The following is a 144179-nucleotide window of genomic DNA, read 5'->3' as shown; positions in this document are numbered from 1 at the left end:
AAAATCTAAGTCACAGTAAAGTTAAGACATAGCTATGAGTCACGAAAGGGAAAAAAAAATTGCTCTGAGCACTATGGGACTTAACATTTGTGGTCATCAGTCCCCTAGAACTTAGAACTACTTAAACCTAACTAACCTAAGGACATCACACACATCCATGTCCGAGGCAGGATTCGAACCTGCGACCGTAGCAGTCGCGCGGTTCCGGACTGAGCGCCTAGAACCACTAGACCACCGCGGCCGGCAGTCACGAAAGGAGTTCTGATACAAATACACAGCAAAGTGTTGAATTACGTGATGAATGAGTGCCAAGAATGTTTTTTGCTCAGTGAAATTGTGGAGTGGTAAGAATGATATTGTTGTTTGTCTTCTTATTGTTGTTAAGGTTGACTTTATTGCATTTCTAACAGGAAACATGACCGCAACGGAAGTTTTCTCCATTGCAGAAACGAAAGCACTTAACGTGACGTAATTTTGTGTAGTAGACGATATTTTCAGATCGGAGCGTAGCACGCTTACCCTTAAGGGTCGCGAGAAGAAAGACGTTCGAGAAACAGTAGGCCGTAAAAAAAAAAAAAAAAATAAAAAAAAATAAAAATAAAAAAAAAATAAATAAAGAAAAAAAGAAACACTGAGCTATCACCTAGATAATTATGTCGTGCATTAAACGATTTCTTTTCTCTTTCCAGAGTGAAATGACTCTTACGCCAAGAGGCGAGAGTATCTGCCATATTTTATGAATGTGTAAATAGTAGTGTAAAATAAGTCAATTTAATTTTTATCTTGTGTTTTTCTATTTCATGATTGTCATTTAGTGATGCAGTGCCGATTCCAGCACGAGGTTAATTTGAAGGTGATGATTTTACTCTTGCCATGTCATGAATTTATTTCTTGTCACATTGATGAATAAACCATTTCTTTCAGTTTCTGCTGGACGGATGGACGGGTTTTGTGTGTTGTATTTTGTGAATAATCTATTTTTTATGGTGTGCTTTGTAGGTTGTTTCTTTTCGTTGTTCTTTGTGACCATCCAAGGTATGGCCACACATATTCATACAAAGACAAGTGAGGCCTCCAAACAGACACAATGAGGACTCCATATAAAAACGATTGAGACACTATACCACAGAAATTGACGATTGACATCAGAAATATTGACAGTCATTACAGACTGATAATTGTAAAAAATTATAGTGTAAAAATTCTGACGCAAAGTCATGTAATTATTCAATAAATTTAGTTCATATTCATGAATTTGATTTGGCAAGCCGTTGGCTAGACTTTTTCTAAATGATTATGTAACTTTTATTATATGTAATAACATCACTATGGAATTACTTTTCTATTTGTAGGATTATTTAAATATTTTATAACCAAGATGTACATAACAATTATTGTAACATTCTTTTTCAGCATCACTAGTAATATAAAAATAGTAGATAATTTGAGTTCGATGGCACAAGATTTATGCCTTGAAATTAATATAATATTTTTGTGTGGTACCACATTTGTAATGATTTGTGGTCACAACCAAAACTTTACCACTGTTATTGGCCAAACTAATGGTAAGAAAATCAACTTGCCACCGTGTGGTAAGCCTCATATTATGACTGAATTGAAAAACACATGCCACAAATATGTGGTTGCTGTGGCGAGATATTTTAAGAAAATTGACTTTGCCACCATGTGGTGAGCCTCACATTATTCATGACTTGAGATATATGCTACAAATCTGTACTCAGAGCTCACATGCCTGTTTATACGATATAATATTATTCCTTGCTTAATTTCTGTAATTAGGTTAGAGATATCGTATTTTAAATGGAGAATCTATTTTCTATAAAATACGACGTTTCCAGTACACAGAAATACTCAACCTATACTTGTACCACATACGTTTGAGGAGGTACTTAAGCAATAACGCAGTGATGTATGGTTGTCAATGGACACGAGGTCCCTGAGTCTGCCAACACTGTTAAACTGTGTCATCCTGGGAGAATGAACGTTACGAATGGTTGTAAGTGAACACAAGGTCCCTGAGTCTGCCTACGTTGTCAAACTGTCTCACCAGAGGAACATTTGACTTCAGGTGTGGTTGTCAGAGGATATGAGGTCCCTGAGTCTGCCTACACCTTAAATTAACTGATGTTGTAATATTAGTTTGGTTGTCAGTGGATATGAAGTCCCTGAGTCTGCAGCACTTAAAACATGTAGACCTGGTTTCTTTTGACCAGAGGGAACAGCGAGCATAAAAAAATAAAACATCATGTAGTCGGACCACTACTGATTAAAGTCATGGAAATGTAAGTGCAAAAATTCACAAAATAAAATATTATTTTATTTTCGTTATTAGGTTTTATGTTAGCTTATTGAAGACTATTCAGTGCTTAAGTAGTTATTGTTACACATCTGTTCAAACTTATATGACCTTTTTTATCTACTTCTGTAAGAAACTTGTTATATTTCGTTTGATGCTTTCTTATTACATACCTATTCGGTTAGCAACATTTTCATATTATTTTTGTAAAAGGAGCCATGTTTACTCATTTCCAATCAATTAGGCAAGCAACATTTCTGCAATTTTGTATAAAAATTTAACATTTTTTTCTTGCCTGTATGCCATGCAAGAAAATTTTTGTCGTTTTGTAAAAAAAATTTACTTACATGCTAAGCAAGAAATACTTTTAGTCATTGGATATAAATTGTAACATTTTTTCTCTTTGCCTAATTTTTTCGTCGTTTTGTAAAAAAATTTACTGTTTGTTCCTTTCCAATAAGTTAGGCAAGAATCACACCACAAAATTTTCAAAAATGAGATTGAGGGTTATGAGAGTTGGAATTACTTTCGTAGGTTTAAAGGTTGGCTACAGCCTGCAGACACAAGCTCTGGAATCTAAGATATTGTTGTCATGCTTCGCAGCGCACGGATTAATTAGTGGCAGTTTGGAGGCCAGTGTAGGGGCCCACCTGCTGTGGTGCGCACGTGTGTTGGGCGAAGGGTCGTCGCCGAGTTGCCGTACTGCCGTGTCCGCCAGCAGCGACACAGGATTTGGTATTGAGTTGATATCTTTTATAATTAGCAGCGCGCTTATTAATTTTAAGAAAAGGGTTTGTGTATGTGCATAGCAGCAGACGGTAATTTTGATAATGATAGCATTTGAATTTTCAAGGGAAACCATTGTTAGGTGAATAGATTAAGTGTTGATTTTTGTCATTGATTTCTTTTGTAATTGTCAGGGAATTGTTTCACTATGTATTTAATTGACAAGTATTTCAGTCTGTCTCAAGAGTTTGATTAATTTGTAATGCTACTGGAAGCAGATTTACATATGAAGCGATTGTTCAAAGAACTTCTAGCGTATTGTTAACTGAATGAGAAAGAATCGCTTTCAGAATATAGTTTTTTTTTTTAAAAAAAAAGGAATTATCGAGTTTAGATTTGATCGAACCCTTTCTCTTGAATTATATTTAGTTGTAGTAAGCAGCAGCAGCAGCAACAGTAGGAGCTGCCATACAGAACATGCATTGCACTCAGCATGAATAATAGTTTTTTTTATGTTTTTGTTAAATAATGGAATGCAGCAGTTCAAGCAGTGGCAGCAGAAAGACCAAGTAAGTTATTTGTTGTGCACAGGACTAATTAAAAAATAGAGTTCACGCGATCTCTGCAATAGTAAAGTTAACAAAAGTACAAGCACGAGATTTTCAGTAGAAAACACGAGATAGGGAGATAGAGCTCGCAACTTTCACTCTTCTCAAGAATACCTTTTCTTTATGTTACTTCAATAATCAAATAGCTACATCACATTGCTACTGAGACAAGTTTCTAATTTCAATGTTAATTTATGCATGAATAATTATAGTTTTTAATACATTGCTAAACACGTGAGGTGACGTCCGAGATACCCGAGGATATGGTCACCGTACAAGGTGATGTATCGAAAGGGATATAGCTAGAAATTATCAAACTCCAATAACAGATTTACTCTCAATACTGCGTGTACGCGGTAGACTCTTAGTGTTAAAGCAAGCAAGCCGATTTGGACTTGGTGTGCTTAGGAGTTGTTGCATATATGCCGCAATGTAAATATTTTTAAATCAGTGTTCCATGACAGTCCCGCATTTCTAATACTTTTACTACAATCACCTCCTATATTGTTTCTAGAGGTGCTGACAACAAAATCACAGATTGCTTAAAATAACCAACCAATCACATTCACAGACCATATCTTCTACAAGGAAAATGAAAAAAAGAGTTGAAAAGAAGGAATAGCTGCAGGTTCGAAAATTGTGTCTGGCAGAATTTTCACGGTAAATTGAAAAGCCGTTGTTTCTCTGTACACTTTACTATCTACAACCTAGTATTTTAGATAAATAGTCACACGAACTTTATAAACTTAATATTATTGTTGTATTCATTTCAACGTTATTTAAAGTTAAGTACATTTCATTCGATTACCAGGCCGCCGGTCCAATGGTAAAAAAAATAAAAATACTTGTACACCAAAAGCACCATAACGTCCTGAGCTTCACATCCAACAATTAGCGAAATTAGGAGACCAAGAGAGAAGTGCTCGGATTAGAAAGAGCGTAAACAAGAAGTGCTATCTTTCTCCTCTACTCTTCAACCAGTGTGTTGCAGAATCTACAAAGGGAATAGAAAGGTTCACAAATTGATGTAACACTCAGCGCAAAATGGTAACAATGGTAAGCTTCGCTAATATAGTTGCTATTCGCTGTGTCAAAGAATTACAGATTCTGTTAAATGGATTGAATAGTTTGCTGAGTACAGAATATAAAATGAAAGTAAAACAATGAAGTAGGAGTTATTGAGGAGCAGGAGACACGGAATAAGTGATAAACTTATAACAATTGGAAAACACGTAGTACACAACGTGAAGGAATTCTGCTTTGTTAGAAGCATGACAATGCATGCCAGGCGAAGGAAGGAGGACGTAACGAGCCGACTAGATCAGGTAACATGAGCATTCCCTGCAAAAAGGTGTCTTTTAGTGTCTGACGAAAGCCTTAATTTGAGAAATACATTTATAAAAACGTACATCTAGAGTACATCAATGCACGGAAGTGAATCACACACTGTCGGAAAAATAGGAAAGTACAGAATCGAATAGTTTGATATTTGGTGTTGCAGATGACTGCGGAATATTATGTGGATAAGATAAGAAATTACAGAACCTTCAATGAATCAGGAAAAGAAAATGGACGTGGAAAGCACTAAGTAGATATGAGGCTAGACTGACAGGGTATGTCAGACATCAGGAAATAGTATCCACAGTACTAGAGGAAGTTGTAGGTGCAAAAACTGCTGGTGAAGAGAGATATAGGAGTTATTACCCCATATTCTGAGGAAAGAGAGAAGCGAGGTAATACATGTATATCAAGAACATTTTGCAGCAGCCTGGCTCCCAGAACTCCTGAGATAGACGTTGACTGTATTTAGTATCACAAACACAGTCTCTTTGACTGTTCAGAGATGTCACTAAACTTGCACAAGGACGTAAACAACCATGCATGAGCAGCGCCTCTTAGACGGAGGGGTCCGACAACCGATCAGTTCCAATCATTCTACCAGGACGGAGGCACATGGCTCGTGTTGTCTGCAATTCAACCAGGCCTAGACAGTACGCATTGTTACTTTGTGCCAGGAAGGGCTCTCAACAAGGAAAGTGTCCAGGTGTCTTTGAGTGAACCAAAGCAGTATTGTTTGGACATGAAGGACATACAGAGAGACAGGAACTGTCCATGACATGCCTTGCTCAGGCAGCCCTAGGGTTTATGGCTCGGAGGAACGCTGACAGCAACGTCACCATGTTGATTAATGATTTTCGTGCAGTCACAGGACGTCGTGTTACGACTCAGGTTGTGCCCAATAGGCTGCATGATGAGCAACTTCACTCCCAGCCGTAGCGGCTGTACGATACGTGAATGCCATCCTCCGACCGATATCGGCAGCATATTGGCGAGGCATTCGTCTTTATGGACGACAGTTCGCGCACCCATAGTGCACATCTTGTGAATGACTTCCTTCGGGATAGCGATCGCTCGACTAGAGTGGCTAGCATGTTTTCCAGAGATGAACCCTATCGAAAATGCCTGGGGTAGATTGAAAAGGGCTGTTTATGGACGACGTGACCCACCAACCTCTCTGAAAGATCTACACCAATTCGCCGTTGAGGAGGGGGACAATCTGTACCAACAATGCTTTGATGAATTTGTGGATAGTATGCCCCGACGAATACAGGCATGCATCAATACAAGAGGACGTGCTACTGGGTATTAGAGGTAAAGGTGTATACAGCAATCTGGACCACCATTTCTGAAGGTCTCGCTGTATGGTGGTACAATATGCAAAGTGTGGTTTCATTAGCAAAAAGAGGGCGGAGATGATGTTAATGTTGACCTCTACTCCAATTGCCAGCCGGAGTGGCCGAGCGGTTCTAGGCGCTACAGTCTGGAACCGCTCGACTGCTACGGTCGCAGGTTCGAATCCTGCCTCGGGCATGGATGTGTGTGATGTCCTTAGGTTAGTTAGGTTTAAGTAGTTCTAAGTTCTAGGGGACTGATGACCTTAAAAGTTAAGTCCCGTAGTGCTCAGAGCCATTTGAATATCTACTCCAATATTCTGTACAGCTTCTGGAACTCTCGAAACCGAGGAGATGCAAGACTTTTTTAGTTTGTCTAGATCGCAATTAGGTAATGCTTCAGTTGAGAAAAATCTACCATCTTGCATGTGACAAGAATACGCAAACATAAAATTGCTGTAAGTGACTATAATTTATTACACTGATGGTATTACAGAAAATTTTTATCACAGTATATAAGGACAAACTGGTGAGAAATTAGCGTAACCATACGTGAAACAGATACAACACAGTATTTGAAAACAGAGGATATATTCCCATAAAAATATATAAAATGAACACTTGTTCATGCGAGTCCACTAAGGTACACACATGTTCGTACTAGAAGCGTTCAATAAGCAATGCGTCACTCTTTTACCGGCCCTTTTCGGTTGAAAAAATGCGGATTTCGCTGTGGGCTGTCGTGGAATGTTTTTGCTTGAGGTCCTAGGGATTCATGAAAATCCGAGCTTTCTTTGAGTTTCTTTTGGCAGAAAACCAGAGCATCGCAGATATTCGTAGCCCTCTGCAAATTGTCTATGGAGATCTGACAATGAACAAAAGCACGGTGAATCGATAGGCGAGGCGTCTGTCATCGTCGCAATAAGGTCGCGCAAACCTGTCTGAACTCCCGCGGGACGGCAAGCCTCGCACACCTGTGACTCATTTAAAGTATTCGAAGCTACAGAATTGCAAATGAACTTCTCCTTCTTCACAACGCAAGGCCACACATAACCCAACAATAGATGCCCTCTGCGGAAAACAGTACGTGAATGATGTGGAGATTATTGATGCACGAAGACGTTGACTCCGATGTCAACCAGTAGAGTGTCACCTCGGGGGAATTTGGCGTAAGGCCGTCGCATTGAATGGAGATTTTGTTCAAAAATTGATTTTTTTAGCCCTATGAAAAATATGGTGTATGGGAATCTGGAATAAAACCAATCTGCTCTCACAAAATAATGTGTTGCATTACGTATTGAACTCCCTTTGTATTCCTTATTTTTGATGGGAGTACTTGCTGCTATTCATGCTGTGGTCTATCAGTTTCAAGTAAGGTTATGGGTTATGATCTATCGCCTTACTTAAGTATTGTATTAAAAACACTCTTTTCTGTGATATCAACAATGCAAAAAATTCTAGTCACTTGAAGCAATTTTCTGTTTGCTTATTCTTTTTAAATCTGAAAAAGGTTGATTTTTCCAAGTGGAACGAGTTGTCTTATAGTTCTTATCAAATTGTGATCTAGACACCTAATAGTTTCTGAAAAAAACTTTAAAATTATTTATACCTAAAAAGGTAATGACAGATAACAACAAATAATTGAAGACACCTTATGTAAGCACTTGCCTGAATTGAAGGGAATAGAAAAAGGGAGAAAACTGTGGGGTGCTGTACCAAATACTAAGAAGACAAATGAGAAAAACTCAATATTTCTACGATCCAATCAGTCATTGAGCCATGTGGTATTATTAGTGACAAATGCTTGAAATTTGGTCGATTAGATGGGCGATCCTGCCGGCTGGTGTGGCCGAGCGGTTCTAGGCACTTCAGTCTGGAACAGCGCGACCACTACAGTCGCAGGTTCGAATCCTGCCTCAGGCATGGATGTGTGTGATGTACTTAGGTTAGTTAGGTTTAAGTAGTTCTCAGTTCTAGGGGACTGATGACCGCAGATGTAAAGTTCCATAGTGCACAGAGCCATTTGAACCTTTTTTTGGACGATCAGGCATGCAAAGTTTCACAGCCAACAGTTGCAAAGCGTCTTGAAGCTATAAATAGCGTCCATATACCGTGGAAAATATGGTAATAATGCTGTAGCTTGAAGTTATAAACCTAGTCTGTAAATTTCTACCCGTTATTTACGTTACATACATCGTTGTATACGACAATGATTTGAAGTATCATGTTTTCCAAAGACTTGTTTCAGGTAAGCGTTTCTCATTGAAGGCGCACCAGCTTGCCGCTGCTCATGTTATGTTGCAAAGTCCATGTTACTACTTGTAAGTTAGAGTGTTGTCTGGGGTTCTCATTTGCATAAGGCAAAGCCATCCAACGACTCCAATATTCCGTGAAAGTAATCTTCACACTGTGACAGATAGCAATGGTTTGACTTCCTATGTAAAAGATATGTTTGGGAATAAGAATCAGAGCAATGACTCTGTCCCACAGGTTATCAATGGACAAAAGTTATATCGCTGTTGATTATTTAAAGGGTTCTTGGGGAACACAGTGCTTCAGGAGTAGAAGGACAAAGACAGAGATGGTGCAATTTGCTACATGAGAGGCAGGTATGCACTCAGAGGCAAACCTATTGTTCTCCTTTGATTGACAGGTCATTAACCTATTGTTCTCCTTTGACTCACAGGTCCTTAGCCTATTGTTCTGCTAAAAAGGATCCTTCATTTTGATTTTCAGGCACTTAAGCTATTTTCCCCCACCTCCTCCCACTCCCCTCACACCTCAGGAAACCTCCCCCCTCGCTGCTACAGATACAGTTTCAGGTCTGAGTTATTGGAATAGGCTCTATCACTCTCATCACTCTGATTGACTACTTAATGAAATTGATCAATTAATTAACCTCTTCACCTCTGGTAAACCTCTCCCCTCCCATGCTTGCACCCAGAAATTGGTAGGAAAAAGACTCACTTGATTAGTCATTTGGAGGGAATTCGATTGTAGCGTATAGAATATTGTTTAAACAATTTAAAAATGTGTAGAATATTGTTCAGTTATTTATGGAAGTGTATAGAATATAGTTTATTTATTTAGTTAAAGAATTTGTCTGGAAACCGATTGCTGTGTATGAATATTATTTAAACAATTTAGACAATGTGTGGCATATTGTTTATTTAAACAATTTAGGAGATTCAAGGCAGTGTATGGAATATAGTTTATTTATTTATTTAAAGAATTTTTCAGGAAATCGATCACCACCCCAGCCTCCCCATCCCTGCCCAACTCGCCATCTCGCCTACCTGGAAACTGGCAGCTATGTGGTGGAGAGGAAGGATCTCATGAAGGGAGATTCTAGGGTATATTATTTATTTATAAAAAGAAAAAAATCGGCTTGCAGGGATTGGATTTCTTGCTCATCATTCTATACTGTTTGGAAAGATGCAGGTCTTGTAAGAAGTAGTTAAATCGATCGCCCTTCTTTTTATTCCAATCACGCAAGGACTACACCTCACATGTAATTACACATTTCAAAATCAATCGTGAAGCATTCACTGCCAGCCGTCATCCTCTCCACTGGACCTCATCACCCCCATTCACTTAACCTATTGTACCGCCTTTGATAGCAAATTAAGTAATTAGTAATGTCCTCCCACCATTTACGGTACACTTTTCGCATTTCACATGCTTTTAATCACCATTTCTGGCGCTTTCTTCTTTGTCAGCCCCCTGCTTAAAATATTGTACTGCATTTTACATAAAAATTATGCAGATTAACCTAGTGTTCTGCACTTAACCTGCTGTTCTGCTCCATGTCACCCACTCTCTCTCCCACACACACCCTTATCTAGTTTACTGCAAACGTTATGTTGATATAAACTCTGACTCTGCAAGTGCCCCAGGACTCGGGGTGTACAGGCTGCCCCCGCTAAGTGATGATGCAGCCATCAGCTGCCGAGCCACGAACAGGTGTCTGTTCAGGTCCTGCAAGCATGAGGTGGCGGCATCCCTTTCATACTTGACACCTGAGAAACTCTTGTCAAAATATAGGTTCACCTAGGCACCGTTGCTGGCGCAATGATGCATAGCTGCAGTGCAGGTCCAGTGCTGAGAGATGTTTGAATAGCAGCTAAAGGAATCTCAGTGTTATACCGATGTCACATATCTATGTAAATAACAGTCAAGGCCCCCCTCTGGATGTGCTATAGAAATCTGTTGCAATGCTTCCCACAATAATACAGCCTGCATTGTTCCTAGTGATCCTAACAGGACAGGTGAGCTGCGTCTAGCTGTGCACGCATGCTTACCTGCCCATTGTTGCTGATGCATCGCCGCGAAATATTCGACATGCTGTCATCATACATCTCAGAAACGTTAACTGTTCTCACTGCTAAAAGCCTTCATCATATCTGTGCATACTCACCAAAACACCACAGTGGTGGATGAGTGATGGGAACCCCACCAGAGATGAATGGTCTGATTCAACTTGTCTTTCAACACTTGCTTTCTCAGAACTTTCCCTAGATACCTTGCCTCCATCTTGTCTGAATCAGTTTGTAGATGCTCTTACGTTCTGGCACAAAGGATGTCTTTTGAATGAATAGAGCATAATGATTGGCTCTTATTGTGTTTACCCACCAAATTACTGATACTGCTGGAGTAGGAGCACTGTCTGCAGACGAGACTTTCAGCTACACTCCTGGAAATTGAAATAAGAACACCGTGAATTCATTGTCCCAGGAAGGGGAAACTTTATTGACACATTCCTGGGGTCAGATACATCACATGATCACACTGACAGAACCACAGGCACATAGGCACAGGCAACAGAGCATGCACAATGTCGGCACTAGTACAGTGTATATCCACCTTTCGCTGCAATGCAGGCTGCTATTCTCCCATGGAGACGATCGTAGAGATGCTGAATGTAGTCCTGTGGAACGGCTTGCCATGCCATTTCCACCTGGCGCCTCAGTTGGACCAGCGTTCGTGCTGGACGTGCAGACCGCGTGAGACGACGCTTCATCCAGTCCCAAACATGCTCAATGGTGGACAGATCCGGAGATCTTGCTGGCCAGGGTAGTTGACTTACACCTTCTAGAGCACGTTGGGTGGCACGGGATACATGCGGACGTGCATTGTCCTGTTGGAACAGCAAGTTCCCTTGCCGGTCTAGGAATGGTAGAACGATGGGTTCGATGACTGTTTGGATGTACCGTGCACTATTCAGTGTCCCCTCGACGATCACCAGTGGTGTATGGCCAGTGTAGGAGATCGCTCCCCACACCATGATGCCGGGTGTTGGCCCTGTGTGCCTCGGTCGTATGCAGTCCTGGTTGTGGCGCTTACCTGCACGGCGCCAAACACGCATATGACCATCATTGGCACCAAAGCAGAAGCGACTCTCATCGCTGAAGACGACACGTCTCCATTCGTCCCTCCATTCACGCCTGTCGCGACACCACTGGAGGTGGGCTGCACGATGTTGGGGCGTGAGCGGAAGACGGCCTAACGGTGTGCAGGACCGTAGCCCAGCTTCATGGAGACGGTTGCGAATGGTCCTCGCCGATACCCCAGGAGCAACAGTGTCCCTAATTTGCTGGGAAGTGGCGGTGCGGTCCCCTACGGCACTGCGTAGGATCCTACGGTCTTGGCGTGCATCCGTGCGTCGCTGCGGACCGGTCCCAGGTCGACGGGCACGTGCACCTTCCGCCGACCACTGGCGACAACATCGATGTACTGTGGAGACCTCACGCCCCACGTGTTGAGCAATTCGGCGGTACGTCCACCCGGCCTCCCGCATGCCCACTATACGCCCTCGCTCAAAGTCCATCAACTGCACATACGGTTCACGTCCACGCTGTCGCGGCATGCTACCAGTGTTAAAGACTGCGATGGAGCTCCGTATGCCACGGCAAACTGGCTGACACTGACGGCGGCGGTGCACAAATGCTGCGCAGCTAGCGCCATTCGACGGCCAACACCGCGGTTCCTGGTGTGTCCACTGCGCCGTGCGTGTGATCATTGCTTGTACAGCCCTCTCGCAGTGTCCAGAGCAAGTATGGTGGGTCTGACACACCGGTGTCAATGTGTTCTTTTTTCCATTTCCAGGAGTGTATTTTGTACGTGTCACTATATTGCACCAACATTTAAACCCTGCAAAATGGCCTATAGATCGTCAGATACGGAAAGACTCTTACTCAATTGCACTACTCCTCACCCATCCAAGAGCACAAGATTTCCCCATAAGCACCAATGCCAAGGAGGTTAGCATCTCTTATCGGTATCTAGTAACAGATTTGAAGTGTTGTGATGAAATAGCACAGGGTTAAGAAGAACAAGAAATGGATCACTTTTGTGTATGATGGAACTCCAGACGGATGGAGCTTGTAGCATTTTACATAAATCCACAATGCTATCAATTTTAAAGTACTGTTCTAGTGTCTGTGAGCAGTACCAGGAGGGTATTGGTAAGGGAACATAAACACATGCACTCCTGAGGCTATACGATTCTGCATTTAAAACAGGCTATAATGTTAGATCGCTTGAGTTTCCGACCTACCAGTCATGTAGAATGCAATGCTGTTAATATTATAATCTAAGAAAAATATTTGCACCACATGACATAATCCTTCTTGCACGTTTTTCTATGCTAAACAATGGTAACAAACTGTAAAACGAAAAAACTACTTCCTTAAAACAATGACTCTGTGTGATACATGCACAGTATAGCTTTCCAGAAATGTATAGCGTCCACTGTTCTCATCTGATCACAGTTCAGAAATTATACTATGGCCACGTCACTCCTATATAAAATGACAGTTAGGAACGGAGAATACCTATTAGAAGGAAACTGATAAACGCGTAGCAGCAGCATCCGACATGTGAAATTACAAGTCATGCCGCCACTAACGCTGTAAACAGCACATCTGTCAAGCAGATGTATACACGGGGATTGCAATGTCTCACAAGCACCTATCGCTGACTTAGTTATGAAACTGAAGTATGCAACATGGGACTGGAGTACATCGCATAGAGGAATGTGTCACATTTCATCACACATGAACTGGAAGTCTTCTGATGACCGAGAGGTTTACTGTTAACAATCGCAACTAGATACTGCTCTACGACCTACACAGAACACGCAATGTATGCAAGTCCAACACAGGCTATGTCAAGCAACTGATGCATCCTGAGAGATCACCAGGAAAAAATGGTCAAATGACCTGCAACAACTTCTCCCTATCTCTCTCTCTAGAATGCATCATCAGTCTACCATTAACGTGCACGTCGCTACAATTCCATTTTAACTGACCACTCCATCCACTCTGTATCACCCTTTAATGCAGATGCAAGTAAGTTTAGAGGCAGATGGTTCTATGTCTTCCTGAAAAGCGTCAAGTACAGTAGTCAACTCACGTGTGTTACTGTTACCTGAATAGACAATACTGCCACACGTTATATCCGGAGCGATGTTTCCTCAATTTTTTTCGAGTTTTCATTAAAGGTCTTCACAGATGGGATAAGTTTCTAGTTACTGAATGGTTTGCACCACGCTCCACATGGTTAAAGTTTCAGGTTTCTAGAGAAATAATTTCCAGTCTATATCTTCAGAATTATGTTGCATAAGTGGTACTGCTATGCAAACGATATAGCTGTGCTTGATATAGAGAAGTATCGCGAAAATGGTATGATATTCTGACAAACCATGCGAAATTATGTCCTTGTAATCCCAGAGTCTGGAGATGGGTGTAGAAAAGCAATTAAGCAAGGAGGTCGGGACCAGAAACATCTTTGTGCTTAGGGGAACCGTCTCAGCCTTTATACAACTGTTCTGAGAGTGACTTTGGTCCGCTGAGGGCGCTCTGGTCATGTATCGGCGAAACTCAGCACAGCCAGGAGCACCTCCGAAGATGTCCAACGTATCTTTGGACGAAACGTCAGGGGTATAAGAGTTTCATGGACCATGGCCACACAACCAGGAGGAATTCTCGGAAGCTGAATAAAATAATAATTAAATGGTGTGTGATGAGCTCTTTAAAATGGTTGAGATTTGATTTGGTTTAGATTTTAATTATTTTTTACATTTGATTTTTATGCCTTTTACAACTAGTTAGTCAATAATGATTAATCATGAGCAAACTTTCTGTGCATTTTAGTTACTGTAATTTGAGCCAATCCTGAAACACAGTGCATTTAAGTTAAGAACTGAAATAATATTTTTGTATTTTGCCTCGGCTAATATTGTTAACAAGTGTGAGATCTTTGATTATCTTTTGTAATTGCCCACACACATGAGAGAATTGTTCTTACCATTTTTAACAATTAATTGTAGTCCAAGTCATGGCTCTGGATCTCGGCCAGTGACTGAAAAAGAAAATTTTAAAAACTACGTCTTTGTCCACTGTGTCGGATGGCTGTGGAAAAAATATTTATTACATTATAAGAGGGCAGCTTCTCAGCTTCTGCGAATTTCGTGAATTAAGACTGGCACGTAATGGCGTCTGTAGCTGCAGTGGCGGCTGCAATTGTTGCACTGAAAATTATGCAGAATATTAATATTTAAAGGAAATAGACGTGACAAAGGACTCACCTTCTAAAAATAAAAGTGAACAGTAACATTAAACTATTATACTGTCAAATTAATGTTACAAATGCGCTTACATTTAACAGCACTGAACCGATATGTCCAACATCTAACAGAGCAGACAAGAGAGAGAGCGAACTGATGAAAAGAAGGCAATTGAACACAGTTCTTCTTTAACTTAATTTTCGGTGTTGGTGTGGTACATAATTATTACTCTTTGCATTCGAAAGTTTATGTCAACGTTTTATATAATAATACAAATAATGATACAAATTATCTGCTGCTTGAGCGGCCAGTATCGCACTCAATACAACATTTAGCATCGAGATAAAAGCTCTCGTCCATATTAATTGTTTTAAATATTAGCGTTCGCGTTTTTTCCAGTACTTTCACTGGGGACAGCAAAAGAAGCGATTTTGTGTGGCGTAGGATACGAATTGTATGTTTACTACATCGACACAGTATGCAGTGATATATTGGTTGGAGATTGGTTTCACACTCTAATGTTCAAACACCCATCTTCAGTGGCAAAGCAGTGTAATTGGGTAAGAGTCTTTCCATATTTCACGGTCTAAAGTCCACTTTGCAGGGTTTAATTGTCAGTGCAATGTGGTGATCTGTACAAAATAGTTTTCTCTCTGAAAGAAAAAAAAAGGTGAACACCGTTCCCACACTGGCGGTATCAGTAATTCGGCAGGGAAATTCAATAAGAGCCAGTCATAATGTTCTATTCATTAACAAGCCATTCTTTGTGCTGGGACACAGGAGCATCTACAAATTGATTCAAAACCAGATGGAAGCAAGGTATCTAGTGAAAGTTCTGCGAAAGCAAGTGTTCAAAGACAAGTTTAAGGAGACCATCCATCTCTAGCAGGGATGCCATCACTCATCCACAACTGTGGCATTAGGACATCTCCTGACCAGTAGCTGCAGAATACTGAAAATTCCCGCCATTTTTCTCTTCTGTATGATTGTGCTTCGAATTCTGCTTGCGTAATTGTTCTGATTTCGCCCCATCTGTACTTAGACAGTGCTCTCTTTCTAAACAACAAGAGTACTTTCATGATTAATGGTATTTTGGCGAGTATGCACAGATATGATGAAGGCGTTTAGCAGTGAGAACAGTTAACGTTTCAGAGATGTGTGATGACAGCAGGACAAACATTTCACATCGATGTGTCAGCCGCACTGGGCAGGTAAGCATGCATGAACAGCTAGATGTAGCTCGCATGTCCTGTGAGGATCACTAAGAACAATGCAGGCTGTGTTATTCTGGGAAGCATTGCACCATATTTCTATAGCACATCCAGAGGGAGAACTTGTCTGTTACTTACATAAGTATGTGATGTCCGTATAACACTGAGAACCTTTCAGCTACTCTGCAAACGTCTCTTGGTGCTGAGCCCACACTGCAGCTATGCGTCATCATGCTAGTAATGGTGCCTAGGTGAACATGTGTTTCTATAGGAATTTCTCAGGTGTCAAGTATGAAAGGCATATCAGCGCCTCGTGCATGCATGATGCAGATGGATACCTGTGTGTGGCTCAGCAGCTGACAGCTGCATTGTCACTTCACAGTGTTGACAGTGCACACTGACTCCTGGGGGCACATGCAGAATAGGCAGCATCGGCGTCGGGTGTTGGGTGGTGGGATGTGTTTTAACAAGCGATCTTTTGCTTAAACTACATTCCATCAGTTTCACCAATCAATAGGATGCTGCAAATTAAACAAACTACCCTTAACATCTAAAAAAATATCGATTTAATTAATTTGCACAAATTTTTTATATCATGGTGTTGTTAGTGGTACGGTAGTTAAGGGGAGGGTGTGTGTGATTAGGTGGCATGGAGCAGAACAGCAGGTTAAGTGCAGAACACTGGATTAATTTGCATAATTTTAATGTAAAATGCAGTACAATGATTTAAGGAGTTCGGTGACAAAGAAGAAATTCAAAAAGTGTACCAGAAAATGGTGGGAGGACTTAACTAATTAGTTAACATGGTATCAAAGTTGGTACAATAGTTTATGGAAATGGGGACATTGCAGTGCAGTGTACAGGGGGATGATGGGCAGTGCGTGCTTGACGACCGATTTTTAACTGTGTAATTACATGTGAGACGTGTTGGACGATGGTATTCCTTGCATGATCAGAATAAAAAGAAGGGCTATCGATTTAATTACTTCTGACAAGACATGCATCTTTCCAAACATCATTGAACGATGAGCAAGAGAAGTCCAGCCCATGCAAACAGCTTTTTTTCGTTTTGTAAATAAACAATATATCCTTGAATTTCGTTTCATGAGATCCTTCCTCTCCATCACTGAGCCACAAATTTCCAGGTAGAGGAGGGTGTGAGGGGATGGTGGGGAGGGGTTGGCTACCGATTTTCTGAAAAATTCCTTAAATGAATCAACAAACTATATTCCATACACTGCCTTGAATCTCAAAAATTGTTTGAACAAACAATATTCCACACATTGTCTAAATTGTTTTAACAATATTCCATACACAGCAATCGATTTCTGCACAAATTCTTTAACTAAATAAATAAACTATATTCCATACACTGCTATAAATAACTGAACAATATTCTATACACTACAATCGGATTCCCTCCAAAGGATTGATCAACTGAGCCTTTTCCTACTAATTTCCAGGAGGGAGGTTGGGAGGGGAGGGATTTACCAGAGGGGGGAGGTTAATTAATTGATCAATTTAAAGACCTGTCAATCAAAGGAGAACAATAGGTCTGCCCCTGAGTTCATACCTGCCCCTGATGTAGGCAACCCGCACTAACAAATTGCGCCAGCTCACTCTTTGTCCTTCTACTCACAGGATCTAAGGAGACTATAAGCTGATACTGCACGATGATGCATATGACAAGGTTGGGTTGGAGTTGAAGGCAGAGGAAGTGATGTTTACTATCCGAGGAACTCTGATAAACACTTTACTTGCAAGACTTGGAAGGCTACAGGTTTGCTGCAGCATAGACCTATTTCTATTCAAACTGATCTGATTTTGGTCCTGGTACCCTGTGTAAGCATTCCAGCCAATGGCAGTGTGCTGATCCATCGATACGAATATCACAATGGGACAAGATATGAAGTCGATGTTCTTTTCAGGAATAGTGGCGTTCGTGTATTCAGCTTCCAAAATATACGGCATTCTCTATCGAGTGCCTGAAACAAGTATCTTTGATCTCAGAGGTCATGGAACATGGGTAGAGATACAGAAGCGAGTTATCTTCATGTTTAATGTGAGTAGTATCGTAACTGCATTCACAGTCCTAGTAGACTTGAATCAGTAAGAAGAGATGGACTTGTTTGAGCCATTGCTTATAAGGACAAATTTCACCGAGATAGCATTATGTGCGACCAACCAGCTGTTTCAAAGCCATTTTTATCTTTGTGATTATAATGGTCGTACACTCCTCTAACTACTTTCAGTCATGTTCATGGTTTACGTAAGTATGTCAGATGTAAAACACGCAAGCTTGTGAGATATTGTTAGGAACCATCCTAGATATGCATATCTGTAGAATCTAGGGAGAATGCAATGTGGCAGGACATGAGACCAAGAGATACTTTGTTATAACCATTGCAGTTTTTACATATATCCAAATGTTGCAGCTAATATTTGGTGAATGAAACAGTAAGTAAACTAACTACATAAAATGAGCAAGTATTCTAGCAAATTACAATCTATGTTCAACACACAGTACTTTTCAGTACAGTAGCGTCCGTTCAGAGGCAGACTGTATCTGCTGCGAAAGCTAATCGTCGCTAGACCACTGGAAGAACCGAAAAACCACAGGAAGCAGAGTGAGGCAAGAAGAGAAATTATGTAGGATATGAAAAATATAACAGAAATTCTCTCTCAACTAGAGAGGGAACAACTGATGCAACTGCAGCACCAGGTGCAGTACTGATGGTATGTACATATTTAGATCTTATGTCGTGCCAAATTGTGCGAATTGCTTGCTGCCATAGCTTTTAAATCAATTACAGATACTTCTCAAATTCTGGACAAAAGGTTTCAAATATATTTATACGGAACTGCAGTTTTTCGAAGTTTTGCTAGAGCGATTTACTAAGGACTTCTTCTTATTCCTAGCCTACTCCCATTTCTCTACAGAGTGGTGATTATTATACGAATTTTGACAATCTTAGCAGGTGACTGGATGGCCTGGGTTCAAGTCCCAGCCTTAGTAAAAATTTTCATTCTTAACTTCATTCTGCATAAATCATGTTAAGCAATTGCAATAACCAAGCAACATGAATAAAATATCATGGCCTTAATAAGATCAGAGGCTGGCGTATTAGCTGATTAAAAGACAAGGTTTTACGTTTACCCAAAAGCGTTGCTTAACTAGAGAAGGAGCTATACAAGTTAACATCCAAACCAACCGACAAACTTAAATATTAAAAAGCAGACAATGCGCCTCAATTACTTGGTGGAATTTAAAGCAAGAATTTTAAAATACCAAAATATTACTTAACAAGAAAAGAAGCTAGTGAAACTGAAGTGACAAATCTACTATGAATAAGCCAGAACTCAACTGCTTGGTGCAGTATAGTCTTTAAATTTAAGATCTTCCTGTCCTGTTATTACGTGGTAACTGGAACTAGGTCTATGTCTGTTATCTGGTGTGGCGAACTCCACATGTGTTTGCTCTAGTACGAACTTCTGGAGCAGGATAAGTGCTTCGCAAATGTAAACTCTCAATGGGTTCCTCGTTATTAGAGTTGGAATACTACTCTCATATACACACTACAGGACCTATCTAAAGCTGAGCACGATACACGCACTAGGAGCAATAACTCGTTCCACAAGTTATTTCAGTAGGAAGTAATCAGCCATTGACTTGTTGAAGGTGAGATCCATTCGTGGAATTGCGGGAAGCTAACATGCGCCGCTTGCAAATACTGTGACACTACGTATTCCACTCAGCTTTGACAGAATACAGCCAGCATATACAAACACCTGTCAAAATAGGACAGTACACAAAGCAGATCTGCAGTGGAGCAGGTGAAAGTCCACAGTCTCGTCCCGTGGGGCAGCCCGGCGCCAATCTACAGTGGTGTCGCAGAGGCAGTCATTCCTGAAGGCCACCTACTGCTGAGACGGCGCGCAGGCGGACTGCTGTAGTGATGGAAAGCTGACGACCTGAGGCCAGCTCAGCGTTGTTGCAAGCTGTAGCGGCAGCGCATAGCGAAGCTGGCTGCGACTTGCCGAAGGCTCACGGCATTCACTAGATTCAATGGACAGACCCAGCGGCATAAACTCACAGACCTCAAGGATTGCGGGTAGTGGCTGCCTGGTGGAGGTTGACTCACATGACACACAGATCCGGTGAGCTCTGTTTCCTAACTCTTCGCTCCTGGTAGGTCATCTGTGGTGTCCTCATTCCGCGTTGTTTTTCTATCTGGCGGCAGTGATGTGCACAGCAGATGGTGCAATGCTTGAGTCTTCCTACGCGCTGATACGTCGCCAGGGGCGGTTAGAAGGTCGGTCGTGTGGCCAGCTGTATGTCTGTATGGACATTCCCCTGGGTAGTGGTATTCTGCCTGTGCAGCAACAATATTGAGGCATTTTTTGATGTTATTAAAATCCTGGGTATCTGCGGCACGTTAAAAGTGGGCTAATGATAAGTGGTGTTTGGTGGGTAAAGAGAGAAGGATTTGGGAGGGTGAAGGAGGTGGAAGACATTAACCATGTGTTAACCGTTTCCTGGATACACATCTGTGTGGAATGTACACCATGTGATTAAAGGCATTCGGACGCCCCCATGTGAGTTGGAACTGACCACTAGATGTCACGAGTGGCAGACCCACCAATGTAAAAGGACGCCATGAGCACTGTGTTAGCTGCAATAGAACAGCAATAACAGCAGAATAATACGGTAAGGAGAGCTCTGTGACCTCAAACGTGAAGAAGTCATTCGATGTCACCAGAGTTACAAGACCGTAAGGACATTTCAGACCTCGCAGATTTGCCCACGTCGACTGTTGGTGATGTGGTTGTGAAATCTGAACGTGAGGGAACAACCGCAGCTAATCCAAGACAGGCAGACTTCAAGTACTGATGGACAGGGATCATCGCATGAAGCCAATGAAAGCAATCACTCGTGAGCTGTAAAGTGCTACCAGAACTCAATCTAGCACAATGTCTAACAGGAAATTAAAAACAATGGGGTACAGTACCCGAGCACCTCCTTATAAAACACATTTCTGTAGTCAATGCTAGGTAATGCTTGTAATTGTACACAGGGCGAGGCCAATGGACAACGGATGACTTGAAAGGAGCGATCTGGAATGAAGAATCACGCTATATCGTAGGGAAATCCGTTGGAAGTATTGGGGTGTGGGTAATCCAAGGAGAAACGCTACCTGTTAGCACCTGTAGTGCCAACAGCAAAGTACAGAGTAGGTGGTGTTTTTGCGGTACGGTGGTGTTTTTCGTAGACAGGGTGAAGTCTTCTGAACAGAATTAAGAAAGCACTAAATGCGGACGCATATTAAATTTGACAACATTATGTACTACAAACAGTAGGACAGTGAGGAGACGGTGATAGTATCAGTATGACAGTGCAACTCTAATAAAGCAGCGTCTGTGAGACTCTCGTCTGTGGACGATAACATTCCTAAAAAGGATTGCGCTGAGCAGAGTGCTGAACTGAACCCAACCGAACACCTTTGGGATGGCTGTCAAATGAAACACTTTTCAGCCGTCTTGTTCCCGAGTGTATTTTATTTAGCTATCAGTTTCGGTGATTTACTTCGCCATCTTCGGGCCCCTGGGCGACGTGTAGGAAGATTCAAGGGCCAGCAATACTGGTATTGCTGGCCCTTGACACAACCACAACCAAGGTGGAATCTTCCTATACGTCCGTCAGAGGCCTGAAGATGGCGTAGTAAAGCGCCGAAACTGGTAGCCAAATAAAATAAGTTTGGAAACTAAACGGCTGAAGATTGTTTCAGTTGACATCCTGTACCGAACAGCCAAGTCCCTTAATCATCTGTTTGGGATGAGTTAGAATGTCAACTTTGCTCCATATCCCAGAGTGCAACCACGACCTTCTGTGGTTTCGACTCTTGAGGAAGAATGGGCTGCCATCCCTCCAAACTCATTCAGATTCACAATGGAGAATTGGAGAATGTCTCCAACAGAGCCCAAAGCGTCACGAAGGCGAATAGTGGATATACCGCTTGCAGAGAGTGGTAAGAAACTGTGTGAAAAGCTTGTAAGGTTGTGCAGGATTGGTTGTGCTCAGAAATAAATGTTAAGTAAAACATTCGCGACGTTGCGCCGTTTCAGAGTTACCTAGAATAAAAAATAGCCAACTAGGCCACTGAGCGCTCAAATTCAAGCACTTGCGTGCGATAAAAAGCGGTAATGTATGGATCTATGAGTTACCACTTGTTGACATGCTCATTGTAGTGTACTACTTCGTCCACAATGGCGAGGAGAGGTGGGCTACAAAGTGGTGTGGCAACTGTGGTCGTAGGAAAGCTGGACAAGAGCAGAAATGACAGAGCAAGTTAACACAGTAAACAGAAGATTTACTTAACTTGTATTTCTGCAAGAGTATGAAGACTCACTACAAAAAAGGCAGCAATAAATGAAGTCCACCTCAGACTGTAACAATAAGGATGAGGCTCCCGGAAGTAAGCATGAACGATGGTGTCGTAGCCATGATTGGGCGACGCCTGCGTAGCATCATGTAGCGAGAAGTGGCAGTGGCTGAGTGGCTGCCGCCGGCTGTACTGTATCACGGCGGCAGAGGGCGCTCACAATCCACAGTCGCTGGAGGTGTGGCTCAGCGGGCTAGCACCACTGGGTCTGATGGATCCCGTACGAGCGCTATCGGAGTTAGACGGGAACTTGCAATGCCATTGTCAACTTTAAGATGCCCTTTGGGTGGCATCGATGCGTGATACCGCATTGTTAAAGTGTGCCTTTTTCGGTAGTGACAAATTTAAGCTAGGTGAGCAAAAGCTATGTTTGTGCGGTTTGAGGAAAGCAAACGAAGAATACGTTTGACTACCCCTCCTCTGGCAGGCTGCTGCTTGAATTTCCACGCATGACTTACACTATGGGCCATTACAATTGCTACACCAAGAGGAAATGCAGATGATAAACGGGTATTCATTGGACAAATATATTATACTAGAACTGACATGTGATTACATTTTCACGCAATTTGGGTGCATAGATCCTGAGAAATCAGTACCCAGCACAACCTTCTTTGGCTGTAATAACGGCCTTGATACACCTGGGCATTGAGTCAAATAGAGCTTGGATGGCGAGTACAGGTACAGCTGCCCATGCAGCTTCAAAACGATACCACAGTTCATCAAGAGTAGTGACTAGCGTATTGTGACGAGCCAGTTGCTCGGCCACCATTGACCAGACGTTTTCATTTGGTGAGAGATCTGGAGAATGTGCTGGCCAGGGCAGTAGTCGAACATTTTCTGTATCCAGAAAGGCCCGTACAGGACCTGCAACATGCGGTCGTGTATTATCCTGCTGAAATGTAGGGTTTCGCAGGGATCGATTGAAGGGTAGAGCCACGGGTCGTAACACATTTGAAATGTAACGTCCACTGTTCAAAGTGCCGTCAATGCGAACAAGAGGTGACCGAGACGTGTAACCGATGGCACCCCATACTATCACGCCGGGTGATACGCCAGTATGGCGATGACGAATACACGCTTCCAATATGCGTTCACCACTATGTCACCAAACATGGATGCGACCATCATGATGCTGTATACAGAACCTGGATTCAAACGAAAAATGAAGTTTTGCCATTCGTGCATTCAGTTTCGTCGTTGAGTACACCATCGCAGACGCTCCTGTGTCTGATGCGCCGTCAAGGGTAACCGCAGCCATGGTCTCCGAGCTGATAGTCCATGCTGCTGTAAACGTCGTCGAACTGTTCGTGCAGATGGTTGTTGTCTTGCAAACGTCCCCATCTGTTGACTCAGGGATCGAGAAGTGGCTGCAGGATCCGTTACAGCCATGCTGATAAGATGCCTGTCATCTCTACTGCTTGTGATACGAGGCCGTTGGGATCTAGCACGGCGTTCCGTATTACCCTTCTGAACCCACCGATTCCATATTCTGCTAAGAGTCATTGGATCTCGACCAACGCGAGCAGCAATGTCGCGGTACGATAAACCGCAGTCGCGATAGGCTACAATCCGACCTGTATCGGAGTCGGAAACGTGATGGTATGGATTTCTCCTCCTTACACGAGGCATCACAACAACGTTTCACCAGGCAACGCCGGTCAACTGCTGTTTGTGTATGAGAAATCAGTTGGAAATGTTCCTCATGTCAGGAGGTGTAGGTGTCGCCACCGACGCCAACCTTGTGTGAGTGCTCTGGACAGTTAATCATTTGCATATCACAGCATCCTCTTCCTGTCGGTTAAATTTCGCGTCTGTAGCACGTCAGTTTCGTGGTGTAGCAATTTTAATGGCCAGTAGTGTACATAACTGCTAAGTAACTCGCATAATGCACAACATATAGAAATGTTTTCTGAACAATTATTTCGGGGCACAAACTCCTGTAAGACGCTCTTAAAAGCTTTTGCGACAGTTTCTGACCACTCTGTTTATGTCCGCTAATAGGGTCCGGATTCTTTTGATCAGATAGTGTACACTACTTCTATTTTCACGATAAAATATCAGTAGTATGGATAAAGATTTAACATCCACATACTCAATCAGTGACAACGATTAAGGAAGTGTGGGAAAGTAGGACGAAAATCTGTTAGCGATGGTTTTACAGCGCCGGTGATTGCGGCCAGAGAACGGCGGCAGTAAAGCCCGGCCGTCACGGACGTATAAAGCCGTCTCGGCCAGCATAAAGCGACGCGCCGCCGTGTAAATTTCGCCCCTCCCTCGCGCCGCGCCGCTGGCTTTATCTACAGAAACGTCGGCCGTGAAAATGCGGCCGGATGCGGTCCGTGTAAGTTAGAGGGGGCGGCCCGGGCGGGCGGCTCGCGTGCGCCGCCGGCGTCACTCATCGGCGGCATCGGACGCGGCATCTGGCCCGCGGCCACGCCTCGATTTATGCCGCACAGAGCCGGCGATAGCATCGGGCGCCGCCAACAGCGCGTTAAGCGGTAATTTACGGGTCTTTTCTGTGCTGCGCGGCTTCAAATCTTAAATAATTAGACCGTACGTGTCGCGTCCGCGACGCCGATAGCGGCAGCGGCAGGGCGATCGGCGTCAGACGCTACCCTCACATTAGGCTGCTCGGTCTGCCATGAATCAGCTGCGTAGCGGGCCTATCTGCCGGCGTAATCGTAATGTTTCCTGCTTCTGTTTCTGCTTGCCTCTATTGCACCAACAAACAACAATTACGGGCTACAGCAGATACGATTGGCATTCAATAAGTAATGTATCACTTCTTCTTTTCTCAGTCAATTTCGGTTGAGAAAATGCGAAATTTGTCGTCGGACATGATGGCATATTCCAGCTTCAGCAGCCTGTCGTTTCATGAAGATCCAGTAGATGGTGGCTCTATACATAGCGTCTGTAAGGGTAGTCCATTCCCAAGGAGAGAGCTATCATTGAGTTTCTTTTGACAGGGAACCAGAGCGTCGCAAACATTAATAGACACTTGCAGAATGTCTGCGGAGACATGGTAGTGAACAAAATCACTCTGAGTACTTGGACGAGGCGTCTATCATCATCGCAATACGGTGGCGCAAACCGTGTTGTCCGGCCGCACACAGCTGTGACTCCTGCAACGTTGGAACGTGCGGGCACTCTCATTCGAGTCGCTGCACAGCTGCACGTCTCTGCTGGTAGTGCTGACCCACAATCGTTCACCAGTTGGGGTCTCAGAGGTGTGTGCCCGCTGGCTTCCTCACTGCCTAACGGAAAATGGTTCAAATGGTCCATAAAATTGTCAGCATGCAGCCGGTCAAATAAAATTTCCTTCACTAACATTTCGGTCGCGTATCGTCCGGCCATCCTCAGAGTCAGTCACAAGACTGACGACAAAATGCCAAGCGCGGCCTTATATGCTCCACCGCAGCGGTACTACGCATGCGGGTCACAGATGCTGGTTGCCGGCAGAGAAATACGCTTACACATGCGTCGCCTGTGGCGAAGACGTACAGACATTCGATTCGCTTATCGATGTACGATCGGCGGCGGTTGAGGCGTAGCGCCGTATACCGATCCTGCCTTGGAGGCGGTTAAGTGGGAGATGTGTCTCAGAGCTCGATAGTGACAGATGCTGACGCGAGACTGGACGCGCACGTAGTTTATGTATCAGCCGATAGAGGACAGTATTGGATAGGGGACTGTGATTTAGTTTCGATTGTGCCCACTAGAGTGCTCTAAAGTAATAGAATGTTTTTCATAAAGTGTTGTAGTATTTTCATGAAGGGTTATTATGTGTTTTTGTGTATGTAAAATGTTATAAATGTGTTTTAGCCGTATGAATGATGGGTGAGTGTGGTTTAATGTTAATATGAAAATAATTGTTTAACGAGTTATGTAGTGGGATTTAGTGTGGGAACATTTCAAAGAAGTATGCATGTGGGCAAAGGGGATTTTTGTAGAATAGATTTGTAAAGTAAGTTTATGGTAAAGAGAAAGTTAATTCAGGTATAAATAACAATAGTAAATAACTTTATGCATAAACAAAACCTCAAAATATTAGATAATTACGTCAGTAAAATGTGCAGTCGTCAGGTTTACTATTTTGCGATTGGTTATTGATGAAAAGCGTGAAGTGACGCGGGAGAAAGTTGTTTTGCTATTGGCTGTTGAGTAAACTGACCAATGGTAAAACAATATTCTTCGCGCAGCTTTCTCTGCTGGTATTCTAGAGAGGAGTCGGAGCCTAGGCATGAAACAGTTCTTAGTAGTTCCGATGGGAATGATAAGTTGCCCGATCTAGCAGTGTTGTAAAGTGACGGCATAATTATTCCGATGGGTGTGCTGAAATTTCGGAATTTTTTAGTGAATTATGTGACAAAAAAAGACATAAATTCCGCGTGGCGTATTGAGCAGGTCGGTGGCTAAAAACTGTGACTGCATTAGGCACCGACAGACTTAATATTTGGCGAGCATTCTCAATCAAAACCAATTCGTATTTTTGTAGCTATTACATTTTCGGGAAATACAACACCATAAACATGCTAACGTGAGTGAAAGGGATTGTGAGTGACTGTGTTGCGACCAGCACGGGCTTGGCAGTGATACTTGTTCACCTAAGTTTCAGAATATATTAATTAAGGACAAAATTTCCAACCTCTCATTTCGTGTGAAAACTTTCTCCCGAAACGTAGATTAGTGACTTTAATTGCAGCCTGGTTCACATCGAAGTACAGTAGGTTTCGCTCGGTTTCCCTACTGATGATTTGCTGAGACAATATTCACAGGTAGGTGCAGATTCGTTGTAAAGGGACGGAAGGAACCGCGGAGCCGCACGGTGACACCATGACGACTTCTCTGCAGTTTAATTACCCTAAGAGGCAGATTCCATGCTTTGTCCAAATTAAAACCATTATCTCTATTTATTAAATTATTAACTAATCTAATCTCTATAGCTTCCTTGAAGACAGATTCCCAAAAAGAAGAGGTGGATGTTAAAATCTTCACATCATTCATGAAATGCCGTGTATCAATACAATATTCTGCCACAGCTGACTTGTCTGGCTGTAATAAGCGTGTGTATTTTCGATGCTCCACACACCTCTCATGAACGGTGCGTGTTCTTTGACCTTTGTACGACTTCTCATAATTTCCGCAAGGAATCTGATACACACCCGCTTTACGAAGCCGTAAATCGTCCATCACAGAGCCGAGTAAAGCTGCAATCGTCGTGGGAGGCCGGAACACCACCTTATCACAGTGTTTCTCAAGAGTACGGCCCATATTCGAGGAAAGAGCACCCACATAGGCCAAAGCCATACTAGATCTGAAAGAATTACTCTCTTCTTTCCCATCACATACTTGCATTTTAGGTTTCGCATCGAATGCTCTACGAATTTCTTGCAGAGAAAATCCATTAGATTTAAAAATTCTCTTGAGGTATGTGAGCTCTTCTTGCAAATTGTCTTTATCGGATATACAGTGCGCTCGATGAACTAAGGTCTTAAGGACACGTATGGTCTGTGAAGGGTGATGGCAGCTACTGACATGAATATATAGATTTGTGTGTGTTGGTTTCCGATATACGGTATGTCCTAATGTGCCATCACCTTTACGACGAACGACAACATCCAAAAAGGGGGAGGTAGCCGTCGTTCTCTATTTCCATAGTAAATTTAATGCTAGCGTGGATGGAATTCAAATGCTCAAGAAATCGATGTCATTCATCCATCCCATGGGGCCATATCACGAATGTGTCGTCCACGTACCTCCAGAAGACCGTTGGTTTAAGACTTGATGAGTCCAGTGCCTTGTCCTCGAAGTCTTCCAAGAATGCACGTCGTTCAAATGGCTCTGAGCACTATGGGACTTAACATCTGAGGCCATCAGTCCCCTAGAACGTAGAACTACTTAAACTTAACTAACCTAAAGACATCACACACATCAATGCCCGAGGCAGGATTCGAACCTGCGATCGTAGCAGTTGCGCGGTTTCAAGCTGAAGCGCCTAGAACCGCTCGGTCAAATAGTCCACGAACTAGAGACCAAGGAGGACATAAAAAGCAGACTAGCTTTGGAAAAAGGGCGTTCCTAGCCAAGAGGAGTCTACTAGTATCAAACATAGGCCTTAAATTTAGGAAGAAATTTCTGAGAATGTACGTTTGGAGCAAGGAATTATATGGCAGTGAAACGTGGACTGTGATAAAAGGGGAAAAGAATAGAATGGAAGCATTTGAAATGCGGTGCTACACAAAAATGTTGAAAATTACGTGGACTGGTGCGGTACGGGGGGTGAGGAGGTTCTCCGCAATATCGGCAAAGAATGGAATATGTGGAAAACACCGACAAGAAGAAGAGACAAAATAGTACGAGATCTGTTAAGACACCCAGTTATCTGTCTTGGTATTAGAGGGAACTGTAGAGCGTAAGGACTGTAGAGGAAGACGGAGACTGGAATATGTCCAGCCAAAAAATTGAGAACGTTGGTTGCAAGTGCCATCATCAAATCAGTTGTAAAGCTGAGGGTCTAATTAAAAAGTAAAGTATGTCCCAACACTGATATCCTTACGTGTGCTAGTATCACCTGTACCTAGAGTTACCATAGTTGTATAATGGTATTTTGTAATAAATATAGAATGTAAACGCAGTTCCTTTGATATTGTACTTATTTCACTATAGTGCAAATTATTTGTATTCACTCGATCAATAATTCTCTTTCCAGGGACTTTTCATTGTGCTGAAGACATTGATGTTTGAGTGAACTTTCGTTCTTTTGACTTGTCCTACAGCAAGTCCATTTTTCGTCTAGCGGCTGCTTTATTGTGAGTGATACATTGGAAACTTGTGAAGAGGCTGTCACACATTTGTGTGTCCATTTCTGAATAGATGCTTTGCCAGACTATAGCGACTTTCATTGGTCTGTTGTTTCGCTGCTGTCCCATTAATCAATTATTTACTAGGTGGTGAAATACCTGCTGTAAGAAACGGAGTCCGACGTCTGGGACAGAAGATCAGCAGGTGAGTGATCTGCTAGGAAACAATGATGGTACATCTCCGAAGGACATTTCTTCCGTCTTTCCATCTTTCGATAGTTGTATTAATTTAGATTCTCTGGAGGAGAGATGACAAAGACCCCAGCCATAGCTATAGCCATTCACCCAACCAACATACGCTACATTGCCAGTAACAAAATTAACTGAGAGACAAGACGCATATGTATTGGCTGAAAGTAGAGAAAATGATTTTATAAACGAGAATGAACACTACTCACCTAATATTTGATGGTAAAAGGTAATCTCGGAAAAGCATCGTGACTGTTTATGGCCCTATATTACGCCTGTTACGTTACGCGCACCTCCTCGTCACTGTCGCCGAGGTGAACTGGTTGCTGTGCCGACATGGCTCTGATGTCGTACTGCCCACCGTGTTGCTGTAGTCTGAGTTACATACGCTCATTCTGCAACGCAGCATTCAAATTCCAGAGCACTAGGTGCACTCGCCAGCATTTTGTTAATGAAATTTACACGTCTCTGGTGGTGATATCCTGGATGCGAAAAATTTTAAAATTGCCATACAAGGCAAATTTATCTTTTTCCTGCCCGGATAATAGTGTTAGCAACGCTGTGTACTATTGTCTACCACTCTTAGTTTCTTCATAGTTCGTATGTCAGTGGTTGGTTAATTTCTGTTGGTTCGTTAAAGATAATGTGGCCCGGAGTTCCTATACGACAACACCGACAGATGTCATTGTCTTTCCTGTTAAACCTGTAAACGCAAACTGGATATCGACGGTGTTAAGCAATGTACTCTGCCGTGACCGGGATTTACATGACAATGCACGGGAAAAGTTTGCAGGTTCTTTGACCCGTTACGATGCTCTAAGATTCGTTCTGACTTTCCAATATAGCAGGTGGGTATTAGTTGTATCCTTTAATGTCCGTTACGTAACCGATAGTGGACTGAATGACATCCTACCGTGATGTCTATTGGGCAGACTGCGAGGATCACCAGTAAAGGACACGTGCGTTATAGTATGCAGCGGTAGCCTGTAGTTAGCTGTTGAGGCGCCGGCAGGTTTGTGCATAAAGTTCTTAGCTTTGAGTGTTATAGTCTGTATGTGTTGCGTGAAGTTATGCTTTCCGTCCAGTTGTATTGAAAGGTATCATCTAGCTGTTTGTCTGGCGATGAAGTTGTTATACTATCCAACAGTGGGGTTCCTGCTTAATGAAAGCTGACCTCTAAGGTGTGTCGTGGTCTGTGAGAGTATGCTTAACTCGTTGTACACACGATATCACTGCATCTGAGAGCGAATCTTAATGGCCATTTTCTCCAGCTCAGTTCTAGAGTTCGCAGATATGTAGAGACACAATTTTCTTTTGTGACTTAATGTTAGTTGGAGAAATAATATATTCCTTTATGATAAAAACAGACCTGCATAACATATAAGCTTAGAATGTTGGTAACTCTGTAAATATATGCCTTTTCTGTATTGCTAAATTCTCTTGTCACTTCGTTCATTATACGTTCTCCTCCTAGCCTCTATTTGTTCTGATGTATGATTATGTAAGTTATAGTTTTGGATAATTATAGTAAAAACGATCAAATGGACACACTATACTGTGGTTATTTACTTCCTTGTCGCTAAAGGTACATTTTTAAGAGCTCGTCCTTCGAACATGTCGGTGAGTCCGTTTCATGACTTGAATTAGCCGGCCTGGACATAATCTGTTTAGCCGCCATTACGACTGTCTCACTGAGATAGCTAACAATTACAGTAATCATATAAAACCTGTTTATTATTTCTTAATTAGGAAGTCCGATGCAACAGTGGGACCAATACTGGCTGACACAAAAAATTTATAAGTCACTGTCACTGAATAATTAACCAAGCCACCTACGTCTGGAACACAATATTTCTTGGTTCTCATTTAACACTTGGTCTGGGCCAGCAATATAGCACTTTCAATAGAGACACCAATCCACGACGTCATCGGTATAGGCTACTACCCCACTGACTTCGTCATTTTTAAATGACTCTAAACACTATGGGACTTACCATCTGAGGTCATCAATCCCTTAAACTTAGAACTATTTAAGCCTAACTAACCTAAGGACATAACACACATCCATGCTCGAGGAAGGATTCGAACCTGCGACCGTAGAAGCCGCGTGGTTCCAGACTGAAGCACCTAGAACCGCTCGGCCACACCAGCCGGCTCGTCGTCTTCCTCCATTCGGTGTAGGAGAAATTCGATTGCCAAATTCCAAAATACTGGCCAACAATTCGTCCCCAGTAACCTCCCTCTAATAGTTCTCTTTATTAATTTTTGTGTTTCAGTTACACCCATAATCGATAAAGCTGTAGTATACAACTGGAGTACCTGTAGTTCACCCATCCGGAGAAACAACGCGGAACATAATAAATTATTAAACACTCCAGTTGTATCAATTAGTGCGTCTCTTAGAAAAAAATGTTGAAAAAATATCCCTGAACATTCGCGGAATTTTTGCCAGTGGAGTTGGGTTTTAACCTACACAAGTGTGACGGCCCACTGAGATTACGGCAGAAGTAATAACTCGAGCAGGCAAAAACAGACATAATGTCTTATGGGATAACACCAATCAGTGATTTTATAATGTTACTTTAAATCCGTCTTGATTGCAAATTTTTTTATTATTCATATGACCGGTTTCGGTTCATTCAGAACCATCTTCAGATCTGATATTTAAGTTACAGGAGTAACCCGTCCAATTCAGCAACTTTCACAATGATGTGACGTAGCTTGTGAAAGTTGCTGAATTGGACGGGTTATTCCTGTAACTTAAATATCAGATCTGAAGATGGTTCTGAATGAACTGAAACCGGTCATATGAATAATAAAAAAAATTTGCAATCAAGACGGATTTAAAGTAACATTATAACTCGAGCAGGCGCCACAGAGCCAGTGTCCGTGAGCTTCCGGGATGGTTTCGGTGGCCCGTAAGAAGAGCGGCCGACCGTCATATTAGCATCTCAAAGAGCAACAGGTTTGGCGTGTTTGGCCAGGCCACTTCGTTAGTGGATCGGCCGACCCGCAATTAGTGCTGCTGTTTGCCGCCCGCCGACTGCGCGTCGCGGCGCTGGCTGCGCAAACAGCGACGCCTGCAAATCCGGCCATGTGTTTGCCGGCCGCGTCGCGGGGCGTCCGTCTTTCGGAACGCCGGCGGCGCGCCGCCCGCTGCCCGCCCTCTGCAGCTACACGGCTGGCGACACGGAATCGATGAGACCCTAACATCCGGAGACCGAGCTGTTCCACTGTGACGACGTCGGTATTGCTTCCGTTACTGGCTTCTCGCAGATGGAACCGAACTGCAGTTTGGTGTCCAGATGCCTAGAAATCCCGCGAAAATGGCGAACATATGTAGTGGCTTATCTCAACCGGCATTGAGGAAAACCGTGATTAAGGAAGGAAGAAAGGCTACAGCGCAAGACTGCGTCTGTACAGCATTATTTCTCTGCGAAATGACGTAAGGGAGAAATTCGTAGCGGGCAGCATCAAAACAATAAGATAAAAATTACGCAAAAGAAAAAAAAAATGGTTAGCCTTATCAGTACGCTCCGGGGGATCAGCAGAACTCCTTTACGTTTTTCGGTACAGAACAGGGTTACGGAAACAGGGCACGTTACAGGGGTAGACTACTTCAGATTCTCATAGAATCTGGATGGGGTTAACAGTGGGGCGAGAGGGAGTGTTAGTAAGAATGTAGCGTACCATTTTGGTAAGTTACACAAAACGTTTCGCGGCTCTGATTATCTCTCAGCCGAAAATTATCAAGAAACAGGCAGATTTTTGTGTTTTTCTGTTACCTTGGAAAACCAAGACGATATTGTTAAGATCGGAAATTTCTCATTTTTGTATCCGTTGTCTCGCGCTTTTGAGAATTACGAGAAAGGATTGTGCAAGAGAGACTATCAACTAGGGTTAGGAATAACTTAATTAGACAGCATTTCTTTCAAAGGCATGGGCACACTGAGACATTGACAGAGTATATCCAACAAATACTAGTGGCCTATGTGGCTCTCAACGTTCCCGGAGGACTATTTTGAAAAAAATCTTAAAGGAATGCGACCCGATGACGGATCGCCAACATTATTTTCTGACAAACCTGCAACTTTGGTTGTTTTCATAAGGTAGTCGCTAACATACAAAGCATCAGAACTTTTTGATGAAAGACCTGATCACAAGGATTTTTCGAGTTCTGTTGAGAGGACGATGCAAGGCGCACGCGACCTTAATGAGGTGCTACGTCACACAGAGGAGCTTGCTACCGTTGCGGTGAGTCTGGACATTATGCATGTGATTCGCGTTCAGGAAGGAAGAAACTGGCGAATAGTTGACGCCAGGGGAAAACAGGGCGTCGTCGATCTGCAGCCCTACCGAGAGGTTGTGACAAGGTGTGTGTGCGCGTCTCTTTTGTCTTCTAGGATTCTTGAAACAGCGTCTCTATTCTCGATCGTACAAGGTGTTTTTGGCATAGTGACAAATTTAAATTTTCTCCGTGGTAAATCTGCCTTGATTTTCGCTCCGTGAATGGTCAGTTATTATTATTAGTTGGGTGGGCACAAGATAACTGTAACACTGCCGATCTGTCGAGGCGAGTAAGGTGACACACCGCCAAGCGACTAAGTGCAGAACTGTTGCTGGATTATGATTATTTTCAGGGTACTATATTGGTTATATTTTACGCCGGCATTATATTTTATTTTAAATTCAGTGCAACGTAGTGGTCTTTAAGCATTGTGAAACGTCTCCAGTGAACCTGCCGAACTTGGACTTGGTCATTTACAACCCATTGAGAAACAGCTGTTACTCCACGTGCTTAGGAAGTATCTCGATGTTGTGGATGACAAGCAAGGGAAAACGGAGATAATATAGGATACAGCTGTCAGATCACGTGCTGGTGCGCCAAGCCCTTTGTCGCATGTCGCCACGAAAAACGAAAATGCTGTCCGCGTTGACTGACGAGATATTACGTGATGGAGTCATTAGGCCATCAATCTCGCCTTATGCTTCACAGATGTTACTGCTTCCCAGAGTTGACCGCATTGGATTTAGGACAGTTGTGGATTGTAAAATTGTAAATTTGTGATAAGATCTTATGGGACCAAACTGCTTACCTCATCGGTCCCTAAGCTTACATACTACTTAATCTAACTTTAACTAACTTACAGCCGGCCGCTGTGACCGAGCGTTTTTAGGCGCTTCAGTCCGGAACCGCGCTGCTGCGGTCGCAGGTTCGAATCCTGCCTCGGGCATGATAGGTTTAAGTAGTTCTACGTCTAGGGGACTGATGACCTCTGATGTTAAGTCCCATAGTGCTTAGGGCCATTTGAACGAACTTACGCTATGGACTCGAACCTCCGACGAGGGGAACCGCGCGAGTTGTGGATTATAGGGCTGTAAATCAAAAGGTCATTTTGGAATTGGTTCCCTTGCTCTACCTCCTCAACTTCTTTACTTAGTTCGCTGGTACGCTGTAATTCACCATTCTAAATTTCAGTCAAACTTTCCACGAAATTTCATTAGCTCAGGATTCGACTAGAATTTGTATGATATCATTCGAATTCTTTTTCGTTTATCTACCGCAGCGGCTGTAGTTTCAAGGCTCGTGGATTTCCTTTTGAGAGATTTCAAATTTAAATTTGTTTTCAGTTATCTAGCTAGTGTTTTGCTATATATTCGTTCATTTCTGATCATACTGACAATGGAATTTATATTAGTTCGATCTGACTATTTTTGGTTTATCTACCGGAGTGACTGTAGTTTCAAAGCTCTTGGACTTCCTTTTGGGAGATCTCAAATTTAAATTTGTTTACTGCTGGCTAGATAGTGTTTTCATATATATCCGTTCATTGTATTATCATACTGAGACTGTTTCGCCTGTTCGCATAGCACCTAACTCACTGTAAAGACGTCTAATCAGGTCGATGAGGAAATTTCTTTCCTGGCATTTATCGCCGGACATTGGGGCTAAATAGACCAGGAGCAAGATAAGGCAATCTAACGATAACAAAGGAACCGCTCGTTTTGTAGGAATTGTGTGCTTTTTTTTTTTTTTTTTTAGGAATTTCATGTGTAGGTTCGCTCAGCTGACTGCACCTTTGTGTCAGTTATGGAAGAAACTGAGGCCTTTCAATGGACTGAAAGCCAGAAGCAGTTTTCGACGCACTGAAATCCGCCTTAAGTAATGCCTCTGTTCTGGCTGCTCAAGATTTTTACCGGGAATCCATAGTCCAAACCGATGCCTCTAATTCAGGCGTCGCGACAGATTTGCTGCAGGAACAATAGAGTGACAGACGTCCTGTCGAGTATGCCTCAAGATCTTTGTCTGGTGACGAGGTAAAATATTCCGTCTACGAATTGGAGATGTTGGTGGTCTCCTTTTCACTCGAAAAGTTCTGTTTTAAGTGTCGGGAGTTTACACTTGAAACGGATAGTTACGTCCTGAGTCCTTGCTCAACCACGTAAAACAGGTTGCATTGCCCGTTGGGCTGTCAGTTTTTCATTACCACGTTTCTCCGTCAAAAACATAGGAGACTCCCACAATCTGGTTGCAGATGCTCTCAGCCACATGTTTCAAGAGAAAGTCGGTGACCCTTGTAATCCTGAAGACAACGTGAATGGCGGCCTGGGTTTCCGTGCTATTAACTCAGATATCCTCTTTATTTGGAAATCTCACAGGAAAGGCAAGTGCAAGATTTTAGCCTTCAGGAGTTGGAACAGAGGCTTGCAGTAGGGGTGGAAGTGTCTGGTTACAAACTACAAAAGGGCTTGCTCTTTTACCTTGTTCGTAGGGGTAATAGGTTGAAAATCTATCTACCGCGGGAGCTAGTGCCAGTAGTTTTCAAATATGCTGACGAGTCTGTACTGGATAGGCACTTAGGAATATACACTGACGGGAAAAGAAATCGCAACACCAAAAAATTATTAATGTAGAGTAATGGAATTCCGGGAATGCATTTATCTAGCTGACATATTAAACTGATTAATATTGCAAGAGCACGGGTTAATTAATGTAAGTGTGAAGTAAGTAATTGCAAATGGGAAATGGTGATACACTAATAACCCGTGTAATAGCTAAAATGTTGAATGGAAGCATACAAAAGAGCGTTATATGAGGGTCAGATGTTAGTTTCTTGGATGGAGTTCTATGTCTGTAGCACTTGACCGGTCAATAAAGGGACGTTTAGGGCTGTTTGTGGATGACGCTGGACTTGTCGTTCGATTATGTCCCATATGTCCTCGGGTAGAGGTAAGTCTGATGGTCGAGCAGGCCAAGGCAACATGTCGACTCTCTGTAGAGAATGTTGGGTTACAACATAGGTGTGTGGGCGAATGTTGTTGTTTGGAAAACCCTCTCTGGAATACTGTTCATGAATGGCAGCACAACAGGTCGAATCACCAGACTATTGTGTAAATTTGTAGTCAGTGTGCGTGGGATAACCGCGTGAGTGCTCCTGCTGTCATAGGAAACCACGTCCCACACCATAAATCCAGACGCACGTCTAGTGTGTCTAGTACGCAGACAGCTTGGTTGTAGGTCCTGAACTGGTTTCCTTCTAACCAACAATGCCATCACTGGCACCGAGGCACAATCAACTTTCATCGGAAAACACAACAGACGCAGTGAGCTTTCGATTGACACCATTGAAATAGCAAGTAGCGGTCTGTGACGAGTGGAATGCACGCTACAGGACATATGGCTCGGGACTGTCTTTGAAGCAGGCAGTGTGTTACTGAAATTGCTACTGCAAAAGCAGTACGATGCGCCAGAGCCATGCGGTGAACACGATGGTGTTCTACCTCGTAATCCCACATGGCCGTCTGGAGGCTTTCCTTCTTGCGACCGTACATTCTCGTGACCACCGCTGCCAGCAATCATGTACAGTGGCTGATTTCCTTCCAAGTCTGAAATATCGCAGAAAGAACATCCAGCTTCTCGTTGCCCTATTACACTACCTCGTTCAGACTCAGGTATTAATCATGGCGTGTTTGCGCCTTAAAGGCGTTCTTGATTAACGTCAACTCACTGTGCCCAAATTCAAAGGTAAACAACGATCACGAAAGATACGGTGTGTATTTAAAGGAAACTTGATTTGCATCATAATACTAGCGCTACTAGCGCCACTCTTATGCGACTGGTGTGAAATTTTGATAGACATCATTTTTCAGATGTAGAAACACGCCTACCAATTTTCGCTTTTGTCTCACGTCTCCTCCTTTGTGTTTCGATTTTTTCCCCCTCAGTGTGTAAAACAAACCAGAAGTTTAAGGAGTCTCACACGTGGTCATCCATGAGAGACGACGTGAGGAGGTTCGTGGATCAGTGTAAAGCTTGTAAGTTTGCCAAGCCGAATTCAAATACTTGTAATGGTTTCCGTCAGTCCACACGGACTGAGAGACTGATGGACAAGGTGTTACTTCATTATGCATGGCCGCTGTCTCGTAAAGGTAATAAATATGTACTCGTCGTCACTGATGCATGTTTGCGTAGTTTTTGATTGATCAGCAATAACAGCTGGACCGATGATTAGGCAGCCGACCGATGTGGCCGAGCTGTTCTAGGCGCTTCAATCCGGAAGCGCGCTGCTGCTACGGTTGCAGGTTCGAATCCTGCCTCGGGCATGGATGTGTGTGATGTCCTTAGGTTAGTTAGGTTTAAATAGTTCTAAGTCTAAGGGACTGATGACCTCAGATGTTAAGTCCCATAGTGCTTAGAGCCATTTGAACCATTTGATGATTAGGCATCTTACTAAAATCTTTTCCATATTTGCGCCAGTTAAGTCCCTAGTTAGTGACAATGCGTCGGCTGTTGTTTCGAAGGAATTTCAGGGATTTTACTTTCGGAGCGATATAACTCATAAGACGACTATCCCTTATTACTCTCAGCCTTCCCTATCTCAGAGGCTAAATAGTAATTTTAAGTCTGCCCTAATGATATTCCTTTCATGAACTTCGTTAAAGTATGGCGGTTGTGCTGCTTGGTTGAACCTATCGTTAAAGCTCCACTCACGAGGTACGTAAGACGACCACTGTGGCTATAACGTCTGCTTATCCTCGTCATTGTCGGAACTTTGGTCAGTGAAAGACCTCTTCCCAGAGTTAGTGTCACCCGAAGTTGTTGAGGATAATTGGAGGAGGGCAAAGATTAAAATGCATGCACATCAAAAAGAGGTGGAGTAATGTAGTCAGGATAGGCGCCCGATGAAATTAAATACTGAATACATAGTTTTTATTAAGAATTTCAGTGCGCAAGGGAAGGATGTGAGCACCATTTCTAACAATTTGGTACCCCGTTTTGTGAAACCTGGTACGATTTTAAAAACCCTCAACCCAGTCAGCCTTTTGGTTGAGAACCAGACCACAGGTGAGACACACACACAGTACATCTAAGCCACGTTAAGACTGGTGCTGGTACTTGAAATTTTGCAAACCCCTCTCCTCCCCACCTGGGTTTTTGATTCAAAGGAAGAGATTGAGTTGTGTCATCTCCTATCGATGTTGCACACGGTTAGACTCATTTAACTTTCACTAAGCAGCGGCTTTTCGTGTGGTGTCACAGAGGTCACGTGCATTCGGTTCAGCTTTTTTACAGACGTACTGGACTTACAAAGGTTCAGTCTTGGTCTGGTAGTCAACAGGCAACATTCTGGCTTGCAACTGCAGTGATGTCTTCACTCCGAGTGCACAGGATTAGGGGCCTCTTTCGTAGCTGTGCGCTTCCGAGTCCATGAGATCGGCTTCCAGTCTCCACAAGTATGCGAATAGGAGGTGAAGTGAGCAGCAGTACATCATGTGAAGGAATCACTGAGCTGCAATAGATAGAGACTGGGGCAACAGTGGCCGTTTGGGACAGCCCCAGTTCAGCTGGAAGAACTAAACTTGGTGAGCACATTCCAGAAAGTTGCTCCTTGCTGTGCGTTTGTGCTGCGAAGCTGACTTCAACTTGCAATCCAATCTGTTCAGTGCTGTGTGCCGGACTTTGACCCCTCTTGACCTGCAGTCGATTTCTACTTGAAAGTTAACGTTTCTGATAGACTTGAAAAGAGTGTATTACTTATGGTCTCATGTAAAATGTTTTCTGCCCCTTAATTTATTCTTGTAATCGTGGGTCGGCATTAAATACTTTTGTCTGAAGATTCAAATTGTTGATTTAATAGTTTGTGTACTAGGAAGTGATCAGGAGAATAATTTTCTGTGGTACAGATGGTCTGATACCTTGTTACTCGTCTTAGTTGACGCTCCTTTCTCTTAATTTAATTTTATTAAGCTTTACTAGTTAGTACAGTCTATTGCAAGTTTCAACTTAGCTGCATTACGCTCCCACCAGATTTACTAGGACTTGTTGCTGACTAGCTATTCAATAATTAACAGCCTTCTTGTCGCATACAAGCTCTGTTGTTCTAACTTGTTGTTGTTCTTATAAGTGAGGATTAAACAATTTATCAGTGTCTTTAAATGTTATTTAAGACGTGTTTCTGAATGTGGGCATTGTAATGTGTAATTTGGGAAATTTGAACGAGATGCCTGCTTTTGCAAACTGATAATGGTGTGTTTGATAAAAGTATTTTAATTACATGTTTTAGAAGTACCAGCGACTGTATTATTTGGACATGTCCTGTAAAACGACACACCCAGTACTGTGAACTGGTGCTGCGCTTGATTTCAGCCCATATTCAGATGACTGTAAAAGGAAACAAATTGTGCATTTGCTGTCATTTATGATTGTTTGTAACCTTTTGGCCCATATTTTACCTTTTATTCATGAGCGCAGTGCTGGTTGATTTTAATAAAACTATTGTTATGCGAATGATACTTACTTAATAGCCTTGTCCTCCACTCCCCAAGCACTTTGCTCCATGCCCATTTCAGTCCCCTTGTGTATTAAATATCTCGGTAAGTGAAGCTGTTAATAATAGCCTGGCTAGTGTAGGCTGACTAGTATAGGGCATCACTGAACGGACATGAAAGAAACGCAGTGACATGAAGTGGCGTTTTATTGAAAATATATCAAAATTAAAGGGAAACCAATTCACAGTTAAAATGTGCTCACTGTGGCTCGATTACCAATGCCCTAATATTCATTTTCAGTACGACTACATTTGCGCTAGACGTGCGCAGGTTACCTGTACGAAGTATCAAGATGTCTCCCTCTCCCGAAACACACATGGCGTTACCAAATGTGCTGGAAGTCTGACCTGTTCACTTTGCTGTGATCGGTGTACGGATGTACTTCTACGCCACGACCAAAGAGCGAGGCATATGCCAGACTTAGGATATAATATGAACTTTGAAAAAATATCAGTCCATGGCGTGACAACTGATCTCACTAGGCCGAGGTATGGCAAAGACTTATTTATGTCAGCAACAGACCAGCAAGCAATCGAAGATTAACGAAAGGTTGCGCAGTATACAGCCACCTTTCTAGCTACACGCTTAAGTAATCAACCGCATATTTGATTGGACCATCTGGTAGTCCCCTTGACTGCTGAGGTAACTGTGAAGTAGAAAATAGGTAAAATCACTCAGTAGAGTAAAGGCAATTGCATTTGTTAGAATACTTGTACGTAAGTCATACAGATTATGTCATGGGACGTCCTAACCTCCAACAGCAGATTATCGTAACTGGAGAAACGTAGCATTATAATCAACTACAGAAGCGACAGGTTTAGCCCCCTTTTCAAAAAGGCTAGTCCGGGAGATTACATAGATATTTGCCCGTATTGCTGCAGTTAAAACAGTATATTAAAGACTTCTGGAACACTTTATCATTTCGTGGCGGCTTAATATGTTTACAGTAACAAGTAATGTTGTTTTAGGGGACGAAAGCTGCGTTAGTATTAATCGTTATTCATTTTTGACACACTAAACTTACAATGATTTATCCTACAGCTTTTGCTTTGTAAAAATTTTGACCAGCAAATAACAGATATCTGCCTCACAGAACGAAGATAAATCATTGCCAGACGTCTTCAGTAGGAACCGATCTTTTTGTGGAATAAGGAATCTCAAGATTAATTTCAAAAACAATCATAGTTGAATGATGACCGAAACTTTAGAGGAGCGTCAGGAGCGATTTGAATTTGATGGTAGTCAAATGTTGACTCAGCATTCATCTAGAGCTGCAAAATTACGTGTAAGCATGGTTAAAAATAGTAACATTCTGGTTAAATAGTAACATTCTGTTCATCCACGAGATTCAGACAGCATCATAGTTACGAGACTGATACGATGGTAACTTTTGTGGCAACAAATTTTGATTTAAATAAATCTCTGGTTTTTAAGTCAAACTTTGTGACCGGCACAATCCTGAAATGGACTGCACTTTTACAAAGGGATTAAAAGGCAGAAACCAGCTCTATTTAGTTTATTACTGTCGCTTCCTTCTGCGTCTGATCCTTTCAGAAGTCTATTTTTGTCAACATTTAATTATTAAAAAGCATTGCGGCAGGTTTTCAGATTTACTAGTAGAAATAGGAAGGGGTCAACGTGCTTTACTGCAGCGTTTCTCAAATTAAAAAGTAACGTTACAGGTGTTACCTTGCAGTCATTAGAATGTAGTCTACGGAATGGATGCCGATGTAATGTTCCAAGCGAATACTGACTAAGTTAATTAGGGGAAAAGCGGAGACATCAAATATAAAAACTATTATCTACATATTCTCTTGAGAGGAGGGATTACACTTTTAGGAACCTGTGATTTTCTGTAGCGCTACTATATTTATTTGTGGGTACGTATAAGCTGTGGAAATCTGCAAGTTTTTGAAAGGCGCGGCAGAGAGCATAATTTACTTACTCAATGAGTAACTGCATACGAATACATTAGATAACTGGCTATACGAGATGTGGCTACGAAATAACCAGAATATTGCTGTAAAGCATTTTATTTCAAAAATGTGTATATCTATTTATTGCCACCCTCAAGATACTCCTCTCCACTATCCCTACGACACTCCAAGTGAATTTTAAGTTGATGGAAATAGTGCAGGAAGTCTTCCTTTGTGAATTCCTTGATGACACGAGACGCTGTTTCTTTCACTGCTTCAGTGGACTGAAATCTTGTTCCATTTAATGTAGATCTGTCCTGGGGGAATAAGTTACCTGGTGCCATGCCAGGTGAATAAGGTGGTGTTCTAACACTGGAGTGCTGTATTTCGCTAGAAACCTCTTAACCGACAGTGCGGTATGAGGCGGTGCGTTGTCTTGATGCAGAGCTCATGATTCTCTCTTCCATAATTCGGGTCATTTGTTTCTCATTTTCAGATGGAGTTGGGCAAGAACCTCAAGGGAGCAACATTAATAGTTAAACCTTCACGGAAGCTGTGAAAATACACGGTTCCATGAATATCGAAAAAAGAACAATCACCTTCGCTTTGAATATTGATTTCCTCATTCGAGCTTTTGTCGCTCTTGATGAGGCTGGGCCCTTCCATTGCATGGATAGGCGCTTAGTTTCCAGATCATAACGAAAAAACCAAGATTCGCCACATATTATCATAATTTCCAACAAATTGCGATCATTTTCAATGGTATTTTGAGTATCAGTACAAACATTTTTAAGAAATTATTTTGTTGGATGGCGAGAATTTTCGGCACCAGTTACGCACACATTTCTCTCTCGTTAAACTGTTTATCTAAAATTTACGTTAAGGATTCTTTGTCATTTATTACAGTTTCAGCAATCGATTAAATAATTGACGATCAGAGAGAATCAGATTACCTACTTCCTTGATATTTTCATCCGTTTTTGATGATGTACGACGTTCCAGGCGCTAGTTATCTCCAACATCTTCTCGGCCATATTGTAAACTCTTCAACCACTCAAAAACTCGCGAGGACTGTACACCGTCCTTGATCGCTTAGATTTCGCGAAAGTAACTGTTTGTGCGCCGCCCGGTATGTTAACAAAACCATGTGGCAGGTGGTGCCTTTATTTTTCACTTTTGAGGCGAGCAATTAACTTTGATTATCAGAAGTCAGGGCGAAAGACCATTTAATGGGAACTTACCGTAGAGGTCGCCTCTGAACGTCTCATAGTGATGCTTATGATAGAGACATAGTTATTATTATTATTATTATTATTATTATTATCAGGAATATTTCTATGTTGTGCGTGTGAAATCTTTTCAAATATATCTGTCAAATAGAAATCAAAACTTTTATTTACAATGAGAGTTCCTGATCGTATTGAGAGTAGAAGCATTTCTCTCAGTGAGTAAAATAAGAATGTGGAGTTGCAGACTGGATGTTATGGTCAGTAGTTCTCCATCGCTTTCTGGCTAATCGGAAAAATTAATTTTCAGGATCTCGTAACAGACGCCGCCGTCGCCCTACACTACCACCATCTGTATGTGTGCATATCGCTATCCCATGACTTTTGTCACCCCATTGCACAACGACTTATAATCATATGTCATAGACTCAAATCACACATGAAATAAACATGATTCCCGCTGCATACGGATTCGTCACACTACGCAACTACTGTAGTAATTACGTCCAGTTTTCAAGATAGACATTATAGATAACAAAAACATTAAAAACCATCTGTCAGATTGTCAAAAGCGAGAGAATAATATTAAAATGTGCTAAAGACCGAAAAAATATTCCGATGAATGACGCTAAAATACTAAACGGATTCCAAGATGAAAAAGAACGATGGAGCTGATCAAACAAAGCCCGACTGACGTATAAAAAGTAAAATATTTTGTACACCTTTCTGTGGCGTTAAAGTTGAAGGCAAATCACAGACAGAGGAGTGACTTTTCCTTTCTACTGTTGAATGTAGTTCTGGAGAAAAAAGAAAAATGGAAAAAGATAGGTATTGCTATGGCACAATGCTAAAACAAGTCAGTTCCATTGCCTAGAACTTGTTGATGATATTGCAGTCGTCTACAGTAAAAGAAGAGCAGATATGCAGACTGAAAAGACACTGCACGAAGTAGCTTCGGCGACCGGTGTGGCCGAGTAGTTCTAGGCACTTCAGTCTGGAACCGCGCAACCGCTACGGTCGCAGGTTCGAATCCTGCCTTGGTCATGGATGTGTGTGATGTCCTTAGGTTAGTTATATTTAAGTAGTTCTAAGTTCTAGGGGCCTGATGACCTCAGATGTTAAGTCCCATAGTGCTCAGAGCCATTTGAACCAGGTAGGTAAGGAATAAACAGCCTTCAATCACCATATTTAAGAAAATCTCCCAACTGGACAAGTTCAAATATATTGCTGAGGTACTCAACAGAAAAGGCTAAATCTAATAACGGAACTACAAGGAATGTAGAAATCACTTTCACCACGGGTAGGATCAGGAAAGGCAAACTACAGCATTATACAGTAATTAAAACAGAACATCTTTACACACACGAAAATATTATAAGTAGTGGCACATCCCCAACCAAAACCGAAATGTAAAGAGAAAAATCAGAGACATATTCAGGTACCAGAACGAGGGAACAGAATTTCTACGCACAAGAAATCAAAGAAAGTTTATCAAGTGAAAGGAAAAATTATAGGTATGACCAGCAAACAACGATTGCAGTTTTACGTCCACTTACAGAGATTGAGTAAAATCTGATTCATAAAGGAGATTCTGAGCAGTCTTATCGATAAAGAGCTGAAACATGTGGTAGTAGAATTCCTTGATGACCTAAAGGAAATTGGCATACGTGAGAAAATATTTGTAGGTAGAAAAAAGTCTTGATCCATAATCACAGACAACGAAAGCTTTAAGCTACAGGAAGATCTGAAAAATACATGAAGAAGGAGAAAAGAGGTTGAACGTAAGTTTCAATGCAATCCCCTCTCAGGCGTTTGAATCAACATGTATAACTGTCCTATAGATGGGAAACATCACAAACAGTGTGTTTCCGTAAGAGCGTGTAAAAATGTAGCAGGACATAGACAATGCTCCACTGAACAATCTGAGGTAGGGAAACTGCGGTCAGAGAAGACAGCTTAAGGAAATGTGAAAGTAAACTTCTCTATCGCTTTATCAAGCAGTACTGGTTTCCAGCTTATTTACGACTAACAAGCCTACAAGTTTACACGCACTGTGCTGTTTATTCACATGTACATTCTTTATTTTCGGCAAGGAAACAAGGAGGACGAGCCTAATTACTAGGAAGTCTACCTGGCCGTCTGTATGGCCACCTGCACTTGAGGTTCCTGCAGAGAGTTCTGCCTGAGTTGTTGGAGAACGTACCCCTGTCTCTTCGTGAGAGGTTGTGGATACAACATGACGGTGCACCGGCTCACTTCAGTGTGGATATTCGCAACCATCTCAATGCTGTATTTCTTGGCCACTGGATTGGAAGGAGAGGTCCTATTCCATGGTCTGTCAGGTCACGTGATTGAATCCCCTTCATTATTTCTTACAGGGATATCTAACATCACATGTGTAAGAGACCCCAATGGACACGGAGATGGAAATACTTGCCAGAGTTGTAGTTGCCTGTGATGTGATTCGAAACACACAAGGGATACTTGTCAGGGCGCGTCAGAAACTTATTCGCCGATGTCATGCTTGCATTGAGGCTGATGGGCGTCTCTTTCCGCACATTTTTAAGATGCAGTACAAATGGTACGTCCATTGTGTCAGTGATGGTATCTGCAGCTAACTGTAACTAATGGAAATAATAAAGCATACAGTAAAGTGATATTATTCCTTTTATCTCATTAAGCTGGTTTCTCCGATCCCAGGTTCCCTACCTCAAATTGTTCAGTGGAGCATTCTCTATGTCCTGTTAAACTTTTGCGCGCTCATACAGAAACACAGAGTATGAGATTAAATATTACGTATAAGATTGAGTTTCATTTTAAACATGCTGTTCTTTCCGGTTCTACCTGCAGGCTGCACAATACTAAAAATTCTAACCTTTATTATCATTTTTGTATACAATATGTATACGGAAGTCACAGACTTTCTTTATAACAAACAGTGATTAAAAATGGTTTTGATTGTTAAGTTCTGTGAGTTTATCGATTGAGTCAGTGTCACAACAAATGCTGTGAATGTGAGCAAACTACTGACTGGTGAAGTAGAGGCGACTGTAATTATTTCTATACTGAACACTAATTTTCTGAAACTGACCGTGCGGGTAATGGTTCTAAAAGTAAGGGTTCTGATGACTCCTACAGCCAGTGTTTCGCCAGTAACAGAGAAACTATTCCTTCAAAAATGGATGTAAACTGCTTCTGCTTGTCAAACACATCAATGTAGGAAGGTAGCTCTTGACTTCTCAAGTGAACTTCCCCAAAATGTAAGATGTAACAATTTTTTACTTCTGAGTTTTGGGACAGCGTCTGCCAAAAGTAAAGGAACATTACTGGGAACCAAACGGATAAAAAACAAGCTAGAGATTCAACAGTAAAAAAGCGATGGGGATGTTCATAGTTCGCCATTTTCCTTTACTAATGACACTACAGCGATTAGTTTCACTACAGAGAAAAACAAACTTGAAGCGGAGAATATTGTACCTTGTAACACTTTTCGGAATTTTGCCACTAGCCATCTCTGTAATTGAAGTTTAATACATTTTCTTGTTCCATTTTCAAATGATGGCATTCTCTTTCTGTATGCTACAATATTTTTCGGAGATCACCAGAAATCCACCGGAGACGTAAGGTTTTGCCAAATGTGTAAAAATTTTTCAAGGTGTGGAATGGTCATGTACGTCGGAACTAATGTTCTACTGAAGCTTAAAAGTGCTGCAGTCAAACAAAATCTTTTCAGTACTGTATTTAATATGCGTTCTGTTGTATCATTTTTTTAAATATATATTTTTTAAAATGTATAGAATTTTACTCACTACAAAATTTAGAAAATTAATAATTAACAAAATGGTTCAGATTGTTTTAATATATTTAGAGACCTTAAATCTGTAGTATTAAAAATCCCGAAGTGTTGCACAGAATACAGCCAAATGTCTTACAACAACAAAAGCAGTAGAAAATGCAAGAAACTCCGTATGGCGGTTAATAATACTGATTGCTTAATGTATAAATCCGTCACTAGATCGAAACGCCGACCAGAGAATGTGGTATATTCCTAGATATAGTATACTCAGTACAATACTCTCCCCTACTTATGAGAAAAATGCATCACGACAGCCTTATCACTAACAGAGATATAAAAAGGTAGAAAAGGTCTTACATTACAACAGGACTAAAGGGGCTGTAGATACACTCGATAAACTAGTCGGTACGAAGGCTACAGCATGTTCCAAAACGCCGCACATAAAAAAAGGGATCCTCCTGGGGCACATACCTCGGATTCTATTGGTGACAGAAAGGTAGGGTCAAGTGTTTTGGAAATCTCTTGGGATACTGCCTCGATATCCAACAGCAGGATCGTCGTAGTGTTGCTATCCACCAGTATAGTGTCAAAGTATAAATATTAAACACTTCCTCCTGCTTAGGCTGTTGAGAAAATCTGTTGATTCCTTTTGGACTTGAGGTGGTTTACTTTGGCCCTTAACGAGTAATGGAGACGCCATTAATTCATGCGTGGTACCGTAGGAGACCCCAAAATAGTCATTTTTCGAATTCTTTGTACCAAAAACGAGACGCAGATTCCACGACGGCTATGGACAGCATATTACTGAAAGTTTATGATACATTCCTCATATCTCGACCTCGAACAACCTTGAAAACTTTTGTCATATCGTTATCCGTTTCCGAGTTTCAGAGGTTTAAAGTTACTTGCAAGTGCACGTAAAATACGCACATAATATCCGGTATGTTGCGAAATATAAATAAGAAATAGCAGTATCAGATGACGCAGATTTTAGCGTTATACTCTCTAGGCATTTATCTAGAAGTGCCAGCTTCCTGCTTTCAAAAATCTTTATTCGATATCGAGAAACACCTTAAAAACATGGTTTTTGAATACCAAAACTGAGCCACGGATACCAAGATGGCGACGGACAACAAATGGGTGAATCTTTTCGGGATATATTTTTAAGAACATGATCTGGAAAAACTTTGAAAATGGTGCTGATATCTTTATCCGCTTCCGAGATAGGGAGGTTCGAAGTTACACGTAATATGCGTACGTAAAATCCTGTAAGAGATAATAACGTACTTTATAGTGACGTAGCACGGAGAAACATGCTTTACAGTGAAGTCGTTGCCATCAGAAGGATTTAGGGATCCACATACTGATGTACTGAAGCACATGCAAAATTTTTATGCACATAAAACACGGTCTCAGGTAGAAAAAAGTTATTTCAATTTTACATAAGTAAATTTCAAACTTTTACTGACCTGTAAAGTCCTTTCCTTATGACTGACATTACCTTCTCTTGCAGGGAAAATAAGGGAACTAGCGGGGAAATGCTCATATTGCCGCCGGAAGGAAGTGAATATGCCCCTATGTAAAGGGCTCTATCCGAAAGCTGACGTACCACTACCTCATTCTACCTTCATCAGCACTTTTTACAATTCTCTCAAAAGTTTGGCGTACGAAAATATTCGTGCTTTTTTGTACTGGGAGACAAGGAGACAGCAGCAGTGGGAAAGGGAAGGAAAGTAATAAACACTGGAAGATAATAGACAGTGGCTGTGATAGAGAAAGAGCGAAAAAGACAATGTGAGTGTGAGAGAAAGAGACGGACATAGAGTCAGTGGAACAAAGTGACAGAGGTAGAACAGTGCAATGAAAAGAGTGAAGAAGAAAATTACAGTGGGAGAGGAATAAAGAGGAGGAGAAAGTAGAAGTTGGTGAGAGCCAGTGATAGTGAGAGACAGACTATGACAATGACACCCTGGAAGAGAGAGATAGTGACGTTGGGAAGAAATGAAAGGGGTGGTAGAAGTAAGAGAGAACAAGAGGAAGACAGTGACCGTCAGAGGAGGCAACAGTAGTAGGACAGGACGAAGGAGTCTGTGGCTGTGAGACAGGAGACAGTGATAGACACGAATAGATAATGACATGATAGAGCGAGAATGGGCAAGTGGAGTTGGTACGCCTGTTTTCAGACTAAGTCTTATAAATAGCAGCATAATCGCCTTTTTATGTGCTCCGGTAGGAGTATTTCCTTCTGGTTAATCCTTATACCTGTAACGAAAGACAAATCACTTACCAGTATTCTACTCCTTTCTACATATAATGCTTCTGTTCTATACATTTCAGTACATCCGTGTTCCAACGCAAGGAGTTCCTTCAAACTATCCTGGACAATACTTTTCAGTTTGCTGCTCAAATTCGTCAAAAGTATCAACAAGTTTTCTGTAAACTTAACATTTGAAGTGTTCTCGGGCAGAAATATCCGAAAGATTGAGAGCTGTGTGGCATACAGATGCGCGGACGAACCGTGGGACACCTCTTTTAACAGGTACGAATCCACAGTAAACTCTGACACGTAAAGTACCATGGTAGTACTGTATTCATTGTTGATGCAAGGCATGAGTGAAATATCCGCCCACATATGTGAGGACAAAATTAAAAAGTTTAAGTAACAAATACATTCGTACTAACTGTTAAAAAACACCAATTTACATATTAATGTAATTATTAACAACGTTATTATTACGAACATTGTGTGCAGTTAAACAAAAGAATTGGCATTTCTGCTATTTAATATGGTAGAATTACAAACGATATATTACCTAATGAGAATGTGAATAACAGTAATGACCGAGAACCAATAACATTAGTATTGGCGATATTACACTCACGGGAAAAAATCAAAACACTAAAATATAATAAATGTAGAGTAATGAAATTTCGGAAATAGATTTGTCTAGCTAACATATTTATGTGATTAATAGTGCAAGACCACAGGTTAACGTAAGACGAGATAAGCCACTGAAAATGTGAAATGCTGGTATAATAACAACCAGTGTAACCACCATAATGTTCAGTGCAAGCAGGCAAACGTTAATGCATCGGGGTAGCACAGGTGCCGGATGTGAGTTAGTGGGATGAGATACGATATCTGTTGCATTTGGTCGGTCAAACAGGGGTGGTTAATGCTGTTTGTGTTCGACGCTGGAGTTGTCGTCCGACGGTGTCCCCTATGTGCTCGACTTAAGGCAGATCTGGTGATCGAGCAGGCCAAGGTAACTTATCGATACTCTGTGGAGCATGTTGGGTTACAGCAAAGGTGTGTGCACATCCGTTATGCTGTTTCTATATACACCATGATATGATGTTCATGAATAGCAGCACAACAGGTCGAATCAGACTGACTTGCAAATTTGGTCAGAGTGCGAGAGGTAACCACAAGAGTGCTCCTGCTACTATACGAAATCGCTCCCCAGACCATAACTCCAGGTGAAGATCCAGTAGCATGCAGAGAGGCTGGTTGCAGGTCCTCAACTGGCCTCCTTCTAACCAACAGACAGCCATCATTGGCACCGTCGTAGAACCAGCTTTCATTTTTAAAAAACAACGGACCTCCAACCTGCACATAAATGAGCTATCGCTTGACACTATTGAAGTTGCAAGTGGCGGTGGTTTGGGGTGCGTGGAATGCACGTTACAGGCCCTCTAACTCGAAGCTGTCCTTGAAGTAATCGATTTGATACAATTCATTGTGTCACTGTTATGCCAACTGTTGCTCAGAGTGCTGTTGCAGAAGCAGTACAGTGCGCCAGAACCATACGTCGAGCACAATGGTCTGCCCTCTCAGTGGTGCCCGGTCTTCTTGCGACCGTACAGCCTCGTGACCACTCCTGCCAGAAGTCATGTACTGTGGCTACATTCCTCCCAAGTCTCTCTGCAGTATAGCGGAAGAAACATCCAACTGCTCGTAGCACTATTACACATTCTCGTTGGAACTCAGTGAGACGCTGGCAATTGCGTCTTCGACGCCTTAAAGGCGTTCTTGACTGATGTCAACTCTCCACGTTCAATCTGAAAGATAAATAACGCTCGCGACCTTACGGAGTGTATTTCAACCAAATATTGTGGTGCTACTAGCGCCGCTCTTATGCGACTGTCCCGAAATTTAAACAGACATAATCTTTCAGACGTAGAACCACGCCTGCCAACTTTCCTTAAGGTCGCGCATCCCCTTCTTGACCGGTCGGGGTGGCCGAGCCGTTCTCGGCGCTACAATCTGGAACCGATCGACCGCTACGGTCGCAGGTTCGAATCCTGCCTCGGGCATGGATGTTTGTGATGTCCTTAGGTTGGTTAGGTTTAAGTAGTTCTAAGTTCTAGGCGACTGATGACCTCAGAAGTTAAGTCCCATAGTGCTCAGAGCCATTTGAACCATTTTTGAACCCCTTGTTGGAGTTGTGATTTTTTCCTGTTAGTGTATTACCACTGTTTATAGTAATAATAATAATAATAACAATAATAACAATAATAGTGATAGTAACAGAGATACAATGTTCTTATCCGTGCACAAAAGTGATATTTTCTTACACATTGATATTTGAGAGCGAGAGATGCTGGTCAACTACACCAGATATGGTCTCTGCAAAATAGGGAAGGTCTATGTTCGGAAGGGCATTTACATGAAATGGAGTAAGTAGGGCGTAAAGGATTAAAGGCATAAGATATTTTTGTCTTATTAGATATTTTATAGTCATTTGATGATGGAGGTGCTATTTAGTTCTTTGATATAATAATTGAGGGCATTCCATAGCCATGTTTCTGCTGCTGAAGAGGACTTCGAGAAAGCAGCTGAGTGAGGGAGTGGAACATAAATCTGATTTTCACCTCGGGCAATATTTTAAGAAAGTTCATAACAGAACAGAATATCAGTGTAGTAAATTTAAAAAAGGAGCAGCAGCTTGTACCATCGACTAGGTTCACTTCCCGGCATCTGTCCCAGTGATGGGCACTAGGGGCTCTGCTTTCGGCCACATACTTTCGGGTCAGCCTCGGGGGTCGGCCGTCCGCCTCAATTAGCCGCAGCGACCGCCAGTAAAACATTTACTGCGGTCGACGCAACGACGGCGACGGCCGCCGCCCACCGATCGCGTCCACCGGCCGCATTTAGACGTCACTGCTCCATTATGGAGGCCGCGCCGGGCTGTGCGGCAACCGTACGGACGTTGGAGTGTGGCTGGCAGCGGGCTCTCAGGCGGCCACGCCGCACTTTACTGCGGGCCGCGCGCCGTAGGTTGCGGTTGTAAGGCGCGATACACGGCCGCAGCCGGCTCGGTGGGCAGAGCGTAAAACGCGGCACTACGGCTGCAGATCTGCCGTTGCGAGTGGCGCACCCCCTCTCCCCCCACCCGGCACCGCATTTACGGGCCGGCCGCACGTCCGTGGCAGCCGTTTTATGCGCTCTGGTTATCTTGTACTCGAGTGTGAGCGACTGGCCAGGTGACGTAAAGTGGCTCGCGGGCACAGTAAAGGCGCGGTTGCGCGTCCACTTGCCGAAAGAAACTGTCACGTAGGAGACGAAAGAGTTGCCGTTTCGGTTCGAATCTCCGCAAATGTAGAGCGCTGCTTTTAGTACGTATGAATGCTGCAAGCTGGAATCTCTTAAAACTGCAGTATTCTGTATCGTTTCCCCACGCGGCAGCCGAAGTGAATTCTGAAGACGCATAAATTCTCACAAACACAAAATATCGACACATTTAAAATTCACAAAAGAGTAAACAGTTTCTATTTGTAAATCTTATATGTTACATAACATTTATAACTTTATTCATAATTAGTAAACTTCCGTCATTAATTTAGAGGCAGTAATGAAACATACGAGGACTATTCGGAAAGCAAGACACGATCGGCCGTGAAATGGAAATCACAGCGAAAATTCGACGAAGCATTGCACAGCTATGTTGGACAATATCTCTAGTAGGCCAGTAGACAACGCCACTTAGATCTTCTCAATTCTGAGCGCACAGTGAGCGAGCAAAGATGCTTAGAAAACAGTGTCTCCCGTCAAATATGGGAGCCTGCCGAGAGATTTCGCTGTATTTCATGCAACCTCTGGCAACGTAACTGCTACGCAGTTCCTTCTTCACGACAGTTCTCGGCCGCACACTGCAAGGACAATGATGACGCTCCTGCAGCGGTTTCGATGCGAAGTGTTTGATCACCCACCATACATCAGGCAATCGGCTCTCTCTGAAATCAACCGCTGGCTTTGAAGCCAACGTTTTGACGCAGACTACGAGCTGCAGTCCAGCGTACAAAGTTCTCGGAAAGCGCAGGAGGCTGATATTTATGGCGATGGTATTGGAAACTTGGTACAATGTTACTACAGATGTCTAAGCTGGAGCCGTGAATATGTAGAGAAATAGGTGGAGGATGTAGCCAACTATTAAAAATAAACCAGTTTTGATTTTCCCTGTGATTTCCTTTTCGCGCCCGATCGTTCCTTAACTTCCGAATAGCCCTCATACATATTACGTCATATAAAAAGGAAAGAAGTAGAATATTATAGTGCCAATTAATACACGCATAGTCTAGGCAGAGTGGATGTGGAGCAGGAAAGATTCTGTGAAGTTTGGAAAGTAGGAGACGAGGTACTGCCGCAAGTAAAGCTGTGAGGAGGGGACGTGAGTCGTGGTTGGGTAGCTCAGACGGTGGAGCTCTTGCTCGCGAAAAGCAAAGGTCCCGAGTTCGAGTCTCGGTCCGGCACACAGTTTTAATCTGCCAGGAAGTTTCATATCAGCGCACACTCCGCTGCAGAGAGAAAATCTCATTCAGGAGTGTGGATATAATTTTCGATTCTCAGAATGGTTCTGGGTACGTACATCGTTTTTTCCAGGTAACTAAAAGAGGTCTCTAAACCTGTAAGATCATATTGTCTGTGACATTTCTACATAGCTTAGCATGTGCTGGCCGTGACACATTACAGTACTTTTGTTGTTACATGTCTTTCCTGATGGATGGGGTGTTGACATATCGTCCCAACCATGCTAGCAGTGAAAATGTAATAATTAATATCGGATGAGTTGTGCATAGAGTCGCGTTAATGGGCACACGAACATTACGTTGGGTAGTGTTTAAGCAATTGTATAGTTGGATATTTTATTTCACTTGTAAATAATAATTAAAAGACATGAATTGGAGAATCTTTCGCGCTGAGCAGAAATTTTTCGGGTCCAGATGTCAATAAACGCAATTCATCACAGTACCCATTCTTTGTGTGGGTACCAGCACGAGGAATAATTTACGTCTGGCTTTATTACATTTACAGCCAGATTCGTACCTCCTAAGCCAACATGGACCAATTGTACCCTCTTTTGAGTAAATTTATGATTTTTTTTAATTTGTGAATTATGTCAGTGAGACAGAAGGACATAGCTAGGGTCTTCTATTGTTTGAAAATTAATAAACTAAATGGAGATAACCTTTTGTTGCGTTGAATACTGTCATCATTAGCTGTTGATTCTGTGTGGCAGTTAATTACAGATGTCACGAGCAAGAGGTACACATTTTCATGCTGAGCCATGCATAATTGTAAACTGTATGGCTTCAAAATCTCTGATTGCCTTCAAATTAAGTAAACTGTATTACTTTGAAAATACAAATGGCGACCATGAGAGGATCCTGTAAAAAAAAAAATATATTAAATCACTGTCTTAGATAATTCATCTTCAAACAATTGAACACAATGAATATGTTCTCCTCAGAAACAAAGATCTAATTCGCAAATTGACTCCCATTTATTCTGTAGGACCTACAGTTTGCTCTTGTCTTCAGTAAATATCTGATTATCAATATAACAAGGTCAGCTTTAAATTATTTTGCATCTCTGTATCTACACTGAGTATTTACGAGCGATTTTCATGCATCACAGACTGCATGCAGCTCAACGTAAATGACAGGTTGATCAGAGACAGTCAAGAGCTTCCTCTAACCGCTAGAGAAATTCATCTCTCCTAGAAATAAGGAAGTGCTAATATATCTGAGGTAAACACCATTTATAATTATGTATTGCACGAAGAAAATTTCTTTATTTACGCCACATTCTGTTCTGGGACAGCTATTCTCATCGTCATGTCTTTTGGACGAAGCACGTTTCACAACGCATCGCCTTGAACAGTAATCCAGTAAGATACCTTGTTTTCATTCTCGTTGCCTTATTCTATCATTACTTCTTTTTTCCCCTTTTTGCAGCGTGAAAGGTAACAACTTCTCATGCTCTGAAACATGTGACATGTAATCATGAAATGTTGCTATGATGACACTTTACAATGGAACGAGTAAAAGCTACGTTAGCTATTTTACATTAATGGTGTATCATCCTAGACACTAGACCAATGACAAGAAGGTTGACGATATCAACATGATATCCCTTTACTGTAGCAAACTGAATTTTTACTAACGCCATTCATTATGCTATAGCATTTTAAACATCAGAAAGTAAAAATAGCTGCTTATAAACAGTTATTATATTTAGTATAAACTTTGTGTATAGGGTTCTTTTCAGCAATCTAATTCTGGGCGAAATATCATTAATACACCTTTTTGGGATCAACAAAAACAAAATAAGGGAAAAATACTTTAACTATTTTAATGCCTTACTATTATTTAATGCTAATTGATTTTTAATAACTTGTTTTTGAATTCATTCAACCACAAATTTAAGGCTGTACCTCGAAGTTATTGGCTTGCTATGGTCAATGTTTAGAAATGGCCCTCTTATATAGGACCCACGGCTCAAAGGAATTACTCCAGTAAATGCAGTTCACTTCAATTCTGAGTTATGAAATTCACACGTGACTAACAAGTAATCGCACAACGAACTAATAAATATGTTGTTTTTCAGTTGTGATAAATCTCGCGTACCGTAACTAAAAATACTGAATACGTCGCCGATAGTACAGTAAAATTCAGAGTGCGAACGACTTGTTATAAGATAAAGAAAAATTATATCACCCAACATTAACACAAACCTAAATACAATAATCATAAATAAGACCTTGTTGCTGTCGTATTTATAGAAGCTTACGTGCTTTCGGTGTGGTGTATGACTGTGCTACTATGTGCCTGCTCATTACTCCTCTTCCATCTGGACATTTACAAGGGCCTGAAATCTGTTTGTGTCGATAGCGAGAAACAGATGGCAGCACATAACAAATGGGATGTATGTATGATGGCGGATTTACACAGATGTGATTAAAGAGAAACGCATTAACCAATTCCATCGTGAATTGGTGTACTTGTGTCAACACCGATAGCGTGCATCTCTCCAGCGCTTCAGCCTCAGCATATGCTGTAAGATGGGAACAACAGTTCGGCGGCCTAATCTACACACAAGCCATGTTCGTTTGCGAGCTAACATCTCAGAGATGTTCGGCCTCGCATGCTGTTCCCCTTCATCGAAATGTCTTGGCTCAAACTCGTCTAGGTGTTGAACCGCACATGTCGCATTACACGCCCTAAATTAGACACTTGTAACCCTTTGGTTAAAATGTACTGATTATGGCAAGTTTGCGAAATACAAAGTTAATATAACATATAATAACAGTAATAATAGTATCGAGTACTAAATTAACGAACCATAAATGATATACGTCTCTCAGTTGCGATTTGGTAAGAATAATGTTTATTCAGAAAGAAAACTAATAGAGAAAGTGGTCGTATTTAGAATTACTGTTACAGTCGAGCGCATATGAATTTGATACAGTTCGATCATTTGCAATCTCATCCCGAAACACAAGTCCGACACTCCATCTCGTCATATATATTTAACACTGCTACATCCCTTGCTTCTACGGGGTTTCCGTATGACATAGGTTCTCGTCTATCTCACTCGCACACTACAGCGCAAAGGCCTCAACAGGCAGTAAGTAGACGCCTATGAGTTTCCCTATCTCGTAGTCAATCTGCGCTCTTCGTGGCACACGGTCTTCGACGACAGGGTTAGTTTCAAAATTCCTGAAGGCTGACTCTTTCGGCCATATACTTAAATGAGAGCTAAATGCTCGTTAAATAACACATTGCAGGCAAATTTTAAAGAATGGAGCTCTTCTTCGTTACTTTTCGTTCGCCATATTATTGACGATTTTCACTGAATAGTAAATTTTGACTGCGGGTTATCATTATGACCATAATGATACCAGCTATTAGCGGAGTTCTTCCTTAAATCATGCCTTTCAACTGCTGCAGTTGCCTGGAATGTAAAACAGTTTGAGGAGAAATCAGTTTACTGTCGTTTAACGAAACAGTATATTTTGTTCAATGTTCACAAGCACAAGAATAGATATTAAAGTAAACGAAGTTTGTCATATACAGTAGTTCTCAGTATTCGAACCCGTTAAGAGATGATTTTTAGTCTTTGTTCCAATTCACAAGAAGTGAAGTGCTCACCTTAAAAGGGTAAATAATCTTGAACATTTGCCACGCGGCACACTAAACGGAACATGTAGAACGAAACACGGGTTTTCCGGATAAATCCATTATCCAAGTAAGGGCACAGTTACACAGTTTCACCAGTTATATCATTCGACCGAAACAGAAAAATGTCAGCCATTTTTAACGTCATCGGAAGACAGGCGGACGTGAACAGATTCACAACAGGGCGTAACATGTATTACGACTGTTAAACGATCGAATAACCTCGGAAGCAGATATGTCGTTACTTATATACGCACGGTTCGAACGGCGAAGGCAACGCTTACTCCAAAATTGCTTCTAGCATTGGCAGCAGTGCCCAGCCAGTACCCTTTATGACGACAAAATTGTTTATGCAGTTGTTAGTTGAAGACTAATAACGATACCAATTTTTCTATAGGTATCTATGTATTTATGTTCTATAACATCCTTAGCTTGACAACCCTTAAATTTCGAACTCCAAAATTTTCCAGACTGAACCAACGGTAGATGGAGGCCCCCGAACTGTCTTTGTTTTAATTCTGAACTGTTTTAAAATTTAGGGTATATCTTACTTCATTATCGTGTAATGAATATAATGTTGGCACCTTGGCTATGTATCGTAATAACAAAGTTTAGCTAAACTAACACATCAGGTACATTAGGTACAAAAATTGGTTTTTCTTTAATAATTCCAAAAGTAGATGTGTCTTCATGGAAATTTCTATCATCTTTTAATGATAAACTGAACCTATTCCTAGAAATTTAACTCTTTATCTCTCATATTACGTCTTACAACACTTCAAAAAATTTAAATAATTCAAAAAGTTGCTTCCTGAAAACTTCTATCATGTTTTTATGATAAACTGAATCTAATACCAAAAGAATAACCTTCTGGCGTTAATATTACGCGCCTCTTAGAATTTTGCAAAAAGTGGATTCTTGAAGTAAATAACTAGTAAGACACGCTGAAATTTTTAATACTTAACCCCTTCATAGTCTTACACAATATGACTAAGTTTTGAAACAATATTTGAAGATTTTCTTCTGTGTAAGTACGAGAGGGTGCCGTCTCTTTGTTCGTGGCTCATGGCGTACGTCAGGCAGTCTGACGGACTGACCTTGGCTAAGCGATTGGGAAAAAAAATTAATGCTTGACTCGGCTCACTAGCGCTGGCTTGCTTCCCAACACTGTCCGCCTCGAGAAAAAACACCTGAATTCTGAGATCGGACAACAGGGGTAATCATAAATTAATAAAATGTTTTAAAATTATTTTCCGATATATGTAGAAAGTACATCGAAATTGGAAAGCATTACCCCCACAAATCCTCAGTCCAATGTTTGTTACACTTTGCGAAGATGTCATTATATAATGGATATGAACATCAGTACGACTTATGAGCCCAATGCACGAATATATTCCTGTATTCGTTGTGGAATGGATGCAGACAGCCTTCGAAAGTCGTCTTGAGAAATTTCTAGATAAGCCTAAAGCACATGCACGAAAGTTGGTGGCTGGAGGAGGGTATGAAAGAGAATTGCACTGTGAGTGATAAATCAGGGACCAAAGAGGACAGTCAAGAACCTGTACATTCCTCAGACGTTTGTGGTATGAATTTCAGTGTTACCCTGGTATGAGAACTGAGTTTCTTGCCGCATATTGGCGAGCATTCATCCTGCCTTCAATAATTATCAAATCACTCCAGTTGTCGTATGAAATGGCTCGCCACTCAATGATTCCATGAATTGGGGAGGTATTTCTGCTTCCAACGACCATACGCCATGTCGCTACAGACATAATGACATCGGTCTGACCACCGCAGACAGAAGTGAGACTTATAACTGAACTACACAGAGATATAACCCACGTCCGACTTCACTCTGTCTCTTCACCATGCAACCCTGTAATGTCATTGGTATGGAGCCGTGCAGCGATGCAGGTAACTCTCATTGCCCTTCAGAGACTCTGTGTGCGGTACACCGTTCATCCCTTAGTGCAACGGTTCCAAGAAAGCTTCCAGTTGCTCTCTATTGAGGAACCTACTGTGATGTTCATGTGGGTGATGTTCTCGTCGGTTTGAGGAGAAAAATGAGGCTGCTGACAATTCTGACAAGGCTGCAGTCCTCCTACCACTGTCACCTAGCTCTACCACGCCTTCGGATGACCTCCGTGTTGCCATCTGTCGGCTGGTTGTGTCACTCTGGCGTCACCGCTAGTCTTCTCTTCACGGGAACAAGCTCCGGGGAATTAAGAAATTAGACTTCACCCAATCTCTTGGCCGACCTGGTCTCGGCCTCCTTACGCGAGGAGACCATTAAGCTAAGTTGCGTACTAGGCATTGTCATTTTAGCCACCGCCATTTGTTAAGTGGTAACCCACGCCACTTCGTGCTCATTGATGTCAACCTTTGACGGTTCGCCATTTGATGAGCGATTGCTCTTTATTTGACCACCTACATTGTAATATATGTTTGCCGTCTTAGTAACCGGCTGTTTTAACGGACGACGCGTGGGCTGTCGAGCGCGTTTTACTTTTTATCCTTCGTAGCAATATGGCGAAGGACATTTAATCTTTGGTTCGGGACCTCCGCTGTCTCTACAGCTTATTTTGTGGATCGTTATCCACGAGAAAGTCCTTGTTTACAGATCGCTTACCCTCCAACGTTTGGGATGAAGGTATAGTCGCTTGTAAGTGCGTTTGCTTCTTGTAAGGTTATGACGTGGCCGCTTATGACCGTAGTTGTTTTTGCGCCCTAAAACAAACAAAAAAAAGTAATCCCTTCTGGGTTCCATACAATTTACTCCAGAGAACGTCAGCTGCTAGGGGTGTGCATGCCGTGCGCCAGGCTCTCAAAGCGTGACTGCAGACCGAGGAAGAGGTCAGTCTGCTTGAAGAGCGCAGTACTCCTTCAGCAACCAACCCAGCTTGTTTTCCGGCTGGGACTCGCAGCCTGAGTCGTCGTTGTAGCACAGACGATCACACCCGCGTTCCGGAATACATCAAATCAAAAGCACACGTCAGCTGAGGACCAGGCAGGAGGCCGTATGGGGAGGAGCAGCCCAGAGAGGAGGGAACCATCGGCCGTGAGAGGACCATCTATGAGAGTCTGCTACCACCTGGAAGGCCCGTTCTGAAAGGCTATAACGAGTGAGCTCGTTTTTGAGCAGTTTTAAATCGCGGTTGCTCGGCAGCCTTTCTTTTTTCTTTCATCTGGAATGAAGTGACAACGTCTAGGCATTAGTTTGGCGGGAATGTGGTGTTGTGTTTAGTTGCGGTTCTAAGTGCTGTTCGGTTAGCCCTGTGGTAATATGAAATGTGCGGAAATCCAGGGACTATGTCCACGGTACAGCTCAATCTCTCGTTACCCACATTTACTAAATAGCTTCATTCTGGTTCTCTGTATCTAATAGGCTTTTAATGGTCATAAATTCTATGTCTTGATCGGTAATAGCCCTGTACTCGTGGAATACATTTAAGAAGGAGTTTCAACCATGTTCTCTGTATTTAAAACGTTTTTCTGATTTGTTTAAATCATTACGGTGTACCACATGCTAACTTGACTTCCTCATGTAGTTTTTTTCTGCTAGGTACGCTTTGCTTATCGTTGACTAAATTGCTTGCATTAAGAAACTGCTGTACATTTGACTCCATCTCGCATTTCGCGGAACAGCTATTGTGCATTCATTGAACGGTGGCGGGGACGGACGTCATCTTGCTAACTCGGTTTCAGACTAGCTTTTGAACGCGATTAAAAAGACATCATACAAAGTTTTGCATCACCTCGGATGCGAGAGTTCCGGAACCTACACAGAAAATTGGAATAGAGATCAACATTATCATCGACTCCGCCCCTTTAATTGCTCATGAAAACCACACATTGCGCGTTGTGCCACATACAGTGCGAACTTCAGAGGTGGTGGTCCGGATTGCTGTACACACAGGTACCTCTAATACCCAGTAGCGCGTCCTCTTGCATTGATACACGCCTGTATTCGTCGTGGCGTACTATCCACAAGTTTATCAAGGCACTGTTGGTCCAGATTCCCCCACCCCTCAACGGCGATTCGTAGTGGATCCGCCAGAGTGGTTGGTGTGTCACGTCGTCGATAAACAGCCCTTTTCAATCTATCCCAGGCATGTTCGATCGGGTTCATGTCTGGAGAACATGCTGGCCACTCTAGTCGAGCGATATCGTTATCATGAAGGAAGGTGGTTCAAATGGCTCTGAGCACTTTGGGGTAACTGCTGAAGTCATCAGCCCCATAGGACTTAGAAATAATTAAACCTAACTAACCTAAGGACATCACACACATCCATGACCGAGGCAGGATTCGAACCTGCGACCGTAGGGGTCGTGCGGTTCCAGACCGTAGCGCCTAGAACCGCTCGGCCACCAAGGCCGGTGTAGCGTTCGCTGGGTTATTCAGTGGTTTGGTATTTAACTAATTTGTAAATGGAAATGATAATCTTATTTTATTACATTGAGTAATTACTAAATAATTTTTCTACCGGCCAAAGATTTGATCAAGTTGCTAAAGAACTCCGAGTTAACATCGTGTTAAAGTATTGTCTGTAAGTTGTGTAAGTGTGACTAAATCACAGTTCATACAACAGATTCTATACAACTATGGATTATGATGGAAACAGTTATCTTCAGAAAAATGATCATTAAAACCACAGCATATCAGCCGCGCACAACACTGACGTATGTTACCTGAAACAATATTCTTCGCAACTTACGCGTAATCAATTTCGGCTTCATACATCAGCTAGAAAAGTTTGTTATAACGATCGTGCTATGAGCACTGTTTTTAAAGAACCAATCTGATTCGAATTATTTTCATTAAAATGAGTTTGGAACCAACGGTGCACATTTATTTTTACACATTTGCATTACGTTCAGCATTTATGTCTGCAGAGTTGCGTAATTTGAATTTGCCGCTGAGACAATTGTTAAGATGGCGGCAGACAATTGATAGAGACTTTCTATTGTTAGACCAAATAAGTATATATTTAAAATGGTTATTAAACGCTATAAACTATACTTTCATATTGTACAGTATTTAGACCTCATCAAGCAAACATTTGATTTGTTTCTAAGGAAAACACAGCAAAAAACGCGATACAAATGGCTGCGCTCCTTGCAGCGGAAAGAAACAATTAACACAGATAATGCTTACTGAGAGAGGAATTACAGTTACAAATAATTATTCACTCATGTTTATAATAATAATGAACTCTATTTTCAAGTAATAATTAACAAATAATTACAATTGCTTAACATACCTCAGTTTGATATGCGTCTTGCGTGCTGAACCTACAAAAGCCAACCAACAAAAGGTAAAAAAACAAAGGAAGACAAACGCAGATCATAAAAGGAATTTCCAATTATCATTATCTTTGTATGATACACATCGATATGTCTAATTACATCATAGAATTCACTATTTTTTCATATGCCGAATAGATAATGTTTATAACTGTTACAGGCATAATTTCCTCTCGTCGCACTGTAGCCAAAAATTTATCACTTGGACGTTACAATGCCCCTTCGGCTGAGAAAAAAAATTAGTTTATCTATTGTATATTGTTTTTTATCAGTCCATGTAATCCACGTAGATTTGCTACTCTCAAGATGCAAATGTTCAGTTTGAATGTTGTTTTAGACATGATAAAATTATAGTTGAATCGAGTACTTTAAATGACTTCAGTGACTGTATTATCTCGGAAATTGCTGCGGATACTTCCCGGATTAAATTATCCCCCCCCCCCTCCCATTTTGGTTCACCGGACTCGGAAACCCGAGACTAAAACCGTCCAAGGGACTTCAAAAAAATACAGACACCTACTTTCAACAGTCAGGCTTGACATGATTGTAACAAAATATGCTGGAAAATGCAAATTTATGACTATTGTAAGCATCTGAGACAAGGAATGTTTCTCATGGTGGTATATCACTCATTCATCGAATGTCATAAGAATTTGCTGCTGACGTCATAAGACCGCCCTCGTGTCGAGCCGTTGGACCGCAGACAGGTAGTGGCTGCTGCCGGACCGCCCCCGGCCGAGTCGGTGGTGCGTTGGCTGCCGTCGGCTGCATCGTGGTTTGGATCTGCTGCTGGTTAGAAGTCGCGCTGCAGCAGGTCTTGTTTCTCCTTTCCCACGTCCCTCAGTTTAAGACGGGTACATGAAATGTCAAAATATAAGCATCAGTGACAAGATAATTACTATTCTTATCCTGTGGAAAAGTTTATTAGTGTCCATTTCACTTGCATTCACACGGATGGAATTAGACTATTTTTGGAGTATGTTCTGTATTTTGACACTGTTCAACACAATGTAGTGATTCACATGTAAGTTTATCACAATGTGCACATTTTGAACACTGCACTTTTAATCATACAAGTGTCCGTAGTGTGCTTCATTTACTTAAGCGGAATGTAAATATTTTCGCGACGCGCTGCGTAGCCAACGTTACATTTTTGTTTTGCCGCGTGGCTGGCTGTACAGTCTGTCACATTAAATTTGGCACGCGGAGACGCTTCACATCAAACTACTAAAGGTCATCAGTTCAAATTAATTATTAATACCGTCAACAGTACTCAACGTTCATAGCGTTGCTGCTAACTTTGACACTCCAAGATCGTTCATAAGGTTACGTGATCACAGTTTTATCACTGTTCATCATTATTCAGAATGTAAATCACAGTTCTTCACGCGTCCACTAGTTCCTGCGAAACACGTTTCACTGTTCTGATTGCTGTCAGTAGTTTTCCACATTACTTAACAGACAATCTGTATGCAAATGTCATTTTTCAAGTAATGAGGTCTGGTACACTTGCACATAAGTTCATATTACCATGACTGAATAACAAAATTTAAAATTTTACACTGTCACATGAACATGAGACAATATAAAACTTTCAGAATGTGCTACATTATCTTGACCATGAGATCATTACTGAACTGTCCAGATAACAGTACATTTCCATTTTTATTACAGATACATATATTTATATTTTTTATTTTTTATTGGGATTGTTATTTACCATATTTTTGGGACAGATGTCCATGTTCGGTTTATCTAACAGGAATGTTGCTCATAAGAGCATTTTAAATGACTTCGTAATGAAACCGTGTACGTAAATCAGTACACATTCAGATTTCGCTTCGTTAGTGGTGAAAGCAGTTTATTTTATTTTTTATTTATTTATTTCTTTCTCAGTCACACAGCTCACATACCACCAACACTCACTACGTGTGTGGGACTACATGACTCGATCTTATGAAAATATTTTTGTTATATCCATTCTTATACACGAACAAATGTATTATTTAAGCATTTTAATCATTTCTATCCTACGTATAGAAAGGTAAAATTCCTCACATTTAATGCAATAACACTCAAGTGTTTATCAAGTTATTTATCCCTTTTAGAATAAAAATACATTTATTATGGGGATTCTCCACTCCTTGTTCAAATAATTCAACAACATTTCAGTGTAATACTTGACATAAAAGCTTATAAACTAATACATACATAATATTATCAAATTATTACTGCTAATTATTTTACCATAAACATTATATTTACAGTTATGGGGTACTGCACTTGCACTTCTGATTGGTCCTTTGTATCTTCACTGCGTTTTTCTTCGTCCAGGGGACCGAGTAAGATGCTCTGCAATAGGTCTTGTGCGGATATACTTTCATATTATACTGGTAATGTTTTATGATCCAGGGCGTTCCGTGAATACTTCGAGGTATCCGGATAATAATTCTGCTAATTGTCTAGCCTCTGAAGCATTAATGCAAGTGGCCTCCTGTACTTTCTCTTCTATTGTTGTGACGATGTCACTCACGTTGCTGGGTGCATCGATATTTCGATTTTTTGTGACACATCTGTGGGTGCTTATGATCCAACACTAACAACTTCTGTTTGCTGACAGAAAGATTCATTTTTCCCATCAGCAGAAGGTTCGCACCGAACTCCCGATTCAGCATTACTGTTAGGGGTCGCTGTTGGTACTTAAGTGCACATGTCCCACGGGCGAGATCAATTACAGCTTCTCTTTCCCGAAGGAAGTCAAGACCCAGAAGCACCGGTACTGATAAGTTATCCATTAGTAGGAACGTGCATAATAAGCGATCATTTCCCAAGGAAACTTCCACCTGTGTCTGGTACTTTATACTCTGTGCCTTTTTTCCCAATGCCCCTATAACCTTACAATTTGCAACCGGCAAAATCGGCAATCTCCTTATCTCCGATACCTTCTTGAAAAACTGCGTGTTCATAACTGATACATTCGCACCTGTGTCAAGCAGAATAGTAGTTGTTACACCACTTACAGCTCCGGAGACACTTGCTTGGATATTTTCCCTTTGAGGCTTATCAGAGACAGCAGGTTCCTGATATAGCTCATCTTCGATCCTGTTACCATCCTGATACCGTATCGTGTTTATTTTTTGTTCTGTCGACCTATTGCCTTCATTGTTGGCCTCGGTCACCTGGCAAAGGCCTACAAGAACCGAAATTAGTTTGTTGGCTTCTGAGTGTTTTGTTTTGCTTCCGAAGGTACCTCCACTATTGTAACATTTTGCGAGTTTTCAGTCGGAGGAGGCCTGCTTGGATCCCACCACGGTGGATATTGATTGCTTGGCATAGGTATCGCCTGTACATAATTTATTGGCTGACCTGAACTGATAGAATCTTGCTGCGGCTGCCAATGACTTGGCCCTGGCTGTCGCCAATATTCACTGTCGCCCCGCATATTTTTAGGCTTGTCTTTATATGGACTGTCTGACCTGTTGTCATTTCGTCTCTTTCGGTTGTTATTGTTATTGTTTGGGTTTTCATTGTGGTACGGCCTCTGATTACCATTCGGTTGTTGGTGTTCTTCGGCCTTTTGATAATTACTGTTATTATTATTATGATAACCAAGATTTTGGTTGTATGGATTCCTACTAGTATTATTATTATAATATTTTCCGTTACCATAAGCTTTACTTTTTCTTTTATTTGGACTACCTTCGCCCCTATTTCCATTATTTCCATTCCATGAATTTTTTTATTAGGACTATTATTACTGCTGATCACGTCAGAATTTTTTCTGGCGTCTTCTTGCACTAGATCCAGAGAATCAATTACAGACAGAAATTCTTTCAGATCGGTGTCTGTAACGTTAAATGATTTTTCTCTAATATGTATGGGTAATCTAGCTTTTAACACTCGCAATAAGTCTCTGGTGGGTTACTGGCTCATCCCAGTACCGGGTCATGTTAATATATTTTTCAAAGTACTTTCTTAAGGAACCTGACTTCGGATTGTATATTTCTGCATTGTAAACAATTTTACGGAGTCGCTCTTGAGTAGACGCTGACCAGAATTGATCAAGGAACGCCTTCTCAAAGTCGTGGAAAGTCTTGCAAGTTTCTGCTGCATTTAATGCCCAGAGCGACGCATCACCAGAAATATGTGAAACCACAAACTGTATTTTCTGTTCTTCCGACCATGATTTTCGAAGAATACTTTTGAAGTTTCGAATGAAAACTACTGGATGTATGTTTTTCTTGCTTTCTTCGTTAAATATTGGAAACTGTCTATTCTTAATTAGGCTTTCTTCATGCATCAAAGTAGTTAAGTGCATGGAATTGCTGTCATTCGCAGGTGGTGTGGTTACTTTATTACAAGTACATTCTATTCCACTATTATTGTTCCTTGGTGTCACATATTGCTCTGGTAATATCGGTTGATTACCAAAACTTGGTCTTCCTTGTGGTGCATTAAAATTCGCCGTCAGATTATCTGCGACCTTTTGCCTGTCAGTACCAGTGTTGTCATTACTGCATACTGTCAGATTTTCAAAGTTTTGATTTTCCGAGCTCAGCACCCTGGCTACTTCCGTTTGGACTTGCTTTCGGATTTCCGAGGGAATGGCCTCCTGCATTGTTTCCACAGCGGTAGCCAAGGCTTTGAACTGTTTCTCTAGTCTATCTGCTTCAGTTTGAAGACTATTGACCTGAACTGGAATGTTTGTTAACGGTTCAATGGTGGTTTTTACTGCATCGATCTCCTGCTTAAAATGGGTAGTAATAGCATTATCACGATCGACCAACACTTGATTTTTCCTACGGACAATTTCTTTATCTCTCTCCAGAAAAATATTGTTTATATTTTCCATAAATTTCTTTTCCTTTTCTTGGTCCCTGAGCTCCTGTTGCTGTTTTTCTATAAGCTTTTCCTGTCTACGTTTTTCCTTTTCCTGCTGATGTTGTCTTTCACGCTCCTGCTCTTTAAGCTCGCGTTGTTTTTCACGCTCCTGCTCTTTAATAGTAAACTTTTCAAATAATGCTGTTAGCATATCCTGTATGGACATAGCTTGAGCATTGCTAACTTCTGCCCCTTGCCCAGAAGAAATATTATCATTAATTCCTAACTGGTTGAATGCAGGAGTGTCAGTTGGTTTTGGCAACTCCTGGGTTTTACTATCACTCGGGACATCAGTTTCTAAATTATCATTCATAATTAAATGTTCTAATAATTCGACAGAAATATGGGTAGATTGTTCTACCTGAGACTCTGATGTCATCTCTGCATCAGTATGCTCATTGGGTTTATTTTTCTTTTGTTTAACCATTCTATCACCAATATAGCACAACAAATATATAAATCACTGACAAGCACCAGTTGACACAAAATGATCTTATAACTAACACATATACACAAATAACACTCAAAAATATTATTCTCGCAGCCAGAATATTCAATTATTACTACTTATCGCCGCAGGTACTAATTTTACTTTAACGTTGCACACGCGGCGAATGTTGTTGGTGTGTTGCTGTAAATTTTGTGAACATGCACATCTGCTTCTACCTGAGTTGATCGAGAGCCGCGGACTGCACCCCCTATATGGAGCCACTGTCGCACCGGCGCAGATATAGATTCGTATAGCAATTAGGCAGGAAGATGTCAATGCTCATGAAACAAATAAATAAACAATGATTAATAGTTTGTATTGGTACTCCGTAACTATAATAGATCACAATTTCAATTATTAAAATGAATAAATGTGCACTGGTGGCCCCACGTTGGGCGCCAGTGTGGCGTTCGCTGGGTTATTCAGTGGTTTGGCATTTAACTAATTTGTAAATGGAAATGATAATCTTATTTTATTACATTGAGTAATTACTAAATAATTTTTATCCCGGCCAAAGATTTGATCAAGTTGCTAAAGAACTCCAAGTTATCATCGTGTTAAAGTGTTGTCTGTAAGTTGTGTAAGTGTGACTAAATCACAGTTCATACAACAGATTCTATACAACTATGGATTATGATGGAAACAGTTATCTTCAGAAAAATGATTATTAAAACCACAGAATATCAGCCGCGCACAACACTGAGGTATGTTACCTGTAACAATATTCTTCGCAACTTGTGCGTAATCAATTTCGGCTCCATACATCAGCTAGAAAAGTTTGTTATAACGATCGTGCTATGAGCATTGTTTTTAAAGAACCAATCTGATTCGAATTATTTTCATTAAAATGAGTTTGGCACCACCGGTGCACATTTATTTTTACACATTTGTAATACGTTCAGCATTTATGTCTGCAGAGTTGTGTAATTTGAATTTGCCGCTGAGACAATTGTTAAGATGGCGGCAGACAATTGATAGAGACTTTCTATTGTTAGACCAAATAAGTATATATTTAAAATGGTTATTAAACGCTATAAACTATACTTTCATATTGTACAGTATTTAGACCTCATCAAGCAAACATTTGATTTGTTTCTAAGGAAAACACAGAAAAAAACGTGATTCAAATCGCTATCATCAATGGCTGCGCTCCTTGCAGCGGAAAGAAACAATTAACACAGATAATACTTACTGAGAGAGGAATTACAGTTACAAATAATTATTCACTCATGTTTATAATAATAATGAACTCTATTTTCAAGTAATAATTAACAAATAATTACAATTTCTTAACAGACCTCTATTTGATATGCGTCTTGCGTGCTGAACCTACAAAAGCCAACCAACAAAAGGTAAAACAACGAAGGAAGACAAACGCAGATCATAAAAGGAATTTCCAATTATCATTGTCTTTGTATGATACACATCGATATGTCTAATTACATCATAAAATATTATATAAATAATTAATTCACTATTTTTTCATATGCCGAATAGATAATGTTTATAACTGTTACAGGCATAATTTCCTCTCGTCGCACTGCAGCCAAAAATTTATCACGTGGATGTGACACCGGCCTGAAGGAAGTCATTCACAAGATGTGCACGATGGAGGGGCGAATTGTCGTCCATGGAGACGAATGCCTCGCCAATGTGCTGCCGACAGGGTTGCACTATCGGTTGGAGGAAGGTATTCAAGTTTCGTACAGCCCTTAGGGCGCCTTCCATGACCACCAGCGGCGTACGTCGGCTCCACATAATGGCAGCCCAAAATAGCAGGGAACCCGCACCTTGCTGCACTCGCTGGACAGTATATCTAAGGCGTTCAACCTGGCCGGTTTGCCACGAAACACGTCTCCGATGATTGTATGGTTAAAGGCATATGCGACATTCATCGGTAAAGAGAACGTGAGGCCAATCCTGAGCGGTCCATTCAGCAAGTTGTTGGACCCATTTGTACCGCGCTGCATGGTGTCGTCGTTGCAAAGATGGACCTCGCCAAGGACATGGGGAGCGAAGTTGCACGTCATGAAATCTATTGCGCACAGTTTGTGTCATCACACGACGTCCTATGTCCGAACGAAAAGTATTATTCAACATGGTGGCGTTGCTGTCAGGGTTCCTCCGAGCCATAATCCCTAGGTAGCGGTCATCCACTGCAGTAGTAGCCCTTGGGCGGCTTGAGCGAGGCATGTCATCGACAACATCGCTTTTGTTCACTCCGAGACGCCTGGACACCTCCCTTGTTTAGAGCCCTTCCTGGCACAAAGTAACAATCCGGGCACGATCTATCCGCGGTATTGACCGCCTAGCCACGGTTGAACTAGAGACAACACGAGCCGTGTACCTTCTTCCTGTTGGAATGAGTGGAACTGATCAGCTGTCGGAACCCCTCCGTCAAATAGGCGCTGCTCATGCATGGTCGTTTACATCTTTAGGCGGGTTTAGTGACATCTCTGAGCAGTAAAAGGGACTGTGACTGTGATGCAATAGCCACAGTCAACCTCTGTCTTCAGGAGTTCTGGGAAACGGATTGTTGCAAAACTTTTTTTGATGTTTGTATGATCTCATTTGGGAATGGGTTTACACGTTATTCCATGTTATTTTGCACCTTGACTTACCTTTAGACTGGTGGGCAACTCATGTGTCTTTATGAATGATTTGATCTCTAAACAGCGAATGTTTTCCGGTGTATTTTAACTTATTGGGGCAGATGTCTTAAGATATATAGAAAATATGTTTTAGAAGTGCCCGGTGCTTGCATTACCCATCCAGTGTGTGTGGCGTGGCGTGCAGAGTAATAGGCGATGCCAGGGTTTGAGCTCTGTCTCCCGATAGGGAACGGGCTAGCTGTAATTCAGCAAGCCAACTGAGTTTCTTCTGTATTTTCCTAATTATTATATTCTTTATTAATGTATCGCAACATCTTGGGGCTTAATAAATGGTTTTGTTACGAATGATGTTCAATTACACATTTCCCGTTCTTTCCAGTCCCCAAGAAACCACTAACGGCTGGCCACGAATTGTTACGGTTGCAAAGAATGGTTGCTTACGGGAGTAGGGATTATTAGTTAATTAATTAACTGTGTGTCGTTGGTGATAAAGAAACCTTTTTGGTTGATATTTTGGGATAATTTTTTTTCTTGAAAAATTGTATTTGCTTCGTGTGTTTGCAGGTGTGTTCGGTTGTACTACGGAGGCCAGCGGAGTTCTGGTTCGCTAGCTGCCTTCAGAAAGAGCGGTTAGCCGGAAGAGGAGAGCGTTGCTGAACTGTGCACACGTCTACGCGGGGTGACGACGTGCAGCGATGTAGAGTGCAAGTTCAGATTAGGCACTGGTTCCACCACATTAAAGATCTGGGTCTTGTTGTTACTGATACCCAGCAGAAATTAGCTGTTAATGATTTTGAGGGTAAGGTATGCAATTGCAGATGAGAATGAATATGTTAGCACGAAGTGGAAACCTGGGGCAACTTGAGGATGAATGTTCATTATTATTTTAAAATAGGAGTGACGCTCTAGCGTGGGGTGCGGGAGTGTTGGTGGTGGTGGTATGGCATAATTTTTCTAAATTACGAAACGCTCATTTAAAAGCATATCCATTCACAGTTTACAACGGCTGATAAGTTTTTCGTGCTTTTCAGTAACTTGTAACTTTGGAAAAGCAGGTGACGTATCTAAGGTATGATTCGATGTAATTTTTCAGCTGCAGTATCCATTGTGACGAGGACTCTTAGCTGAAATGATCAGTGTTGTTTCGACTGAAGGTGGCTCCTTGCGTGAGCGGCGCGGAAGGACTGAGTGAAATGTTGTCACCAAGGGCTGAAAGTGATCGGGTCGTTCAATATTTTCCCGTGTTTCAGGGGGATAGGAAACTTTGATCGAATACGTATGTGTAATACGCAAGGCGGCCATAGCTTTCGATGTTCGTCTTCCGGAATCTGAAAATGGGTTGTTTGGGGGGAAGAGACCAAACAGCGAGGTCATCGGTCTCATTGAATCAGGGAAGGCTGGGGAAGGAAGTCGGCCGTGCCCTTTCAAAGGAATCTGAAGATGTTGCCAGTACTTTGCAAGGTATGAAGCCGGAGGAACATCGCAAGTTTTATTCACTGAGAGGCCACTTACGTACAGCGATTTGTTCCGTTTGGTTAACGACATTGAAAGTATTAGGTAAGGCGACCTGAGGCGCGATACGACAGAGGTTCTGACCAGGTAAGTGAAGGGGCGACGAGTGAAGCTGCTCCTGCAAGAAACGTTAGCTTGGGAATGGGGAGATGCTATCGTCGTGATTTATGGAGACATTTTGCCCGTCAATTGCGCTGAGCGCAAGATCTCGGCAAGCAGCTGACATAGTAAGACGGCAGGGCGCCATTCTTCTCGTGTCTTAACCTGAACTTGTAATAAGGTGCGGGCTGTAGTAAATAGTCGGCTTTACTTTGGGTGGGCCTCTATTAACGACTAAACGGTCTGAGAAATGTTAGATTCGGGAGGTACTATTTCTTTATTAAATTACGACTGGCACTTTAGGCACCAATAAATGGTCTTTCCGCGCTGGTAACGCCGGTTCCTGTAAGATCACAGAAGTTAAGTACTTTCGAACTTGGCTAGCACTTGGATGGGTCACCGTCAGTCTGCCGCGCGCTGTTGGCAAGCGGGTATCACCCTTACGGCCAGATGAGGAGCTACTGCACTGAGTAGTAGCGGGTCGGGTCACGACAATTGAAAACGGCTGGGAGAGTGATGTGCTGGCCACGTGCTTCTCCAGATCCGCATCCAGTGACACCTATCGTCTGAAGGTGACATGGCGGTTCGTAGCTACCGTTGGGCCTTTCGAGGCCTGTTCAGTTTACAGTTACCTTAAGACACAGGTTCATGTGTAATTTTTTTTACTTGTGTCCTATTACTCAGCCTTGTAGAACACGTAATAGTTTATTCATTGTTTACTGTAAAATAGGTGTTTTCTCTTAGCCTTCGAATTTGATTGTACTTAAAGCTGCTGTTGCGTTGTGATTATGTTAACAAGAAAACTTTAGTCTTGGATTACGGCGATAGCTAATTTCATTTTAAGTCCCGGCTCCTGCAAAATTCATTCTTACGTATCCGGAGTATGTAGCGTGGTTACAAAGTCCTGAAGGTTGGACGTAACCCATTTCTCGCCTAGTGGGGCGCAAACCTTTCTGTGTGTTTGGCGGGAATTTCTTGATGTCTTAATTGACAAGCTGGGAATCACCAGTAAGATAGAGTACCGGATTCCCATTCTGATCAGATCCCTGTACGGCACTGACGTTACAGGTGTAGATCTTCCGTCAACTTATGGAGTTATAGAGAACATACTGCACAATGGAGTGAATAGGCCGTCCACTTCGCCGTACACCTCTCCGATGTTCTTGGTCGCCTAGGGGAGTGGGTCAGGCTATGGGCCGGTTGAAGACTATCGTGCTTTAAGCCACAAGATCATCTTGGAGTCAGTCCCTCTGCCTGATTTACTGTTACTTGATGTGGTTCGCTGGGGCGCCGTGCTTAACTTATGAGTAATTTAAGCGTGTTATCGTATTCCGCTAGAAGAAGTTTCGAAAGCGATGACGTCCTTTTCGACTGATTGTAAATTGTACGCAATTCTGATTATCAACAGGAGCCGCAGTTTTTGTCCAGGTTGCTCGATTATGTTTTGGGGGGATGTCAAGTTTACGTTCGTTTACAACTATCTTGAGGAGGTGTTCATCTTTAGTAGACCGTTCTCTGAACACTCTGAACACCTGTGACAAGTCTTGACGTGGTAATGGGAGGCCAGACTTACCGTCAAATTCTCAAAGGGCCATTTGGCTTGTCAGGAAATCTCTATCTTGGGTCACATACTTCGTGCTGCTGGCATTAAAACTCATCAATCGCGCACCGGCGCTACCCATAGCTTTCGACCACTGAAACCGAAGAGGAGCATAGTCCGCTTTGTCAGTATGTGAATTTTTTTAGTAGTTTTGTCTCTAGTTTGCAGATCCATCTGCTTCCTTAAATCAGTTGCGCTAGAAGGACAGGGAATTTAAACGGACCGACTGTCAACAAGCAGTTTTCAACGCCCTGAAGACAGCACTGAGTGACGCCTCTGGCTTAAAGATCCCTACTTATGGTCATTTATTGTTTAAATTGACACTTGCAACTCTGGTGTTGCGGCCGTACTCTTACGGGAGCAGAACCGTGATAATCTATCGGTGGTTTAAGTGACCGAGATCTCTTTAACCAGCAGAAGCTGTGTATTTGGTCTATGAGTTGGAGGCGTTTGCCGTGCTATTGACGCTTCAGGAATTTAAATTCTACTTGTAACGTCGGAAGTTTGCTCTCTAAACAGTTAATTGGGCTATTAGTTGACTTTTAGCGAATAAATGTTCAAATGTGTGTGAAGTCTTATGGGACTTAACTGCTAAGGTCATCAGTCCCTAAGGTTACGCACTACTTAAACTATATTATCCTAAGGACAAACACACACACTCGACCCTCCGCCGGGACCAGCCGCACAGTCCATGACTGCAGCGCCTTTGACCGCTCGGATAACCCTGCGCGGCGACTTTTGGCGCAAACCCTAAGACCAGTTGGATCGCCGGCTGGGCGGTGCGAACCTCACCATTGTACTTTTCTTTGGGCACATTAAGGGTGACGAAAACGTAGTCGCCGACGCCCATAGTCGAATTTTTCAAGGGGAGTGGGAAGAAGCTGTTCACTCCACAGATTCAAGGGAAGCGTTTGGTGTATTTGCGGTGTTAAATGAAATTCACTCCCTGTTCGGCGACTCGCAAAAAAAGCAAGAGCCAGACTCTGACTTAGGTTCGATTAAGCAGAGGGTTACAGAAGGGAAGGAAATAATGGCTACAAATTGCAGAAGGGATTGCTTTCTTATCATATCTGGTGCGACGGAAGATTAACGTTCTTTTGCCACGAGCTGCTATCGGTAATGTTCATTTACTACGACGAGTTGATACAGGGCACCTGGGAGTGTATGAAACCGTCCGTAAGATGAAAGAGGCTATTACGTGCCGTCTTTAAATAAGCGTGTCAGAAGGTTACTGGGAAAGTACCGGTCTTGGAATATCGCCAAACCCCATCCTAACAGTCGCAGGTGACTTCTCCAGTCCACTTATGCCGAACATCTCATGGTGCAGCTATTCATTCAAGATGTGAGACCGTTATCTCTCAACCAGGTCCACAAATATATTTTTGTTGCCATGTACGCCTTATCGTGTTTTATTTGCTCAAACCTGAAGCGCTGGCGTACCTACAGAAGTCAGCATACGGCATTTGACAGTGTTTTTTCTCTGACTGGACCTCCCAAAGTCCTACTCAGTGATAATGTTCCGACGTTTGTGTCTGGGAAGTTTCTCAAATTCTGTTTCCAATACGGCATAGCTCATGCCGCAACATGCTGTTTTATCCTCAGCCATCCTTCACTGAGAGAGTCAACCATAGCTCAAAGGCCACGTTGATTATCTTCCATGCCACCAACCGGACGAAATGGGATAGGTGGCTGAACTTAGCTTTCTTGCTAATCGCGAAGCGCATTCCAAGGCCCTAATGTTTTATTACTTCATAAATTCACCACTATCCAGTCTCTGCTCGGTAAACGATCTGTAGCCAGGAAAGGTTAGGAGAACTGGAGAAGGGGCAAATTAAATGTATAGTGTTCCCACTAGAGAGAAGCGACGCGGTGCAACCGAGGCGTGGTCCTAGGTACTTTAAGGTGGGGGGTGTCGTCTCCATAAGGAATTTCTGGAGTCGTGCACAGCCTGATGGCCGAGCGGTTCTAGGTGCTTCAGTCCGGAACCGCGCTGCTGCTACGGTCGCAGGTTCGAATCCTACCTCGGGCATGGATGTGTTTGTTGTCCTTAGGTTAGTTAGGATTAAGTAGTTCTAAGTCTAGGGAACTGATGACCTCAGATGTTAAGTCCCATAGTGCTTAGAGCCATTTGAACCATGTTTTTGATGCTTGAAATATTACTCTGGAAAACTTTTTAGCTGGAATTTTTTTCTGTGTTGTAGTCACAATCAACGTTGTCTACCCTCTTGGATTAGGTTCCAGTTTCGGCATTTGACTTCATCGCTTTCCTTGGCCGACCTATTCTCTTAGCCTTTTGGCTGTATGTTGGAAAACTTTTTTGGGATACCTACTTAAATGCATTCTTTCTACGTGTTTCTTCTATTTCTTCTTCTATGTGTCGATCTTGTCTGTTTTGCAAATATTTTAAACTCATTTTTAATGTCTTCGTTTCTTAATCAATTTTTCTACTTTACATGTTTTAACTGATCTCAGGAATTTATTTTCAGTCGTCACTATTCGATTTATGTTTTCCTTGTTTGTATCCCCGCTTCAGATTCGTGAAGTAGCACGTGTTTTATAGAATTTATCGTTTTCTTTGGTTGTCTTTTTGTTTGTTTTTATTGTTGCCGAGACTCCCAGTTCAAATGGCTCTGAGCACTATGGGACTTAACTTCTGAGGTCATCAGTCGCCTAGAAATTAGAACTAGTTAAACCTAACCAACCCAAGGACCTCACACACATCCATGCCCGATGTAGGATTCGAACCTGCGACCGTAGCAGCAGCGCGGTTCTGGAGCGAAGCGCCGAGAACCGCTCGGCCACAGCGTCCGGCAAGATGTACTCAGGTAGCAGACATTTGTCACCAGTGCCGCGGACAATTTGGAGGTTCCGAACAGGTTTTAAATTCCTTCAGTTTCCACAGGCTGTCGGTATGTGTGGGGAATGACACGGAAGCGAACGCGTCAGAGGAGAAGATTAGTGTTGAATGTCCCATCGACATTGTAACCTCCCCACAAAAATTTAAATTTGACAATATTTAACAGAAATGGACCAAGAAGCAATATCGTCCCCACAGAAATATTTAAATAAAAAATATAGTAATAAATGGGACCCAAGCGTAACCTCCCTAGCAAAATATAAATGACAATAAAAATGAGAATCGCAATCTGACTCAAATATAAGTTCTTCACAAAAAATTAAAGTCCATTCAGTGATAAGAAAATCTCAGTGATAATGATAATTCAATTAAACCGAAATATCGGTCTTTGGCCCTGTGCAAAAATCAGAATTAAATTCTTACCTCATTGTAACTGCTAGTCAAATTTCTGCTCTTATTCTTGCGCACGGCTTGGAGGAACTGCATTGCAAATAATAATACTCTTTTTTTTTTTGTAATTTAGCTGAAAACTGAAACTTTTCTTTAAGGGAAGTGGAACGAAATCGTTAGTTCAATTAAATAATTTTTTTTTTAAATGCTTTTGAAATCGAAATTATTATTGTTGCACTTGTTGGAGATTAATTACAATAAATAAACTTTACATTATCTGATGATTACCTTAATTAACAGTATACCTCATTCAGCATCTTGACCAGTGTTGCCGACAGATTACATCACTCAACCGCACTGGGCTGCTACTACCGACAGAGTGCTCTGCATGACGGCTACTAGCGTACTCCACGACGACTACTACTGTACAGCTGGACGCAACTGAACAGAGCTACTGCTCGCAACGACTACTGACAGAGTACTGCTCGTAACACTCGCGCGGTCAAGCGCATACTAACCACGATAATAGGCTCTCTGGTCAAAGATTTTAACGTGCCTCACCATCGCTGCTACGTTACATACGTGTTTCATAACCCTCCACTGGGGGGGCAAAAATTTGGCAGCGATGGTGAGTCATTTGGACTTGCCATCGCAAGAAATTTTTACAATCTACAGAATATTCAAATTTAGTACATAAATTAAATGTTGTGCACACGCACCGAGTACAAAATATATCAGACAAAGACAAAATGTGAGTACAAAACATAGTAGTAAATCAGAAAACTGTATATACAAATTATTTGACAGAAAACGAAGTGCACAGGCACTGAAAATATTCTTTAGCATAAACAGAATGGCAAAAAAAAATCATACACTGAAGTATTGAACATACAGAATGAGTACAAATCATATTGAAAAATGAGAAAAGTGCACAGGCACTGAAGTTCAGTAGAAAACATATTAATACCTAACATAAGTGCACATGCACTGTAGTTCAGAACATATCATCAAAAAAATAAAAAATGTATATACAATATAAAAGACAAGAGTGCACATATACTGTACTTCAGAACAAATCGAAGAAAGGTCTTTAGCATTTTCGCAATAAATAAACATAATGGCAAAAAAAATCATATCGACAAGTGACATAAGTGTACTCGCACTGGAGTTCAGCAAATCGAAAAAAAAAATGTATAACCCATGAACATAAATGATGTTAGCAAAAAATGATTTTCACTATGTGACAAGAATTAGGATAGGAAAGGGAAGGATTGCATCATGGTTGTAGCACTTTAGATTGCACACAGCTGTTCTGAAAGTCCATATCTTTCCACAGAAGTACAACACCAAGTGACACAACTTGAAGTTCTTTTCCCATCAGAATTTATTAGTGTAGCCAAGACACTGAACTGTCGTAGTAATGTTCCATGTTTTCATTTTGGCAGTACATTAGGTACACCAAACAGTGGGACCATAATAACGTCTTCATCGCTCACGGTGGTGGACAGCATGTCGTGTCAACACCACGCTCTTACAAGGCACACCAACGTAGAATTAGTGCAAAACCAAAGATAATGCTCCATGATCACTAGGATAGGCAGGACAAATGGACATTGCAGTAATTCAGGGTAGTTAGCTCATAAGGTGAAGGACATTAAGTCACATAATATTGACAATTACAGTCTTCATTAGTAGTTTGCGGCATTCATAGCCCAGTTATTGAACATTTCTGTACCAAGTATGCAGTATTACAGAAAAATGTTCATTAATTGTTTTACATAGAATCAGTAGCCTTCTTTTCCTAGTTACAAAGCATTATGAAATAATCGTGTTCTTTTCCAGTTACAAAGTATAGCATAGTTAATTAATCATTTGTCATTCCAATAGTACTAATCATTAGCCTTTTCCTAATTACAAAGCATTATTAAACAGTCGCATTCTTTTCCAGTTACAAAGCATAATTAAGAATCATTACCCTTCTTCTAATTACAGTTAATTAATCATTTGTCATTTCAATATAGTAAGAATCATTAGCTTTTTCCTACTTACATAGCATTATGAAACAATCACATTCTTTTCCAGTTACAAAGTATAGCATAGTTAATTAATTATGTGTCATTCCAATCTAGTAGGAATCATTAGCCTTCTCCTAATTACAAAGCATTATTAAACAGTCGCATTCTTTTCCAGTTACAAAGCATAACATAGTTAATTAATCATTTGTCATTCCAATATAGTAAGAATCATTAGCCTTCTCCTAATTACAAAGCATTATTAAACAGTCGCATTCTTTTCCAGTTACAAAGCATAGCATAGTTAATTAATCATTTGTCATTCCAATATAGTAAGAATCATTAGCCTTCTCCTAATTACAAAGCATTATTAAACAGTCGCATTCTTTTCCAGTTACAAAGCATAATTAAGAATCATTAGCCTTCTTCTAATTACAAAGCGTAGCATCATTTGTCATTTCAATATAGTAAGAATCAATAGCCTTCTTCTAATTACAAAGCATAGCATCATTTGTCATTTCAATATACTAAGAATCATATTCTTTTCCAGTTACAAAGTATCAACATTGAAAACAAGAGTTAATTAATGGCATAATTAATAACAATTCATTGAGTGACATTAATTATTGGCACTCAGTGGCCATCAAGTATCGAATAGTATAAAATATTGTTCCTCATTCAGTATTATTCAGATCATTAAGAAGTCATTATTAAAAATCAGTTAATTATAGTCATAGCATTAATAATCATGGGCATTTTAAGTAGTCTCATTACAATAAACAGTGGCAGTTATTAGACAGTTACAAAGCATTATTTTATATATATATATATATATTTTGTATCATTAAGAAGTCATTACTGAAGTGACATACTATTCAGAGTTGATCAGTATTATTCAGAATTATCATAAACTAGTGACATTATGTGGGACTGGTAATACCTCTTTTAGCAATGCATTGCGTTGGGATCGATAATTAATTGGTGAGGCATAACACTATTTGCTTTTGACCTATTGCTGCAAATGAGGATAGGTAACGTCATTCGTCATGAGTCAGCTGTAGCAAGGTTATGTAACAAGGCAGTATATGTGATCACATTTATAAATGATAAACACAAATGGGTAAAAAATATAAATGCAAGTACTAGAACAGGTATAATAAGTAACAGTTTTAGTAAGTATCATGAAAAGCTTCTCCTGAAAAAAATACAAAATGGATTATTGACCTGAAAGAAGAAACGCACACTATGCTGAAAAGTAGTGAACTTCGAATTAACAGGTAGTGAAATGTGTATAAAAATGTATTCCATAGCTGTCCTTTCCAAAATTTTCCGTCATCCTACTATGCAATATAACACCTGCTGTCAAAACAAAACTGCAACAAATACTTAAATAATTACATAGCCTAAATACATAACTTCAACATTATTCTCATCTGTAAAGAAAACTTCATTATCCATATCATCAAAACTTCATTATTATCATCACCTGTAGAGAAAAACTTCATTATTCATAATAGCATATTCTTCATCATTATTCATCAGCATTCATTATCAATTGCAAAAAAATCACTTCATTACTCATTATACAACTATTCCTTATCTCTAGCATATTTCATCACTAAAACTAAGATGTGTAGTTCTGTCTGACAGCCTGCATCAATCACCTTGTATTCTGAAAGAAAAAATTAGTTAAGACTGCTATTCTACGATGAGTATAGTATATTCTTGTTAATGCTTGTTAATCCTGATCCATTTACTCTTCCCCATAAAGTTATTGCATCTTCTTTCGTTTATTCCGTAGGCGAAATTCCCATTTCTGTTGAATTTATTTCTTACACGCATCATTTCTTTCTGAAATTGATGAACAAGGATTAAAGTCTTGCATTTAAATCATATACCCACTAAATAATGACTGGTTTATGGTAACATAATTAACCATACAGCATAACATGACAGAAAACGTAATATGTCAAAGACATTGACAGTGTTCAAAGCCAAAATGTACAGAGAATATCACAATGCAGCAGCAAAAAATGTAAAACAGTCACGATCTTGAGATGTCATAAGGCAAAAAGAATGTCAAAGTCAACTGGTGTGTGTTATATCTTAACTATTTCACAGTACATACAAACAAAACTGGAGTGCAATCATATACACAAAAAAAAGTGGAAAATGTGCACGGTCTGATGTGTAACGACAAGAAAAGCGACCTGCTAACCTTACCTTGTCGGGCACTTGCCAAGAATAAATGCGATAATCATCAGTAATTAGTTAGGTGAAATAATTGCATAAGTAAATGGCATCATAGTGTGTTGAATCATAAAGTGTCTTCATTCAATAAACGGTTTAATGTTTGAGATATGGTGGTTGCCTTTCGATTTTCTGGTTCTCAAAGTTTCGACGTGTACAACATTGGGGTGAGGGATGCTGCGAATTCGATATGGACCTGCGTATAGAAGTTCAAATTTACTGCACTTACCTTTTAATTTACTGGATAAATAGTGTGTACGTACTAATATTTTCTGTCCGACGTGAAAGTCGCGGCGTGTACAAACCTGTTTTTGCTGTCTTCTCCGGCGCTCTGCGGCACGTTTGATGTTGTTCAGCGCAATGTCAATTATTTCGTGGTGTCTTAGTCGACGACATTTAGGGAAGTTTACTAATTCTTTAACTTTGTTTGGTGGTTCAACGTTTTTCAATATAACAGACGGAGATAGCATAGTGGACTCATTTGGAATGGAATTAATTACATCTTGGAATGAGAGTATGTGTGTATCCCAATCAATATGTCTTTTGTGGCAGTATATTCTACACAGTTTACCAATTTCTTTCATTAATCTTTCACGGGGGTTCGAAGAAGCGTGGTACTTGGATATATAGATCGGAGAAATGTTTCTGGCTCGTAACATGCGTGTCCATACGCTACTACGAAATTGAGATCCATTGTCAGAAATTACTTTCATCACATGCCCTACATGAAATAGAAAATGTTTTACAAATGCTTTCGAAACAGTTTTAGCAGTAGCTTTGCGTAATGGAGTGAAAGTAACAAATTTTGAAGTGAGCTCAACAGCGACAAATATGTAGCAAAAACCTCTGTTAGTTCTCGGAATCGGACCAAAAATATCTACTGCGGCCATGTGTCTTAATTTAACAGGTATAATGGGATATAATGGAGGAATATGTGAAGTGGTGTCTGATTTAGCTTTCTGGCATATTTTACAAGACGCTAAAACTCGTCGTATACGTTTCTCCATGTTAGTAAAATAACAGTTCTGTCTCAGTATAAGAAAACATTTTCGTGCTCCGTAATGTGCGTAACTTAAATGAGTGTACCAGATTAGTTTGTTAACAAGTTCGTCAGGAATGCATAATAACCAATTGTTGCTGTCAGGATGAGAGCGGCGAAACAGAATGTCATTGCGTACAGTGTAGTGGTTCCTAATCGTAACATTATTCTTATCTTGCCAAAGCTGTTTAATTTCTGTCCACAAGTTGTCTTTATTTTGCTCCTTTGCTATGTCCTGTAATGACGATGAAATAAAGTTTTCAAATGCAACTTGCTGAATGTACATGACACTGAAATTTGTTTTGCAGAAGTTGGTTGCTACGTCTTGCTGATTGTTGCTCAGAGAACGCGATAGTGCGTCTGCTATAACATTTTGCGTGCCGGGAATGTGAACAATCGTAAAAATTAAATTCCTGTAAATACAGTTTCCATCTACTTAACCTGTCGTGAGTAAATTTAGCTGAAAGTAAAAATTGTATCGCTCTGTGATCTGTGTAAACTGTGGTATGTCTGCCATAAAGAAAATGCCTAAATCTCGTAAAAGCCCATACAACGCATAATGTTTCAAGTTCTGTGACGGAATAATTTCGTTCAGCAGGTGACAGAATGCGACTTGCAAATGCGATGTTTTTAATTACTGTAGAACCATCTTCTTCAATTTCCTGGAAAATGTGTACGCCTAAAGCGGTGTTGGAACTGTCAGTGGCAATGGAAAAATTTCTGGTAAGATCTGGGTGCGATAAAAGTGGAGCATTCAACAAAGCATGTTTCAGGTTCACAAATTCAGAATGTGCTTGCTTATCCCAAGACCAAATAGTGTTTTTACCTGTCAATTGGCATAATCTGGGTGTGTCTAAAGCAGAGTGATGAATAAATTTACGAAAAAAGTTAATTAAGCCCAAAAAACTGCGTAATTGTTTTTTCGTTGTAGGAATACTAATGTCACGTAGAGCTTGAAGTTTTTCCGGATCAGGTGCAATACCTTCTGCTGAAATTACGTGTCCAAGAAATTTTATAGAAGTTTTGCCAAAGTGCGATTTACTAAGATTAACTGTAAGTCCTTGTGCATGAAAAGTTTGTAACAGTTGTTCAAGAATCAGATTGTGTTCAGACCAGTTAGCTTCTGCGATAAGAATGTCGTCTACATACGTCGTAATTCTGTCCTTAAGTTCTGTCGGAAGTATTGAATTCAAACCGCGAATAAAAGCTGCAGAAGAAATAGTTAAGCCGAACGGTAATTTGCAAAATTGATAACAGTCGCCGAAACAGAGAAAAGCTGTATATTTTCTGCAATTCGGATGAAGTTGAATTTGCCAAAATCCCGATTTCAAATCTAATGTAGAATAAATAGCTGTACCATGAAATTTCTGTAAAATTTCCTCTAGTGTCTGTGGTCGATCTGTTTCATTAATAATAATGTCATTAATGTGACGTGAATCAAGTACAAGGCGAAGTGAGCCATAAGTTTTCTTAACAATATGTAGCGGGTTTATGTACGGACTAACTGCTGGTTCTATAATTCCTTGATCAAGCATATCCTGCAATTCTTTTTTAACTTATTCTCTGTGAATATATGGAATGGGATAATGCTTTGCTTTAAATGTATCGTGCTGTTTGACTTGAAATTCATACATAAAGCCGGACATAGTACCAGGAATGTTGTCGAAAACTGGAGCTTGCTGTAAAAGAATTTCGTGTAATTGCGTTCGTTCGTTGTGTGTAGTTGCGCTGCTCTCTTTAACCTTATCAGAAATCATCTGTATTACGTCGTAGTCAGCTTCGTCTGGAGTATTATAGTTGTGTACGTACGTATCCGTGAACAATGTGGGATTACAGTCTATGTTATGTGACGCGGAAATGACCTCTGTGCGATTAATTGTTTGCTCTTCCGCAGATAAACAGTGCTGAAATTCTAAAGCCAATTGTACATTTTCATCCTTTAACATTAAATAAGAATTTTGAAAATCGATAACTGCGTCGTGTTGTACCAGAAAATTCGTACCTAAAATAACGTCTGTTGTCAATAAAGGAACAATCCAAAAATTAGAGTGGAAAGTATGACCTCCATTTCAAAATGATAAATGCGTCTGTAATTTAACGTCTACACCTTTACTCGATACTGCTCCTTTTACTTTCGTCTTGCCTAAAGGTAATGTCGGATACGTATTCTCTTTGTTGCACTCGTTGAAAGTCTCCTCATTTATTACAGATATAGGTGAGCCGGAATCAATTACTGCTGAGAATTTCGATGAACCAATTTTAATTTCGATAACAGGATGTGAAATAGATTTCTGAACAAATGGTCTTTCCTGCAAGAGAGTGTCTCTGATATCGTCAAAAGTAATTACGTTTTCGTGAACAACATTTTGCGTGTCTGAAGTAGTGCTTCTGTTATTGGAAGATGCGTCCTGTGCAGTATCTAGTCAGATTCTATCTGACGTGTTATTATTATTAGGAGGATGTTGTGGCATTTCGACTATTTGAACTGTCCTATTACTTCTTCCAGACTTATTACGCTCTGGATGATACCTACTGTCGGGTTCGTTCATGAGAATAGGTTCTCGTGCATAATTTTGCTGTTGGTATGACCGACTGTTGTTAGATGTACGCTGAAAATTGTCCTCATTATTTTTACGTCTGTCGTAATAGTCATTCCTATAGGGTGCATTACGATAGGAATTGAAATACTGCCTTCTTTGTACGTAGTTGTTTCCTTGTTGCCGTACGTTACTATTTCTTGTATCAGGGACTATACGTGCACGCGGCAAAACATTAAAGGTTTGGTTGACCTTGTAGACTGCATTGTTGGTTAGGTATGCTAAGCGGCTGACTTTCATGCTATTGTGGTGAAAAACATCTATAGTTACAAAAATGTGGTTCCTGTTACTAATAATTTTACACATACTGATGATCACGATTTTATCTGTAATTAAAATTACGGCGGTAGTTGTCATTACGGGAGTGCCTACTGAAAATTGTCACATTCGGTAAAATATTTGTCATATCCGGTTTTCATTACTCGTTTCTTAATACTAGGTAGAGCAATAGTTAAAGAGCAGTTTAGATAGATATAAAGGATAGTAGAAGAGAAGGCAGCAGTGCAGAAAACTAAAGACGAAACAGCACTACTCCAGCTCGGGGCCCTATCACCACCACCTAGAGACAAGGCCGCGGCGCGAAGTTCATAGCAGGTCGTGACGTCACTCCAAGCGGGCCACCATGTTGTGTTTCGAAGCGTTTATCTACACGTTTGTTGGATCGAGTGCTGTATTCGTGCTTTAAACTAGCGATTACAGAGTTTACGTGTAGTGAAGCTGCTGTGAACATGGTTTACAAATGTTGTGTGCCAAGGTGTCGTGGGAATTACGGAACTGGACCGAAAGTAATGTTGTTTTCCTTTCCGAAAGATGCGAATCTGCGTTGGAAATGGCTTTCAGCGATTCATCGGGACAATTTCCAACCCACTGAGCACACGAAGGTATGTAAAAACTATATTCCTAGTACAATTATTATTTTTTTCTGGTAGAATATCTTGCATTTTGGATACATTTGACTAAAATTGTGAGCAAAAGCTAGCAGTAAATAGGCCTAGTATTCGTTTTCAAGTGGCTTTATTTTGGTTTTGAAAACGAAATATAAATTTGTGACTCGTGTTACTTTTTATTCGTGTTTAAGTTTCTCTGCAGTTCGTATTTTGTTACGCATTACCGATACGTTTTATTCTCTATTTGTGAGTGGGTGTTGTTTTTCACTCTCGCATTAGTTAGCATGAGTGCTAACGAATGTTGAAACTGCTGTTTTCATGTTTAAAAAGCGATCTCTCTGTATGAAGCATATATGTGTTGTTTTTCTGTGTGTTAGTTTTTCCTGTTAGACATTCGCCAACCCACGAACAAATAATTATCTTTCAACCTAACCTAACTTCAGGTTACGATGCAGAATAGGTGTCTTCACAAACAGATTTCAATGGCGTTCTGTATCACTTGAGCCGCCTCATATAATGACATTCTCGTTAATAACGCATCCAGTTACTTAATCCGTCCGGTATTTTAATGTTTCAGATGGTTAATTGAAATGACAAGTGTCATTTAGTTCATACAGCACAGCTTGGGACGGAATGTTTAGTTGATATCGTCTTAACATACTTCCAGTTGGATGGTCATGACTGTCTTACTGAGGTGTGTCATTTATGTTGGCATCTGTTCAACTTTATTTTGTGTTTGGCATGCGTTTGCTTTGGAGTTGTTGTTCTATCCAAACATGAAATTTGTGCTAGGCATATATGAAGATCCTCATTCAGTGTTACCTGCAATGACACAGTTTTAATATGTGCTGGCATAAAAACACCCACAGTGAAATAGTATTCTGCAGCTGTTGATATCTCTTATACCACGACAATGAAGAAACTGTAAAGTCAAAATTATAAAATAATTGCTATGTTAACATGCAGAATCCAACAGATTACTGAAATTTGGTGCCACTTAATCCATAATATGAACTTCACTCTTACAGTTCCATAAATATCACAGCACTGCTGTAAAACAAGCAGTTCACAGGTATATTCATCATTTACTGATGCCTTGTGAGGTATGCTCCTAGTGCTTATAGTACTAATTAAAAAAAGAATATTAAAATGGAATATGCATGTTGTTGTAGAACATGGTATATTGCTGTTAGGCCTAAATAATTTGTGTACTTCCACTAAGGTGTGACCTGTCAAACTTATATTGGTGGAAAATGAATGAGAATCCAGTGTTTTTTACTTTCACATACAGACACACATCTCTAGATCATGCTGTATATTGTACTGACTCACACTACTTTGTTTTAGGTTTGTGAACTTCATTTCACCGAATCTGACATCTGCCGGCATACGGAATGTTATGATGAAGTGAAAGGCACAAAGCTTACTGTCAAGCTTTCAAGACCAAGGCTTAGAGAGGGTGCTGTCCCATCAGTGTTACCAGGCTGCCCAAGCTATTTGTCTACTCCATCCACCAGCTCTCGAGAAAGTGCAGAGGAAAGGAGAGCTAGATTGGACAATGAACATCTTCTACAAGCAATTAAAGACAGTATAGTAACCAAAACAGAGTATGATTCGAGGAAGTTATTTTCTACTTTTGAAGCATTTCTGCAGTGCCTAGAAAGAGAAACCATTCCTAGTGAATGGACCATTGTTAGGAGAAGTGACTGTGTCCTATTTCTATTGCTTACTGTATTGCCTGCTCCATCTGTGTCTGTATCTGTTGTAGTGACAAATGATTTGCAGTTGTCTGCCTATCGAAGTAACACTGAGATAAGAAAGATAGGCAGTAGAAAAATACCACACAAACTTTCAAATATGAATGATTTGTTTACAGTATTAGACAAAGTGAAGGAATTAGTCAGTGCAAAAGAAAATTCATTAAGAAGCCAGTGCCTTCTTATACAGGACATTTTAAATGACATGTGCAGTTCTGTAGATGAAGAAAAACAGAAACAAATTCAATTCTTAAGTGAGCAAGTTAAGTTGCTATGTAGCTGTCAGGAAAACTATAGGTTTAATCCTCACTTTTCTGTATTTTGTTGTATCCTGCATTCTATCTCCCCTCATGCCTATAAATTTTTGAGGTCATCTGGCAATCTTATTCTTCCTCATCCAAGAACTTTACAGAAAATATGTTCCTCATATACTAATGGTCCTCATAATGAACAAAATGAAGGTGCTATGCTCCTGTATATTAAGGAAAGATTTAAATCTTTGCAGGAAAGTGATTGTACCATTTCTTTAATGATGGATGAAATTCATATTAAACCTTATTTTGATTACAAGGGAGGAAACATTGTGGGGGCAGCATTTGATAGTGACAAGGCTGCTACTACAGCATATGTCTTTATGATACAATCATTGCTGTCTTCTTTTAAAGAAGTAGTGCATGTCCTTCCAGTTAGAAACCTTATAGCTGAACAGTTATTTTTGTATGTGAAGAAAATATTATGTGGCCTTCATGACATTGGTTTCAAAGTTATTTGTGTAGTTAGTGACAACAATGCTATAAATAGGAAATCTATGGCACTTTTTAGCTCACCTCCAAAACTCAGTATAGTTTACCCACATCCAGCTAATCCAACTCGGCCACTATTTTTTATAATTGATTCTGTCCACATCCTTAAGTGTATACGTAATAATTGGGTTAATCAAAAGGACTCTCAAGTTTTGCTCAAATATCCACAATTTGATGGAAGCAGTGATGATAGTCAGGTGTTAATGGCATCTTTTGAAGCACTGAGGCAGCTTCATAAGATTGAATGTAATGGTCTACTTAAGCACTCTTATGGTCTTTCTTTGAAGTCTCTTTATCCATCTTCACTTGAGAAACAGAATGTGAGCCTTGTTTTACAGGTATTCAATGAACATACAGCTGAAGCCATTTCAACTGTAGGAGAACAGAAAAACTTGTTACATTACCAGACCACTGCAGAATTTATTAAAATTATACTTACATGGTGGAAAATTGTAAATGTTAAGACAGTTCACAAAGGTGTTCGACTAAATGATCTCTTCCGGTGCCCTCTGTCTTTAAGTAATAATGATGAAAAATTAGTTTTTTTGGAAAAGTTTCTTGTGTGGCTCGATAAGTGGAAGGACTTAGGCCTGAAAAATAATACCCTTTCAAAAGATACACATATAGCTCTGACACACACAACCTATGGTTTGATTGAGATGGCAAGGTACTGTACTAAAGAGCTCGGTTTCACTTATTTTTTGCCTGGAAAAATTCAAACTGATTCTCTGGAAGCAAGGTTTAGCAGTTACCGATCAATGGCTGGCTCTCAGTATCTCATATCTGTGAGACAGATTTTTGAAGTGGAAGCAAAGATGAGGATGCAGAACATGTTACCACTCATGTAGAATTCAAGTACTTTTGGTAAACTGCCTGTTGCAGAAGGGTTCATCTTTAATTGTAATGATGACGCAAAAGAGACTATACAAACAGACTCTGAGTTTATGGTTGACATTATGTATTTGGAGGAAGATTTCAGGCAGGCAGAAACATACCTTCCAATATTAACATATTTAGCAGGGTATTGTGTTCGCAGTGTACTGAAGAAACAGCAGTGTGAGGTGTGCAGCAAATACCTTCTCTTAGACAAAGAAATGTGTCTGCATGGTGAACAACACCTTAGTTTAATCAAAAATTTGGACAGGGGTGGTCTGTTTTTCCCTCAGCCTGATGTTGTGAATGTTGTTATTTACAATTACATTACTGTACAGAAATTAATATCTGCCCCTAATGGAAAAAATTTTTTGTCATGCAACAGTCAAAGGGTGCTTGTTCAAAATGTAACCATAAATGCTGTTCAGAAGAAAAGTTTCTTCTTAACAGACTTTATTTGCAGTAATGGTCATTTGGCAGATAAAATACTGAAATTGTTAGTCAAAGCATCCACCAACGCATTATTAAATAATTACATTAGGGAAAAGAATGACACCTTTACTGCTTCTTTTAAGAAACGGAAGCTTAGCACATTTTAATTTGCCTACAGTTTACATGTTAGGACATTTATCATGTGTCACACGAAATTTCTATTATGTCTCACACTTTCAGTTACACTGTATTTGGTCCACTGAAAGCAGAGGCAGGTTCCATAACCCATATTGGTGTAGTACCTTCAACTGAATGCACACTAATAGTCATTTGGTCCATATAGCCTGTAAGTTTTGGAAAATTTACTTCCACCAGTTTCAAATGTCAGAAGGTCACAAATGTTTCCATGCACACTGTTCAGCTGAAGTAAATACTTTGTCCTGCACTAATGGCTAGTTTCAATCTCATCATTGTAAAATTTTATCAGTTTGTGTACACATACATGTGTGCACCTGATACTGGCCTAAGGTTGAAACTGGGCCAATTTTTCCTAGTAAAGTTTTTATGTCTTTCAGCTATTCTGTGCAGAAATATTTACATCTTCCTTTCAATTTGTTGAGCCTGTGCTGCCCAACAAGAAGAAATCTGTTAAAGTAATTCTGTATTAAACCTCATGTAATTCATTATAACTATGTATGTAATTAGAGGCTATTATTTTGGCATGCAGACATATAAAACTTACAGTAGAATATTACAATACTACAAAAGGGAAAGCCAAAAATGGATTTCTCCCATTTTCCTGAATCAGAATGACACCAGGGTGTTTCTTAATGTAGTTACTTCTCATAACAGCTGTTTATCTAAATTTTGATACAAGCTGTCAGTATTGTTGCATATGGGTAACAGTTAGCTACTGCTTTGCATATATTATTTTACTGAGACATAATTACATTCTAGTAGTTGCTTATTCCACTCAGTTTGGAATAGTTTAATATCAGACATAGTAGTTGGTCTCCATTCCCAAATTTGCATCTCATCCAGACTGTGACCCTTAATTTGTTACTAATCTTACTGTGTGTGTGTTTTTTTTTACTTATGAAACCCCTTGGTAGTGTGACGCTGTGTGTCAGACTTGGACCGCGCATGTGTTTAATATGCTAGAAAATTTCATAACAGCACACACTTTGGTAGTGAGTGAAAAGTGTGTTCTTGAACTGTTTCTGCCAGTAGCTGTAGAATCTTGTGTTACAGAAAATCACTTCACAGCATTAAAATACAGCTTCGGTGTTCCACACAGTCAGTTTAATTGAAACAGTTTATTCTGAAAGGAATAATGTGAAAGGTGGTGTTTATATAGTAATTAACGAAAAGTTCTTCCCACCTATATAGAGGGAGAGTATCCTTACAAACATTAAGGAGTGTCATGTTGCTGCATTTTATTTGAATGTGTAGGACATTATATCCTACACCATTCAGTTTAATTTGGAATCAGTGTAAAATTGTTACAGTTTTGATTTATGTTGTCCTTTTTTTTGTTTACACTTAAGTTCATTACAAGGAAATTGGCCTACTTCTAGCTTATGGCAGGGTTTTCAACAAATGTTGCATAGCTGTGCAGTAACAATATAAAAGAGTTCTTTCAGTTGTGGATCAGGTATTAAACTGTAATGCGAGGTTGGTCTGATATGTTGTCGTACTCAGTATTACCATTACTTATTAGTTTCCAACGACTAGCTACATTTTCACTTCGTTGAATGTCCTTCAGCAGGGCCTCATCCCAGTACACCTTTGTATCATGGTACATACATTCCAACAAATGTTTGTTGCTCTCTTAATCTGTCTGAGTTAATACTTTTGTCAGCAACATAAGTCATTGTTAGTCACAATTATTAAATTTTATAGACAGTAAGACTGGTAATGTAACCTGTTATATGCATCTGACATGTTTTGCAACTGTCATTTTTCACAAAATACAATATATCAAATGTGTACAACTAATCAATCATTATGAAAGTAGAAAAGGCTTGCTGCCTTTTAAGATGGAAATCGTGATCTATTTCTGTAATGGAACCATGTTGTGCCCTGGATTTTGTAACAGCATTTTCAGGAAGTAGATGTACATATGACTGACTTAAATAAATTATAGTTCATTACTTCTAGTGTTTTATAATCCTACATTAACATAAACTATTAATAATTACATTATTTTAAGCATGCTGAGTACTACCGTTCTCATGTTACATTAATCTGTCTACATATTACAAAGAATTTAACTTGCTGTAGTCACCAGCAGTGATTTCTGATCTATCCCTGGAGTTACTAAAGTGCAAATGTGAATTGTAGTATCCCTTGTTCTGGAGTTTAATACAATTCTTAGTATTGTATACAGCATTCCCACCCCCCTTTTTTTTTAAATACAGTATAGCTTGATTCCCTTAATGAGTCACTGTCTCCTGCCGTCACATAGGTAGACACTTAATGAAATTCTATTACAAAATACAGCTTCAAACAATGGAACAAATTAATCTAGAAGTAGGTTAATTTATTATTGACATTTTTAGCGTGACACATTGTCTCATTCCAACTGCTGCAAATGTCTGCTGTAGGTTTGTAGATTTTCACTGTTGACTTATATAAAGGTCCTGTTGATAAAACTACTGTTGTTTGCAGGGCTTACAGCATACATTTTGAACAGCTGACCATTATGGTCAGGAATACATCTAAAATTTCACTTAAACATATGTTGCTAATTCTTTTATCTGCAGAGTATTGTCAATCAGGCTTGTAAAGTTCTTTGCAACACCTGCCCGCGGCTCCTTACATGCTCAAAATCTGCCATATTTTTACAGGAAAGAAAATTTACATTACAATAACAACGCATAATTGTTTTTCTTTTTGAGGAAAGGTGAGTTAAAAGTGATTGTTTGCTTCGGGAAAGTACTCAGCTTTCCTGAGGGCGCTCTATAAACAGTGACAGAATATTTATTTAGGATACTGAAGGTAGAGGAATTTAATATTATACACTGTATTAGTGCAGAATTTTTCAAGTGAGTGTAAATAATAGTCGTCTGGTCCAGAAAATCACAGTGCATTTTTCACAAATGTACCTTGTTTTATCATGTATATCGCAATATTATTTACATCCCGCACTCGTACGTTTTCACTGGCTATTGATAAGTCTTAAGCAATTACGTTACCGGTAAAAAGAATTATAAACTATAGCTTCTGCTATATCGCGATTGATAAAGTTACGTATTTTAACCTTACGGCAAAGTACTCTCCTCTTTGCGTGGTATCATTTGCCAAGATCTCGTTTCGTTATCTCCAGCGGTTTGCGAGATATGAGAGGCGTTATGAATATTTCATTCCCGCGCGTTGCGATCGGAAGTAAAGTTGCTGCAGATGCTCAATTTTTTCGAGATTGGAAGCAGATATTGATACAAAGTTTTACGAAAATTTCCAAACCTCATCTGTATTTCACACACAGCAATAGAATGTATAATATGGATCAAACACAAATTCATAGCGCCCCCTATTTTTGATGGCAACATTCTCAAATTTGATACTCATCTGTGAAATACCACAATAGTTATGACCATTATCGAAATGATTGGCACTTCATCATGAAGCTGCCATATAAATCTAGAAGTATTTCAGAAATTAATTATTTTTTACGGAACAGGTTCTGTAAAACCGTTTGACAAAGATTTGCAGGCCGTGCGTCTCGAATCCTTACGCGCAGCGCCAAGCCAACCCTGGCCCGCTTTGCGTGACGTCACAAGAGCGCGCCGCGGCCTTCTCTTTAGGTGGTGGTGGCCCTATGCTCGCTACGGCACATATTCATTAAAGCGTAATGAATCCCCTGAGGTCTATTACGCACTGCAAATAAATTTTGGCTTTTGCGTTACAGGCAATGGCGGTAAAATTCCAAAAGTAAATCGCTGTATTCTTGCTAATTCCAGTTTCTGCATAATACGTAATGCTGATGAAAATACAATAGCAAATTGTCGCCTCTGGTACAAAGCTAGTTTCTCCATTACAGGTAATAGCGGTGAAAGTACAAAAATAAATTGTCGTATACAACTCAAAGCGTGTACCTGTGTTCTGTCATTATTAAATTCTTTACATTTCCTTACAGATAGTATTTTCTCGTAACCAACGTCCTCGTCACTGAATTTAAGAGCACGTTCCGGTTTGTGTGTGAATCTGTTTGTCTGTGTCATTTCGTACTTCAAGTTACATAGCTTTTCATATTTTAAGTCGCGTGGCTTTTCGGATTTTAAGTCGCGTAGTTGCTGTAAATTGCTCACATTATACACGCTGCGTGACTCTGACAAATGCTCGCAACGTGGCGGGTTCTCTGACGTATTGGTGACTGAAATAATTGTTAATTCTGTTACTTTAATACTTTCGTCAATTTGGTTGTTGTGTCGTTCACTTTTATTAACAAATTCCGTATTCACAGTGTGTGAAACTTCCAGTGACTTCAAATTAAACTCGTCGCGTATCTGTACTGCGTTTTTACGGCATTGTTCAGTGACTGCATTAATTTCGTGTATCTGTGTTTCGTTCGCTGAACATTGTTCAGTGACTGCATTAATGTCATCTTTATGTAATTCTGTTGTGCTTACACGTGTATTATTTAATTCTTGTGCAACAGTGCCAATTTTTTCATTACTGTTATTAGCACAAGTCTTAGTATCCTCACGTAATTGTTCTTTACTGTCCTGACATTGCACGGTAACAGCTGTAATCTGCTCACTAACTTGTTTGTTCTGTTCTTTAAGGTCGTCTTGTTTTTCGTTTGTGAGATCGACACTTTTATCAATTGTTTCGCTAAGTTGTTTGAAATGGTTGTCAAAACTTCCATCAAGTTGTTTGAAATGTTCATCAAGAAGTTGTATGAGATTTTCGGTTTGTTGTTGTATCAATCTTGTCATTATTCGTACCAAGTCAAAATTAACGTATATACTATCTGTACTGTTTAGTGGTGGATCTGGAATTGACTCGTTTTGCGTGACCATTTGGTCATTCTGTAATTTACAGAAAGGTTTATCAGTCGGACGTACACTGTCAGTCACTATTTCGGAATTAAATAAATCCGTCGTACTTTGTGTATCCTGTTCATTTTCATTAGACAAATTTGTCTGTACGTTACTTGAATTTTCCAAATCGGGTATGTTAAGCTGGGCAGCGCTCATTACAATAGAGCGTTCCGCGTCATCAATTGTCGTCAAATTAACAGACGAGACAATTGAGTTCGTTTGTTCATCATTAAGGTAAAAGTCATCACTAGTGGTTGGAATGCATTGATTGTCAGTGAACGCAGGATTGTCATCATTACACTGCGTGTCACAATTACTATCGGTCACGCTGTTTAAGTCGGTAATTTCATTCAAAATACCTCGCGATACACTATTCACAGTCTTTCGCGGCATTTTTACAATAGTCACAATTTTTCACAAAATAAATAAGCACAATGCAAAAGCAACACACAAATACAACAGAGCAACGAATTGCCGTTGACCTGTAGAAAGAAAGTCACAAGTTAATAAAAGCGTTGCGCGAAATCCTAATTATATCTAAGCAAATAAGAGCAGATATCTGACTGTTGTTCCAAAGACTCTCAACGAAATACGATCCTGGACTGGGTGTCGCCAAGTGTAACCTCCCCACAAAAATTTAAATTTGACAATATTTAACAGAAATGGACCAAGAAGCAATATCGTCCCCACAGAAATATTTAAATAAAAAATATAGTAATAAATGGGACCCAAGCGTAACCTCCCTAGCAAAATATAAATGACAATAAAAATGAGAATCGCAATCTGACTCAAATATAAGTTCTTCACAAAAAATTAAAGTCCATTCAGTGATAAGAAAATCTCAGTGATAATGATAATTCAATTAAACCGAAATATCGGTCTTTGGCCCTGTGCAAAAATCAGAATTAAATTCTTACCTCATTGTAACTGCTAGTCAAATTTCTGCTCTTATTCTTGCGCACGGCTTGGAGGAACTGCATTGCAAATAATAATACTCTTTTTTTTTTTGTAATTTAGCTGAAAACTGAAACTTTTCTTTAAGGGAAGTGGAACGAAATCGTTAGTTCAATTAAATAATTTTTTTTTTAAATGCTTTTGAAATCGAAATTATTATTGTTGCACTTGTTGGAGATTAATTACAATAAATAAACTTTACATTATCTGATGATTACCTTAATTAACAGTATACCTCATTCAGCATCTTGACCAGTGTTGCCGACAGACTACATCACTCAACCGCACTGGGCTGCTACTAGAGGTGTGCATGTCCCGCATTTAACCCGCCCATGCTCGCCCGGTGGCCAGGCGGGCAGGCCGCCGCTCGTTGTCAACAGAACGGGCAGGCTGCTTCACTCCCAGCCAAGCCAAGCAGAACCCAACCCGGGCAGGCTGCGGGAAACTTGCTTGCCTGCTCATATTACTGCTGAGCTGCACTACGCAGCCGTTTAGTCTGCGCGCGTCATTGTCGTATTATGAACGTTAATTAAAAGTTTTAATTTTACCTGAGCACCAAAAGACAAACCCCAACATTATATATATGCATTAATTTCAGGTAAAAAAATATTGGTTTTATTTGTATATTCTTCCTTTACGCGTATATTTCGGGCTTCTTATCTATATAAATAAAAATTAATTGCCAAATGTGTTGATAAGCGTAAAACTCGAGAACGCCTGGACCAGTTCGGCTAAATTTTTTTTGCTGTGTTCGTAATTCTCAGGACAAGGTTTTTATGAAATAAAATTTTTCGAAAATCGACCGAAAAATTGGAAAATTTGACAAAAACTGAAAGTGCGTTTTCATTGTGTCCGTGTGTTTGTATTGCATACAATCTTGATGAAATTTTGCACACTATACCTTGAAACCAAGAGGAAGGTCACAGTCTACATAAAATTTCATATGGTGCATGGCAGAGGTTCCTTTACATAACGGAATTCGACAAATTGTACGTATTTATTCCGATCTTGATGAAATTTGGCACACTTGATATTCAAAGCAGGATGAAGGGCGCTGTCTGCTTAAAATTCTGATGGTGCATGGCGGAGGATACTTTACTTACACACTTCTACACCAACCTACAATTTTATTCCGATCTTGAAGAAATTTTGCACACTTGACCATCAAGAGGAACATCACTGTCTACATAATATTTCGGACAGTACATTGAAGAGAGTACCTTACAAAAGATTTTGACATCGTTTGCAGGTTACCATGAAAGTTCACTATGTACACATGTTTCCATGGAGAAGGTTTTTGAATATTTACATGTGCATGTATATATATATATATATATATATATATATGTGTGTGTGTGTGTATATGTGTATATATACGTGTATATATATATATATATATATATATATATATATATATATATATATATATGTGTGTGTGTGTGTGTGTGTGTGTGTGTGTGTGTGTGTGTATGTGTATATGTATATGTATTTGTCTATGAGTATATATATATATATATATATATATATATATATATATATATATATGTATTTGTCTATGAGTATACATACATATATATATATATATACATTTCTTTTAAACGAAATGTCTATGATCTTTTTGAAATTTGAGAGCTGTCTGACACATTCACAGTCATCGTGTTGGACAATTTGCGCACAGCAAATGTCGTTTAACAGTTGCAAACCATTTTTGGTTGAGTGAACGTGTTATATTGGCTGCAAGAAACCTTGATGTTAACGATATGAATTTTCAGATTCAAAATATAACACCTGGCGAATTGCTGACATACAAGTCGGTTTATTCCGTTACTAACCAAGATGATGTAGTCAACTATCCTACGGAATTTTTAAATTCGCTGGATTTCCCCGGATTACCGCCTCCCAATCTGTAATTAAGTCGGATCGGCAATCATGTTGCGAAAGGTAAACCAGCCACGTCTTTGTAATGGCACCCGGCTTGCGGGGAAGAAGTTAAGGAACAACGTAATCGAAGCCACAATTTTAAAAGAAAAGTACAAAGGTGAGGACAGTTTGATTCCAGTATCACTAAGATTCCGACCGACATGCCATTCGACTTTAAACGGTTATAATTTCCAGTGCAGCTTACATTTGCATGTCCATAGATAAATCGCAAGGGCAGTTGTTATATGTTTGTGGCATCAATCTTGAAAATCATGTTTTTCACATGTCTATTTGTATGTCGCATATTCCCCTGTCGGGACACCTTCAACTTCATTTGTTTACGCAGCAGAAAACAAAACTATCAATGCTGCGTATCAAAAAGTATTACAATAAATGCTACCTAGCAATAAACTTTGACATTGATTCACTGATCACCACAAAAGTTGACAGATATATATGAGTTTTCATAGATAGGTGAAGAGGAGATGAACTGAGGTGGCGGAATCCAACAGAGAGAGGACGAGGAGATGGATAGAGGGTGGGGGGGAGATGGGCCAAGGGATGGGTTCAAAAATGGTTCAAATGGCCCTGAGCAATATGGGACTTAACTTCTGAGGTCATCAGTCCCCTAGAACTTAGAACTACTTAAACCTAATTAACCTAAGGACATCACACACATCCATGCCCGAGGCAGGATTCGAACCTGCAACCGTAGCGGTCGCGCGGTTCCAGACTGTAGCGCCTAGAACTGCTTGGCGACTTCGGCCGGCGAAGGGATGGGGAGGGGGGGGGGGAGGTGATCAAAGAGATAGTGGGAGAGGACTAAATGGATAGAGAGAAAATACGGGAGGGAAGATGGACTACGAGAGTATGGAATAAATAAATGCCCAGGCAACGCAATGCAGTCTGTGCTGCACTTTTCAACACCGAAACGGATGGATATTTGTACTAAAGAAGTGAACCTCCACCCCCCAAAAAGAAGATTGGTCACATCCCCAGAAGAATAAATTATCTACTTCCCTATTAACCACTGTACTGCAATGAGAACCAAATTAAGATTTTGGAAGTCTAGATTCTTTAACTTTAGTATGTTTCAGCCAAGTATGACACCAATTATATAAATATTTAACTACGTTTCCAGGATGTATTTTACTGGCTCTGTGAATTCATTCGAAGTTGGCAAAATCATTCTAAATTGCCAAAATGCATTTTAATAGAATCGAAGGACGTGTTTCGTATCCAGTTCGTCTAAAAACTATAGTACTGGGAATACAATGGCGACCCTGAGTCATTTTTCGCGGCTCCTACGATTGCGTCATGAGAGTCCACACTTGTAGTATAGGTCTGCATCATGAGGGACCATATTTCGGACCATCATGATGCAGACTAAGACGAGGAGTGTTTACTTGCATGATGCAAATCTAAACGACGACTGTAGACCCTCATAACACAGACCTAAACGACGAGTCTGAATCCTCATGACGCAGATATAGACGCTGTGGAGAGTGGCTCAGAGTTTCCATTATATTCCTACTACAATACATTCATGGAAAAAGACGCTCTTCATTTTAGGAGTATTTGTAGCGTCTAGGTCTTCAGCATCTTGACTCTGCATGTGGGATTCCCCTTAATATAGAAATACAAGAATAAAATTACATTTTGCAATGTGTGTGGAACTCAACAAAATAAATTGTAATTTAAACTCATAATGTGTATTGCCTTACTCCACAAATGAATATTTTATTTTGCAGAACACTTTTCAACATAAAATCTTTACAAATTTTCCTTCAGTTCCCCCGAAAGTATTATTTAGGCCAAACCAGATACTCCTAAAAGTATTTGGCTACTTTTGCAAGCCAAAGTAACAGAAAATGGTTTACAAACAATAATTAATGTCACTTGGGAGGATTGAAAACAAAAAGTTTAGTGTAAAATAAAAATGAACTGTATGCATCACAAAATTTCTATCTCAGAAATTGATGCCCAGAAAGCACAAGAAAGAAATCTGCACTCTTAATTAGTAAATTTGCGCTCAAACTCATAGTTTCCCGTTTAATGTTCTACTGTATTTTCAATGTGTCTGCTGATTAGTGTTTGAATTAATTATGACGAGATCGTTAAGCCTGTCTGCATTAAGACGTGATCGGTTTTCGCTAATTAGGTGTCCAGCGCAACTAAAAATTCTCTCACTAGACGCACTAGTGGCTGGGATATTTAATATTTTTCTTGCCACACACGCAAGTCGAGGAAGTCGTTGGGAGTTATTTTTCCACCACTGTAGAATATCTCCCTCGTTCACACAGTGTTCTTGCAAGTATCTGCTGACTTCATCATGTAGGAGAGGAGGCTCTTCTGCCCAGTCCTCAAATTTCGCCATTTTGTACGGCCCTGGATTTGTTTCTTGGTTGCTGTGATTGGGCACTTGTACTGAAACTGTACAGGTTCCAATTAATATTTGCAGAATAATGTGAAGATCGTACTACACATAGTTGAAATTATAATAGGTTTTAGATGATGCTATCATTTATCGTCCTGTAAAGTCACCAGAAGATCAAAACTAACTGCAGGACGATTTAAATAAGGTATATATTTTTGGTGTGAAAATTAGCAGTTGGCAATAAATAATGACAAGAGCGAGTTTATCCCTGTGTGTACTAAACTAAGTCCGTTAAACTTCGTTTACAAGATCAACCAGTCAAATCTAAAACTTAATACCTCTGATTACAATTACGACCTACTTAAATAGGAATGGACACACAGAAAATACTGTAGGCATTTTAATGACAAAACACTCTTTTGGAGCATTGCTACGAAGTTCGAGAGCCTTACTATTGACGGAAGAGGTCGAAAGAGTCTAAATAAGGGCAGCTGGTTTGGTATTATCGTAAAACAGGGGAAAGAGTGTCGCGGAAATTACACAAGAGTTGGGGTGGTAATCATTACAACAATGGCGTTTTATGACGTGGCGCGATCTATATATGAAATTTCGATCACCAACTTACACCTCCGAATTCGAAGAGATATTGTTGAGTCCCATATACATTGGAAGAAATGATCATCAGAATAAAATACAAAAAAGCAGCGCTCAGACGGAAAGCTGTAGGTGTTCTATCCCGCGCGAAATTCGAGAAAAGGAGACAAATAAGTTGAAAGTGGTTCGATGAACCCTCAACTAAGCACTTGCGTGTGTCTTGCAGAGTAACCATGTACTTGTAGATGAAGAATATATGCATTATCTTAGGAGCTTACCTTCAGCACACATCTGTCGTGCTGCTTGGTAAACTTCAATTTTTTCATCCTCGGTTAACTTTCTTAATGTGCGGTAGTTAGCCACCATAAACGTTGCAATTTTATGCAACATAATAACGCACATTTTCTGTTCTAGGAAGGCATCAGCGGCTTGTTTCAAAGGTTTCATGTCCTGAAAATACATTTTCTCAACATACATATTTCACAAGTGGTTCTATAATATTCAGATGGAATAAAATTACAAACCTCTTCATCGTTATCCCGTACGGTACAGAGAGTTTTTAAGGCATAAAACCACGGTAGAACTAAATGTAGGGTTGGATCCTTGTCACACTCTAGATCAACTGTGGCTTCTTTAAACGGCCTAAGAAATTCTATAAGCTGGCCAGTTATATGGTGGTCATAACCCAGCATTTTATCAGAGGCACCTTCATTATGTAAAACAGCCTTCACTGAATCAATCTGAGAATGGACTGATACAAGCATGTCAAAATAACTATTCCAACGAGTTGAAACCCACCGCTTTAAAGATGAGTTCAGTCTCACACAGAGACCTCTTCTCTTGAAGTACGAAACCGTAGCCCGCACTGTATTAAGAATGGCTAATATATTTGGAACATTTTCTTTCAAAAACAGTTCGCTCAGAACATGTTTCAAGACTGTGTATATACTATGAGCCATGCATGGAAGACGCTGATATACTTCGAGAGCTTTGACAACGTTACTGCCCTGGTCTGTGACAAACGTAATTTTGGCAATGTCTTCACGAGAAACACCCATAGTTTCTAAGCCATCTTCCAACTCGTTTCGAATATTCGAGCCAGTTTTTGGGCAGTCAGGAAACGCAGAGCACATCAGTACATATTTATTCAAACGCCAGTCTGAATTTATGTAATTCATTGTCACGGACATGTAATGCACCCCTTTGTAATTGTCTGTCCATAGATCAATTGTAGTGGCACATATACCAGAACGAATCGCATGCACTATATCTGGGAGCATTTTGCTGCGCACTTTATCAGCTAAGGTTTGAACTTTCCTAGCTACTGTCACTCGGGAAGGCATAACATTTTTAATATCAACTGAGCCATATTTTTTACCTATGTCGATCAGTGTCTGCCCTAAATTAAGAAATCCTTCTCCCTCTATACTGCTAAATGGTCTCAGGTCCTTAGCACACATTTCGACGCACTTTTCGGCCACTAAATCTTTGTCCTCTTTCAAGATATTTACGGAGTGAGGGAACTGCTTGTCAAATTTGCACACATGTCGTAACATACTCGAGGTTCCCGAATAAGTACTTAAGAGCTTTTTACATAGTTTGCATTGAGACACACCTACCGATTTATTTGAAGCGGCCTCATAAACACACGAAAACGTTTCCCATGCGGCACTTGTGCTCTGTTTCGTTACCAGCATGTATTCGCCAGTTGTCAATTTTTTTTCAATCTCACTAAAGTTCGACCTATTCATTGTGCTGCCTCCACCGTTGCGATAAATGAACTGCGGGCTAACTACCTGGCTACTCTAGTCACGGTAGCTTGACAGCGCAACCTGCTGTCAGGCGCAGCAAGCTGAGCGGGTCCCGTGAAGCTTGGCAGGCTTGCGGGAACCCAGGTAGCCCGGGCTTGCGGGAGCCCGTATCGCCCGCATTGCCCACTATGCCTCAGTACACGCGCACTCTTGTGTTTACGTCGCGGCAGGCTGACCTGCATGAATGGTTGCAGAGGAGCTAGGGGCAAGCAGGCTGCAAGGGGAATTTGTACACCTCTGGCTGCTACTACCGACAGAGTGCTCTGCATGACGACTACTAGCGTACTCCACGACGACTACTACTGTACTGCTGGACGCAACTGAACAGAGCTACTGCTCGCAACGACTACTGACAGAGTACTGCTCGTAACACTCGCGCGGTCAAGCGCATACTAACCACGATAATAGGCTCTCTGGTCAAAGATTTTAACGTGCCTCACCATCGCTGCTACGTTACATACGTGTTTCAACATCAAAGTCATTAGAGACGGAGTAAAAGCTCGGATTAGGAAGGGATACTCCGTCTTCAGGCTACGAGTGGCCTACCAAGACGATCCGACCGCCGTGGCATCCTCAGTGGAAGATGCGAATAGGAGGGGCATGGGGTCAGCACACAGCTCTCCCGGCCGTTAGGATGATATTCTTGACCGAAGCCGCCACTATTCGGTCGAGTAGCTCCTCAGTTGGTATCACGAGGCTGTGTGCACCCCGAAAAATAGCAAGAGCGCATAGCGGCCTGGTTGGTCACCCCTCCAAATGCCGACTACGCTCGACAGCGCTTAACTACGGTGATATCACGGGAACCGGTGTATCCACTGCAGCAAGTCCGCTGCCACGGGTCAGGAAAGGACGGAGAAGGAAATAGGCCGCATCGTTTGAAAGAATCCATCCCGGCATTTTCCATAAGCGAGCTAGGAAATCACGGAAAACCCAAATCAAGATTGTTGGACGCGGGTTAGAGTCGTCGTCCTCCCGAATGTGAGTCCAGTGTTTTAACCACTGTGTGTCCCGCTCGGGGACGCGTCAGAGTTGTGACGCCGTAGGCGTGCCCGCCGACCGCTGATTAGCTGCAGCCGCGTGGCATTGTTCTGCAGCGTCCACAGCCACCAGGGGGAGCGTGGCCGGCCGGCGCCCCAGACAACGGCGTGCGGCGCGGACGCAGCGAGCGGGCTGCGGCACTCATTACCCGCGACGCCTTCTGCCGCCGGCGCGCCCGCCAGGCGACGCTGCATCCACTGTGCGCAGCCGCCACAATAGCGGATCCTCGCCACACAGCCTTATTATGCCTGTTCTCTCGTTACTGCATCCGAAAACAACAGCGGCAGACTCTCTCAGCAGAGACGAAATAGCGGAGATGGGGGAATCCCTCTCATGCTGTGCTGTTTCCTTCATAGCAGTGATTATTTTACACGCATACTTTCAGACAGTTTTTAATCGATAGTACACCACAATGTTACAGCATTAACAATAGTGTATTACGCTACGTGAGTCCGAAATGACGTCCATCATCACACGTTTACTTGCGTAAGTTTATAAGGTTAAATAGACGTCATTTAGCTCCATTATGATGGACTCAGAGGAATGATGGGCAAAGTTTAAGCAGACTGTAAATCATTTTCTGGAGAGTTATGTGCCTAGTAAGGGGATGACGGATAGAAAAAAAAACATTGTTTAATAGCGAAATTCGAATGATGCAGAGGAAGCAGAGGCTGTTGCATTCTAGGTTCAAAAGAGAACGCCCAAATGATGGGAAGCGAAGATTATTAGAGATTCGTATGTCTGTGAAAAGATCCATGCGCGAAGCATACAACAACAACTACCACCGTCACACCTTAGTAGAAGCTCTGGCAGAGAACCCGAGAAAGTTATGGTCTTACGTAAAATTGCTAAGCGGGTCAAAGTCTTCCATTCAGTCCCTTGTTGACCAGTCTGGTGTGGCAGTTGAAGATACTGTAGCAATGCGAAAGCCGAACCTTTAAATCTCAAGTTCAAGAAATCATTCACACAGGTGAATCGTACCAACGTACCGTCATTCGCGGGGTAGCCGTGCGGTCTAAGGTGCCTTCTCTCGTCCCTCGCGGTTTGCCTCGTCGTAGGTTCGAGTCCTCCCTCGGGCACGGGTGTGTGTGTTGTCCTTAGCGTAACTTAGTTTAAGTTAGATTAAATAGTTCGTAAGCTTAGGGACCTATGACCTCAGCAGTTTCGTCCCATAAGACCTTACGACCAATCTGACATACCGTCATTTGCCCATCGGACAGACTGCCGTATGTATGACATAGTTTCAGGGTTGGAACTTTAATAGTGGCAACTATTTATTTACAAGACAATGCTAAGCACATACAGTGAAAGCTGTTACTGATTTGTCTGGCTGATGGCGCTGGTAAGTGCTATTCCACCTACTGCACGCCCCTGAATTAAGCCCTCGTAAGTTCATCTCGATTTCTAAACTGAAGGAAACACTTCACGGCATTCACTTCAGAGCTGCTACAAATTTGTCGGGCAGTAGACTGCACCACTCGAACTGTCAAAACACTAAACTGCTAAGAGTATCCTACGACTTCCATATCGCTGGCAACGGGTTATTCACAATGCTGGTGACTAGTATGAAGATCAGTAAAACTTTGAAATACGTATCTACTTTGTACAAATAACTAACAAAAATAACGATAAGAAGACATTACCATTGACGTAACACTTTCAGACTTTTTTCCTTCCTTCTTTTTTTTCGCTTCTCAAAGAAACTCTCTTCCAGAATTAAGCCATGTATAATTCTTTCCAACCTCAACATCTCACTTGTTATAGAGGGATGCTGACTCAGTTTTTGAGGCTAGCAAATGGGATGCTGCCGTACACAAAATGGCCCTGACGTCAGCCTAGTGTTATAAAAAATATGTGAATAGTGTACTGTATGTAGTGTGTGCATTAACTTGGAACGAGAAATGAATGTACAGTGTAGCATTACACTTTTACGTTATTAAATAACTTATTTGTAAAGCAATAATGTGTTGTTGTTGTGGTCTTCAGTCCAGAGATTGGTTTGATGCGGCTCTCCATGCTGAGCAAGCTTCTTCATCTCCGAGTAACTACTGCAACGTACAATCCTTCTGAACCTGCTTAGCGTATTCATCTCTTGGTCTCCCTCTACTATTTTTACCCCCCACGCTTCCCTCCACTACTAATATTGTGATCCCTTGATGCCTCAGTACGTGTTCTACCAACCGATCCCTTCTTCTAGTCAAGCTGTGCCACAAATTCCTCTTCTCATCAGCTATGTTTAGTACCTCCTCATTAGTTACGTGATCTACGCATCTAATCTTCAGCATTCATCTGTAGCACCACATTTCGAAAGCTTCTATTCGCAACTTGTCTACACTATTAATCGTCCATGTTTGACTTCCATACATGGCTACACTCCATATAAATACTTTCAGGAGAGACTTTACTTAAATCTATACTCGATGTTAACAAATTTCTCTTCTTCAGAAACGCTTTCCTTGCCATAGTCAGTCTACATTTTATGTCCTCTCTACTTCGATGATCATCAGTTTTTTTGATGACCAAATAGCAAAACTCATTTACTACTTTAAGTGTCTCATTTCTTAATCTACTTCCCTCAGAATTACTTGATCTCGTAATTCGACTACATTCCATTATCCTCGTTTTGCTTTTGTTAATGTTCATCATGTATACTCTTTGAGACACTGTCCATTCCGTTTAACTGCTCTTCCAGGTCCTTTGCTGTCTCTGACAGGATTACAGTGTTGCTTATCGCATTGAAAATTGTCGTCTTCGACTGCTTGATGTATGGAAGTCAGCGCCCCAAGGAAAAGGGTCGTTTAATTGACGTCCTTTATACCACCCCCTAAGGCCTTTTCGTGTCGATTCTCAGAGAGAATGTGTCTTAAATGTCTTCTTTGGACACACATAAGAAACTCGCATCATTTCAGTTTGACATAACTTGGTTTCGTGATCGTCTTAATGTGTATGAGCTGCTATTCGGAGCTATCCGCTGTGCCGTAAGGTTCTTTATATGGTGAGATTCAGGCTTCAGTTAATTCTAGTTTTATTTAAAAGGAGTTTGTACGTTGCGCTAACTTACACAGATAAACTGTTTTGTGTGACTTTTATCTATCTATTGATTTTGACCATTGTTGCTAATTTAGGAATATTACACGAGATGAGCCTGTAATCTATTGTGTGGGCGTGCTGGGTAAAACTTTTATTTATACCTCTTTTATGGAACTACGCTCAGTAATCAAATTTTAAAATCAAGCTATGTGCATTGCTAAAGGTTTCGATTTGTCCACGTTACAGATATACCTGCCTACCGTGTTCGAGCCTGATTTGGAATTTATCTGTATTATTTGTTCTGGCCTCGGTACTCAGGTTAATTTTACTACTTTTTGTTGATCACGTGGTACGTAAAACTTCAAATTTACCAAGAATTTTCTTTCTAGGAAGTTACGAGTACAACACACAACGTAATAAGATCGTAAACAGTTACGAAATACGTGGCTGAAGTGCGTTTGCGGCAACAGCGTGTGAATTCACACAAGGAAACGTGGGAAGAAACTCCAATCAATATCTTGGCCTGCTAATTTACGAAACCTTATATGTGCGGAGCACATAATAAAATATCGCAAGGAAAACCATTTATTTAATGTTGAAAGGTCTTTCACGGGCATCGTCTACTCGATCAGTGTGAGAGCGGGCAGATTTTTGTGCCCACATTTCTGGTCCGTTACCTAAGTTCTCCTTTGGTCACAAATACAGTCAAGTTAGACAGTAAACTTACTGAGCAAATGCGAATAAAACAGCCAAAGCCTCTAATTCATATCCGGAGTACTTCCTTTCAGGGGACAACTGGTCTTGCATAAGTAGTAGGGCACGTTACACTGTCTACCTGTAAAGCAGACCTGTGACCCCTGCACTTGTGCGTCTGTTTTAACAATGTACTTCTTACTGAAGTTGGGCATTGTCAGCACTGGCGTGCTGGCCCACGCTGTTTCCAGACTTTAGAATGCCACTTCTTATGAAGCAATTCACTTGAATTTGCTCCCCTTTTATGCTGAGATCATTTAGCGCTACTGCGAGATGGGCAAAATTACAAACAAATTTTTTGAAAAGTGATCATGCCTACAAAGATTGCTACTGCTCTCGTATTCTTTTAGGGAGGGCATGAATGAATAGCTGTAGTACGGCTGTGATCGACACTGACTCCATTTCAGAAACTAAGTTCCCCAGGTAATAAATTTCGGCTTGCGCGAACTTCGCCTGTGATGGTTTGACAGTGAACCCAGCCTTGCGATGTTCATCGAAACTTAGCTAAGAAAAAAACATTGTAACCCGGTTGCATTCATAGAGAGTCCAGTTGGTGGTAAAAGCCGTTCAGGTTTCGATTCTTCAGAGAGAGGAATCTGATAATAAGTCTGATTAAGGTCGAAAGTACTAAAAATCTTTGCTTTCTTAAGGCATCCAAACAGTTGTACAGAATTTGTAACGGTGTCGATTGATGGACTACCTTTTTATTTAATGAATGGTAGCCCACCTTAGGACATAACTTGCCTTGCGCCTTTGGGACCACACTATTGCAGAAGAAGAGGGCAACCTAGATGGCAGAATAGCTCCATGCCTAAACATTTCTTCTATGACAGCTTTCAGCTGCTTTATGCGAGGTGGTGAGAGCAGATATGATGAGGATGATGTTTGGTTTGTGGGGCGCTCAGATGCGCGTGTCATCAGCGCCCGTACAAAGTCCCAATTTTTAACTCAATCCAACTAGCAGCTGTCACGAATGATGATGACGACGATGATAATGAAATAATAAGGACAAGACAAACACCCAGTCCCCAGGCAAAGAAAAATCCCCAGCCTGGCCGGGAATCGAACAGTAGATATGACAGATGTCTGACTGGGATATTGTGAGTAAGTTCTGTCCTATATTCTTCCCCTTTCACTACGTCCAAGCAATTGGATAAGAGGTCAGGCCAAAGTGTTGACTAAAATAATAGTCTTGCTTGCTACCCGGTCTCGCCGTAAGTGCTCTAGTTGGCCGCTTGGCAGGCCCTTATGACTGGTACTTGCCGAACTCTTTTACTATGGGTTTCACTGAATCCCAAAAAAAAATGTTCCTTTTCCCCAGTCCAAGATAACACCCATCTTACAGATAAAATCGGCCCCTAGAACGGAGGAACGAGGAAATTGTGAGTCCCCTTCATCTTAATGACCCAAGGAAGTTTTGAATACACACCTTAATGGGAACTCTCCGCAGCAATTACATTTCAGCAGAATTAGCCACTCTACATGATTCTATTTCCCCAGAAAAATAGGGAAGTTTCCATATAACACTAAAGGCGAAAGAAAAATCTTCATAAAGGAGGTACAAGGAACTGCTGGAATCCAAATGGGAATAAACTGGTTCATTATTTACAATACCACAAACATACAGCATCGCTACGATTTTTGTGAGAAACAGTCCTCGAACCAAAACGTCCCTCCCCTTCTGCCAGATACTAGACAGTTTCTCTGTTTGTGGACAGTACCTCACCCTGTAACCCTTCCCTTGGCACCTGTAACACCTAAGATCAAATAAGAGCAATAAGTTGTCGGGTGCCTCATTCGTGTGCAGCTGCTGGTTCCTTACCCCACTTCCTACCCAAGTGTCATGAGCGAGGTGCAGGGTATCAACTTGCGAAACTGGTTTATGTAAACCACGAAAACCTTTTGAGTAGTGGCCAAAAGCCACTCTAGATCAGTCATCGGGATGCATCCCTTCCAAAACAGGCCTTTGACTGTGTCTCTAATTCTCTTCACATATTCCCCCCCCGGCAATTCTTCATTGTGCTGTGCAACAAACAATTTCTTCCTATTAACTGATGTTGTCCCTGTACAGACTGTTGTCACGTACTGATTACCTAAATTCAGAAAGGGGTAGTATTTTACACATCAACTCCTTCTAAGATCTCTCAAAAAGCTCCTTAACCATGGGACACAACATTTGATAAAGTTTTTGATCGCTTATCCCAAACATCAGTTTCTAATGCTGTAATTCCACCAGAAAATAAAATGACCGTTCAATCGCGTCACAACACGCCGCTGCCAATACCCTGTCTTCCCTCACCAAACCTGCTAAAGGGTTAGGCAACTTATTAAACAACATGTACCCGGCCACATGTGCTTTGATTCTACAAAGCTGTGAGTGCGAAATCTCTGTTACTTCAAAGAAACAAAATAACGAATGTATCTCTCATAACGCACACACGATGCTACCAAATGCTTCACCCACCAAAGCTTAGGGAGGGCCTACAGCCTTATCAGCAGCTTCCCTCAACCGGAGCATCATCTCGGCAGCACTTCTGAAAATGTCACTTCCTCTGACAGTCAGTTCGCAAGTCATTTCCTATTTGAGTAGCTCAGCAACAGCAGGCTCATCCCTCACCGACATACTTTCTCTGAAATACAAGCAACAAGTGGTGGTACTGAGATCGAGAGTTGTGTGTAACAGTTTGATCAAAACTTAACATCTCTTTTTCCCTAAAACAATCTTAACGCAAGCTCTCTATTCAAAAGCAACTTCCAAATTAACCTTGTACTTTATAAATAAATAAGAAACCAACAAACCAGAATCATTAAAACGCTATCATAGAACAAAGTAGATTTACACCAATTAACCCAATTAAAATAAATAACCATTAAGCAGAACTGAGACTGGAGAATGATAATTGAACGTAGCCGAACAAGAAATGAACTCAGGAACCATTCTGCAGTAGCAAGCGACGATATTCAAAAACTTCAAGAGACGCTTTAACGAACAGATACAACTTTCTTCAACCAAGCAGTACATATAGGCCACTGACGCTGTGCTGACCAGTTGGATAACGATATGTTCCAACGTCACAAAACCTGGAGAGTAGTACAGCAACCTTCTGATTCAGCACAGTGTACGTAAGTCTGAATGTTACACTGCAACTGCTTCAGAGCCGCGCAAGAACAACTTTCTCTCAGTTTACGATATAGCAGATTCTCAATAACAAATGACCTGTACACTCAATACAGGGGTCCATTCGCTATTGTAGCCAAGTGCATAGCCAGCTGAGACGGTACCGTGTCCTTGTACGAGCGATATGACGAAGTTGGTCGCTCCACAGGAATAAGTGTACCGCCGGGAGTGTTATCTAAAATCACCTGATATCTACCTGAAATATGTTTTATTACGTGAAGAAAATGATTAATGGTTCATGTCTTAGATGCACAGAGCATGACTATCGACCCTAATCGATGTTACGTGCAAGAGTGAGTATAATATTTGTTCTACTATTTAATTTTATTACCCTTCCACTGACTGATGGAGCATGGGAATAATGATTACTTACATGTGTGCGAGCTTCTATTAGTGTCATGTAAACATTTTTATTTTTTCAGGATCTTTATCTATGCGGCTGAAAAATAGTCATAGACTAAGCCGTGTACTCTCTTAGAGATACATATGGTTGATCTGAAAAAAATCTAACTTTTCCTCCATTCAATGAAAGTTGCCAAAATCTGCGAAGACGCTGCATGTTCATTGTTAATTTTACCTGATACGGATCATTACTGTGTTGGAATGTATATTGTAGGATTCTTTATAAATAATCTCCACTGCGTGCTAAACACTTCCTTACTCCGCCAAGTCTCACACGCAACTCTCTCTACATCTACATGGATACTCCACAAATCAAACTTATGTGTCAGGCAGAGGCTTCGTCGAACAACCTTCACAATAATTCTCTATTATTCCACTCTCGAACAGCGCGCGGAAAAATCGAGCACCTATATCTTCCCGTGCAATTTCTGATTTCCCTTATTTTATTATGATGATCCTTTCTCCTACGTAGGTCGGGGTCTACGAAATATTTCCACATTCGGAGGAGAAAGTTCGTAATTGAAATTTCGTGAAAAGATTCCGCCGCAAAGAGAAATGCCTTTGTTTTAATGATATCCATTCCGAATCCTATATCATGTCCGTGACACTCTCTCCCCTATTTCGCAATAATACAAAACGTGCTGCTTTTCTTTGAACTTTCTCGATGCACTCTGTTAATTCTATCTGTTAAGGACTCCATACCGTGGAAAAGAGGACGGACAAACGTAGTGTAGGCAGTCTCTTTAGTAGATCTGTTACATTTTCTAAATGTCCTGCCAATAAAACGCAGCCTTTGGTTTGCCTTCCCCACAACATTTTCTATTTGTTTTTTCCAGTTTAAACTTTTTGTAATTATAATTCCTAGATATTTAGTTGAATTACCGGCCTTTAGATTAGACTGATTTATCGTGTAACCGAAGTTTAACGATTTCCTTTTAGCACTCATGTAGATGACCTCACACTTTTCGTTATTTATGGTCAATTTCAAATTTTCGCACCATTCAGATATCTTTTCTAAATCGTTTTGCAATTAGTTTTGTGTTCTGATGAGTTTATGGGACGATAAACGACAGTATCATCTACAATCAACCCAAGTCAGCTGCTCAGATTGTCTCCTAAATGGTTTATTAGATAAGGAACAGCAGAGAGCCTATAACACTACTTGGGGAACCCCAGAAATCATTTTCGTTACTACGAACTGTGAACTCTCTGATAGGAAATCATGAATCCAGTCACATAACTGAGACAATTTTCCATAAGCGGGCAACTTCACTACAAGACCCTTGAGTGGTACAGTGTCGTAAGTCGTTTGGAAATCTAGAAATACGAAATCAAGTTGACATCGTTTGTCAATAGCACTCAGCATTTGGTGTTTCTATAGCGCTGCTAGTTGCCAAGACGTTAAACAGACTTCAGTTCACCGAAGTACATTGCGATAATGTTAAACGTAACGTTTAAACTCGCTTCAGTTTATAACTCCCACTGGACGTTAAAGTTTTCGTAGTTTGCCAACAACTATCCCCCACGGACGATGAATTACATTAGCAGTTAAAGACGTAGCTTTAAACTTGGTCACACACCCGGCGTGGCCCATACACCGCACAAATCTCCAGGACTCTATTCCGAACTCACCGCGACACTGCGACCACCACTCACGCACAAAGACCCAGTGACATTGTTGCGTCTCCCTTGGATAGTGTTGCTGACGTTTGCATTTTACTGTTTGTTAGAAAAAAATTTACTTTGTTGGCCACCATTAGGTTTTGCAAATTTTAAAACTACTCTTACATACAGGTATTATACGTCTGTTGATTCTCAAGTTGTTAAAAAAAATAAATTAAAAAAATGAATACTGAAAACTTTTTGTAGCATTGGTTTAAAAAAAGGATAACATATTTTCAAATTAAGATAAAAATTGAGTAGTCACTCGTTCCGCATCGTCTTGCGAAGACATTTCACCTAATGCTCCCAGGACTTACAATAGGCTACAGTATATGCACCTTACACATACGGTGAAATGCGTATGTTAATAAAATCATTGTACCTGTCAAAAAAACTATAAAACGAATTTTCAATAATGAGTAAGATAGGAAAAATTATCGGATGTGCTTATACTGCGCTGACTTCATAATAAATGTTATTATAGAGAATTGCGTATTCTGGCTTAGTTCAATAGTAAAATTGTTTACTTCTTGTTTAACGTACGACAGCATGGTGCTCACAGGCTATTATAAGTAGAGGACCAGAGAAAAATCCAGTTTACCTGAGGTCAAACGTCAATCGTTGTAAGATGAGGGGTCAATGTCTTCCCCTAAACCTTTGTAGTCAATGTCCTCCAACGATAACGGTTAGTTTCCTTCCACTTCGCTTCCCTGAGACAAGGGATCCATTGTACTCTACAGGACGGCAACTTGGCCTACCCTCCTTATGTCATACAAAAAGGCGAGGGCTATTTTTTATCAACGTCCGATCGGTGGCGAAATTAAAACTATCATGATAGTTCGATAAAGATTTGTGCAGATGTGTTGTGCAGTTTCTCTAGGACGCCCATCGATCGCTTCATGTCGCACTTTTCAGTTCTGAGCACACAGTGAGCACGTATAAATATTTAGAATAATAACGTCTCCCACGAAGTCTGAAATGCGTGCTGTCATTCGGTTTCTTAGTGCTGATGAGTTCCACCTGAATTCATGCAGTCTGCAAGTAGCTACCACGACTGACTGCGAAGTTTGGCAATGATGCAGGAACGTTGAAGCAGGGCGCACTGACGTTCACGATGCGGAAGGTCAGCAAAGGAAGTGAGTGTTAATTGATGATGTCATTCTGCGAGTGGATCAGGTGATTCGATAAAATAGTATAAGAAGGTCAGTTCAGAGCAAGTGCAGGAGAGTGTTGCCATCAGGCGTTATTCTTCTTCAAGAAATGCTCGGCCACACATTGCAGCTACAACAAACACGCTCTTGCAGTTATTTCGATGACAAGTGTTCGATCACCTACCATATAGCGTGGATTTCACACCCTCTGATTTTCATTTCTTTGCTCACATGAGCCGCTAGCTGTGAGGACAGCATTTTGGTAGAAGCTGCAGACCAGCGTAGAGATTTGACGAGAAGCACAGGCGCTGTCTTCTATGAAGAGGGGGGGGGGGGGTGGAAGTTGTAACACACTACAACAAATGTCGAAGTCGAACGGGCAACTTTGCACAGAGTAGCTCGAAGTTCCAAATGAAACATCTTTCATTCTTACTGTGGTTTTCATTTATAGGTTAATCGTATCTTTCAAAAAAAAAAACTCTAATTTCAGTTTGTAAGGTGACTATAATTTCGCACCTTGCAAGCACTCGTCTACATTTACGACCGGAATTAGGTACCATTCAATAGGTTGTACGTAGTATATTTGAATATTTAAAGAAGACTGACATTGTCACGTGGACCTTGTAAATAGTTGTTAACGCTTATTGCATGAACGGCGATGGATGGTCTTTGTTATCAAAACGGCGTAATGAATTATTGCCTATATTTGCAGAGGTTGGAACGCAAGTGGAAATGAAAAGGCAGGAGTAACTCATGCCCTGTCATTTTGGTTTTTGTAAGTCATCGATGTGCACGCCAGAGAAAGAGTACAAGTTACGATACTGTTAAACAGTCTTTGGTCTTGTAGCACAGTCTTTGCCTCTGCGCAATCTGATATATTCTTAATGTAATTTGGTAGATGATGGACGTAATCAGAAGTGCTCTGTAGACTTATGATTCTATCTGGTAGATGAAGAAAGATTTATTGTAAATGACAGCAACGATGAATATGATGCATATATTGGGAGGCGACAAGAATATAAACTTTAAATAATGCTATTATTTTTTAAAGAGAAGAAGTCGGAGGTAATACTGCAGCATTGCGCAGCTAATTTGTTGGTGTAATTATTGTCAGTTAGTCAACTTGCTCAGAACAGAGAGAAAGACCACTCCCATTTCCCTGAATCGTGCATAAAGATATCAGCTGATTAATCTGTTTGATTTTTATAGAAATTTACCATTTCCAAAACGTTTTCATTTTGTTAAGCATAGTATTGCTCATATCAGTGTTATCTGTGAAGATCTCGAGAAATTTTATTGTGTCTTTTTGAGTACGTACTTGATTCTACATTCATCGTAGTGTACATCATTTCATAGGAATAATTACTCCCACCCCCTCCCCCAGTGTTTAAAAGAAAGTTTATCATTACTCCTTACCACAGTGGACCATATGGTATGCAAACAATCTGAATATTGTTTGGAATTTTACTTAAGAAATAGAAATGTAGCTGAGCCGCTGCCTGCGTGCTTTTTGCTGTTGTGCTTTCGAGAAATCTGCAAGAATGTTGTCAAGACGCAAGATAAGTAGAAATTTTGATTGGGGCCAGATAATTGTTTTACTTTAGTTACGTATTCAATATAAAAGACAAATTGTATTGAGACCTGTCACAGTTCAGTTCAGATTAGGTTTTGTTTAATCAAAGGTTAGCATACGAGTTTAAGTTGGATAACAGTTTGTGGGTACATAGTCTTGATAATTCGTAGGTTTTTTTATAGAGTGGGGGATAAATTTGGTTAAATTTCATACAGAAACGTATAGTGGGGGGTTTACAATCTACATGACAATTTGGTGAGAGGTCCAGCTTAAATTGAACGCGTTTCATATCAAAATGTAGTGGATCAATGGAAATGTGCTACCTGATCAAATCAATCATGTCTAATTTTGAACCAGGTCGACAGTCATGGCCAGATAAGCCATCATCTAAGCGAAGGGCTCTTCGAAACCTTGACCACGCCATGCATAGAGCCGGTGGAGGGTGCATTATGCTGTAGGGAACATTCATGTCGGCTTCACTAGGATCTGTGCCAGTACTTGAAGGCACCATGGCAGCTGTGAACTAATCGAACAACACTGTGTGCCACCAGTATCCTTTCTTGCTTAGTGTATTCCACGGCCCCTCTCAACAGAGTAACTGTCCGTGGCTACAGTGGTTCTATCACAGACTTGCGTTATCTTCGCCACCAAGTTAGAGTGGTATGAATCTGACTGAACACTTTTGGGACGCTTTCGGACACCATCTTCATGACAAAAAGCATCTAGTGCAATATACATTGGAAAACCTACCAAGGACTTTTACCATAAATGCCACACAGAATAGCTGCCGCATTTTGTTCCAAAGGTTGACCAACACGCTCTTAAACTGATGGTAACAATGTTTTCAACTATCAGCATAGTGTTTTCCTTTCTAAACTTCTTCTTCTTCCTCCTCCTCTTCTTACACAGTTCGTTCACAGAGCCTCTGCCAGCTTCTCTTTTGTCCCACAGTCTGCTATTCAGCATGGCAGTTCCCAACATCCTTCACTTGGTCTCTTCATCTTGTTAATGAGCTTCTAATCTGTCTTCATACTGATTCGAACCACTCTATGGCTCTTCTCGGAAGTGTTTCTGGTCCCATTCTTTTAATGTGGTCAAATCATTTAAGTCTTTTACTCCCAATTGGTTCTTTTATGGGCTTGATTTGGAGGATGTTTCGCATTATTTCATTCCTTTTCATGTCCCTTTTCGTCTTACCGAGGATCCCTCGTATTCTGCTAAGATCTTTCTTTCTCCAAAATCAACAATTTGATTCACTGGTCAAAACTGGTAGTTAATTTGACTTGTACATTATGATCTTTCCTTTGGCAGGTATTTTCCGGTTTCCAATTATGTCCAACGCACAATAGTAAAATTTCAAACAGTTTTCTATTCTCTCCGAAATTTTTTCTCGGTTAATTTACTTCCTACGTACTTCATAGCGTCTATTTTTTTAATATTCTTTTTTCCATTGCTAGTTACATCCTTCATTTTTTCATCTTTTTGGTAATCAACTTTTGTAGTTCTGTTTCCTCAATTGCTTGTAATGTTGATAATTTTTACTTTTGTGGACCGTCTGACGACAACCGACCGAATGAAACACAATTTTCGTGCCATACACGTTTCACCTTTATTCTCTGGAAGGCATATTCAGTGTCCTGGAATACGTACATATTTGTACTATTTAGTTTATGTTTTGGGGCAATGTACCTATAGGTTATAAACAGTTCTGGTAGTTGCTTTTTGCTGTGATGTAGTAATATTTTAAATTCTACTTACAGGTTAAGTGGACGTTTTTCTGTATGTTACGATTCTGTTCCATTTTTGGTGGCGTGCCTTTTGTTGTAAAAGCCACTTGGGGCTTTTTCCACATTTCACAGCACTAGGAACTGAACACTTATTCTGATGCAATGTTTTGGTCTGTGTTGCCGAGGGTCGGATGTTATTGCCAAAAAGATCGAACGTTATTGCCAACTTTCGAGTGTAATTTTTGAAGTATCTGTGATCTATTTGTGTATGCATGCATGCATGTATGTGTTTTGGTATGAAACTATATTTATTTTGGTCATTGTCATTTCCTTTATTAAGTGTAGTAGGGAGCCTCTACTGATGTGTGTTTGCTCATTTATCACCTGTTTGTTGATGGTTTTCTAAATGTGGAACCTTTCTTGCATTTGTATAAGGTATTTGTAACAGTTGCTTACTCTCATTATATTCACATCTTGTTCCATGTTTGTAGAATGGTGGTTATGGTTTTTTAAATGTTCTGCAAATGTGGAATGGAATATTTCGTACGTCCAAAAGCTGATATGTTCTTTGTGCCGTGTTTTAAAATTCCTGCAAGTCATGCCTGTGTATGCTGCATCACAGCTTTGACATTCAAGTTTATATATTCCTGATCGGTGAAATTTATCCCTCTTAGTAGTTGGTTTGCTTAGGTGTGATTGGAGGGTTTGCCTTTTCTTATACCCTATTTGGAAGTCCTGTCTCTTCAGTATGTTTGCAACTCTGTGTGTTAATTTATATGTGTAAGTCATAGTGTACCATATGCTTCTTTTCTGTGTAATGGTGATATTGTGTGTATTTGTTGAGTGTGTAAGTTTGCAGCTTCTAAGTTGTCTTGTATTCTAGAAGTGTAGTGTTTGTTTTGTATTTGAGTCTTTATTTTTTGATTGAGCCTGTGTACTACATGTGTGTCATACCCATTGCTCCTAGCTATTTGTGTGATTGTCCTCATTTCTTTTTCATAATTTGTCTTGTTGAGGGGGATCCTGTTTAATCTATGTAACATACGTCTTAGTGCCGCAAACTTCTGGTGCTGGAGTAATTAAATGTGGAATATATTACTGTGTTTGTGGCTTTTGGTTTTCTAAAGATGTTAAATGTATGTTTGCCATTTAATGTGATAAATGGGGGAACACTGGAGGCTCCCTACTACACTTAATGAAGCTAATGACAATCACCAAGATAAATATAATTTTAAAACACACAGACACACACACACACACACACACACACACACACACACACACACACACACACACACACACACACACACATGCATGCCTACACAAATAGATCACAGATACTTCAAAACTTACACTCGAAAGTTAGCAATAACATTCGATCTTTTTAGTAATAACATCCGACAGTCGGCAACACAAACCAAAACATTGCATCAAAATAAGTGTTCAGTTCTTAGTGCTGTTAAATGTGGAAAAAACCCAAGTAGCCATTACAACAAAAGGCACGGCACCAAAAATGTTATAGAAAGGTAATATATAGAATATCGTCCGCTTAACCTGTAAGTAGAATTTAAAATATTACTACATCGCAGCAAAAAGCAACTACTGGAACTGTTTATCACCTATAGGTACATTGCCCCAAAATGTAAACTAAATTGTACAAATATGTATATAGTCCAGGATACTGAAGATGCCTTCCACAGAATAAATTTCCTAGTGATTTAGCCTTATTTCTATGCCTGCATCTTCAATTATTCTCTGCCAGATGTTTAGTTGTTCTGCCAGCTTCTGCCCATTTTCTTCGCAAATCATCGTATCACCTGTATATGCTAGATTTTCATATCACCTGCTGTTGACCCCTTTTTCGTATCATGCTGTTCATGACTATATTCAAAAGTATCAGTGAGAACACATTTCTTTGCCAAAACCTTTGTGCCCATTATAACACATATTGATTTTTTGCCGTCTTTTGTAACACAATCCAAGCACTTTTGAACGTGTTTTTGATTCTCTGTCGTTTAGTTTTGACACTTCCAATCTATGTGGACCCTCTCATTTCTCTTCTCTTCTAGCAGTGTCATAAGCCTCTTATTATGTTCGCGGATGCAGTTACGATACCTTTCCCAAATTCCTGTCTCTTTTCTACAACCTGTCTGGCTGTAAACCTTGATCTTCGGATTCGAAATTCTTGTTGTTCTTCTCTTAATTGGAGTTCTGTCTTATTCATGATTTTCTGTAAAATTACATTTTCATGAATCTTCATGCAGTGGCACAGTAGTGCTGTAATTTTCACAGAGCGACTTGTTACCCTTCTCAAAGATAGATACAGTAATTGTCTTTGTCCAATCAGCAGGAATCTTACCATACGTCCATACTTTCCTCATTATTCTATACAGCCGGACGCCTAAAGCTGTAATTCCAGAGAACCACCTGGTTGTGGTGTTTCAGTAGCAGCGCCTGCACAGTGGGCGAGGGCGTTGGAGGGGCGCGTGCACGCCTGCGGCTGAATAAGTCAGCGACGCCATCTGTTGCAGCCCATGCAACATTGAGAGCCCTGTGTTAAGCTCTCGCCCACACTGGGGGCCAGTAATTGAGAGGCTGCTAACGGCGGATCGCTGCTCAGGGTGCTCGCCGACACGCTTACAGCTATTTGCTCCGACCGCTATCACTTTTTTAGCGTTCCGTGTCTGCGGTGTAGAACCGCGAAGATGTGTTGCGACTCCCTCTGTCCTCATCTACGAATGCGTTCCGGCGACATTGGCTCCGGAAGATGTTGGACTAAGTACAGGATTTATCAACGAAAACTTGTGGCTCTGGCTCTGAGCACCATGGGGCTTAACTGCTGAGGTCATCAGTCCCCTAGAACTTAGAACTACTTAAACCTAACCAACCTAAGGACATCACAAACATCCATGCCCGAGGCAGGATTCGAACCTGCGACCGTAGCGGTCGCGTGGTTCCAGACTGTTGCGCCTAGAACCGTTCGTCCACCCCGGCAGGCGAAAACTTGTGATAATAGTGATACAAAAGTACATGAAACACGAACTTCTCCATTAAATCCTCGTATAATTAGGCTGAAATTTCACACAAGGCCTACCTCTGGAGAAAACAATACTTCACCACGTTATACGTTACAATGTTCCGTACACTCTTACATGTTAATGGAGGTGTTCCCGGCGCCATTGTCTCATTTTTGTACAACAACGCACTCGTCTCTGCACTGAATTACGAATTCTATCAAACACATCAGGATAACCTCATAAATTTTGACGATGGTGTGCAGTTCACTGCTATAGTTATTGAACAGTATCAGTAAGAGTGTAGCTCTTCACATTTGAGACGACCCACAACAGAAAAGTCCGCAGTATTGCGGTAAGGTAATCTTGGAGACCCGGGTATAGACCCATGTGTTATCCATGGTCCTATGTATATGCATGACTTGTCATCGCCACGGTTTAATGATGAGATAAGACGACAGCAGTACTCCGGACTTTTCTCTTTTGGGTCGCCTCAAATGCGAAGAGCTACACACTTACTGATACTGTTGAAGAACTGGAGCAGCGAACTGCACAGTGTCGTCAAGATTTACGAGTTAATCGTGAGGTGTTTGATAGACTTTGATATATCACATCCCCCAGACCGTTGTCCATGAGTAAAATATGAGTCTATCAATTACACTATACCATAAAACTTATCCGGACACCTATTAGTGGACATTGTCTTCCCTCTATGGCGGGTTGAACTCCACTGAGGACATTTACAGTGAGGTGTTTAAAAATCTGTGGAGGAATGGCAGTCTACTCTTCCGCAGGAACCGAAATCAGAGAAGGTACATCTACATCTACATGTACATGATTACTCTGCAATTCACATTTAAGTGCTTGGCAGAGGGTTCATCGAACCAAAATCATACTATCTCTCTACCATTCCACTCCCGAACGCGCGGGAAAAACGAAGACCTAAACCTTTCTGTTCGAGCTCTGATTTCTCTTATTTTATTTTGATGATCATTCCTACCTATGTAGGTTGGGCTCAACAAAATATTTTCGCATTCGGAAGAGAAAGTTGGTGACTGAAATTTCGTAAATAGATCTCGCCGCGACGAAAAACGTCTTTGCTTTAATGACTTCCATCCCAACTCGCGTATGATATCTGCCACACTCTCTCCCCTATTACGTGATAATACAAAATGAACTGCCCTTTTTTGCACCCTATCGATGTGCTCCGCCAATCCCACCTGGTAAGGATCCCACACCGCGCAGCAATATTCTAACAGAGGACGAACGAGTGTAGTGTAAGCTGTCTCTCTAGTGGACTTGTTGCATCTCCTAAGTGTCCTACCAATGAAACGTAACCTTTGGCTCGCCTTCCCCACAATATTATCTATGTGGTCTTTCCAACTGAAGTTGTTCGTAATTTTAACACCCAGGTACTTAGATGAATTGACAGCCTTGAGAAGTGTACTATTTATCGAGCAATCGAATTCCAACGTATTTCTTTTGGAACTCATGTGGATCACCTCATACTTTTCGTTATTTAGCGTCAACCGCCACCTGCCACACCATACAGCGATCTTTTCTAAATCGCTTTGCAACTGATACTGGTCTTCGGATGACCTTACTAGACGGTAAATTACAGCATCATCTGCGAACAACCTAAGAGAACTGCTCAGATTGTCACCCAGGTCATTTATATAGATCATCCGGCCGGGGTGGCCGAGCGGTTCTAGCGCTACAGTCTGGAACCGCGCTACCGCTACGGTCACAGGTTCGAATCCTGCCTCGGGCATGGATGTGTGTGATGTCCTTAGGTTAGTTAGGTTTAAGTAGTTCTAAGTTCTAGGGGACTGATAACCTCAGATGTTAAGTCCCATAGTGCTCAGAGCCATTTGAACCATTTACATAGATCAGGAACAGCAGAGGTCCCAGGACGCTTCCCTGGGGAACACCCGATATCACTTCAGTTTTACTCGATGATTTGCCGTCTATTACTACGAACTGCGACCTTCCTGACAGGAAATCACGAATCCAGTCGCACAGCTGAGACGATACCCCGTAGGCTCGCAGCTTGATTAGAAGTTGGCGCGACACAAGATGACAGGTAACGTTCTCCAAGCATTCATCAGACCAAACCCTTCGTCGGTTTCGTCACTCCACATCACTCGTTTGCAGTCCTCCTCTGTCCAGTGGCTTCCCTTCTTATACAAGCTCAAAGAGTTGCTTGGCATTAACTTGAGAAGCTGCTCGACCAGAGGAATCATTCCTTCCGCCGATTTCAAGCTATTTTTTGCGATGAACCTGTGCAATTTTCGACGGTCCCTGATCATCAGTACCACAGCTTTGCCAGATCTTGATTTAGTTATAGCTATTTCTTTGCGTTGCTACTTCTCAGTCATTTCATCAACAGTAGACTTCGGCAGCGTAAGAAAGGTTGAAACGTCCCTGATCGATCTGTTGCGACATCGAAAGGCTCCTAATCAACCCATTTGGCTGTTACTGCTTCTCTACCGACAACACAATACTCTTCGCCCTCTCACGACATCTAGTGGTCAATCCCGAACTACATAGCGATGTCTGCATACTTTGGATCAGATAGTGTAACGACAAGGCTACATTCACATACATTTATACTAACTAGAACAGTATTTCAAACAATAAGTAGCCGCTCATAACCATACCGTAGGAAATATCTCGCAAACGACTCGTTTGCAGATCCATGAAGTTTATGAATTCTTGTACTCTTCCAATCGTGTCCGTTTCCGCAGTTGATTATGATATATTCTGTAAACTCGAAAACGTAGCCAAGTATTTGTAGAATTATATTCACTTTCGTGTCACTTTACGATTGTTTACTTATTTATTTTGCAATCAACCTTTCGAGTAGTTTTATACGGCATGTGAAAACTTTATTACCCATGCTGAAGTCTTCATCTTAGAGAAGCACTCATATAGAGCACCCTAAAATATCTGCTACATATTTCCCAGTATCCATATCCTTCTATAATGCACTCTTAGAAAAAAAAGACACACCACGAAGGAATTATCCAAATGGAAAGGAAATCGGCAGGCAAACAAATGATTATAATTTCAGAAAAATTGGATGATTTATGAAGAGGAAGAGCCTCACAAATTGAGCAAGTCAATAATGTGTTGGTCCACCTCTGGCCCTAACGCAAGCAGTTATTCTGCTTATATCTCCTCGGGAATATCGTGCCAAATTCATCCCAACTGTAGCATTAAATTGTCCAAATTCCTAGTTTGTTGGAGTGTCCTTGTCAATGGGGCTCACTTCGAAGCGGGACTCATCACTGAAGACAACTCTTCTCCAGTAAATGAGATTCCACGGCGAAGCCATGTCTGGAGACGTCCTGGACAGTGGTGGGATACCAACCTGACTGTCGCCCGCCATACGACGCGACAGTCATGACTGACGGTCTGCGGTGCTATTTCATATTACAGCAGGACCGCTTTGGTTGTCATCTGCGGCATCCTTACAGCACAGCAATACGTCAACGATATTTTAGGTCACGTTTTGTATTCCTTTATGTCACACCGTCCTCGGCCTACATTTCGGCAAGATAATGGTCCCCGCTCAAAGTGAGAGTTTCGGCTTGTCTTTGTGCTTGCCAAACCCACCTTGGTCAGGAAGGTCACCTGATCTCTTCGCAGCATTGGAAGTTTGGAGCATTATGGCCAGGGCTCCCAACCAGCCAGTTCAAGATTTTGACGATCTAAAGCATCAGTTCAACAGCATTTGGTGCAATATCCCTAAGAAGGACATGTGACTATTCCGAATAACTACTTGCATTGGGGTCAGTTGTGACCAACGCATTATAGACTTGCTTAATTTGTGAACCACTTTCTCTTGAATAAATCATCCATCTTCTCTGAAATTGCGATCATTTATTTGTCTGTATGTGTACATCACGACTACCGATTTTCGTCTCAATCCGGTAGTTTCTCTACGGTGCGTCGTTTTTGCGTAGGTGTATTTGTCCTCTCCGGCTTCCCTTAGAAGAGTGGAAGTTGTTCCTTGCTGTGTTAACACGTTCCTTATGAATATATACCGCCTTCTACTTAGTGTTTGACAGGTATTCCTTTCCTCGCCCATTCCATGGAGACCAGTAGCGTTTATTATCCACTTTAGTCGACAGGCCATGCCCCACTTAGTAAGCACAATGGCGTAGGTGTATTAGGTTATGTTTTAAACTGGTGCGAGTATTGTCAACAGTGACCGAAATCGGTAGTCTCAGGACAAAAATTGTTTATGATTATAGATTGGAATAAAAGAAGGGAATTCCATACCTTCTGGATCATTTTTTTATTTATAGCTCTGTTTTTATCTGATAATGACTGCAGCCGGAACGTATTTATAAATAAAGAACTATGTTACGCGATCTAGATGGGTTTATTCAGAAAAAAAGTTACGATTTATACACTCACCTGCTAATGACACCATACATCTTTCCTACTCCACTATTCATCACGTTATTTGTCTCTTGCGAAAGTATCACTTCTCTGTCAGTACTTTTTATGACATTTATATCCGCAGGTTGGATGCAACTGTAACATGTGGTTCGGCTAGGGGGCAGTTTGGGAAACAAAGTCTGGAATAAAATCAAGAGAGTAAAGAGCATCGTCACCGGCCATTTAATTACCACTCGTTATAAATTTCGAAATTAAATTCGCGCTCTCTGACGGCAACTGCATGTTTTTTAATTATCGAACAAGCGAGTGTCTGGCTGCGGGCTAGTAAACAGGTTGCAACTTTGCCGTGATTTGCCGCGGCGGACTTTCTTTTTGCGGCAACTTGCCGAGCCACCTGCGGCGACACGCACGCTCGGCGTGATTAAAATGTTTTCTGTAATAATGTGGCGGTGGCCTCCTGGTCCGCAAAACAGATTGACGGCTCGCATTCGCCGTGCAGTGGCGAGAGAGGAGACCAAGCGAGCAGTTCTGAAGCCCACCCAGCTGTGCCCTTTCCGTGCTAAATATTACGACCTACGGCGAACAGCGTTGTGTTTCATGACGGGCTTAACCCGTAAATTTCAATTTATAAAATGTAAGCTGGGAATTATTCTCACAAAATTTCTACAGTTAAACAGTTTTTTAATTTTGTGAAGTCTCCTACTGAGCGACATGCATTCTTATGCAGTTTTGCTTACCGCGATCATTATGGAGATATAGACATGCAACTAATTTTTTGTTTTCCTTGTATTTTCGATTTTATCATGCCTTCAGACTGGTTTGATTCTGTCTCCTGTGACAATGTCTTCGCCTCAGATCAGTCCCTTTTACTGATCAGCCAGAATATTATGACCATCTATCTAATAGCCGGTATGTCCACCTTTGACACGGATAACAGCGGTGCCCCGTCGCAGCATTGAAGAAATGAGGCCTTGGCAGGTTGCCAGAGGAAGCTGGCACCGCATCTGCACACAGAAGTCACCTGAAAATTCCTGGGAAGAGGCGATCTGTCGCCACGTTCACCCACATCCCAGATGTGCTCGATCGGGTTCAGATCTGTTGATCTGGGAGGCCGGCACATCAATTCAAACTCACCAATGTGTTCCTTGAAGAACTCCGCCACACTCCTGGCTTTGTGACATAGAGCATTATCTTGTTGAAAAGTGCCACTGGCGTCGGGAAACATGATCGTCATGAAAGGGTGTACGTGGTCTGCAATGAGTATACGATACTCCTTAGCCGTCATGGTGCCTTGCACGAGCTCCGTTGGACCTATGGACGTCCACATGAATGTTTCCCAGAGCATAATAGAACCGCCGGCAGCTTGTCTCCGTCCCGCAGTAGAGGAGTCAAGAAGCTGTTCCCCTGGAACAAGACGAACTCGCGCCCTCCCGTAGGCATTATGACGGAGGTATCGGGATTCATGAGAGCATGCAACGCTCTGCCACTGCGACAACGTCTGGTGCCTATTTCAGTCGTAGTTGCCGATGTGGTGATGTTAACATTGGCATATGCATTGGTCGTTGGCTGAGGAGGCTCACCTTAGGGATTTCAGTGGACTGTTTGTTCACATTTATACTCTGCCCAGCATTCAATTCTGAGTTAGTTCCGCCAGAGTTCGCCGCCTGTCCTGTTTTACCGGTCCATCCCAGGCCTGTTCGATAGGGTTCATGTCTGGAGAACATGTTGGTCACTCTAGTCGAGCGATGTCGTTATCCTGAACGGAGTCATTCACAAGATGTGCACGATTGGGGCACGAATTGTCGTCCATGAAGACGAACGCGTCGCCTATATGCTGCCGATATGGTTGCACTATCGTTCGATGGAAGCTATTCACTTAGTACAGCCGTTACGGTGCCTTCCATGACCACCAGCGGCGTACGTCGGCCCCACATAATGTCACCCCAAAACCGCAGTGAACCTCCACCTTGCTGCACTCCGAGACAGTGTGTGTAAGGCGTTCAGCCTGACCGGGTTGCCTCCAAACACGTCTCCAACGATTGTCTGGTTGAAGGCATATGCGGCACTCATCGGTGAAGAGAAGGTGATGCCATCCTGAGCGGTCAATTCGGTATGTTGCAAGTTTATTTTTGTGTGTCAAATGTGCTCGTTTGTAAATACTGCGCCCTGTTATGTTGCTGTGGTATGGACACATGTTTCACTGTACAAATTTTGCTTTGTATATTTCTTATCTCAAAAGTTCAAATGGCTCTGAGCACTATGGGACTCAACTTCTCAGGTCATTAGTCCCCTAGAACTTAGAACTAGTTAAACCTAAGGACATCACACACATCCATGCCCGAGGCAGGATTCGAACCTGCGACCGTAGCGGTCTCGCGGTTCCAGACTGCACCGCCTAGAACCGCACTGCCACTTCGGCCAGCTATTTCTTATCTACTGAAAATTTGTACGTTATCGCTCATCTTATGTCGTACTCTCATTTTTATGGAACATAGTGTGCGAAATGCTATGTTGTCTGTTTTGAGAACAAGTTTGCTTTTTTGGGTTCCCTGCCTCAGTCTATAAAAACGGAAACCTTATAGAATCGCGTTGGTGTCCATCTGTCTGTCTGTCCGACTGTTAAGAAACCTGTCTCTCAGAATAAGTTCTACACTCATGAAATTTGGGAAGAAACAAGGTTTCACAGTGCAAGTAAAGGAAAAAATATGAAAATTGTTAATTCTTAACTGTGTAACACAAAAATATTTTTATTACATTTGTGATCCGTCTGTCTGTTTGTCTCTTCATCTGTTAAGACTCTTCCTCTCTGGAACAGGTTGGTATACCAAGTTCAAATATGACGCATACTAAGGTCTATGGTCCCATGATGATGTAGAAATTGTGAACTTCTAAATCGATGCAGTAAAAAAATACGGCCATTGTTGGCACATATTTTGACACTCGAAAACTCACTCATCTAAACCTATAGGGTACTTCCTGTTAAGCTAGATTCGTGAAATTCGGCATGAAGCAACGTTTCAAGGCACGAAGTAAAGTAAAAATATCTGAAACTTGTTAAATTGTAATTATATCACATAAAAAAATATATTTTGCCGTTTGAACGTACATTGCAGTCATCATTCGTCAAAAGCGTGACAGACTAACACTACTGAATGCAAACTTAAGATGTAAGTTGTAATCATTTTTTAGTAACGAAATAAAAATTGCTGTATTAAATCCTCTCTCTCTAGATATAAAAGCTGAAGTCCTCTGCTCGCTTCTTTTTGTATGTTCGGGCTAGTCTGAGGAACTACTGTCGAGGTTCTGATATGGTCTTCGAATACTGGTATCAATATCTTGTAGGCATGGTTATCAATAACGTGCAAAAATTGTTGAGATTCTCGATTATCAGGACGGATGAAGAATCTGTACACATAATTAAGTTCTTAAGAAACCGAGTCCTACTCGCTCTTGGCCACTTTTTTTGTTTTTACATTTCCTCTGGAACTGTTCGTCAGGTGCTGACTGGGTTGAAGCGCAGATCTTGAAATAGCGAACAGTCCTGTGGATATTCAGTTTTATGCCGGGTCAGTAGGCATGCCACCTTGTGAGCGCTTTCCAAACATTTCCTGTCCATATGGGGGGGGGGGGCACACATTGTTTGAAACACTTCTGCAGAATCCAGTTACTACAATGGTCCCTGTAGTATGTACACATATGACAGGAATACTTCAGACGTTCAGCGAACTGGAGCCTGAAGAAGCCGCTACTTGAAGCTAGTAGCCTTCACAGTTTCCAAAATTAACGAATGACGTTATATACTTTCCGCAGTCCATGTATCTGTATGATGGATTCAAGAGTACTGAAGGTCTTATAAGTTCGTATGCACTGGGATTTCTTCCCACATGTTACTGTATCGGCTAAGTCCTTTACGACACAATATGCGGCCTGGTACTCCACTTGCTCCTGAAGAATTCACGCTTTTGTAGGGTGCCCTTTAGTCCATTCTGTTGTAGACGCTGCTCTCTTGAAACGCCACTTAGTAATATATCGTCGAGGCAATTGACTCAGTTCGGAATGTTTGGAATCAGCTGCTCTAAAAAGAGTTGAAAAAATCCTGTTGCACTAGCAATTCCGAAAGCATATCTGCAGTGTTTGTACAATACAAATGGAGCGTTGCTGACCATGAATAGGCGTGACTGTTCGTATAGCGGCAATTGTAAATAAGCTTCGGATAGTCCACTTTCAAAGAAGTACTGTGTATCTGATACCCTTGATATGAGTTCTTGTGCCTTTGGAAATGGATAGCCGTCAGTCTATTAGTGTGCGTTTAAAGCTGATTTGAAGTCACCACAAACACGTGGAGACCCATGTGGCTTCCATACAATACCAATGTTTTTGTCCACTGTCTGAATATGTTGGTACGAGGATGTCTTGCTCTTGCTGCATCAGGCTATCTAATTCCGACTTCAGGTCATCTTGCAACGCTTCTAGCCCTAGTCTAGCTCTAAAGTACTGAGGTTCTGCAGAATACTGAATATGAATGTGAGCTACATAATTATTAGCAGACAATATTTCTAAAAACAGGTTTACAAATATGACGCATAGTGAATCAGGATCATCGAATAGTGCAACTTTCAATGCAGTGTTGATGTCTACCTTTCAAAACCGATGGATCAAAAAGTGATCATCTGAAAAATGTTTTTTGCCTGGCCTGGTGTCATAACTATGAAAGTAATAATTCATCTTCTTTTGTATAATTCCGTTACTGCGATCTTACCACAGGAAAGTGTGTAGTCGATGCTGGAGGACTGTAAATTTATGATGTTGGTTGAAGAGATGGAAAAGCAGTCTGAGCTTAGGTTTCATTACTTATAATGGAAGCTACCGAATCGATCTCAACAAATTTTATTGATCGGTGGTGGACAGTTAATGAGAAAGAAAACTTTTATGGTTGCTCTGTGAAAGGATTCAACTGTAGCTGTAAATCGCTTATGCTGCTGCAGCATTGTCGGTGCGATGCGGTGATACTTTCACAAACTACTGTCACAAACCTGTGCCGTGCACAGTAAACGGTTGTACCTGTCCTGTGTATGACACTGTCCCGTTTCGGGGATACCGGACGTCGCCAACCTTTGAGAGGGCACGTAAGCATCAGCGGACGGCGCTCTAGTGACGTGCTAGGCAAGCAGGAAGGGATGTCACTTGCTGCCGGAGCTGTGGAGAGTCGAAGGTCTTGTTTTACCGAGGGCCCCTGAGCGCTGTTTCAGACGAAACGTTGCTGGAGGACGGTGGCTTACCCTGTGTGGTGTTACTGGCGCCACCACGGCGGTTGGAATTTTAACCGTCAGCCACTCCAACACTGGAGAGTGAGCCTGATCGGGGAATCATTTTGTGCCTATATAGTGGCGTATACGATGAAACTTCTTGCAACTGGCAGAAATTACTTTTTTGACTGAACTGTGACCGAATCCATCCTGTTTCCTTTCGGGTCTAGATAGTATTAGTGATCTTTGTTTCGATTTGCTGTTGTGACCCCCAAAGTGTTTTATATTTGGTTTTTCGTTGTTTTCAACGAGGCTGTGTTTCGTCAAGTGTTTGGATATGTATTCGTAACTTGCTGAGAAAATGGATTACAATTTGATTTTTTTATCTACTGGCCACTTAACTAAGAAGTATGGCTGCGTTTTGGTTTTGGTATTTTATTACAATAGTGTTTAACACTTTCAGTTCTTGCCAAATTGGTTAAATTCATTGGCTTTTAGTATTTTATTAGAATACTGTTTAACTTGCTTGCCAAACTTGATTTATTTATTGGTTTGGAAAAAGCATATTTGTTCCATCAGCTGTACAATTCTCTGTTCATCCTCTACCAGTTTCGACTGTTAACAATGATATGCAAGGAGAAAAACATTGTAGGTCAATGGATGAACCATGTATTTCCTTCTGTATGACTCATACAAACCAGGAACATACATAATTGTCATAATAGTCTATCTTAACATAGAAGATATAAACACGCTGCACCTTGGCACACTTACGGCGGTGGCTACTATAATTATGCAAAGGTAAAACATGATTATATGGACTGTGTTAAGGTATACTATTATGGCGATTATGTTTGTTCTAGATTTGTATGACTCATATATGACGGAAATATAGGATTCATCCATTGATCTACAATGTTTTTCTCCTTGAAGGTCATTGTAACAACCGAAACTGGTATAGCATGAACATACAATTGTGCAGCTGATGGTAGAATATGCTTTTTCTTCAAATTATTTGACACATGTAAACCTCCAATGACATAGCAAGGGAATGCTTTGGATTGTCTTGTGGCATTCAACAAATCAGTTATGTAATATGAATTCCTCATACATCAGTGTTTTGGTGAACCGCTGGCCAGCTGATTCTAGTAAATCTGCATTACTTGTCATTAGCTGTTTCCCGAACTAGCTTGTGATTTGCTTGTTTGCAGTGGAGACGTGTTTCGACGTAAGCTTAATATCCCTCAAAATAATTACTGATAAATTTCTTGAATTCAGCCAAATTTCATGTCAGAACCTTCACCAACCGTAAATCTTGTTAGCAACGCTGCCGTCCGTTTAACTCAGTTATTCTGTATTTGTCTTAAACGCTATTTGAGTCCCCTTCAATAAACGTTGACCAGTTTCGGCGTGAACTGCTATTTATAGCCTAGGTATTATGTTCCTTAATGACATTTTCTATTGTTAACACTTCGAGAATAGGATTTGCTCATTTTAGGACCTGTTCACAAACATTACTATCGAATGCATTCCAAACTACTGCATCATGCATTAAAGAAACAGCCAGGTATTGTTTACAGCTTTAATTCTCACACAAAAATAGACACTTAAGGGTCAGCCCTTTCCGTTTATGATGAATGCTACTTCTTGCAACAACGAATAATGTGACCCTAGCTGCTACAACATGTTTGCCGCTTAGCAATCAGATTATGGCTTGCAGACCAGCCTGGAAACTCAGCTTCAACTATAAGACGTAACTTTGTGAAACACACAGTACTTGTAGGTTATCGATTAGCAGAAAAGCACTCCGTTTAGCCGCAGATATCTGTTGTATGAGTCCTAGCACGGCGTCTCCATATGTTGTCATAAAATGCAGTTCGATGAAATATATTAGAGGCTGCATGAAACTAGCAGAACGTCATTTGAACGTATGGACAAACCTATTATCAAAAAGTAATTATTTTTTAAAAATTTATAAATATACTGAATCACAGACGATTTGTGCCTTGTATACATACTACGGTAATTGTATTAATGAGAATTATTATCTTTAATTTTCTTTACGTAGAGGAGAAAATGTACGCTCCCCTTCACTGGTTACTTGTCTGTCTTGTTCTCTCGTTCTCTTTTTCTCGTAGATTTGGTAACAGCTTACGTAGCAATATTAGGTCTGTAATCATACGTACTATGAATGTAATCCTAAAACTGATAATTGTTTGAAACTGGTTTTTTCATGCTTTTATGCCGTTCTTTGTGTGCATTGAGTCAAACATCTGCCTTAGTTCAGCATTCATTGGAAACCGATGGCGAAACACTCTAGCAGCGTCTGATCGACGAGATTAAGCGGCAAAATTGAATTTAAACCATTTTCTTTCCAGTAGCGCTCACATCAGCGCAGCAAATTCTTTCAAATGACTAGGTCGTCCTGTCGATGCCAATATTTTAAGTTTTTTTCCAAGAAGGTGGACTTAAACCATTTGTTTGTCTTACTGGTCTAACTAATCGTAACGAAGAGCCATTGCAATTATTTTCTCAGATAAATAGTATGTGAGCAGCTAAATTGTAATTGAAGTCAATCCACACTGTTTGCAGTTTATTTTCGGTGACAGATTTCGCAGGGAATTTTGTGTTATTATGTTTGTCTGTGAGTTAGGACTAGTCACAGGTGTGTGTTATCCCCCGATTTTAAAATCATGCTCTTATGCTAGCTAAGGTAGAAAGTATTATTAATTACAACAATTCATTACACGAGCCAGTGAAATAATCCTGTGGCAAGTTGATAAACGCAACGTTACGTATGTAGGCTCGAACCCATCAAATACATCAGCAGCAATTTCTGTTAATGAACTTTAACTACTACAAACCCAAAAATTGCTAAATAATAGCCCAAAATACCTATCAATGATCGTTACAACATTGTATCATTAAAAATAATATTTTTAGAGACATTATACCAGTCTTCGTCTTCTGGATGAAACTGTGCGAAATGATGGTGGTAGCTGCTATTCTGACTTGATGAGCTGCAGTAGTTGTATCAGAATTGTCTTTTGTAGTTTTTCTTGTCGTGCCTGTGAAACGTCCCCTTTTGAACAATTATACATGACTGTGCTTAAACTGACACACAATATTTTGTTAGCGCAACGCAATCTGACTTTCAAAATTCCCTACAAAAGAATGGCCCTCACTAACATTAAACTATACCTTTCACAAATCACTTACCTCACAAAAATCTTCGCTGCTCAAGCTACTGCAATACAGCGAGTGCCACTACTGCCAGCTAAATAAAAGATTCAAACTATGGAAGGCACTAACTACTGATAGGGATAGTTAGCAAATGAAAGATATTAATAGAGAACAAACAATGTATTTACCTTGATATCATCATATATAAATATAGCAGTTCATGACAAATTTCAAAACTCCGCCATCTCTCTCCCCACATCCACCACTGCTGGCGGCTGACCTCCAACTGCGCAACGCTACGCGCTGTTCTCATTCAGCTGCCTAACACTACAATGGCGAGTATTACAACAATGCAAAGCAGCCACAGACTTCACACAGCACAGCTAGTGATTTTCATACAGAGGTGGCGTTACCAATAAAAAAACCTAAACAGCCTAACAGCCTACTTACACCTGGTATTGCGTTTATAGTTACAGTTGTTGTTTTTGTTGTTCTTCCTGTGCCCGCTGTTGCGTGCACAGTTTCATGAATTCTGGGTCCAAGTTTAAAGAAAATGGTCTGGTATCCTCATTCTCATACATATTTCGAATCCTACACGCCAATACCCTGTAATCATTTGACTACAATTCCCGGCCGCGTCAGGTCGTTATAAACAGTAGAACACTCTAGGAGAATAACCCCAATACGCCAGGCCAAAGAAATCCAACAAAAGTTGTATAAAACATCAAGGGAATAATCCACATAGAACAGCAATCCAAGTCTAGTTGAATTCCAGTAAACAGTTCGTGGAAGTACGGTGTGAGAGTGAAAGAGATTTTAGTATACCGCTGGAGGAGGCTGCGCGCTACACTTTCTTGGCCCACTAGAGCTTACGGAGAAGTTCAGTGCTGTGGCCGCAGCGAGAAGCAAATTGTCGTGTGGTGTTTTAACAAGGCAAGCAAATTGTCGTGTTCTGCGCGCCACAGTATGGGAAAGAAGAATACGCAGAAGAAACTGCTGCCAGGAGCGGGCCTTCGGTTGTGCGACTCCTTGTGTCTGCCGACCAAGCCAAGAGGAACCGAGAGACGATTACGGCACTGCTAAGGGGGATGCTTTGATGCTGTGACGAGACAGCGGTCCGTGAAGAGTTGCTGCGAACCATGTTCGGTAACGCAGCCGTAAGGCTGCACGAGCAGACCAACAAGAAGACACCGCCGATCCACGTCGTGACCGTGCAAATGGCCGGAGGCGAGTACGGTATCTTCGGCTTGCGGAAGCTGCTGGGCTATCCTGTTACTACAGAAGCTTTCCCGTCCGCCATGGACCTCCAGACCGGGTGCTTCAAGTGCCAGGACGAGGGTCATTTCGCCAAGTATTGCCGCAACGCGGCGTGGTGCGGCCAGTGCCCCTGCGACCGCGGCAGAGAACGCGGCTGCCCGGCTTTCTCAGGCCACAGTCATGCTGAAGGCGGCGTGGCGGCCGCGGCCGTACCGACGCAGCGGAAAAGACGACGACGGCGACGACGACGGGTGCAAACCGGCCCGGCTCAACAGAGGTACTGTGCGGAAGCAGCGCCCCCAGCCAGCTACGTGGACGACCGCTCTGAAGTGGACGGACGGGACGCAGCTGGCGCCACCGAGAAGAACAGCGGCGCCGACTTCAGCATTTAATAAGTGGCATCGTCATTTAACATCTGACGTTTCCACTATGGCTGCAGTACATTAGGACTTTGTTTTTATAAAACAGATCTGATGATGATCATTATAGACCGAAACCGGTAATCTGTTAAATGGTTCAAATGGCTCTGAGCACTATGGGACTTAACATCTGAGGTCATCAGTCCCCTATAACTTAGAACTACTTAAACCTAAGTAACGTAAGGACGTCACACACATCCATGCCTGAGTCAGGATTCGAACCTGCGATCGGAGCAGTCACGCGGTTCCGGACTGAAGCGCCTAGAACCGCACGGCCACCGCGGCTGGCAAAAATGAGTTGATTCCGTGATAGTGTTACTGATTTTCAGGAGTCATGGGGAACGGTAGATGAAATGCATCAGTTCCAGATAAGGGACCATAGTCAGGAAAACACCGTGTCTATAACGTTATGAGCGAAGCTCGTTCTGATAAGTGAATGGAATAATGTACCCGTACTGTTGTTGCCAAGATTGTAGGGTAGTCTAATGTTATACGTGCTAGCTACGGAATATATTAATGTGCCGCCCATGAAACTACGTAAAGGTATAAAGAATGAAACATATGTATACCAATGAAAACATATTACTACTGTAATATGGATTTGTTTTGATTTTCTTTGTGAAATGCATGACGACATTTAAATCAACGTAATGACGTTTGGTCAGAAATTTTTGCTAATCACACCAAACGGAAAGGAGCTATGTGTACAGTATCTCTGTCTGTAAATGAAATTAAATATTGTACTACATTTATTGTCGCCATACTTAGACGTCTTTTATCGCTGTCGGTTGTAACGTATGCACCCATGTGACTATGTGCAGGATTTTTTACTTAGAGAGTACTGTTACACATGAGCATACGGAACTGATTTATAGTGTAAGATCTGATTATCATCCATGTTAATAACCATAACTTTGACGAATTTTGTCTTTATTTTAAGAAGCCGTAAACAAAAGGTTGGTGAAGAATTTTTCGAGGATGTAACGATCAAACACTGAACGTGTTACATCGTTATTTACACTGAATAGCTACGCCAGTGAATGCCAAACGACGCCTCGCTTGGTGTAAGGAGCGTAAACATTGGACGATTGAACAGTGGAAAAACGTTGTGTGGTGTGGCGAATCACGGGAAACAATGTGGTGATCCGATGGCAGGATGTGGGTATGACGAATGCCTGGTGAACGCCATCTGCCAGCGTGTGTAGTGCCAACAATAATATTCAGAGGCGATGGTTTTAGTTATGGTCGTGTTTGTCAGGGAGGGGGCTTGCACCCCTGTTTGTTTTGCGTGACACGATCTCAGCGCAGCTCTACATTGATGATTTAAGCATCTTCTTGCTTCTCACTGTTGAAGTGCAATTCGGGGATGGCGATTGCATCTTTCAACACGATCCTCGCACCTGTTCATAATGCGTGTCCTGTGGCGGAGTGGTTACACGACAGTAGCATCCCTGTAATCGACTAGCCTGCACAGAGTCCTGACATGAGTCCTATATAACACCTTTGGTATTTTTTGGAACGCTGACTTTGTGCCAGGCCTCACCGACCGTCATCGATACCTCTCCTCATTGGAGGACTCCGTGAAGAAATGGCTGCCATTCCCAAAGAAACCTTCTAGCACCTGACTGAACGTATGCCTGCGAGAATGGAAGCTGTCATCTAGGCTAAGGGTGGGCCAACGCCATACTGCATTACAGCATTACCGATGGAGGGCGCCGCGAACTTGTAAATCATTTTCAACCGTGTTTCACAGTACAGAACTGTTTCACAGTACAGGAAACGGGCCGGCCGCTGTGGTCGGTGGTTCTAGGGGCTTCAGTCCGGAACCGCGCTGCTGCTAGGGTCACAGGTTCGACTCCTGTCTCGGGCATGGATGTGTGTGATGTCCTTAAGTTAGTTAGGCTCAAATGGTTCAAATGGCTCTGAGCACTATGGGACTCAACTGCTGAGGTCATTAGTCCCCTAGAACTTAGAACTAGTTAAACCTAACTTACCTAAGGACATCACGAACATCCATGCACGAGGCAGGATTCGAACCTGCGACCGTAGCGGTCTTGCGGTTACAGACTGCAGCGCCTTTAACCGCACGGCCACTTCGGCCGGCTAAGTTAGTTAGGTTTAAGTAGTTCTAAGTTCTAGGGGACTGATGATCTCAGATGTTAAGTCCCATAGCGCTTAGAGCCATTTGAACCATTTTAACAGAAAATGGACAAGTGTTCATAGCTCTTAAGATACTCATTTTAAGGCCCATATTTATTGGACATTATTTCTTGGTTTGTTCCATACTGTTACTTCTAAAAATTGCCTACTGAGGCGTTTCCTTCTACTAAGCGAAAAAGAGGGCAAGCCTGATCCAAACCTCTAGGTAAATAGAATTAATTATTGCTATTAAAGCATGATAATCAGGTATTCACATAATATTTCAGGTTGCTGCCAGTTAATTTTTGCGAGGCACGATACATCAATCCAATGAAGCGATTGCCCACGTCACTATACGAAGGCATCTGACCGAGTAAGCTAGCAAGATCCTTACGTAGGAAATATTCGAACGAAACGAAATCGGAAAATTAGTCTCATGGGGGTTCTGCGTAGCTATTCAGTGTAAATAACGATGCAACACGTTCTGTGATTGATCGTTTTATCCTCGAAAAATTCTTCACCAATCTTTTGTTTACGGCTTCTTAAAATAAAGACAAAATTCGTCAAAGTTATGGTTATTAACATGGATGATAATCAGATCTTACACTATAAATCAGTTCCGTATGCTCATGTGTAACAGTACCCTCTAAGTAAAAAATCCTGCACATAGTCACATGGGTGCATACGTTACAACCGACAGCGATAAAAGACGTCTAAGTATGGCGACAATAAATGTAGTACAATATTTAATTTCATTTACAGACAGAGATACTGTACACATAGCTCCTTTCCGTTTGGTGTGATTAGCAAAAATTTCTGACCAAACGTCATTACGTTGATTTAAATGTCGTCATGCATTTCACAAAGAAAATCAAAACAAATCCATATTACAGTAGTAATATGTTTTCATTGGTATACATATGTTTCATTCTTTATACCTTTACGTAGTTTCATGGGCGGCACATTAATATATTCCGTAGCTAGCACGTATAACATTAGACTACCCTACAATCTTGGCAACAACAGTACGGGTACATTATTCCATTCACTTATCAGAACGAGCTTCGCTCATAACGTTATAGACACGGTGTTTTCCTGACTATGGTCCCTTATCTGGAACTGATGCATTTCATCTACCGTTCCCCATGACTCCTGAAAATCAGTAACACTATCACGGAATCAACTCATTTTTGCCAGCCGCGGTGGCCGTGCGGTTCTAGGCGCTTCAGTCCGGAACCGCGTGACTGCTCCGATCGCAGGTTCGAATCCTGACTCAGGCATGGATGTGTGTGACGTCCTTACGTTACTTAGGTTTAAGTAGTTCTAAGTTATAGGGGACTGATGACCTCAGATGTTAAGTCCCATAGTGCTCAGAGCCATTTGAACCATTTAACAGATTACCGGTTTCGGTCTATAATGATCATCATCAGATCTGTTTTATAAAAACAAAGTCCTAATGTACTGCAGCCATAGTGGAAACGTCAGATGTTAAATGACGATGCCACTTATTAAATGCTGAAGTCGGCGCCGCTGTTCTTCTCGGTGGCGCCAGCTGCGTCCCGTCCGTCCACTTCAGAGCGGTCGTCCACGTAGCTGGCTGGGGGCGCTGCTTCCGCACAGTACCTCTGTTGAGCCGGGCCGGTTTGCACCCGTCGTCGTCGCCGTCGTCGTCTTTTCCGCTGCGTCGGTACGGCCGCGGCCGCCACGCCGCCTTCAGCATGACTGTGGCCTGAGAAAGCCGGGCAGCCGCGTTCTCTGCCGCGGTCGCAGGGGCACTGGCCGCACCACGCCGCGTTGCGGCAATACTTGGCGAAATGACCCTCGTCCTGGCACTTGAAGCACCCGGTCTGGAGGTCCATGGCGGACGGGAAAGCTTCTGTAGTAACAGGATAGCCCAGCAGCTTCCGCAAGCCGAAGATACCGTACTCGCCTCCGGCCATTTGCACGGTCACGACGTGGATCGGCGGTGTCTTCTTGTTGGTCTGCTCGTGCAGCCTTACGGCTGCGTTACCGAACATGGTTCGCAGCAACTCTTCACGGACCGCTGTCTCGTCACAGCATCAAAGCATCCCCCTTAGCAGTGCCGTAATCGTCTCTCGGTTCCTCTTGGCTTGGTCGGCAGACACAAGGAGTCGCACAACCGAAGGCCCGCTCCTGGCAGCAGTTTCTTCTGCGTATTCTTCTTTCCCATACTGTGGCGCGCAGAACACGACAATTTGCTTGCCTTGTTAAAACACCACACGACAATTTGCTTCTCGCTGCGGCCACAGCACTGAACTTCTCCGTAAGCTCTAGTGGGCCAAGAAAGTGTAGCGCGCAGCCTCCTCCAGCGGTATACTAAAATCTCTTTCACTCTCACACCGTACTTCCACGAACTGTTTACTGGAATTCAACTAGACTTGGATTGCTGTTCTATGTGGATTATTCCCTTGATGTTTTATACAACTTTCGTTGGATTTCTTTGACCTGGCGTATTGGGTTATTCTCCTTGAGTGTTCTACAGTTTATAACGACCTGACGCGGCCGGGAATTGTAGTCAAATGATTACAGGGTATTGGCGTGTAGGATTCGAAATATGTATGAGAATGAGGATACCAGACCATTTTCTTTAAACTTGGACCCAGAATTCATGAAACTGTGCACGCAACAGCGGGCACAGGAAGAACAACAAAAACAACAACTGTAACTATAAACGCAATACCAGGTGTAAGTAGGCTGTTAGGCTGTTTAGGTTTTTTTATTGGTAATGCCACCTCTGTATGAAAATCACTAGCTGTGATATGATGATATCAAGGTAAATACATTGTTTGTTCTCTATTAATATCTTTCATTTGCTAACTATCCCTATCAGTAGTTAGTGCCTTCCATAGTTTGAATCTTTTATTTAGCTGGCAGTAGTGGCACTCGCTGTATTGCAGTAGCTTGAGCAGCGAAGATTTTTGTGAGGTAAGTGATTTGTGAAAGGTATAGTTTAATGTTAGTGAGGGCCATTCTTTTGTAGGGAATTTTGAAAGTCAGATTGCGTTGCGCTAACAAAATATTGTGTGTCAGTTTAAGCACAGTCATGTATAATTGTTCAAAAGGGGACGTTTCACAGGCACGACAAGAAAAACTACAAAAGAAAATTCTGATACAACTACTGCAGCCCATCAAGTCAGAATAGCAGCTACCACCATCATTTCGCACAATTTCATCCAAAAGACGAAGACTGGTATAATGTGTCTAAAAATATTATTTTTAATGATACAATGTTTTAACGATCATTGATAGTTATTTTGGGCTATTATTTAGCAATTTTTGGGTTTGTAGTAGTTAAAGTTCATTAACAGAAATTGCTGCTGATGTATTTGATGGGTTCGAGCCTACATATGTAACGTGGCGTTTACCAACTTGCCACAGGATTATTTCACTGGCTCTTGTAATGAATTGTTGTAATTAATAATACTTTCTACCTTAGCTAGCTTAAGAGCATGATTTTAAAATCGGGGGACAACACACACCTGTGACTAGTCCTAACACACAGACAGACATAATAACACAAAATTCCCTGCGAAATTTCTCACCGAAAATAAACTGCAAACAGTGTGGATTGACTTCAGTTACAATTTAGCTGCTCACATACTATTTATCTGAGAAAATAATTGCAATGGCTCTTTGTTACGCTTAGTTAGACCAGCAAGACAAACAAATGGTTTAAGTCCACCTTCTTGGAAAAAAAACTTAAAATATTGGCATCGACAGGACGACCTAGTCATTTGAAAGAATTTATTAGTATTTGCTGCGCTGATGTGAGCGCTACTGGAAAGAAAATGGTTTAAATTCAATTTTGCCACTTAATCTCGTCGATCAGACGCTGCTAGAGTGTTTCGCCATCGGTTTCCAATGAATGCTGAACTAATGCAGATATTTGACTCAATGCACACAAAGAACGGCATAAAAGCATGAAACAACCAGTTTCAAACAATTATCAGTTATAGGATTAAATTCATAGTATGTATGATTACAGACCTAATATTGCTACGTAAGCTGTTACCACATCTACGAGAAAAAGAGAACGAGAGAAGAAGAGAGACAATTAACCAGAGAAGGGGAGCGTACATTGTCTCCCCTATGTAAAGAAAATTAAAGATAATAATTCTCATTAATACAATTACCGTAGTATGTATACAAGACACAAATCGTCTGTGATTCAGTATATTTATAAATTTAAAAAAAAATTAAATACTTTTCGATAATAGGTTTGTCCTTACGTTAAATGACGTTCTGCTAGTTTCATGCAGCCTCTCATATATTTCATCGAACTGCAATTTATGACAACATATGGAGACGCCGTGCTAGGACTCATACGACAGATATCTGCGGCTAAACGGAGTGCTTTTCTGCTACTCGATAACCTACAAATACTGTGTCTTTCACAAAGTTACGTCTTATAGTTGAAGCTGAGTTTCCAGGCTGGTCTGCAAGCCATAATCTCATTACTAAGCGGCAAACATGTTGTAGCAGCTAGGGTCACATTATTCGTTGTCGCAAGAAGTAGCATTCATCATAAACGGCCAGGGCTGACCCTTAAGTGTCTATTTTTGTGTGAGAATTAAAGCTGTAAACAATACCTGGCTGTATCTTTAATGCATGATGCAGTAGTTTGGAATGCATTCGATAGTAATGTTTGTGAACAGATGCTAAAATGAGCACATCCTATTCTCAAAGTGTTAACAATAGCAAATGTCATTAAGGAACATAATACCTAGGCTATAAATAACAGTTCACGCCGAAACTGGTCAACGTTTATTGAAGGGGACTCAAATAGCGTTTAAGACAAATACAGAATAACTGAGTTAAACGGACGGCAGCGTTGCTAACAAGATCTACGGTTGGTGAAGGTGTTGACATGAAATTTGGCTAAATTCGAGAAATTTATCAGTAATTATTTTGAGGGATATTAAGCTTACGTCAAAACACGCCTCCACTGCAAACAAGCAAATCACAAGCTAGTTCGGGAAACAGCTAATGACAAGTAATGCAGATTTACTAGAATCAGTTGGCCAGCGGTTCACCAAAACACTGATGTATGAGGAATTCATATTACATAACTGATTTATTGAATGCCACAAGTCAATCCAAAGCATTCCCTTGCTATGTCATTGGAGGTTTACATGTGTCAAATAATTTGAAGAAAAAGCATATTTCCACCATCAGCTCGAGTTCTGTGGACCTAGTCCTAAACACGCCACTAATATGTGCAGGATGGTGACAGCTGGTAGCCTGTAAGTATAAATCCGTATCTGTATGTTTACGGTACACCGCGTGACCCAAGGTGCCATCCTGTTTTCTAAGCACAAACACGTCCAGGAACGGTAGTTTACTGTTTTTCACTTTCTTCATCGTAAAGATCGTAAAGTTGATGTTGGAATGAAGAGAATTTAGGTGAATCTAGCGAACCAATGCTGTGGGCCGATATAACAAAGGCGTCATCCACATATCGCCAAAAACACATAGGTTTCAACTCCGCTTTCTGGAGTGCCTCTCCTCGAAGTCTTCCTTAGAAAGATTGGCCGCAATCGGTGAGAAGGAACTACCCATTGCGACATGGTCACTGTTCAAAATATTGGTCACTGAAGGGAAAGTAAGCCGAGGTGAGCACTGGCTTAAACAGATCAACAAGTTCCCTTATTAGCTTCTCGGCAACGAGAAGCAGTTCGTGGAGGGGCACTCGAGTGAAAAGTGAGACCACGTCGAAACTAAATTCTTGTGCCAATGGAAGAAATCTTCTGAGCTGTGAATGTGGTGCTCTCATTTTCCCACCAAAGGGCTCAACTGAGCTGCTACATGTTTGGCCAGACTGTATGTTGGCGCGCCAGCGTTACTAACAATTGGTCGAAGAGACACAGTAGGCAATCCTTATAGTATGCGAGGAACGGGTCCTGCGTACGAACTCTCTTGACCACAGTAGCAGAGATCGTGCTGTCCTTCAGAGGTTCTCAGGTTCTCCGTTGTAGTTTGGTAGTTGGGTCCTTGTTTAAAAGGCGACATGCAGAATCGTTCAATAAATCCTGCTTAAGAACATCTGCTTGGAGAAGATAACAGTTGCGTTGCCTTTATCCTCCAGCAAAATAACACTATTCGGATCCTCACTTAAGGATTGAAGCGCTGGCCCTCTTGCAGCCATTATTTTTACGCGTTGACGACTATGTCAGAGCACGGCAAGTCTCCCGTCTGATTTCCTCGATCGCTTCCCTGGGCTATTTCAGAATCCCATCTCCAACAGTGCTAAACTGGAGTGAGCGCGAAGGTCAGCCTCTTGCCCAAGACCGAAAGCGACGCGTCAGACAGAGATTCGTCCGTAAAGCCGTATGCGGTCCATTTACAAAGTATCTCATATTACATTTCTTCTTGCGGAAAACCGCCTATTAGGCTATGAAAATTTCCAGTGTGAAGTGCACTGACGTGATGTCGCTTCCAGTTCGAGAATGCGCAAGTGGCACTATCTTCCGAAATCTCTAACGTAATTTTGAGAGAGCCTCAAACAATACGTCCTGTATATATACGGAGAGGAGGTGGTAGAAGAGGTGAACAAGTTTGATAAACTTTAGAATAAGAAGAACTATCTGCTGTGTACGCTAGCGTTCTTATTAAGAGGCCGTGACCTTAGAATTGATTCGACTTTCGCAAACGTTACGCACTTTATAAACTCTGCAGTCCGCTAACAGAATTAGAAATCGAGCCGGTCACGCACTGGTGAGAGACAGCATTTGCCACACTCGGCAGGAAATGGACTTCGTATCCAGAGATCTACTGGCATTTCATCTGATGATACTTCCTCGTCTTTCGTAAGATTCTTGAGCGTCGGTTCACAGTGCCACTTCCACGTTCTTGGAGTGGAAGAGAAAACACGACGCGCCACGTCAGATTGCAAAATTTCATCGCTTCAGAGATCGTTTTCCGCAAGAGGAAATGTTAGAGGACAAACGACGAAGACGGACCTTGTGCAATTTACGGACAAACCTTTGCCTGACGCGCGGTCTTGGAGAAGGTGATGAACTTCACACTCACGCCTAGGACACCACCCATCCTGGATAT

This window comes from Schistocerca serialis, chromosome 1 (assembly GCF_023864345.2).
Source record: "Schistocerca serialis cubense isolate TAMUIC-IGC-003099 chromosome 1, iqSchSeri2.2, whole genome shotgun sequence".
Classification (NCBI taxonomy): Eukaryota; Metazoa; Arthropoda; class Insecta; order Orthoptera; family Acrididae; genus Schistocerca; species Schistocerca serialis.
Note: the sequence above shows the minus strand (reverse complement) of the source record.